At 40.6% G+C, this 144,179-nt stretch overlaps 2 protein-coding genes across 12 annotated transcripts; one reads left to right on the top strand and one right to left on the bottom strand.

The window, feature by feature from the left end:
• The first annotated feature begins 60,881 nt into the window (after window positions 1-60,881).
• Window positions 60,882-117,728, top strand: LOC131219459 (glucose-6-phosphate 1-dehydrogenase, chloroplastic-like). Of its 11 annotated transcripts, none has more exons than XM_058214601.1 (11): window positions 60,889-61,354; window positions 61,466-61,504; window positions 62,505-62,647; window positions 62,744-62,838; window positions 64,319-64,433; window positions 65,495-65,700; window positions 66,000-66,149; window positions 66,243-66,363; window positions 66,703-66,932; window positions 67,306-67,506; window positions 69,912-70,344. In XM_058214601.1, exons 1-11 carry the CDS (start codon window positions 61,141-61,143, stop codon window positions 70,162-70,164), a joined length of 1,767 nt encoding a protein of 588 aa, XP_058070584.1. In that variant the 5' UTR covers window positions 60,889-61,140; the 3' UTR covers window positions 70,165-70,344. The 11 variants fall into 11 exon arrangements, with proteins under 11 accessions (XP_058070583.1, XP_058070584.1, XP_058070581.1 ...); XM_058214598.1 differs by having other exon boundaries at window positions 62,454-62,647; XM_058214602.1 differs by having other exon boundaries at window positions 60,890-61,354; window positions 62,529-62,647.
• Window positions 72,590-76,218, bottom strand: LOC131219461 (omega-hydroxypalmitate O-feruloyl transferase-like). Its single transcript, XM_058214609.1, has 2 exons — window positions 75,617-76,218; window positions 72,590-73,650 (listed from the first exon to the last, which is right to left on the bottom strand). Exons 1-2 carry the CDS (start codon window positions 76,055-76,057, stop codon window positions 72,790-72,792), a joined length of 1,302 nt encoding a protein of 433 aa, XP_058070592.1. The 5' UTR covers window positions 76,058-76,218; the 3' UTR covers window positions 72,590-72,789.
• Window positions 117,729-144,179: the final 26,451 nt, after the last annotated feature.

Raw genomic sequence — 144,179 nt, 5'->3', positions numbered from 1 at the left:
TTGATGTTTGAGGCGGCTCAGGCAGTTGATCGTTGCTCACTACCACTTGTAATGGAGATGCCCTGTATTCAAATTCCACACCATGCTCCTCAGGCAAGCTATCTATGTGTGTTGTCCAATTAATGTGTTGCATTGTCCTGATGACTAAGGGAATGAATTTATCCGAATGTTCCAACTGTGTTGCCAGGAACTCTCGCACGTCATCGTCGTCTGCGATTACGGTTGGAGGGATTGATTCATTTGTGCAAGGATACATTACTTTCATCCTAATATCACAATCTGTTGGTTGACTCTTAATAATCTCGTAAATTCTAGATAAAAGCTCCTCATACGTAGTCTCGACACGTAGTGAAAAAGTTTTTGAATCCCCACTAGTATACGAGTATCGCTTGTCCTCATATTCAATCTTCCCGCCATAACAGCAGATGATTCTCGTAGTAGACATTATCTGAAAACCGATACAATGACATTATATTAGTGAATCATTAAGCAATGGAAGCTTGCCATAAGATAAAAATTGATTAAATAATAGAGGAGCGAGTACTCATGTTCCATAATAGATGACGATGATACATAGCTTAAGGAAATAAAATGTAAACAATGCATTAAATTTTTTAAAATAAACAAGAAGAGCTTATATGGATTACAAATTCAGAGATAAGAATGATTTGATGTGGTGCTTGTTAAATTCAGTGATGCTATTTATCATAGAATATCCATATAGTCTTCTATTTTAACAAGGGACAATTCTATGATGGCCTAGTACACATTCAAAAAAAATATACAAACCTAACATTTCTACATGAGGATTTGGGTTTAAAATATGTTAAACTTACATATATTTTCAAAGATAGTCTCAACAAGCAGAGTCTAGGGTTGAAATTTCACTATTAATTATTTCTAATTGCTAGAGCATACGAGAGATGTTGTTTCTGATCAACGAGATGTATTTGAGAATTCGAAATACAAAATCCTAATCTCAATATGCTCCATTTAGTGCTGGAATTTTTTTCTCAAACCTTTATACATTTGCTTCTAGTTAGTGCTAATTGCTAAAAGTTATGAGAAATATCATCTCTAACTAATGAGATTTCTTAGTGAATTTTCATTGTTAACTCCTAGTGCGGGTTTTAAGTGTAGGGAGTGCCTAAATTTGATCTAATGTACAATGTAATGGGTAAGGAACTACTTACAATGCCTAAACTCATTTCACCTACTGTCTACTGAGTGTCTTTGCAATGTCATTTCAACTAAAGAAAATTATGGTAAAATTCAAATCCTAAGTTGCTAAAAAGTTCATTGGAGGTCAAGTTCAAGGAACGTTCTTGTTTAGTCCAATATACATCATAACAGATTGTTTGTTCTCCCGTAATTCCTAAGTTTAGTTCTAAGTTCAAACAATCATTCTAAAAGTTTTTAATGGGGACCTAGGTTTTGTTCCTAGGTTTCATGGTTATGCAGTCAATCTCCTAGAGAACTTAAAATATTGAGTCTCTATCTTCTCAAATGTCATAATTCCAAAGTGATTCTAACCAAGTTTGAATGGCTATTCTAATAATTTTAAGGGAACCTAAGTTTCATTTCTATGTTCAAACAACTAAATCTGAAATTTCCTAAGGTCCTAAACTTTTATGTCTCTAGGTTCGCAATTTTACTTCTTCTGAGGGAATTCTATATAGGTTCAATTAGCTATTCTAGTAACTAGAGCAGCATGTGGCTTACATTGAGCACCTGGTAAAGCTCATATGTCATGGGTGGATGTTATGCATCATGGCATCATGGTACCCACGTACATCCCTTAAATTTTGGCCAGATTGCTCTTTAAATTGTACATATTATCAAATCATGATATTAAACATCAACACATGAATTTAAGATGGATTCTTAAAATTCCTCTAAGCTCAAATGACGGCCCATAAATGTGTCATATCAATCTCAAGTATGGTTAAGCAATTTGGAATATTTAAAAGTTCATTCAACGTTCAACAAATATTCCACATTGTATGGTGTATAAGACAAAATAAAATGTAATTTAACGGTTTATGTCATATCTATTATAAATATACCTATATTTAAGCAATCACAAATGTACCATAAGGGGATACAAGGCTATATTCTCTACACATGGTTAATTAGAATTAGAGTAATAAGAATTTAAGCATTACATCATATACATTAATATTAAATATCAAGCACTTGATAAAGTTGAGCGAGGTTCGGATAAAATGGAATAAACCTCAACTAGAATTAAGCGCGGCAAACATGGAAATGATTAAGGCAAACATGAAAATTCAACGACGCAACCTATAAATTGAACGAGGCAAACTAGAAATTCAGCGAGGCAGCCTATAAATTGAACAAGGCAAACTAGATATTCAATGAGGGAAAAGCGAAAGTTCAGCGAAACAAGCTAGAAATTGGGCGAGGCAAACTACAAATTGAACAAGGGAAAAATGAAATCGATCGAGGGAAGTTCGAATTTGAGCGACGCAAAAGAAATAATTGAGCAAGGGAAGCCTGAAAATTTAGCGACGCAACCTAGATTTTGAACGAGGCAAACTAGAAATTCAACGAGGGAAGAGGGAAAATTGAGCGAGGTAAAGTATATAATGAGCGAGGCAAACTGACATTTGATCGAGGAAAGCTGAAATTGAGCATGGCAAACTGAAAATTGAGCGTGGCAAACTAGAATTTGAGCAACGCAAACATGAAATTGAGTGAGACAAGAATGAAATTCATTGAGGCAAACATGAAATTTATCAATGCAAACATTAAATTAAGCGAGCCTATCCTAGCATGAGATCGAGCTGGGCAAACATTAACTTGAGCAATTCTACCATAAAATTGAGTTAGGCGAACATTGAATTGAGCGAGCCTAGCATGAAATTGAGTTGGGCAAACATTGAATTGAGCGAGCCTACCATGAAATTGAGCTGGGCAAACATTGAATTGAGCAAGCATAGCATTAAATTGAGCTGGGCAAACATGAAATTGAGTGACTCTAAAATGAAATTGAGTAAGCCTTAAATTTAAATTGAGTGAGGTTCAAATGGAATTAAACAAGTTTCACATGAATTTGAACGATCAACGCATGAAATTGATTAAGCCTAACAAATGAAATTGTAAGAGCCTAACATGAAATTCACCAAATTTCACATAAAATTTGATAAGTAGTCAATCAATTGTCGTTGACTTCCGCTCGTCTCAATTTCCGTGAGTTCTTTCTTCAAATTAAAGTGTGCAATGGCTAAGTTTGACCAAGCACCTTTGCTGAATTACAAGCTGAATTTCCACAGGTATTTAGTTAATCGTTGTTCAATACTACAAAGGAAAGAATCTATAAATCACACTAGGGTTTTTTTTTTTTTAATATCTGTACCTCCAGCAGCCGTTGCCTCGCTCAATGCAAGTTGAGGACGAATGCTTTCAAATGAGGGATTAATTTGTACCTTTCCGAAGATTGGAGGTGCAACCACTTTGAAGGATTAGACGTAACCCTCACCAAGATAGAAAATGCCAAATATGGAATGATAATATGAGGTGATAAAGTTCGAATTTTAGTAAGGAAAATGATAAGCAAAACGGCTGTGCGTCGGTTTTTCGTTGCAATGGAACGTAGGAATGTGTACCGAGAAAAAGCGCATGTGTTTTCTGTTAAAGGGAGAGGAAAAGCAACGGCGGTAAAAAGGAGGGGTAGTTTCGTCCTCAAAGTCGCTGTCCGCACGTGCTAGTCTAACTTGGTAACTTAAGTTTGTCTTCCTCCATAAAAACCGCTGGGTAAAAGGTTTTGTCTACAGTGGTCATTTTCTCAAAAGTTACACATACACCTTTGGTCAGAAAAAGTTTTTGGACAGTGTAAATTCAAGACTCTGTGGCGACGGGACCCATGGTATGTGATCTAGACTATCTGTATGTTGCATCCCACTGTAGATATACCATGGCCCAAAAATCTCCCAGATTGGAATATCCTAGACACCGATTTTGGGCACTTTTTGGTTTATTTCTATTATTCACCATCCATTTGTAGGGCACAAATTGTGGAATATACTAACACCGATTTTGGGCACTTTTTGGTTTATTTCTATTATTCACCGTCCATTTGTAGGGCACAATTTGTGGAATATCCTAGACACCGATTTTGGGCACTTTTTGGTTTATTTCTATTATATATTCACCGTCCATTTGTAGGGCAGAAATTGAAGGTCGTGATTATCCTATAGAGGAGATTTTTGGAGAATGAACCCCCCATAAGCGAGCACAACATATCAGTGGTGTCCGTCCAATAAAAATGGACAATCGTAAAGGGCGGTCTGCATTTTAAGAGAGCCCAATCAAACGGTTACAATCATCTAATGGGGTAATTACTGGTCGTATATTCAGTGGCCATGAGATATGCTGTCTAATGTCTTAAGAGAGTATGTGGATGTTATTGACAACTCACTTGATTCTATGAAGCAGATGTTGATGCGATGGAAAAAATTTGGAAAAAAAATCTTTGTAAATTGAGGTTTTTATAGTATCAAATATAGTGCAAATGCCAGTAATGATCAGGTTTTGATATATTGTTCCTATGGAAGGTTATTTTCAACTATCAGGGCTTACAGAGAGGTGTTCGGGCCTATTTATGTCATGGGATAGGTGTCCCTAGTGGAGATCTAGTATGGATACGATTGATCTGACGTTCAGATGTAACGATCAGTGTATAAGGTTTTGAGTTAATTCGATAGGCAATGATCGTCGATCAGAGCCACGACTATACAAATATGTGTAACGTATTAATCTTAGTTAGTTTTCCTAATTTGATCAAAATTTAACGGTCCAAAAGCCATGACTTTGGCAAAAAGTGGAGGATGACATTTAAGTTAAGTTCATGATATTTCCTAAGGGCATTCATGCGTCCCATGCTATAATGCCCCGAAAATCAACACCTGAGTACATAAACTTCGATCTCGAGTTTCTGGATGTTAACCAAATGAAAAATGCACATGTGACCTCATTCAAATTTACATTCATTTCACACACGAGCAATCAGAGTAGTGCAATGCAATTCAAATTAATAGATTCAAAGCGAGGTAGAGATAACAACAATCAATAAATATAGGGCTAAGAGTAAAAATACAATTTCAATAGTGGTAATTACTCAAAATAAAGATTTTACGAGCCATAATGAACATACAACAAAATCAATATATGAAGTACACCCAGTTGGGAACTCCAACATATACAAGCACAAAATTAAATAAGTGCAAGATCTTCCAGTTTCGCCTGACACTCCCAACATCACGATAAAGGTACAAGCCAATCCAAGCTTACCCACCGGAGGCATCAATAGAACCTGCATTAATAACAATGCATGGTTGGTGTTTTAAAACACCATACCAAGTGGGAGTGAGTAGCTAACTTAATAATTACATTCGGTATAAGTTATACATGTTATCGACATAATTAGCGCAATTAATGCTAAACAAAAAATCAAGCATTTCCTAAATACTTTTGTTAAATGCACAAATGAGATTATATAATGATGCATGTGCCTTACAATCCAACATACTCTCACAAGTGACTTGAATACCTATTTCACAAATGCCAACACTCCCTCATAAGCGACTCTAACGACAAATCGCAACATATCCTAAGGTATGCATGATTAGCCAAGTGATTATTAATTCTAATTCATACGGCAGATTAGCGAAGCCAGGATAAGCCAAGATACCGAGGTTATATCATGACTCTTTATTCAGACCACGCAGCTCGTTGTGACACGTAGTGGCTCCTCACTACTGTCCCTTTATCTAAATTTAGGTAGCCCATATTGTAACGCCCTGAAACTTGGGAGTCGTGCATACACTCGACTCCCAAGTTCCTGGGTATCACTTATAACCAATTTTACTAAATTGCGTTTAATCAGGTTTAAAAGCGCAGCATGGAATTACTTGAAACATGAAGCACAACCACAACTCGTCTACTAAAATGAAAGAGGCCAAATATATATAAGTCCAAAATAATATAAATGGGTCACACAAGGCATTGTTGTAATGCCCTGAAAATCGAGGGTCATGCATACACCCGACTCCCGAGTTCTCCAGTGTCACTTATAACCAATTTTCATTAATATGTGATTAATCAGATTTAAATGCGCAGTCTGAAATTTCCTGAAACATGAAGCACAACCACACATGTCTACTGAAATGAAAGATCAAATATATAAATGTCCAAAAGAATGTAAACGGGCCATACAAGGTGTCGCCCAACAAAATCACAAAAAGAATGTTATGACCAAAAACAATAAAGCTGAGTCTACAACTCAGCGATCTAAATTCCACCCGTCAAGCCGATGGAGAGCCGCCCATCAACTGAAAATAGGACAGCTCGTCTTCCTCGTCTAAGCTCGCATCGATAGGCTCCTCGTCACCTACAGCTACAGGCGGGTCTGGTGGGTGTTTTAAAACACCATCTCAGATTGGGAGTGAGTGATTAACTCAGTGGGTGTTATTAGTCTTAAGTTGTAACAAGCATCAGTTATAATATGAATTTAATAAAAAGCAACCATTCATAAACAGCTAACTATTCTTATTAATGCATATGTAAGATGGATGATATGATGCATACCCTTGCCACAATGCTCCCTCGAGCGACTCCATCTAACGATCACATATGATCAACACTCCCTCAGAGCGACCTCGACTGCCGAGTCGCCACCCTAACTAGTGCAATGCAATGTGATCGTGTTAGCCGATTTCTTAGTTAAGTCCATTCATCTAGCAGGTTGGGGAATCTGATACATCCCACGTATCAAATGCCCTGAACTAGTTGCGAGGCGAAGGCCCCCCAACATGTGAGGCCGAAACCCCGCGATCCTAATCCCATCGGGTTCCCCATCCCCAACTTCAAGCACATGGGGAGTGCCGAGAGAAAGGGATCTCTCGCGGTCACTACGAGGAGGCGCGTCACCAGAGCGTAGGCCGACAGCTCGAACACAGTGTCCCATTCCACCATGCCCGGCTCACGAGGCGGTGGATCGATTTCAATTTGACTATCGATGGGCTACAATGGTTGTAGGCTGTTTCAAGTTCCGTACATATATGAGCAAATAGGGTTAACAAACAAGGTTGGTCAGTAAGTAGGCTAGACCGCATGAGTCAGGCGAACATGTGACGAACGACATCGGGCACAAGGGACCCATGTAGTCAAACTACTGCCATCCATACACACCCGTCCAAACCCACGGGTCAAGCCCTAGCATAGTCCTGCTAATGGGACTGCCATCTCTCCTCATGTTCTTGACCAACCCAAGGGTGTGATGGTGGCCCATAACATGCCAACTATTCAGGTTGTCAACTAGCACAACAATATCATATTTTCATGCATCTCAATCATATAAATCAGATACTCTTAACAAGCAAGCTATCATTATCATGAAACAAAGTACATGTGAGTTGTGTGGGTTTGTGAGGAAGTTAAGCACTTCCTCATCTTAAGGAAGCATTTGCACGAGAGTAAGGAATTATACATACTATGAAGCAACACCATATGGGGAAATCAAATAAGGCATGAGCATGTAATCATCCATACACAAAATCATGTGAGAGGCAAGAACAACATCATATGAGCCAAACATACGATTCTATACAATTTCAACGAACATACAATTCCTAGGGTTTCTCTAGATCCTCCAAATACACATCAAAGCAATCACAATCATTAGACTTATACTATAATTGGTGCTAGGCCACCTAAGGATAATATTGTAACATCCTGAATTTTCACTGTTTTTAATTTTCAAAAATTCTTGAAATTTTTTTAATTAACTTATATTATCACTTACTGACCGTTAGCACTCAACGTTAGCTTATACACGAGTGGTCCAGTCTGGTCACGATCAGACCGTGTGCAGGCCATCAAGTCAGATGATCGGTTTGTACTCAGCGACAGCTTGTATAGCCCGTGCAGCAGTCGAGGAATGTCAGAAAAATCTAAAAATTTACGAAAACATAGATCTCACTGGGCTTGTGGTCCATCGCGGACCATGGACTCAGTGGACACCCAGAAATAAACTATTCAGGCCGTCCCAACGGCACTTGCCAAATGCAACCCACCAATGCCAGAATTGGAATCTGGCACTGGTAAATAAGACTAGAATTTCAGGCATTTTAGCCATTGAATTTCTTTCAAATTTACAGTAAAGGTCTAATGTATTTGTCTATGCCCGCCCACAAAATCTGGGTCTCGATCATGGCACGGTGACCGTTGATCACGAATCAGACCCGTGCGACTAAACCCCATATCCAGTCGTTTTCAAATTTTGCATGGCCCTTCATCGGGCCATGGAGCACCTATCCTATAAGTTTCATGGCTAAAGGGCCACCAGAACTACCTCGATTCTCCAAACAAACTCTAGACCGCTCGTTGGTGGGCCACTAGTTCCAAAACTATAGAATAATGTCCATCTTACTGGGCTTGACGCCCATCGCGGGAGTCGAACCGGGGTACTGTCCAGAACCGCTCAACATAAGCCGAAGGATGAGTATATGAGAAGTGCAAATACCCTAAAGGAATGAGTTAGAACTTAAGTGAATTGAGTCGTCCACTCTTATGTAAAGTTGAGGATTTCAGACCGTCGGGTTGCGACCAAACTTTACATGTGGAGTAAGAATATTTCCTTACTCATATCCGTATAGCCGCGGCCTTGATCGACCATCGGTGACCGTTGAACATACTTCTAATCATATATGTCGATCGACGCATCCAAATGGCGGGCCGATCATGTCCATACGTAGATCATCACTAGGGCCAACTATCCAACGGTGGGTATCGACTCCTACGCCCTATAATGGGCCTTAGTGGCTAGAAAAATCCTCCCATAGGGTTAGTATACTAAAAACCCAACACTTAAGGCCATTTGTACCAAATCTGGCATTATAAAAAGGGGCTTCTTGGGGGCACCCCTCTCTCCATACGAATTTACCCTAGAGAGGAAAGAGAGAAGAGAGAAATGGGAGAGGAAGAAAGGATGAAGAGAGGAAGGGAGAGTGAAGAAGGGAGAGAAAGTGGGTCATAGCTAAAGTGGGGCCCAAGGGAGTTCAATCTTGCAACTCCCTACCTCTTCCTCAAGAAAACCTCCACCAAACCCACCCATGCCGAGAAGTGGAGGTAAGAATGGTATGTTTTTCCTTCAATAGAGCAACATAGTGTAGATTTCTAGGCATTAATGTTATCTTTCTTGATTTTGATTTAGGAAATGGTAGTTTTACCCTAATCTCCAAAAGCCCTCATTCCTAGGTTGTTTTCCAAGCCTCCAACAATCTAAAGGTGCGGACTATTAATCTTAGGTGGCCTAGCACCAATTCTAGTATGAGATTAATGATTTTGATTGTTTGGATGCCATATTAGGATAACTAGAGGAACCCTAGGAATTGTATGTTTGTTGCAATAGTATGGAATTGTAGGTTTGACTCTTATGATGGTTATTCTTGTCTCTCACATGATTTTGTGTATGGATTATTATATGTTCATGCCATGTTTAATTTTCCTATGTGTTGTTGCTTCATAGGATGTATGATTCATTACTCTTGTGCATGTGATTTCTTAAGTTGGAGGAAGTGTTAACTTCCTCACCAAACCACACCATACACATATACTTCATTCATGATATTAATAGTTTACTTGTTAGAGAAATTTGAATAGTATGTTGAGCAACATGAGAACATGGTGTTGAATATGCTTGATGTTACTTTGGTAGTTGGCATGCTATGAGTCCCTATTCCTACCCTTGGGTTGGTCAGGAACTTGAGGAAAGATGGTAGTCCCATCGGTAGGACTACGCTATGGTTGGACTTATGGGTTTGGGCGGGTGTGAACGGGTGGCTGTAGTTTGACTACATGGGACCCTCATGCCCGATGTCACACGCCTCACACTCGCCTGACTCGTGAGGTCTAGTCTACCGTCTGACCAACCTTGATTGTTAACCCTGCTTGTTCACACTTATATGGAACCTGGAACACCCTACAACCGTTGTAGCTCATTAATAACCCACTTGAAATTTGGTCCACAGCCTCGTGAGACGGGCATGGTGGAATGGGACACTGTGTCCGAGCTGTCGGCCTATGCTGGGGTACCGCGCCTCCCCGTAGTGACCGCGAGCGATCCCTTTCTCATGACAATCCTCATGTGCTTGAAGTCGGGGATGAGGAACCCGACGGGATCACGGACCGCGGGGTCTCGGCCTCACGCATTGGGGGGTCTTGGCCTCGCAACCCGTTTAGGGCATTGATACGTAGGGTGTACTAGATTCCTAAATCTTCTGGATGAATAGACCTAACTAATCACACGGCTAACACGATCATTGCATCACACTAGTTAGGGTGGCGACTCGGCAGTCGAGGTCGCACTGAGGGAGTGTTGGCATTGGCGATCGTTAGATGGTGTCGCACGAGGGAGCGTTGTGGTGAGGGCATGCATCATGTCATGCTGCATACATGCGCATTAATAAGATTACTTAGACGTATATGATTGTCTGTTTTTCCTTAAGATCATATTATAATTGATGCCTGTGATAACTTGAGACTAATAGCACCCATTGAGTTGATCACTCACTCCCACTCTGGGACGGTGTTTTAAAACACCAACCAGACCCATTCATAGATGCAGGTGACTCAAGGCTTAAGGAGCCTGGTGAGGCGAGCTTCGAGGAGGAGGACAAGCTATCTTACGTCCAGTTGATGGACGGTTCTCCGCCAGCTTGAGAGGCGGAATTGGATTGCTGAGCAGGGGGCTCAGTTTTATTCCTTTTTGGACTTACTATTCTTTGCGATTTTGTTAGGTAGCATCTTATGTGACCCGTGTATTCTTTTGGACATGTATATATATATATATATATTTGTATTCGGTCTCTTTCATTTCAGTGGACTTGTGTGGATGTACTTCATGTTCCAGGAGATTCCAGGCTGCGCATTTAGACTGGATCGCATATTAATGAAAATTGGCTATAAGTGACCCCAGGAACTCGGGAGTCGAGTATATGCACGACCCCCAATTTCCAGGGCGTTACAAATATTCCGCACCTTCGGATCGTTAAAGGCTTGGAAGACGACCTAGGAATGTAGATTTTTGGGGCCGAATGGCTGGAATCCCTAAAACAATCATTTGTATGTTAGATTTCGAAGCAAATCCCTTCTCAACCCAAAGATTTTAAGAAAAGGGAGGAGGGGTCTTACCTAGATGATTAACGAAACGATCCTTATAGTTGTGGTGTAGGGTTTCCCTTGGTGGGGAGGTAGGGAGATGCAAGATTGGTTTCCTTAGTCTCCACCTTGATCTAGGGTCCACCTTGCTCTTCCTTCACACTCTCTTCCTCTCTTTACTCTCCTTAGTTGTTGAAGAATAGTGGAAGTTATGAGGGAGAGAGCTTGGTTGTTGGAGATGAAAGTTATGGGGGAGAGAGCTTGGTTGTTGGAGATGGAAGTTATGGGGGAGAGAGCTTGGTTGTTTGGAGGATGCTGGAAGTTATGAGGGAGGGAGCTAGGGTGTATTCCCTAGACTTGGGCCCTTTGGCCTTAAGTTTCAACAACTTTCAAAAATGGCCCTCTAGGACTCCCTATTGGTGTTGGGGCAGCCCTAACACCCCTTGGCCATCAAATTTTAGTATATAGATGTCTCATAACCCGATGAGGGGTCATGCAAAGTTTAGGAACAAACGAATGAACGAATATGGGGTTTAACCATACGGTTTTGATCTTTAAATGGCCCTGTGGGGTCCATTCGGGTGATTGAAGTGGTTTTGCTGTCCCTCTGGCACTGAAACTCATAGGGTAGATGCTCCATGGCCCGATGAAGGGTTATGCAAAATTTGGGAACGATTGGATATGGGATTTTATCGCACAGATCTGATTTACGATCAACGGTCACCGTGCCATGATCAGGTCCCAAATTTTGTGGACGGGCGTAGAAAAATACATTAGGCCTTCACCGTAAATGTAGAAGAGATTCGACAGTTGGAAAGCCTAGTATCTCGATTTTATTTATAAGTGCCAGATTCCAATTCTGGGTGTCCTCTGGGTCCGCTGTTTGCGATGGTCCACAAGCCCAGTGAGATCTATGCTTCCCTAAATTTTTATAATTTTCTGACCTTTCTGCGTCACAGTATAGCCCACACGGGCTATTGCTAAGTGTAAACGGCCATCTGGCTTGGCGGCCCGTACTAGGTCCTATCGTGACCCATCTAGTCTACTTAGTTGGGCTTTTCCTTGATTAATACTTCTTGTGGTACCTCACCATGAGTAGTTTAAACGAATGGCCCTACGGCAAATCCTACGTGAACATCGACACTGTTCTGACTGGACGGGACGTTATAGTTGCCCAACAAAATCACAAAAGAATAGCATGTCCAAAAGAATAATGCACTGAGTCCGCCACTCAGTGATCCAAACCCGTCCACTAGGTTGGTGGAGGACCGCCCATCAGCTAGAAGTAGGACAACTCGTCCTCCTCATCAAGACTCGCACCGTCAGGCTCCTCGTACTCTGCGTCACCTTCATCTACGGGAGAGTCTAGTTGGTGTTTTAAAACACCGTCCCAGAGTGAGAGTGAGTGATCAACTCAGTGGGTGCTATTAGTCTTAAGTTATAACAGGCATAAATTATATTATGAACTTAATGAAAAATAATCATTCATAAACACCTAATTAATCTTATTAATGCATATGCATGATAGATGACATGATGCATGACCTTGCCACAACACTCCCTCGAGCGACTGCGTCTAACGATTGCGTATGACCAACACTCCCTCATTACGACCTCGACTGCCGAGTCGCCACCCTAACTAGTGCGATGCGATATGATAGTGTTAGTCACGTTCTTAATTAATTCTATTCATCCAGCAGGTTGGAAAAATTGATACACCCCAGATATCAATGCCCTCAACTAGTTGCGATACCTAGACCCCTCAACGTGTGAGGCCAGGGCTTAGCGATCCTTGATCCCGTCGGGTTCCCCATCCCGACTTCAAACACATGGGGAGTGCTAAGAAAAGAGATCGCTTGCGGTCACTATGGGGAGGCTCATCACCCAGCGTAGGCCGACAGTTCAGGTACAGTGTCCCATTCCACCAGTCCGGCTCACGAGTCGGTGGATCGGCCTCAATTGGTTATCAATGGGCTACAACGGTTGAAGGGTGTTCCAGGTTTCATACATGTGTGAGCAGACAGGGTTAACAAACAAGAAAATCACCCCATTTCCACCCAATCTGAAATTGAAAGCTCTAAGGTAAGATAGAGAAGAGAAAGGAGGAAGATAAGGAAGAAAGAGATCGATGGAGGGCTTGCTACGAAGGGCGGCCCCTCTCCCGCTTAACTCGTTATCCTAACCTTCATCGTCCTTTCTATTGAAACATCTTTGACGACGACCTAGGATAAAACTACGAACCTCCTTGTAGATATAAGTCTCCAAATGGGTCCTCCACAACCCTAATGAACGTGTTTACTTATATAGGTGACTGACGATTCTTTCTTAGAAATATACTCCTAAAATCGAGTCCTAGCCGAGTACCGATAGGTACGAACTGTAAGTGCTTAGGTTGCGATTTATCAATGCTATCATTTCAGTTAATGATTTATGATTGTTAATATAGTATGTGCATGATGCTTTAGGAGTATTTCAATTTTTGCCCAATAAATTATAAGTTGTAGTATAACAATGCTTGTGTTTGATGAAATGCCTGAATGAGTAGATTATTGATTTTCATAATTGAATGTAAATACAATCATCTTTAATGCTCGTTGACTTGATTTAATTAAAAAGTAGGATTATAAGAGCAGTCTGGTTAGTCGGCAAATTCCCAGATATGGGTTGACCAAATTAGGTTGGCCACCCCGGACATGTTCGATTGATCTAGGTCGAACACGGATGACCGACAGTGGCTAGGCCACATGAGGTGCTTATACACTCTATGCTGATTATGCCGGTGTTCGCTCGTATCAACCGAAATTGTCCAAAGAACTAACCCTATATATGTTCATCATGTATGATCGCAACTATTTGAATTTGGGACACTCCCCTTACCATTTGCAAAGGTCTATTATTAATCATTACCATCGCAATCCTCAAGACTTGTGAGCCAGGCATGGCGGTATGGGACACCGTGTTCATGTTGTCGGTATATGCTGGGGTAACAAGCCTCCCCGTAGTGATCACGAGCATTACTTTTACAACTTGTCTTTCGTATGTATTCAGCTGGGAGTGACAAACCCAGACGGATTAGGGATTACGTGCGTAGAACCGTTGTGGCTGTCCCACTTCAAGTGATTCAGTTGAGACCAATGACTAAAAGGGAGGTATTCTAACTTCCCCAAACTGCTAAATGAATAGGTATAATTAATTAGTCGGCTAACATATTCATTCACTGCATTGTATTAGCTTAGAATGTGGCGAAACAGGTGTTGGAGTCACGTGTTGAGGGAATGTTGTTATTTGCGAATCGGGTGGTCAAAGCCACGTGTTGAGGGAGTGTTGTATGGTGAAGGCATGCATCATTTCATAAACTCCATTTTCACATTAAGAAGAGTAAGTAGAAAATATTTGTTTTACGTTTTTTTATCATTCCTGTATTGATAGACTTGAAAACATGTGTAACCCATGTTTTATATAACCACTAAGTTGATCACTCACTCCCACTCTAGGACGATGTTTTAAAACACCAACCAGACGCTATTGTAGGTGCAGGGACCGACGATGCGAACGCATTGGAGTAGGTATTCATGGATGAGGAAGAGTTCTCCCACTTCCAGCTCTTAGATGGGTTGATATAAGCCGCGCGCACTTCTAGACAAGGAGCGTTGGGTGCACAGGCTTAGCTGGATGTTATATTACCACATTTTGTTTATATTTTTAGAATTATATCTATATACATTAAACCCAGCCATGGACTCATACTCTGGAAGAAACTTTACGATATATGTTTTTATTTACACATCTGCTTTGATTACATTAAATCTAGAGTATGATACATTATTTAGTATAATTCTATGCATGCTCAAATGCCCAATGTGAAAATAATTAGTAAATTGGCTTTCACAAAGCATAAGTGATGTCCGGAATCTCAGGAGTCAAACTTTACTCGACCCTCGAAATTCGGGGCGTTACATTGTAACATCCCAGATTTTCGTCATTTTGAATTTTCAAAAACCCTCGAAAATTTTTTATATGACCATCCTACGTTGTCGCTTATTAGCCCTTAACACTCGAAGAGCCTATACGCGGGTGTTACAAGTAAAGAACCGCACAAATATGATTAATCAACTGTAGGAAGCCAACGAATCTTGCCGATCACTTAAACACCGAGTTTAGCCATATGATTTATTTACATGGGGCCCAAATCTAGCTGAATTATCACTGACTAATCAAAGCAATAGCAATTAAATGAAGACCCACCTAAAGTCGAGATAACTAGGGGTCAGATCTTAATTAACAAACCAAACTGAGCCAGTATTCTTTTAGCCTAAGAACCGACAGTTTAGTGTTATTATAATTGAATCGTCATTTTCGCTAGTTGCGAATAGGCCACACTATGAACTTAGCTAATCTAGACCCTAATCATTTCACATAAGAAATCTCGTTACCTAATTCATTCCAGGAATGCCCTAATTATCTGAACGAGCTCTAGACTGCTCGGTAGTGGACCACTAAATCTGATGTTATAGAAATACGTTCGTCTTAATGGGCTTGAGGTCCATCGTGAGACATCGAGTTGAGATCGCGGCTCGAATTGCTCAACTTGGACTCACAAGGCAAGTGCTTGAGTTGTGTGAATACCTTATATGAAAATATGGAACTTAAGTGAAATAAGTCACTTTGTTCTTTCACAAAATTGTGACTTTTAGACTGTCGTTTCATGGCCAAAGTCGGGGTACCGACTAAAGATATTTCTCCAAACATATCTATATAGCCACAGCCTCGATCGACTATCGGTAGCCGTTGAACAGACTTCTAATCATATCTGTCGATCGGTGCATCCAAATGGCAGGCCGATCATATCCATACATAAATCATCATTAGGGCTAACTATCCTACGGTGTATATCAATATGTACACCCCATAGTGGGCCTCAGAGGTTAGAAAAACCCTCCCATAGGGCTAGTATAGTAAAAACTCAGCCCTTTGGGCCATTTACACTAAATCTAGCACTATATAAGGGTTTTATTTGGGCACCTCATCTCTCCATACGAATGTGCATTTTTCTAAAGGAGAGAAAGAGAGAAAGAGAAAGAGAAAGAAGAAGAAGAAGAAGAAGAGTGAGAGTAGGAGTTAGAGGTTTTAGTGCCTCCTTTCATCGGTCTTCTCCAACCGAGACCCTGGCCTCAATCATTTACCTCCACCGAATTCACCCTACTTGTGATTGGGAGGTAAGAAACAAATCCTACTTCCTAACCTAGGTTTTTCTAAAATGAATTGCGTGAATCTCATATAGTTCTTAATGTTTATATAGGAATTTGTGATTTTCTCCAAACTCGTAACACTAGGAAATCAAAATCGAATATTTTTTCTTAAGCAGAGCATTATTTCTAAGTTTCTATTTATCGACCCTTGAGGGTCTCATTTAATGATATCTTGTGTTGAATGAGTTGTAATGGCTAGCATATTCATGTTTCATGTTTGATTGAATTATATGTTATTGGTTGGATATGGATGCTCACATGTTCGATGAAATGTCTAAGTGAAGAATGTGTTGATTTGTCAATGTTCACATGCTTGATTTATTGCCTAAGTGATTGTATTACTTTATGCATGCCCACATATTTGATTTAATGCTTTAGTGAATGTAATACCCTATGGATGCTCATGTGTTCGATGAAATGCCTAAGTAGTTGCGTAGTGAAATTTACGTTATAATTGTTGATATAAAGTTTAGTCCATAGAAACACTTAAGATTGCTAAGATGTTGGGTCAGTCGGTAAATCACCCAAATCAAGGGGTGGCCCAAGTTAAGGCGGCCACCCTAGGCTTGTTCAATTGACCTGGGTTGAACACAGATGACTAACGGTAGTTGGACTACATGAGCTACTTACACCCAATGCCTGTTGTGTCGTGGTTCTCCCAGGTCACTCAAATTAGTCCACTAACCGACTGATCATGTATGTTTACAATGTATGACATAACTAAATAGAATCTAGGATACCATGTTCCCAATTAATGTGTTCATTCATAACTATTAGTGCGATACAATCCCACTAAGACTCATAAGCCGGGCATGGTAGTATCGGACACCGTGTCTAAGTTGTCTGCCTATGCTGGGGTAACGAGCCTCCCCATAGTGATCAGTGGACATTGATGGAGGTGATAGACCATTGTTCAAATGGCCTCGTCAAATTACCTGGCCGATGGTTGCATCTAGAGTACCGTTTGAACAACACGGGCGTGAATGAAATTAGGTGGTGAGCCTTTTCCTTGTGGTGATTTGGTTTTATGTGATAAGCCCGCACCTCGGTAACACTATAGCCACTATTCATCCGGGCTATCGTCCGAGCGTGGGTTGGGGTGAGCCGTCTGATCCGTATCCCCTTCGAAAATAGCACTCCAGTCGGTTGGGGCAGCGTGTTATGGGCTGTTACAACCTTAGAACTAAGTGATCATATTCAGTGTGGGTGACAACTCATACCGGGTTGATCCTCATACATTTAAGTATCATACCATACCTTTGGAATTGTTGATTTATGAGATAAACGAGTGACACCTAAATTTGGATCAAGGGACACTAGTAAGGAGTCGTTACGTGCGTCAACAAGCCACGTGATTCGTATAAGGACTTATGATATAACGTCGGACTTGTGATATAATGTCGGTATCCTAACTTCGCCAATATGCTGGATGAATTGAACTTAATAATTACTCGGCTAACATGATCATTCATCGCATCGCATTAGATTAGAATGTCGTGAAACAGGCGTTGAAATCGCATATTGAGGAAGTGTTGTCATTTGCGAACCAGGTGGTCAGAGTCGCGCGTGAGGGAGTGTTGTTTAGAAAGGGCATGCATCATGTCATCTCTTCATATGCATATTTAACAAGAGTATTTAGGAACTGTTTGACTTCTTGTTTATCATTAACTGCACTGATTGTGTCGATAGCATGTATAACTTAGAACTAATTAAACCACTGAGTTAGCTACTCACTCCCACATGGGACAGTGTTTTTAAACACTAACCAGGCGTATTATTGGTGCAGGTACTAGTGAGACCTCAAAAAGGTAGGTTCATATCGAGTTGTGCCAACGCCGTTATGTTTTGGAGAATTGAGTGTAAACTGAAGGCTTTACACTTTAACCGTCTTGGGTATGTATATTGTGGATTGTGGTTTGTATAACCCCATTTTCGGTGATTATCACAATTGGAACTGTATTTTTAAATCTTAGCCCTATATTTCTGAATCTATTGTTATCTTTACCTCGCTTTGGATCCGCTAATTTGAATTACGCTACTCTGGTTATCTATATGTGAAATAAATTTGAATCTGAATAAGGACACACGTGCATTCTCATTAGGTTAACACCTGAGAACTTGGGATCAGAGTCTTTGTACTTGGTTGCCGATTTTCAGAGCGTTACATACATTATAAAAGCCTACTTGCCCATAGAACTTGGGATGTAACCTGGTTAAAAGCAACCGTTGGATGAGAAGCCAAGTGGGCTCACTTCCATGGTCAAGGAAATGATGTTTTAATTATTATTAGCTTGTTAGTCTATTTGGTCAATTGACACTATTGTTAAGTGACGCCCATGAGGGCACGAGATGATTGTGGTATGTGATGTGCTATGATATGTGGATGATGTGTGATGTGTAGATCACACACGATGATTATTGCATGTGTTATGCAGCCAATATGTGATGGATGTGGTATGAAATGTGTAGCTTAAACACAACGTGGGTCTTATAAGACTGGATTATGAATTGATGATTGAATCTTAGTTGGGCCCAAGTTAAGGCTCATTGCTTATGGGTACTAAGGCCGTGATCCGGCCTGTATCAAGAAGGGATTATGGGTGTAAATGAATATTTCCATGGACAATGAGCTATGACTTTAAGGTCTATTGTCAAGTTTCTATGTGACGTGCCTTGGCAATTTGATTTATCCTACCATTGTTATGTTGGTATCAACCTGATAGTTTGATACACATGGTTGATTTGTGAGCATCCATTTTATATGCATGCATGAACACACCATGAAATTGGAGCCCTTGTGTTATTCCATATGCCTGGACATCATTCAGAGGAGTTGAGAGATTTTGGATATTGTTTTGATTTGGGCTCTCGTGCTGGTCCGTATGAGGATGAGATGCATCGATGTATTATGTTTGGGTCCTTGTGTTGGTCTGCATGATTATTTGGGGCCCTCGTGTTGGTCCGTATGGTAGTATTTGGGCCCTAGTGCTGGTCCTTGTGCCTAGATGAAAGTCCAAAGGAGTTGGGGTATGTACATGCCATTGTGATTATACACTTGATCATGTGGGCTTTCATGGATGACATATTTCATGAGCGATTGTTTTATATGGTGGCCACATGACGGCTAGTTTGGTGAGATGATTGTGTTGAGGCCTTGTGATGACCCAAGTCTTGATATTGTTGATAAGTTTTGAGAAGGGTGTGCTATGGTCAGCCCGAGCTTAGATCCCAATATTGGAGACGCCTATCCTCCAATGAACCCACTAAGATTGGCCAATCAGGTCCTCTTTCGTCGTGTGTCGAGTGGGGGCGAGCATAGTATGATGGGTGCGAGAGTCTTTTCCACTGACGGGACCAGAAAGGGAAGAGGTGTGACGAGCTTACCTACCGTGGTGTGCCGAGTCGAGGTGAGTGGTATTCCGACTGCTGAGGCTGGGTAGGACGAAACAAATCAGGGTACCCCATTGTTAAGCTGACGGCTAGATGAGTAGGGGTTGACACGCCCAATACTTTATTTTTTGGAAATGTTGTCCCACTCTTATGTATGGATGGTGGATTACCCATATGTAGTACGTTTGTGATTTTTGATGGAAATATATTATGTGTTGTGGAGATGTACTAGCAGATGGTGAGAAATGTTGCCCCACTCTTATGTGAGGATGGTGGATTACCCATGCGTGGTATGTTCGTGATTCCTGGTGGAGATGTATCATGTGTTGTGTAGATGTACATACGAAAATGAGGGACGTTCAACATTTGACTCATGCATTCATTCATCAACTATTCACTCGAGCTAGTGGTGTGCAAATAAATCATTATATGCACCTTCGTAATGGCTATAATGTCAATTAGGAATGGGCTAACCTGAAATCAAGAGTTTACCGTATCGAGTCTAACTATCCAAATCTAGTATGAGACTGGTTTGGATAGAAGTCTCTTGTAATGAACCCCATGGCTTGCGATACCGCATATTATCATCCCGGCTCCACACGCTAGCTCTATCATTGTCTTTCCATCGTATGCCATATAATAGAAAATGGAATTTGATTATCTTCTTCATGATGATTGGATATTCTAATGATTCGTGGTCACTTGTTGAGTGGCTGCCTATTTTTGATGTCATGTTCATGATAACCTGTGTAGTTATACGACATGCTTGATTGATAACTTGCTCACCTATGATAACATACTTGGTTGATAACATGCCTATGGTTGTTTTAAATGTCTTTACGGGAGCGCTCTAATAAGCCGTGTTTTACTCCTAGCACACAGTAAACTCACGAGCTATGGTTTGCTCATACAGATGACTTACACTTTTTCAGGATGTACACAAGAGCTGTTGGAGTTTACTATTGTTTCCTTCATTACTGTTGAGTTGGTTACACCCTATTATGTGTGACATGTCGAATAGGTTCGTCTCTTCGATATGCATTGATACCATGTACAAAATGTGTAAATGCCTAAACAGATTAATCGTTTAGAAAAAAAAAATCTCTGCCATGAGCTGGATTTGGTGTCGTGAAGTTTGCTAACCGTTCATCAAGTCCAGTAAGTTGCGAGGGAGTTGCTCCGACCGGAGTTCGGACTTAGGAAGTGGTAGTTCCCGGGTTCTGAATTTGGGGCGTAACATAATCACTCTAAATTGTCGGTTCATAGGCTAAATGGATAATTGGGTTACTTTTGTCTGTCAAGTAAGATCTGACCCCTAGTTGTCTATACTTTGGTAGATCTTTAATTTAGTTGTGGTCATCTTAATTAGTCAGCGATAAGTCGGCTAGATTTGGGCCCTATGTGAATAATGCATGAGGCTAGATTTGAGTTTTAAGTGATCAGATAAATTTGTTGACTTCCTACGGTTAATTAATTAAATTTGTAGGGTTCTTTACTGATACCACCCACGTATAGGCTCACATCGAGCATCAATGGTCAGTAAGTAACATAAGCTAGTTATATCGAAAATTTTTAAGAATTTTTGGAAATTCAAAATAGTGAAAATCCAAGACGTTAGTGATCGATGGAAGCGAATTGTCTGTGTACCACACTCCATTGATTAGGCTGGTGTATTGACGTCACTAAGTGTCCCATCATGAGGTATGTGTTATATCCAGGCAGCCAAAAAATTAGACAAACCCAAAGATCGACCACACTTTAAAAAGCAGTGGGGGATTGAACTTCTACCATTAAAACTCTTTCAAGGGTCATAGAAGTTTTGGATCAATACTATATTTGTTTTTCCTCCATCCATGTCTTTGTTACCTTATGAAGAGATTTGATGGAAAATATACATTGTTGTAGACCCTACGAATGTTTCAATGGTGAGAATCATTGCCCTCATTGATATGATATCGGTGGTGAGGTCTAGGGGTGCACATCGAACCGATAGAACCGTGGAACCGAACCGGAACCGACCAAACGGTGCAGTTTGGTCCGGTTCTAGAGTGCACCGGTTCTGGTTCTGGTTCTGGTTCCAAAAATTAAAGAACCGTTTAGTTCGGTTCGGTTCCGGTTTGGGGGTATGTAGAACAGAACCGAACCGTGAATCTGAAACGTGGAACTGAACCTAGAACCGTGAGTTTACGATATATTTTAGTTGTATATTTGACTCATGATTTATGGTTTACAATGCACCCTTTGCTTGTTTTCATAAATGTATTTTTTACACCATATACAATATCTAAACCATTCATCAAGTGGATCACAAAATGAATGGACATGGGCTAAATTATAAAATAGAACATGCAATTGGGCCAAATTATAAAAAGCCTAGAACCGTGGAACCCGAGCATCTGAGATTTGTAGTGTACTCGGTTTTTAGTTTCTACGAGTGGGGCATACAGTTCAGGCCACTTGTGGAAACGGATTGGCTACTCCCCCTGCCACCAGCCAATGGCTGGTGGTCGGTGCTCTGTGGGCCCCACCATGATGTATGTATTTCATCCATGCCGTTCATCTATTTTTATAGATCATTTTATGTTATGGGAGAAAAAATGAGGTATGTCGAAATCTAAAGTAGACCACATTACAGGAAACAGTGTTGAATGAACGTTGACCATTAAAAATGTTTTGGGGGCCATTAAAGCTTTGGATCAAGCTGATATTTATTTTTTCCCTTCATCTGGGTCTTTATGACCCAATCAACAGATTATATGTCAAATAAAAAGTACAATGGGCCTTAGGAGGATTTTAATGGTGGATATCCAATCATTATTGTTTTCCTGTGGTGTGGCCCATCTGAGGTCTATATCCCTATAATTTTTTGTATCACTACCTAAATTTATCCGTAAAAATGGATGAACGGAATGGATGAAACAAATACATCATGGTGGGGCCCACAGAGCACCGACCACCAGCCACGGGGCTGAGGTCGGGGGAGTAGCCAATCCGTCTCCGCCACTTGTCTGATGAGCCAAACCGTACATGGGTCGTGCCCCAGGAACCTCTCAGATTGAAAGATCATAGCCACCTATCTTGATCCGTTCTCTAGTTCAATGTGGACCACTGCATTATTTCTCTTCTTAGACATCTATTTGCAGCCCACAAATTGAAAATACAATATTATGATATTGAGAAGATTCTCGTGTCATGGTTCTTTCACGGTGGGGTCCAATAGACCAATGGTCAGGATCACTGAACACTCGGTCCACATGCACAAACCGAGATCACAAGTACTGTACGCATATCCTAGGGCCGATGATCACAAGGTTCCTTCAGCTCCAATCTCAGACGCAACTTCAACCTCAATTGAAGATCACAGCCGTTAAAAGCGACTCATAACCGCTTATGGAGAAATTTGCGACTGTGGACCCTACCTTTTATCCAGCAGTTTTTATGAAGCAAGACAAACTTACTTTGCAAACTTAGACCTGCACGTGCGGAGACTGAATTCCATGACGAAAATACCCCTCCTTTTTCCATACTCTTTTCACCACATTGCTTTCAGCGTTGCTTTCACTCCCCTTCACGAAAAAACAGGTGCTTCCAACCCAACACTCTCTTGAAACAAAGAACTAAAGTACGAAGGGTTTTCTTCTCATCTTCCTGACCGAAATCTCTATGAATCATCTAGATATCCATCTAGATATCATCATTTTACATTTGTCATTTTTCATCTTGGCTAGGGTTACATGAAATCCCACGAACTGGTTGCATCTCCTTGAAAAGGTTCAAAATATTCCCTCACTCCAAAGCACCTCTCTTCAACCTGCATTTGACCGGTACTACGGCAATTGAAGGTACAGATCTTGAAAAAAAAATGCTACACTCGTACAATTGCATTGTATGCGAAGTTCGGTCAATTCCATGTGTTAGGCTTAGTCAATTTCATGCGTTAGGCTTAGTTAATTTTATGCGTTGATCGATCAAATCCATGTCAAACTCGCTCAATTCAATTTGAAGCTCACTCAATTCCATGTTAGGGCTCACTTGATCTCATGCTAGGCTCGCTGAATTTCATGTTTACCCTACTTAATTTCATGCTAGGATCGCTTAATTTAATGTTTGCCCAGCTTAATTTCATGGTAGATAAGGTCAATTTAATGTTTTCCTTGATAAATATCATGCTAGGATCGCTCAATTTAATATTTGCCCAGCTCAATTTTATGGTAGATAAGGTCAATTTAATGTTTGCCTCGATAAATTTCATGCTAGGATCGCTCAATTTAATATTTGCCTAGCTCAATATGATCATATGCTCGCTCAATTTACAGTTCGCCCATTCAATATCCATGCAATGCTCGCTCGATTTGATGTTTGCCCCGCTCAATATCATGTTATGTTCACTCGAAGAAATATTTGCCCAACTCAATATCACGCTATGCTCGCTCGAAATATCGTTTGCGCACATCAATATCATGATATGCTCGCTTAATTTATCATTTCCCCAGCTCAATATCATGCTATACTCTCTCGATTTAATGTTTGCTTGTATAACTGAATTTATAGTTTGTCCCGCTCAATTTTCAGTTTGCACCATTCAATTTCATGCTTGACCTACTGATATTTTGGATTTTCCCGCTGAATTTTTCAGTTTGCCCTGCTCAATTTCATGTTTGCCCCACTCAATTTCATGTTTCTCCGCTCAATTTCAGGTTTCCCCCGCTCAATTTCTAGTTTGCCCCGCTCAATTTCATTTTTTCTCCGCTTAATTTCATGTTTGCCCCGCTGAATTTCTAGTTTGCCCCACTCAATTTCATGTTTGCCCCGCTGATTTTCTAGTTTGCCTTGCTGAGTTTGATGTTTCCCCGCTGAATTTCATGTTTGCCCCACTCAATTTCCAGTTTGCCCCGCTAATTTTCTTGTTTACCCCCGCTGAATTTCATGTTTGCCCTGCTCAATCTTCAGTTTACCCCGCTGAATTTCATGTCTGCCCTACTGAAGTTCATGTTATCCCCGCTAAATTTCATGTTTGCCCCGCTTAATTTTCAGTTTGCGCCACTGATTTTCATGTTTGCCCCGCCGAAGTTCTAGTTTGTCCCGCTGAATTTCATGTTACTCACGCTAAATTTCTTGTTTGCCCCGCTGAAATTCTATTTTGCACCGCTCAATTTTCAATTTGCCCTGTTGAATTTCATGTGTGCCTCGCTCAATGGCATGATAGATAGCGTCACAAAATTTAACTAGCACCACTTAAAACCATTCGTTAATGACGAAGGCCTAATCCGTATAAGATCTGGTTGTTTATTTGAAATATAAACGCGTAGCTTACTGTTTATTTCCTTAAGCTCTTTATCATCCTCATCTATAATAGCAACTGAGCTGTCGGTCCTTCGTTATTTAATCAAGTGTTGTCTTATGGCAAGTTTCTATTGATTTACAATTCACTAAAAATGTGTCATTGTATTGGTTTTCAGATAATGGCCGCAAGAATCATGTGCTCTTTTGGTGAGGAGTTAGAATTTGAAAACAAGCGATACTCGTACACGGGTGGAACTTCAAAACAAATTACATTATGTCTCGAGACTATGTACGAGGAGCTTCGATCTAGAATTTACAATATTATTAAGAGCAGACTAGAAGATTGTGATATTAGGATGAAAGTATTGAATTCTTATACTAACGAATCAATGCCTCCAATCGAAATCGAAGACGACAATGATGTTAGAGAATTCTTGTGTCACCAATTTGAGTATTCGGATAAATTCATCCCGTTAGTCATCGAGACAATGCAACACATCAATACCACAACATATGTGGACAGTGTGGCTGAGGAGTATAGCGTGGAATTCAAATACAATCATTCTCCATTACAAGTGGTAGTAAGCAATGATCAATTGCCCGACCCGTCGTAAACATCAAACGTCGTTACTAGCCAAGTCAGTGGTGCACTTAACATTAACAGTAATTATAAATACATGACACCGCCTTTAGCATCAACAGCAGATCTGCCATCATCATCCACCATCCCATCTGTGCGTGTAAGCGACATTCCGCTTCGAGACCTTCCCGAAACATCCAACCTCATCACTCGTCAAGTGCTCATGCCGTTTGATGATGCCGCATTCACCAATGCAAAAATGCTGGAATATACTGATTCATTATGTGAACCGATCGATATAGCCGTTGGGGAAACGTTTAAGGATAAGAGTCGGTGCCAGTATGTTTTGAGCCAATTTGCAATTTACAATAATTTTCAGTATAAAGTAATATACTTAAATTCTAGGAGATTTACCGTGGGGTGCTTTGAAGATGCATGCGAATGGAGGGGTTCATGCATCTCGGGTGAATGATATGGAGATATTCAAAATACGGGCTTATACGTCAAAACACACGTGTGGCATGGCATGGATGCAAAGCGATCGCTAGCAAGCCAGCAGTAAGTTAGCATGTGATCTGATTATTAGCTGCATTGAACAACGCCTAGGATTGAGGCCACGTGATATTATCTTCGCCATGCAAGAGAAATATAATATTCGTATCAGTTATAGCAAGGCATGAAGAGCTAGGAAGCTTACAATTAATCATGTGATGGGGTCTTACGAAGACTCCTACAATCAACTCCCTTTGTATTTGTACGAATTGAGGACAGCCAACCCAGGGACAGTTACTGTCGTGCTTGTTAACCAACAAACTTGCAGGTTCGAGAGATGTTTTGTAGCTCTCGGACAATGCATTCGAAGTTTTCAAAAATTATTGCGGAGGGTATTGGCCATTGACAGGACACACTTAAATGGCAAATACAAGGGTGTTTTATTCATCGACACGACCTTAGATGGGGATAATCATATATTTCCAGTTGCGTTTGGTATCGGGGAATCAGATAACAGCAGTAGTTGGAATTGGTTCCTTACCTACTTTAACGATGTGTTAGGGTCTCTGGAGGGTCTTGTAATTATATCTGACCAACATAAAGGTCTAATGAAAGAGGTTCCCCAAGTCTTCCCGCGTGTAATCCATGTGTATTACGTGTACCACATCTACAGAAATTTGGTGGACACTTTTAAGGACAAGTCATTGGAGATGTATTACCGGAGGGCTGTGAAGACTTGCAAGAGGGTCGAATTTGAAAAATTAATGCATGATATCGAAATGACCAATCCCCAGTACATGTATGGCTGACAGAAATCGGGTACGAGAGATGGTCATCTTCGCACTTTCCAGGAAGAAGATTCAACTTGGTCACGACAAACATATCTGAGTGCGTTAATGCCCTTTTTAAATAAGCATGCGAATACCCCGTTACAGAAATTAATAGAGGCAAACTAGAAAATCAGCGGGGCAAACTTAACAGATAATTTCATGGCTTGAGCCCAAAAATCTAAATGTATCCAATGTTCAAATGAACCACACCACATGAAAATTTTGAATTGAACATCTCATGTTGATAATTTCTTAAGGGCCACAGAAGTTTTGGATCAAGCTTATAATTTTGTTTTCTATTAATCCATGTCTATATGATCTTATGAATAGGTTTGATAACAAACAAACATCACTGTTGAGCCCACTATGGTTTCAACGGTGGAAATCATTATGCCCTTCGTTTCCCGTGGTATGATCCACTTGATCTTTTGATATGCTTCAATTTGGGGCTAAACCGCTAAAATTAGATGGAAGAACGGATGGACGGCGTGGATATACTACATACATTCAATGTGGGCCCATCTGAGTTTACTTAGTATAATGGGAGCGTACTGACTAACTTAGTACGCAATCCGATTACGCTTGCTACGCCCCACAATGATGTTTTATTTGTAATACATCATGTTCATCGGATTATGTAATACCCCTCTGTTTTCATCGGATTATATATACACTAAAACCCCATATGTGGGAGGGAACCTAGACATTGAACGGGGCAAACATGAAATTGAACGGGGCAAACATGAAATTCAGCGGGGGAACATTAAATTCGGTGGGGAAAACATGAAATTGATCGGGGTAAACTTGATTTTCAGCGGGGGAAACATGAAATTCAGCAAGGTAAATCATGAAATTCAGCAGGGGAAACATGAAATTCAGTAGGAAAAACTGTAAATTAAGCGGGGTAAACATGAAATTCAGTGGAGAAAACAGAAAATTCAGCGGGAAAAACTGAAAAATGAGCGGGGCAAACATGAAATTCAGGGGGGGAAAATGAAATTCAACAGGGCAAACTAGGAATTCAGCGGGGCGAACTAGGAAATCAACAGGGCAAACATGAAATTAAGTGGGGCAAATTAGAAAATCAGCGGGGCAAACATAAAATTGAGCTGGGGAAACATGAATCAGTGGGGCAAACTAGAAAATCATTATGCCCACTGTTTCTCGTGGTATGATCCACTTAATATTTTGATATGCTTCAATTTGAGGCTCAACCCCTTAAATTAGATGGAAAAACGGATGGACGGCATGGATATACTACAGGAAACGGATTGGCTACTCACCCTGCCACCAGCCAATGGCTGGTGTTCGGTGCTCTGTGGGACCCATCATGATGTATGTGTTTCATCCATGCCGTCCATCTATTTTTATAGATCATTTTATGATATTATACAAAAAATGAGGTATATCCTGATCTCAATTGAACCACATTACAGGAAGTGTTTAACGAACGTCGACCATTAAAAACTTTTTAGGGGCCATAAAAGTATTGGATCAAGATGATCTTTGCTTTTAGCCTTCATCTGGGTCTTTAATTATGACCTAATAAACAGATTGGATTTCGGATAAACAGTATAATGGGTCTCAGGAGGATTTAAATGATGGATATCCAATCACTATTGTTTTCCTGTAGTGTGGTACATCTAAGATTTATATCCCTCTTATTCTTAGGATAAAGCCTTAAAATGATCTTTAAAAATGAATGAACGGAATGGATGAAACACATACATCATGGTGGGGCCCACAAAGCACCGACTACCAACCATGGGCCTGGTGTCAGGGAGAGTAGCTAATCTGTTTCCTATACTACATACATTCAATATGGGCCCAACTGAGTTTAAAATATAACTGTGGTGTGTGCTTTCTTCACTAGACCGACCATTTTCAGAAGAAGACAATGTTGATAAGGGGGGTGTACAAAATGGGTTTTTTTGGTCTTTCTACTGGAAACAGAGTGAAGAAAGGGGGTGAAAGCAGCAGTGGAAAGGGAGAGGAAAAGCAAACAGTAGAAATGGAGAGGAAAAGCCACCGCAGTGAAAGGAGGGATATTTGGCGTCCGCACGTGCAGGTCTAAGTTCGCAAAGTAAGTTTGTATTGCTTCATAAAAACCGCTGGATAAAAGGTAGGGCCCACAGTCGCAAATTTCTTCCGCTTATATCAGAATCCCGAGCTTTGCTGAGCCCACAGGCGTATACAAGGCAGCTAATGCACACACCATACATATGCCACTGTGGCAGAAAAGTGAAATATCCAATCCATCCATTAGATGGACCTCACCACCTCAAATCTTCTGGAAAAAGATAAAGGTAGTTAATTCGGTAGGTGATCCACGATATTAGAAAACTTCAGTTGATCTTTTCACAACCGTACATTCGATTAGTTAATTTTGGCCCACCTGACTAGTTATCAGATCTTATTATCACAAAAGGAAATCAAAACAGTGATACCATTCTGATGAATAGATTGGATATTGTACCTGTCTGCCACGTTGGCATTTGTGGTGGCGTGTGCATTTGCTGACACGTACACGCGTGAGGACTTAGCAAAGCGCCTGAATCCACTTCCTCAGGGAAAACAGTTCATTCCAGCGAGCAAAACCGAGGAAAATTATGAAGAATGATATGGTACTGGACACATGGCTGTATACGTGAGCCCTGGATTCTGACAACTGGGGGTCATGGTTCGATGATCCTGACCGTTGGTAGAAACATACCATTTTTTTAGGTAACATATACAAGAATCTCCTACATTGGAAGATCTCATGGACCAATTTGGGACTTTATTTCAATTCATTGCGGACCGTTTCTGTGTTTCTCTTATAAAAAACTGTCCTATTAAGGAGATCTTTCTTTCATGGTTTTTCCAAGATAAAAAAAATGGATCAACGGTCTGGATTACTGACTCATGGGCCCCACTTGGTGTAATTAAGAACTCGTGTTTATACTCTTACTTTGATACCCCGTCATGGCATTGAATCAGAAAAGCATAGGTGCATCGAAATTGGTTCACCACCATTTATCATTTCCGTGTATGGACCGTCCAATTAATGAGACCATTTTGGAAGGACCATATCCCAAGAACATCACATTCATCCACTGACGTTTAAAGATTTCATCGTTACCCGTCCAGTTTTTACTTACAGTGTGCCCCCACCACTTGGACGATTTAAGCACCACTATGCCACGTGTACGGCGGACGAGTCACCACCATTTGAAAAAACGACAAAGAACTATCACCGTAGGCTAACGTAAGTCCAGATCTTTCCTAACGCCACACGCGTGTACAAGTCAGCTAATGCCAACACATATAGCACCATGGCATACAGGTGTAATATCCAAGCCGTCCACCATGTTAATTTCACGGTGTAGATGCTACTAACAAAAGAAAAGTCGTCCATTCAATAGGAGTGCCATGATATTAGAAATATGCGGACAGTCGAGAAAATTTTGCGGATCTTTTTACAACCGTACATTTGTTTAGTTAATTATGGGCCACTGGATTAGTGCACGGCCATGATTCTTGGCCTATGGAATCTAAATAATGATATACTTATGATGGACGGCTTGGATATTCACCTATTTTCCACGGTGTCATATGTGGTGGCGTGTGCATTAGGTGACTTGTACATGCCTGTGCGCCTAGCAAAGGTCTTTGCGCGTGGAAATCATACACGTTTAGTCGCACGTGCGTTCAACTCAACGGATGGGAAATTATTCAGTGCTTTCAGAGCATTGTAAGTTATAGTGCTCCAAGTCCCATCGGGACACTTGGACAACTCAATAAATCAATCCAGACCGTCCATTGGGACCATCACAAATTTCATGCCCACTAAGAGGAAAAAAACAGCGATTATACAATTTTAGCCATCATATAAAATGGATAGTTATGATCAACAATCTGCTCCGTCTATTTGTCATGACCCACCATAGATTGAATAATTTTTATCACTCGGAAATATCCCATCCATGTGTTGGAAGATGGATGGTTAGATAAAAGAAGGCCAGCTTATGGATGGATCAGATCGTCTGATCAGCATGGATTTTCTATGAAAGCCAATAAAATGTGTTTTGGACTTAATGTACGGTCTGGATCGGTCGATGTAGAGGTCTCCCAGTGCAACTAGGAGAACTATAACTCGCTTTTCTTGCTATATATATCTGAACCTCGTTCACCTAAGCTAGCTTAAGATCTTCTCATTCCTCCTAATCTCTCAATACAGATGGCAATGCGATGGCTCTTGTATTCCACGCAAGCTCGAATATTCGGGCATCCGACGGCTGGGAAAAGCGTGGGGGCCCACCCAAATGAAGAAAATGGTGTCATCAAATCTTTGGACGGCTCAAAAGAAAGGGTGGCCCAGCTACAGGATTGCAAAGGTAAATGTCCCAAAGCATTCCAAATGCCCCTTCACTACCCTCGCTACAAAAAGGAAGACTACGAGAGGATGGAGGAATGGAAGGTGGATGTGGTCCTTAGAGAATATGGGCTTACCTTCGATGGCCCACTTCATGAGAAAAGGCAATATGCTATTGGAGCCTTCCTGTGGCCTGATCAGATCTAAACAGGTATGTGGGGTGGGGCCCTTGCGTGTTGATCGTTCATCATCAATGGCTGAGATTGTAATGGGCCCATTTGTGGGTGCCCAACAGTAGTGTAGGTTTGTGTATTTAATGGTAATGAGATGAAAACCATAATAGAATATGGATGGTCGAGATTGCAATAGAAGTTTGTTTTACACCATGATTCATATTGTCCACACTAATGGAAACAATTTAGAAGAAAGGTGATGCCATGCACTTTCTTGTTATACATGTATTGCGGAATTGACCTAAAAGCACACTTGATTGGGAAGATACTGTGATACTTCGATCGCGGAGAACCTTATATAAGAAAGAGACATCTATTTATAGGAAAGAGGGTTCTCTAAAGTCTATACACAGTAGGTTTTTATATTTAGCTTAATAAAGGACAGCGGTTCAAGCATCCCACCCCAAACCTATATATAATAATCACAACTGTAGTAGGGTCCACCCCAAACCTATATATAATGATCACAACTGTAGTAGAGCTCGCTAAATCACTCAGTCTAGATAATCTAACAGTCAGATCTGAACCGATGATCATATATAGCCCACCTGATAGGAGTCTTATATTTGTTTCCAATCATGTGGTCCACATGAATCATGCATGAAACTTATTGGGTCCTGCCATACATGGGGTGAAGCACTCGGCGGTCTGGGTGGATTTTTCATCAACATCACTCTAGTGGGGTGATTATTATAAGAATTAATGAGGTAGGTTTTGAAAATCTTTCCTAAAAAAGTATGGGAATGTAAATTTCATATTACGTATGTAGTTTTTGGCAAATTCCCTATTAGACGGGGAGAAACACCAGTGAGGGTGCCCGCAGTACCCTAATTTACATTACTCCTAGTTCCGTTGGTACAGTAAAAAAGTTCCATCGATTGAGCAAAACCGTCCATCACGTCCAAAACACATGTGATCTTGGCATACAAAGTGGTGCGTACATGAAAAGGCAATAAGATCTGCTGGAGTCCAAATTGGTAATGACGCAGAACGTGGGCCCACCCAGAGAATGAAGGCGATTGGCGAACCAATTGTTAGCTCGTGTGAGTCTGCAATCGAACAATGTGATTTCCATCATTCCAGCACCTCCACGACTGGCAAGTTTGCAGGACATCAGAACCGTTGATCAGGTGAGACCCAGCATGTATTTCATTTGGCCAGCATATCAGGATGGTTAACTATTAAGTGGACCATACATGTAGAATGAGCCAATTCTTTAAGGACGTCAATGTTTCATTACATGTTTGGCCTGCGTAATAGTTAAAGCACCCTAGTTGTTGCGACCGTATTAGTTGCGGCCCGGCGTCACCCAATACGGTGCGACCCTTACCATGGGACCGAACTTATTTATTTATTGTACATCCACGCCGGCCATCCGTTTTTCCAGATCATTTTAGGGTATTAACCCAAAACTGAAGTAGATCGAAATCTCAGGTGGGTCATACGGTAAGAAACAGTGGTGATTGACCATTAAAAACTTCTTATGGGCCACGAATATATATATATATATATATATATATAAATATATATATATATATATATATATATATATATATGGTACCATGAGGTTGACCTCATGAGGTTGAGCTATGTGGGCCCCACCGTGATGTATGTCTAACATTTACCCCACCATTTAGGTGCACCATTCGAAGGTGGGCCAAGTGTTTAAAAATCAAGTCAATCCATGACTTGGGTGGGCCACACCACATACAACAGTTGACAGGGGTCACCCTACCATTAAAACATTCATAAGCATTTTTTGGACTCACCTAGATGTGGTTCACAAATCTAGATCATCCATTGTATGTGTCCCACTTGGATGAGGGGTCAGACAAAATTTCAGTCACATCCAAAACTCAGGTGGGCCCCACAAAGTCCTCTTTATATGTTTTAGACATATTTTCACGTGGTCTTAGATGGTATGGCCTGTATACAGCTGATTTTTTAGATATCCCGTAAACTAAAGGGGACCCATCAGATATACGGTGTTGATGTTAGACATACATCACAGTGGGGCCACACAGCTCGACCTCATGGGAAGCTATATGTGTGTGTGTAATACCCCGGGTTTTCAGGGGCCGTGTAGGAACTCGGCCTCCAAATTCCCAGGTGTCACTTATATCTTAATTATGGTCATTTGTACATAAATCAGTTTAAATGAGCAATAAAAGAATCGGCTGGAACATAAACCACAACCACAACTAATCTACTGAAATAAATGCGACTAATAAATACAAGTCTATAAGAATATCAAATGGGTCGCACAAGGCGTTGCCCGATAAAATTTATATAAGAATGCCCAAAAGAAATGGTTTGCTAGATCCTTGCGCAACAACCCATAAACAACCTGCACAGTCTATGGTGATCCACCCATAAGCTGGAAGTAGGAAAGCTCATCTTCCCTATCCGTGCTCTCCTCGCTCGGCTCGTCGAGCTTCGCCTCACCTGCATCTAGTAAAGGGTCTGGTTGGTGTTTTAAAACACCGTCCCAGAGTGGGAGTGAGTAGCTAACTCAGTAGATACTATTAACCTTAAGTTACAACAAGCATCAATTATATGATGAATTTAATAAAAGTCACACATTCACAAATCTCTAATTAGTCTTGTTAATGCATATGCATGTGTTATGATATGATGTATGCCCTCGCAACAACACTCCCTCGAGCGACTTCATCTCACGGTCGCGCATGACCAACACTCCCTCATTGCGACCTCAACTGCCGAGTCGCCAAATACTAGCTAATGCGATGCATGGATAATATTAGCCGAGTATTTAATTAATTTCATTCATCTAGCAGATTAGGAAAAACTGGTATACCCCACATATCATTGCCCTCAACTGGTTGTGAGGCCAAGGCCCTTTAACATGCGAGGCCAGGACCCCGCGATCCTTGATCCCATCGGGTTCCTGTAACACCTTGAAAATTGAGAGTCGTGCATACACTCGATTCCCAAGTTCCCGGGTATCACTTATATTGATTTTTACTAATTGGCGTTTAATCAGGTTTAAATGCGCAGCATGGAATTTCTTGGAACATGAAACACAATCACAACTAGTCTACTGAAATGAAAGAGGTCAAATATATATACAAGTCTAACAAAATCACAAAAAAATACTAAGTCCAAAAAGAATGATGAGCTGAGTCCAACACCCAGCGATCCAAATTCGTCTACTAGGCTGATGGGGAACCGTCCATCAGCTATAAGTAGGACAGCTCGTCCTCCTCCTCAAGGCTTGTGCTATCAGGCTCCTCATACTCTGTATCACTTGCATCTACGGGAGACTCTGGTTAGTGTTTTAAAACATCGTCCCAGAGTGGTGCGAGTAATCAACCCAGTGGGTGCTATTAATCCTAAGTTGTAACAAGCATCAATTATATTATGAATTTAATGAAAAACAATCATTCATAAACACCTGACAAATCTTATTAATGCATATGCATGATAGATGATATGATGCATGCCCTCGCCACAACACTCCCTCAAACGAATCCGTCTAACGATCGCGTATGAACAACACTCCCTCATTGCGACCTCGACTGCCGAGTCGCCAACTTAACTAGTGCGATGCGATGACAATGTTAGCCGAGTTCTTAGTTAATTTCATTCGTCCAGCAGGTTGGGGAAACTGATTCACCCCACGTATCAATGCCCTGAACTGGTTGCGAGGCCAAGGCCCCCCAACGTGTGAGGCCAAGACCCCACGATCCTTGATCCCGCCGGGTTCCTCATCCCTGACTTCAAGCACATGGGGAGTGCTGAGAAAAGGGATCGCTCGCGGTCACTACGGGGAGGCTCTTCGCCCCAGCATAGGCCGACAACTCGAACACAGTGTCCCATTCCACCATGCCCTGCTCACGAGGCGATGGATCGATTTCAATTTGGTTATCGATGGGCTACAACGGTTGAAGGGTGTTCCAGGTTCCATACAGGTGTGGGCAAGCAGGGTTAACAAATAAAGTTGTTCAGTAAGTAGACTAGACCGCACGAGTTCGGGTAAACACGTGGCAGACGACATCGGGTATGAGCATCCCATGTAGTCTAATTACTGTGGCCCACACGCACCCGCCCAAATCCATGGGTTTAGCCTCAGGATAGTCCCACCAACAGGATCACCTTTACTCATCTCATATTCCTAACCAACCCAAGGGTCCTGATGGTAATCTGTAACATGCCAACATTCAGGGTTATCATCTAGCATATGCAATATCACGCATTCATATTTCTCAACATAGAACTCAAATTTACTACCAAGTAAAGCTAACATTGTTGTGACATCAAGTGCATGTGTGTTGTGTGGATTAGTGAGGAAGTTAAGCATTTCACATATATATGTACATATCATAGGAACAAATGCACATGGATTAATAAATCATACATGTTACATGGTAACATCATACCCAAATCAGCAAGACATCCACATGCAACATCAAATTTATACCATTCATGGGAGAGACAACAACATTCCATAACTATTCCATGTCGATTGAAAGAATCAAGGTAAAGTTTTTCCTAAGTTCTCTCTAGATCCTTCAAATACATCATCTAAGCAATCAAAATCATTAAACTCATACTAAAATTGGTGCTAGGCCACTTAAGGATAATACTCCGCACCTATAAATCGTTGAGAGCTTTAGGAAACGATCTAGGGTTGCCAAACTCGCGGTGGATTCGTAGAGATCCTGAGTCAAAGGAACTTTACATGTTAGGATTACATGCAACATCTAGCTCAACACAAAGGATCTCAAGAAGATTGGTGCTTACCTCTCCAATCGGTTGGAATTTGAATTTAGAGTGGTGGGTGTGGGATCTCTTGAGGAAGAAGGAAGGAGTTGTAAAGATCGACTTCCCTTGGGCCCTACCTTCAACTATGGCCCACTTTCTCTAACTTCCTCTCTTCTTCCTTTCTTCTTTCTCATTTTTCTCTCTTCTCTCTTTCCCTTCTCTTGGGCAAATTCGTATGGGGAGTGGGGTGCCCAAAAGAAGCCCCTTATATAATGCCAGATTTGGTGCAAATGGCCCCAAGTGTTGGGTTTTTACTATACTAGCCCTATGGGAGAATTTTTCTAGCCTCTAGGGCCCACTATAGGGTGTACATAATGATATACACCGTAGGATAGTTAGTCCTAATGATGATCTATGTATGGACATGATCGGCCTGCCATTTGGATGCGTCGATCGACAAATATGACTAAAAGTCTGTTCAACGGTCACCAATGGTCGATCGGGGCCACGGCTATACAGATTTGAGTAAAGAAATATCCTTACTCCATGTGTGAAGTTTGGTCGTAAACCGATGGTTCGAAATTCTCAACTTTGCATAAGAGTGAACGACCCAATTACTTAAGTTTCAGCTTCTTCCTTTAGGGTATTTGCACTTCTCATGTACTCGTCCTTCGGTTCAAGTTAAGCGGTTCTGGACACTACCCAGGTCCGACTCCGGTGATGGACGTCGAGCCCAGTAAGACGGACATTACTTTATAATTTTGAAACTAGTGGCCTGCCAACGAGCGGTCTAAAGCTTATTTGGAAATTCGAGGCATATCTGGAATGAATTAGGTATTGAGATTTCTCGTAGGCGCTGATTAGGGTTTGGATTAACTATGTTTAGAGAATGACCTATTTATAACTAGTGAAAGTGGAGATTTGGTCATGATTACTCTAAATCGTCGATTTTAGGCTAAAAGAGTACGGGGTTGATTTGGTCTAATAGTTCAAGATCCGGGCCTTATCTGACTCGGCCCCGGTTAGATCTTTAATTTAGTCATGATTGTCTTGGTTAGTTAGCGATGGGTCAGTTAGATTTGAGTCTTATGTGAGTAAATCATGGAGTTACACCTGATGTTCAAGTGATTGGGCGGATTTGTTAGCTTCCTACGGTTGATTAATCAAACTGGTGCGGTTCTTTACTGGTACCACCCCTGTATAAACTAACATTGAGTGTTAATGGTCATTAAGTGATAATATAAGTTAATTACATTAAAAAAATTTAAGAATTTTTGAAAATGCAAAACAATGAAAATCCAGGATGTTACAGTTCTCCATCCCCAATTTCAAGCACATGGGAAGTGCTGAGAAGAGGGATCTCTCACGGTCACTACAGGAAGGCTCGTCACCCCAACGTAGGCCGACAATTCAGACACAGTGTCCCATTCCACCATGCCCGGCTCTCGAGTCAGTGGATCGGTTTCAGATGGTTATCAATATCTTCAGTGGTTGAAGGGTGTTCCAGGTTCCATACAGGCATGAGCAGACATGGTTAACAAACATGGTTAGTCAGTAAGTGGACTAGACCATGAGAGTTTAGGCGAGTACGTGATGGACGACATCGGGTACAAGCGACCCATGTAGTCCAACTACTGTCGCCCATTTGCATCCGCCCAAATCCGCTGGTCTAGCCTCAGGATAGTCCTACCAACGGGACCACCTTCTCTTACCTCAGTTTCCTGAGCAACCTAGGGATTTGATGGTATTCAATAGCACTTCAACAAATTAGGGTTTATCATCTAGCACAAGTGATGTCAAGTAGTCATATATTAAACATATGAATTTAAATTTCTCTATAAATGCGATTACTAATATTATTACGAATTAAATGTGCAAGTGTGTTGTGTGGGTTAGTAAGGAAGCCAAGAATTTCATGTATCTCATAGTACAAAATACACAAGGGTTAATGCATCATACATGTTATAAGAAAACATTGTACAAAAATCAAGCAAGGAATGAACAAACAATCATCAAATTCATACCCAATCATGTTGAGAAACAACAAACATTCTATAATCATTCCATGTTGATTGAGAGGATCTAAAACATAAGGTCTTGCCTAAATTTTCTCTAGATTATCCAAAGACATCACCCAATCAAACATAATCATTAGATTCATACTAAAATTGGTGCTAAGCCACCTAAGAATAATAGTCCGCACCTTTAAAAAGAAATCTCCGATTTTGAGCTCCTAGGGTTAGGTTTTTAGAGAAAATTGTTGAGAGACATAAACAACATACAAGCTTATGAGATTTGGGATAAACAACTATTGAAACCCTAAATTATATTTGAGATTCAGCACTTACCTCCAACCATTATCGGGAAAACTCTAACGACGACTCCCGCTACGGTGAGGCGGCTAAAGAGGGAATGAGAGGGCGGAGGTGCACCAACACCCACACCCCAAGGTCTCTCTCTTTTCTCCTTTCTCCTCCTTTTGTTCTCCCTTTCTCTCTTTTTTTATCTTGCTCTAAGGCATGAAATTCGTATGGGAGGAGGGAGTGCCCAAATAAGGCCTTTATATAGTGCCAGATTTGGTTTAATGGCTCTAAGGGTTGGGTTTTTACTATACTAGCCCTATGGGAGGATTTTTCAAGCCTCTAGGGCCCACTACGGGGTGTACATATTGATATACACCATAGGATAGTCAGTCCTAATGATGATCTACATATGGACATGTTCGACTCGCCATTTGGGTGTGACGATCGACAGATATGGTTAGAAGTTTGTTCAACGGTCACCGATGGTTGATCGGGGCCATGGCTATATGGATATGAGCAGGGAAATATCCGTACTCCACGTATGAAGTTTGGTTGTAAACCGATGGTCCGAAATTCTCAATTTTGCATAAGAGTGGATGACCCAATTCACTTAAGTTTTAGCCTCTTCCTTTAGGGTATTTGCACTTCTCATGCACTCGTCCTTTGGCTCAAGTTGAGCGGTTCTGGATAGTACCCAGGTCTGACTCCCGCGATGGATGTCAAGCCTAGTAAGACGGACATTATTTTATAGTTTTGGAATTAGTGGCTCACCAATGAGCGGTCTAGAGCTTATTCGGAAAATCGGGGCATTTCTGAAATGAATTAGGTATTGAGATTTCTCATGGGCAATGATTAGCGTTCGGATTAACTATGTTCATAGTGTGACCTATTTATAACTAGTGAAAGTGGAGATTTGGTCATGTTTACTCTAAACCGGCGGTTTTAGGCTAAAAGAATAACGGGATTGATTTGGTCAATTAATTAAGATCCGGGCCTTATCTGACTCGGCCTCGGTTAGATCTTTAATTTAGTTATGTCTATCTTGATTAGTTAGCGATGGGTCGGTTAGATTTGGGCCCTATGTGAGTAAATCATGGGGCTAAACTTGATGTTCAAGTGATTGGGCGGATTCATTGGCTTCCTACGGTTGATTAATCGGACTTGTGTGGTTCTTTACTGATATCACCCGTGTATAAACTAACATTGAGTGCCAATAGTCAGTAAGTGATAATATAAGTTAATTACATTAAAAAAAATTTAAGAATTTTTTTTTAGAAATCCAAAACAGTGAAAATCCAGGATATTATAATCTACCCTCCTTAAAAACAATTTCGTCCCCGAAATTTTCTAAGGATAATAAGTAAAGATATTACCATTTCATTTGCTTAAATTTTGTTGGTTTCGAGTTTATATACGTTTTAGGGTATATAATAAATACACTAGCCTAGCTCATTGTGATCTACCCCCTTAAAAGTTTTCACTTTTGATGTTTGAAAACAAATGTCAAAATCATCATTGTCGTGCTAAGTGTTTGATGATAAAGTTTACTTAAGAGTGGTATATTCTACTCTTTATGATTGGGCTAATACGGAAAGACTGGTGTGGTAGGCTTTGATCCCATACGTCGATCCTCTGCCTGACCAGGGCAGAAATATCGTTGTATCCCTTCCTAGTCCTGGTAGATCCTGGTCTTCTATTCCGTTAAAGCAGTGAGTCCGTTGGTATTCACCCAGGATCGAGAATTGGGTTAAACTACGAATACTTCGCAAATGTATGGTTCCGTAATTCCGTAGTCCGATTATTCTTAACATTTGGAAGATATCAAAATTTATTAAAAAGTTCACGTTTCCCATTTATAATATTTTAGTGGGTGGTAAGTCTCCCACGGTGCCTATGATCAAACGACGATCCTAGAAAGGTTTTCAGGAACTTAAGGTTCCTCTCGACATTATCATTTTGATCCTATAGTTAGTGAGTTATGGGCAAATCACGCTTTAGTTTCATAAATTTTAACTAAGAAGGAAGAATCGAAAGTTTTAAGGTAAGTGCTAATAACGCTAATAAGGACGCAGAAAGGCAAAGATGAAGGATATCATCTTCTCTATGTTGTTTAAACCTTGAGTCCATAAGAGAATAGGAAAACTCAATATATTTTACTGTAGTCTGTCTCTAGCATGAGCTTACAGAGTATTAAATTATGAAACTCAATCCTACTTAAGGGTCCTAACTTAATTACACCAGAACAACTTAAACAAATACATATATGTAATCAAATTTAATCACGGGATGATTCATGGCATGATTATAAATAATTCGCAAATAAACACCCAATGTTAAACTTTAATATGAAAAGACATGACTAGTCTATTGGCAACTCGAAGTTACAGAAATTTTGTTTTTAACCCTTCTATTATTTGCAACATATTCGTCACCTTTGGTTACTATATTATTCTTAATTTTTTTTATAGTAATTCATCATTAAGCTCACTTTTATTTCACAAAATTTTATTTCATTCGAAGTTCCACAAAAATTATAAAAATTCAGAAAGTGCTAGTTGTCCCAAACCAATTATTTTCTGATTGTTTCTAAAATACCTCTACTGCTTGTAACGTTTTTCATACTTAAAGTAACTAAATTATTTTCTAAATTTTTATAATGAGTTTTCAGTAAGTTTATCCTCATATTATAAAATTTCATTTCATTTTGAGTTATATAAAAATTATTAAAATTCTAGAAGTGACAGTTGTCTGAAACTAAAGTTTTTTTTTTTTATGATTACAAAATTTCTCTATTTCTTATAAGGTTTCTTATACTTTTGGTAACTGAATTAGTTTTAAAATTTTTTATAATGTTCCATCATTAAGTTTAAAGTCATACCACAAAATTTTATCTCATTTGGAGTTGTAGATAAATTATTAAAATTCTAAGAGTAGCAGCTGTCTGAAATTAGTAATTTTTTTAAATAGTTGGTAAAACATCCTAAAATTAACTATATTAAAATTTTTAATTTTTTTTTTCTTATTTTTATATAAAACTAGACTCATCAAGCTTCAATCTTACTTTTGTATAACCTAAATCGGAGTTGTAACGAATGAGATATGAATTTTTAAATTCAACCCCAAATTGTAGGAATTTTCGGCGGGGGCAACGCCTAAACGGGGGCGGCCACGCTGTCTGGCAGGGGCTGCGGTGAGGCCACGTGGACTGGAGGGGGCCACGCAGTCCCCTGGACTATTGGTGAGGGCTGCAGTGGGGGCCATGCAGACCGGTGGGGGCTGTGGCGGGGGCCATGCGGTCCCCTGGACTGTCAGCGGGGGCATCTTGCGACGGTCATATCTCACAAACCGGAATGAGTTATTCAACGTGACATATATGAATTTAGGGTAGGAGAAGTCAATCTACGTAATGAGCCTAGTTATTTCATGAGATTCCTCCCAGTTAGTGGTCAAAATATAATTTATCTACATTTTCATTATCTTCGATAAATTTTCGTTCATCCATAGTTCTTTATCCCCGAACGGGTCAGAAGTATCATGTTTAGCCACTACACTCTCTCGCTCCCCAATCCTAAATCTTTTGAAGTCTTACCTTTCGTCTAAGATTGTCAGTTCAAGGCCTGGGGTGGTTCTTAGCATTTCTGTATCTCTATTGCATTTTCTCTCAAGTCAGCGGACACGTTAGTGAGTTCATGGTCCATGGCGCAGTCTAAATCTTTCTATTCGTAATATGATCTCGGGATCTTATAAATTTCTCTAAGTTCGATCGCTCCCTCCTAAGTCAGTAAATGCGTTATGGCGAGTTCATAATCCACAGCCCAATTTAATCAAAACCATTACTCTGATACCATCTGTAACACCCTAGGTTTTCAAGGGTCGTGTAGGAACTCGGCCTCCAAATTCCCAGGTATCACCCGCGTATAAACTAACATTGAGTGTTAATGGTCAGTAAGTAATAATATAAGTTAATTACTAAAAAAAATTAAGGATTTTTTTTTTTTTGAAAATTCAGGATGTTACAATATGAAATGGTTCTATGTGGTCAAGCTCATGCGAACTTCCCATGAGGTCAAGCTGTATGGACCCACCGTGATGCATGCCAAACATCTACCCCATCAGTCAGATACAACATTCCATGGTGGGCATCGTGCTTAAAAATCAAGTCAATCCATGACTTTCGTGGGCCACACCACATACAAAAGTTTAATAGGGTTATCCTCCCATTAAAACATTCATAATCATTTGTTGGGCCCACTGAGGTGTGGTTCACAAATACAGCCCATCCATTATGTGTGTTCCACTTGTACGAGGGATCAGACCAACTTTTAGATGCATCAAAATTTTAGGTGGGCCCCACCAATTGATTTTATATGTTTTATGCATGTCTTCACATTATTTTAGATGGTATGGTCCACCTGACTTCCTTATACAGCTGATTTTTGAGATATCGAATAATTTAAAGGGGAACCATCAAATGCATGGTGTTGATGTTTGACACGCATCATGGTGGGGCCTACACAGCTCGACCTCATGGGAGGTTCCTATGAGCTCCACCATTTCCCCCCACATGCGCGCACGCGCACAAACAGATATATATATATATATATATATATATATATAGGTTGTTTTTGACCTTAACTAAAGGTTGAATGGAAAATAAACATAATGGAAACATTATAGTTGGCCCTAGGAAGTTTTTAATGGTGGAGCGTTCAATAAACACTATTTATTAGAGTATGGTCCACTGAAGTTTGAATCTGATTATTTTTTAAGTTCTTGCCGTAAAATGATATGGGAAAAAGTATGGAATGAGTGGATATATAATACATACATCAAGTTGGCCCCATTGGTAAGGGCCGCACGGTCTTGGGTGTGTCCGGGGTCGTACCTAATTGGCTCCACTAGTTGTTTTGCACAGATATTTATAGACCTTTTTTTGTTTTTTCTTTTTTTAAAAGAGTTGGGCTTACCTAATAGAAAACGTCAGGGATCATCTACGCCGTGGACCCCACATGATACACGATTCAGATGTCCTACACATTGTCAGGTGCATGTGGGGCTAGCAAATCTCAAACCCAAAACTACAAGGTGCTGCCCCGATGTAGGGTTTATCACGCACGCATCCAACATATGTGGACAATCAATCTAGACCTTCCAAATTATGGGCCCCATCCAAATTGTTGATCGAGACCTTCCCTTTTGTAACCTTAGCTTGATGGCTCACAATCGGATGGTTAGATTGTTCTGTGAGTGTTATTTTTATGGTCCCTACCCATCTAAAACATGGTTCACAATTTGGACGGTTGGGATTAGTGAGCATGTAAGTCGGATGTGCACTTGAGTATGATCCGCTATGTTCGACCATCAGTGGTATCAGATAGTCTCTACATAAACATGCATCCATTGAAGCAGATTGCGTATTGGGCAATTCAGTAAGCTAAGTAAACTCCATGGGGTCCACTGTTATTTATGTATTTTATCCACTCCATCCATCTATTTTACCAGATAATTTTAGTCTTAAATCTAAAAAATTAATCATATAAAAAAAACTCAAGTAGACCACACCACTGGAAATAGTGTGAATTGAACTTCACCGTTGAAAAATTCTTGGGGGCCACATAATGTAACACTCCGGGTTTTCAGGGGCCGTGTAGTAACTCGGCCTCCAAATTCCTGGGTGTCGCTTATATCCTAATTATGATGATTTGTACATAAATCAGTTTATAATGAGCAATAAAGGAATCGGCTGGAACATAAACCACAACCACAACTGACCTACTGAAATAAATGCGACTAAGAAATACAAGTCTATAAGAATATCAAACGGGTCGTACAAGGCATCGCCCGACAAAATTTATATAAGAAATGCCCAAAAGAAATGGTATGCTAGATCCCTACTCAATGACCTATAAACAACCTACACAGTCTATGGTGATCCACCCATAAGCTGGAAGTAGGAAAGCTCCCCTTCCCTATCCATGCTCACCCCACTCGGCTCGTCAAGCTCCGCCTCACCTGCATCTGTTAAAAGGTCTGGTTGTTGTTTTAAAACACCATCCCAGAGTGCGAGTGAGTAGCTAACTCAGTGGGTGTCATCAGCCATAAGTTACATCAAATAACAATTCCATGATGAATTTAATGAAAAACACACATTCATAAATCACTAACTAGTCTTTGTTAATGCGTATGCATGATTTGTGTATGATGCATGACCTTACCCACAACACTCCCTCGAGCGACTTCGTCTCACGGCCGCGCATGACCAACACTCTCTTATTGCGACCTCAACTGTCGAGTTACCAAATCCTAACTAATGCGATGCATGAATAATGTTAACCGAGTATTTAGTTAATTTTGTTCATCCAACGGGTTGAAAAAATTGGTACACCCTAACGATATCAATGCCCTCATCTATTTGCGAGGCCCAGATCCCTCAACGCGCGAGGCCAGGACCCCGCGATCCTTGATCCCATCGGGGTCTCCACCCCTGATTGTAAGCACGTGGGGAGTGCTGGAAAGCGGGATCGCTCGCGGTCACTACGGGGAGGCTCGTCACCCCAGCGTAGGCTGACAGCTCAGACACAGTGTCCCATTCCACCATGCCCGACTCACGAGACTGTAAATCAGTTTTCAGCTGTTGTCAGTGGGCAAGGGGTGTTCTATGTTTCAAACAGGCATGAGCAAACATGGTTAACAAGCATGGTTGGTTAGTCAGTAGACTAGACTGCCCAAGTTCAGGCAAGCACGTAACGCGCGATATCGGGTGCAAGCAACCCATGTAGTCCCACTACTGTCACCCATTCGTGTCCACCCAAATCAGTTAACCTGATCACAAGGCGGTCTAACCAATGGGTCTACCCTCACAATTCTCAGTTCCTAACAACTCAGAGAATGGGTTGTATTCAATATCACTTCTAAGCGATTATGGATTCATCTTCAAGTACAAATGGAACTATGCGTACGATACATTAAGCATAAAATTTCAAGATATTAAGATAAATGCAACTACTCTTAACAGCATAAGTTAATCGTTTATGCTTGTGGTGCCGAATTTCCTAAGAGGCAAAGGATAACACATCACTCATAGTACAAAAATCTAACAAGAAATAAGGCAATCATACATGCTACATAGAAGATCAAGCAAAAATCGGATGTGAAACAAACATGCAATACCAATTTCATGCCTAAACGAATTGAAGACCAATCAAACATCAATTTATCATCGCATGCGTGTTGGGTACACTTAACATGTAGGTTCCTAGCTAGATTTTTTTTTTTTAAATTACTCATGCATATCAATTTAACATCCACAATCATTAAATTTATCGTAAAATTGGTACTTGGCCACCTAAGGATAATGGTCTGCACCTATAAGTCGCCGAGGGTTTGCAGAATCGTCCTAGGGGTGTTGGACTCGCAGGAGGGTTTGCCGAGGTCCTGAGTTAAATGCACCCGCATGTTAGGATACATGCTTTACAAAATGCATATATGGAGAAGAATGGTGATTAGCTGGGAATCTTGCTCTTATGGTGGTGGATGCAAGGTTCCTATGGTTAGGGATTTGGGAAAAATCACAAATTCCTATATAAATACCAAGAATTATATAAGATTCATATAATCCATTTTAAAAAGAACCTAGGTTAGGAAGTAGGTTTGTTTCTTACCTCCAAATCACAAATGGGGTGGATTCGGCGGAGGAAAGTGATCGATGTTAGGGCTTTGATTGGAGGAAACCGATGAAGGGAAGCACTAAAGCTTCCCCACTCCTACTCTCACTCTTCTTCTCTTCTTCTTTCTCCTTCTCTTTCTCTCTTTCTCTCCCTTGGAGGATGTAAATTCGTATGGAGAGATGGGGTGCCCAAATGAAGCCCTTATATAGTGCCAGATTTGGTGTAAATGGCCTCAATGGTTGGGTTTTTACTATACTAGCCCTATGGGAGGGTTTTTCTAACCTCTAGGGCCCATTATGGGGTGTACATGTCGATATACACTGTAGGATAGTTGGCCCTAATGATGATCTACGTATGGACATGATCGGCCTGCCATTTGGATGCGTCGATCGATATATATGATTAGAAGTCTTTCAACGGTCACCAATGATCGATCGGGGCCGCGGCTATGCAGATATGAGTAGGAAAATATTCTTACTCTACGTGTGAAATTTGGATGTAAACCGACGGTCCGAAATTCTCAACTTTGCATAAGAGTGGATGGCCCAATTCACTTAATCTTCAGCTTCTTCCTTTAGGGTATTTGCACTTCTCATGCACTCGTCCTTCGACTCAAGTTAAGCGGTTCTAAATACTGCCCGGGTCTGACTCCCGCGATGGATGTCGAGTCCAGTAAGACAAACATTATTATATAGTTTTAGAACTAGTGGCCTACTAACGAGCAGTTTAGAGTTTGTTCGGAAAATTGGGGCATTTCTACAATGAAGTAGGTATTGAGATTTCTCGTAGACAATGATTAGGATTTGATTAAACTATGTTCATAGTGTGGCCTATTTATAACTAGTGAAGTGGAGATTTGGTCTGATGACTCTAAACCGTTGGTTTTAGGCTAAAAAAGTAATGAGGTTGATTTGGTCTATTAGTCAAGATCCGGGCCTTTTAAACTCGGCTTCAAGTAGATCTTTTAATTTAGTTACGATTGTCTTGATTAATCAGTGGTAGGTCGGTTAGATTTAGGCTTTATGGGAGCAAATCATGTGGCTGAATTCGGTGTTTAAGTGATTGGGCGGATTCGTTGGCTTCCTACGATTGATTAATCAGACTTATGCGGTTCTTTACCGATACCACCCATATATAAACTAACATTGAGTGCTAATGGTCAATAAGTGATAATATAAGTTAATTACATTTTTTTAAAAAAATCAAGGATTTTAGAAAATCCAAAACAGTGAAGATCCAGGACGTTACAATCTACCCCCCTTAAAAATAATTTCATCCCCGAAATTGCCTAAGGGTAACAAGTAAAGATTTTTTTTTTTTTTTTACACACGCACATACACCCCCCACACACTCACATTGCAGTGGAGTTTCACCACCTACGGATACTCGAACCCTTGACCGGGTGTTGAAATTCCTGAGAGTCTACCGCCGGAGCAAGTGTAAGGATTCGAGAATTTATTATTTCATTTGCCTAAGTTTTATTGATTTCAAGTTTATATGCGTGGTAGGGTGTATACTATCTATGCTAGTCTGGCTCATTTTAGTCTACCCCCCTTAAAACTTTTTCACCCTGATGGTTTACTACAATTTATTTATTTATCTATTTATTTTTAAAGATTTGGATTCATGACGATGATTTCCCTTTATCTAGAGTAAAAATATTTATTTTCAATGTTCGACCAACACGGAGAGACAGTTGTAGTGGGCTTGAACCCGATACATCGATCATCTACCTGACCAAGTTAGAAGGCTCATTGTATCCCTTCTTCGTCCTGGTAGATCCTGGTCTTCTGCTCAGTCAAAGCAATGAGTCCATTGGTAGTCGCCTAGTATTAAGAATTGGGTCAAGCCGCGAATGTTTCGCAGGTGTATACTTCCGTAATTCTGTAGTCCGATCGATCTAAATGTCTAGGGAATGTCCATTATTGAAAAGTTTAAATCTCATATTTATAAGGTCGTCCATTGGGTCTTAGTCCAAGAGAGTTCTCATTTTAATTCTTGTCTAACTTAATGATTTAAATCTCCCACAGTGCCTATAGTCAAACGATTATCCTAGGAAGGCTTCCTATGGCCTAAACATGTTACTGTATATTGTCATCTTGATTTTATGGGCGTGGGTTATGAGCAAATCACGCTTCGATTTTGTTGATTTTGGGAAAAAGGAAGAATCAAAAGTTTTAAGATATCTCAGAAATTTAGAGGGCTGACGACGCTAAGAATGATGCAAAAAAGGAAGGAAGAAAAGTTTTAGGAACTCATAATATTTTGGCGAAGTTCGCATCGAATACGAACCTACAAGGTCTTATGCAATGAAATTTAATCCTTCTAAGGAGTTGTAATCCAACCATACTAGAAACTACTTGGAATATAAAAATATACTAAAAATAATCTAATTTAATCATATAGGACAATTCCTGGCATGATTAGAAGCGATTTCTAAAAAGATACAAAGTTCTACAACTCTAATATATGAAGGATACGTCTGGTTCACTGGCAATTCGAAGCTGCAGAAATGTTGTAATGCCCTGAAATTTGAGGCTCGTTTCTCTTTTTGGACCGAACTTCAAGATTTGATCTCTCCCTTGGATCGGCGTCGTGCTTGCTTCGCCGTTCCTGGCTCGACCCCACTTCCTTGGGGCCAGTCGTTTCTTTCCCATTAGGGGGAGGACCACGAGGATGGAGAAAATAGAGGTAATGGTTGCAAGGAAAGTCATCTTCCTCAGCTTAAGGTGGGTTCCTTTGGAAGTTAGAGACAAGAGATGGATTAGTGGTATGGGGAATAGTTGGGTTGGAGTAATGTGAATAGAAGGAAGAAGAGAATTGATTGTTGAAAGGTGGGTTTGGGGATTGAATGTTGGAGAATGGGTTTGAGGTTGAGTGTTGTATGATTGGTTAAAGGTGAGGAAGAAGAGAGGTGGGTTGTTGAGGGTGGAGGCTTGAAGAGAGAGAGTTGATGCAAAGAAGAAGAGATGGGTTTAAGGGTTTGGAGAGGAAGTGGTGTTTGAGAATGGGTATGAGAATGGGGTTTGAGGATGGGTTTTGGAAATGGAGTGAAATGGAGGAGAAGGAAAGGGCCAATCTGAAGTAGGAGAAGATGGTTTTGAAAATGAGTGACGAGCTTAAGTGGTTTCCTAGGAATGGTTTAGAGATTTTGGGGGGTAGGGAGGCTTCCAAGGGTTTGGGAAGGATGGATGTAGTGAAGAGGAGGGAAGATGGGGTTTTAAGGTCCTATGTTGCAAAGAAAATGGGCCCCACATGGATTTGGACTCCAAAAGGGGGTCACCATGCGGCGGCCCAGCGGGGGCCACGCGGAAGTCCCCGAGCGGGGGCCCCTCCGTAGTCTGGCTCCCCCTGCCGGGGCCCCTCCGAAAACTGGCTCCCCGGGTAGGAGCACCTTACGACGTATCTCGCAAGCCAGCATTTGGGCTAGAAGAAGCTACTTTATTCAAATAACATGATTATTTCGCAAGATTCCATCAAGTTAATGGTCAAAAGTCTATTTTACTTATATTTTTACTATTTATAGTAAATTTTTGTTTAATTATAGTTCTTCATCCTTGAGCTTTAGGATTTGTGTCTAAAATGAAAGTACGTAGAAAAATTAGAAGAATAAAGTGGTAAAGGTGAGATTTTTAAAGAAGATGGGTTGGAAAGGAAGATTCTAAAGGTTAATGGGCCTGAGAGGAAATGAGATTTGAAAAATTAGCCTAGAGAGGGGCTTCTCGTGGAAAAGAATGGATTTGGAAGAGAGAGTTGACGGTGGCCCCTTTTGGATTCAAGCGGCCGTTCACTTGGTGGTCTAGGTAGGTTAGAAGTCTCTTAAGCTCAAGGCGGAGACGACTCAGCCCGTTAAAACCGAAATGGGAGTATTCTTACCTCGAAACAGATTATCGGACGTGCAATGCACGTGTCCAGGGCAGCGCGTGCTACTTCAGCCGCTTGACTCCTTGACATTGGGTCATATTACCTCCAATCTTCGAATTTTCAACTATAAGTAATTTAGATCATTGCTTATGACCTAGGTCCTTTCTATACCTGAACCTTAGGCTAAGACTTCAGTGTTCATATTAGCCGGATAGCTTGGTCCTAGGGTCCTATAAGTGTCGCTAAGTTCGATCGCTCCCTCCTACGTTAGCGAATGCGTTATGGCAAGTTCATAATCCACAACCCAATTTAATCCAAACCATTGCTTTGATACCATCTGTAACACCTCGGGTTTTCAGGGGCCGTGTAGGAACTCGACCTCCAAATTTCTAGGTGTCACTTATATCCTAATTATGGTGATTTGTATGTAAATCAATTTAAATGAGCAATAAAGGAATCGGCTGGAACATAAACAACAACCACAACTAACCTACTGAAATAAATACGACTAAGAAATATAAGTCTCTAGGAATATCAAACGGGTCGCACAAGGTGTGGCCCGACAAAATTTATATAAGAAATGCCTAAAAGAAATGGTACGCTAGATCCCTACTCAACAACCTATAAACAACCCGCACAGTTTATGGTGATCCACTCATAAGCTGGAAGTAGGAAAGCTCCTCTTCCCTATCCATGCTCACCTCGCTCAACTCGTCGATCTCCGCCTCACCTGCATCTAGTAAATGGTCTAGTTGGTTGTAACGTCCTGAATTTTCACCATTTTGGATTTCTAAAAAAAATCCTTTAATTGTTTATGTAATTAACTTATATTATCACTTATTGACCATCAACACTCAATGTTAGTTTATACACGGGTGGTACCAGTAAAAAATCGCACAAGTCCGATTAATCAACCGTAGGAAGCTAATGAATCCACCCGATCACTTGAATATCAAGTTTAGCATCATGATTTACTCACATAGGGCCCAAATCTAACTGACCCGTCGCTAACTAATCAAGACAATCATAACTAAATTAAAGATCTAACCGAAACCGAGTCAGATAAGGCCCGGATCTTGACTAATAGATTAAATCAAACCCGTTACTCTTTTAGCCTAAAACCAATGGTTTAGAGTAACCATGTCCAAATCTCTACTTTCACTAGTTATAAATAGGTCACACTATGAACATATTTAATCCAAACCCTAATCATTACTCACGAGAAATCTCGATACCTAATTCATTGCAGAAATGCCTAGATTTTCTAAACAAGCTCTATACCACTCGTTAGTGGGCTACTAGTTTCAAAACTATAGAATAATGCCCGTCTTACTGGGCTCGACATCCATCACAGGAGTCGGACATGCGTAGTGTCCAGAACAGCTCAACTTGGGCTGAAAGCTAAGTGCTTGCAACGCGTGAATTTCGTAGACCGAAATCTAAAACTTAAGTGAAATAGACATTCCGCTCTTTCGTGAAGTTGTGGCTTTCAGACCGTCAATCCACAACCAAAATTGGAGTACCGATTAATGATATTTCCCTGCTCATATCCATATAGCCGCGGCCCCGATCGACCATCAGTGACCGTTAAACAGACTTCTAATCATATCCATTAATTGGCACATCCAAATGGCGGGTTGATCATATCCATACGTAGATCATCATTAGGGCTAACTATCTTATGATGTATATCGACTTGTATACTCCTATAATGGGCCCTAAAGGTTAGAAAACCCCTCCCATAGGGCTAATATAATAAAAACTCAACCATTGGGGCCATTTACATCAAATCTAGCACTATATAAAGGCTTCATTTGGGCACCCCCTCTTCCCATACGAATTTGTATTTTTAAAGGAGAGAAAGAGAAAAAGGGGAAGAGAAAGAAGAAGAGAAGAAGAGAGAGTAGGGTGGGGAAGTTTTAGTGCTTTCCTTCATCGGTTTCCTCCAATCAAAGCCCTAACATCGATCGCTTTCCTCCGCCGAATCCACCCCATTTGCGATTTAGAGGTAAGAAACAAATCTACTTCCTAACCTAGGTTCTTTTTAAAATGGATTACATGAATCTCATAGTTCTTGGTGTTTATATAGGAATTTGTGATTTTCTCCAAATCTCTAACCATAAAAACCTTGCATCCACCACCACAAGAACAAGATTCCCAGGTAATCACCATTCTTCTTCATATATGCGTTTTATAAGCTAGGCCCTTGCATGTATCCTAACATGCGGGTGCATTTGACTCAAGACCTCGGCAAACCCTCCAGCGAGTCCAACACCCCTAGGACGATTCCATAAGCCATCGACGACCTATAGGTGCTGACCATTATCCTTAGGTGGCCAAGTACCAATTTTACGATAAATTTAATGATTGTGAATGTTATATTGATGTGCATGAGTAATTTAAAGAAAATCTAGCTAGGAACCTCTATGTTAAGTCTACCCAACACGCATGCGATGATAAATTGATGTCTAATTGGTCTTCAATTCGTTTGGGCATGAAATTGGTGTTATATGTTCGTTTCACATCCGATTTTTGCTTGATCTTCTCTGTAGCATGCATGATTTTCTTATTTCTTGTTGGATTTTTGTACTATGAGTGATGTATTATCCTTTGCCTCTTATGAAATCCGGCACCACACGCATACACGATTAACTTATGCTGTTAAGAGTAGTTGCATTCATCTTAATATCCAGAAATTTTATGCTTAATGTATCGTATGCATAATTTCATTTGTACTTGAAGGTGAATCCTTAACTACTTAAAAGTGATATTGAATACAACCCATTCTCTACGTTGGTTAGGAACTGAGAATTATAAGGATGAACCCGTTGGTTGGACCGCCCTGCGACCAGACTGACTAATTTGGGCTGACACAAATGGGCGACAGTAGTGGGACTACATGGGTTGCTTGCACCCGATATCGTACGTTATGTGCTCACCTGAACTTGGGCAGTCTAGTCCACCGACTGACCAATCATGCTTGTTAACCATGTTTGGCCACGCCTGTTTAGAACCTGGAACACCCCTCGCCCATTGACACCCACTAACAATAGCTGAAAACTGATCCACAGTCTCGTGAGTCGGGCATGGTGGAATATGACACTGTGTCCGAGCTGTCGACCTATGCTGGGGTGACGAGCCTTCCCGTAGTGATTGCGAGCGATCTCACTTTTCAGCACTCCCCATGTGCTTACAATCAAGGGTGGGGACCCCGATGGGATCAAGGATCGCGGGGTCCTGGCCTCGCGCGTTGAGGCGTCTTGGCCTCGCAAATGGATGAGGGCATTGATATCGTCGGGGTGTACCAGTTTCCCTAACCTGTTGGATGAACGAAATTAACTAAATACTCGACTAACATTGTTCATACATCGCATTAGATAGGATTTGGCGACTCAGCAGTTGTGGTCACAATAAGGGAGTGTTGGTCATGCGCGACCTTGAGACGAAGTCGCTCGAGAGAGTGTTGTCGGTGAGGTCATGCATCATACACAACTTATGCATACGCATTAACAAAGACTAGTTAGTGATTTATGAATATGTGCTTTTCATTAAATTCATCATGGAATTTTTATTTGATATAACTTATGGCTGATGACAGCCACTGATTTAATCAGTGGGTATCATCAGCAATAAGTTACATCAAATAACAATTTCATGATGAATTTAATAAAAAATACACATTCATAAATCACTAACTAGTTTTTGTTAATGCGTATGCTTAAGTTATGTATGATGCATGACCTCACCCACAACACTCCCTCGAGAACACTCCCTCATTGCGACCTCAACTGCCGAGTTGCTAATTCCTAGCTAATGCGATGCATGAATAATGTTAGCCGAGTATTTAGTTAATTCCGTTCATCCAACAGGTTGGGGAAACTGGTATACCCCGACGATATCAATGCCTTCATCCATTTGCGAGGCCCGGACCCCTCAACACTCGAGGCTAGGGCCCCACGATCCTTGATCCCATCGGGGTCCCCACCCTAATTGCAGGCGTGTGGGGAGTGCTGAAAAGCGGGATCGCTCGCGGTCACTATGGGGAGGCTCATCACCCCAGCGTAAGCCGACAGCTTGGACACAGTGTCCCATTCCACCATGCCCAGCTCATGAGATTGTGGATCAGTTTCTAGATATTGTTGGTGGCGTCAGTGGACGAGGGGTGTTCCAGGTTCCAAACAAGCGTGAGCAAACATGGTTAACAAGCATTGTTGGTCAGTCAGTGGACTAGACTGCCTAAGTTCAAGCGAGCACATAACGCAAGACATCGGGTGTAAGCAACCCATGTAGTCCCACTACTGTCGCCCATTCGTGTTTGCCCAAATCAGTCAGTCTAATCACAGGGCGGTCCAACCAACGGGTCTACCCTCACAATTCTTAGTTCCTGACCAACCTAGAGAATGAGTTGTATTCAATATCACTTTTAAGCGGCTAAGGATTCACCTTCAAGTACAGATGGAATTATACATATGATACATTAAGCATAAAATTTTAGGATATTAAGATGAATACAACTACTCTTAACAGCATAAGTTAATCGTTTGTGCGTGTGGTGCCGGATTTCATAAGAGGCAAAGGATAATACATCACTCATAGTACAAAAATCCAACAAGAAATAAGAAAATCATGCATGCTACAGAGAAGATCAAGCAAAAATCGGTTGTGAAACGAACATACAACACCAATTTCATGCCCAAACGAATTGAAGACCAATCAGACATCAATTTATCATTGCATGCGTGTTGGGTAGACTTAACATGTAGGTTCCTAGCTAGATTTTCTCTAAATTACTCATGCACATCAATATAACATTCACAATCATTAAATTTATCATAAAATTGGTACTTGGCCACCTAAGGATAATGGTCCGCACCTATAGGTCGCCGAGGGCTTATGGAATCGTCCTAGGGGTGTTGGACTCGCGGTAAGGTTTGCCGAGGTCTTGAGTCAAATGCACCCGCATGTTAGGATACATGCAAGGGCCTAGCTTACAAAACACATATATGGAGAAGAATGGTGATTACCTGGGAATCTTGCTCTTGTGGTGGTGGATGCAAGGTTCCTATGGTTAGGGATTTGGGAAAAATCACGAATTCTTATATAAACACTAAGAACTATATGAGATTCATGTAATCCATTTTAGAAAGAACCTAGGTTAGGAAGTAAGTTTGTTTCTTACCTCCAAATCACAAATGAGGTGGATTCAGCGAAGGAAAGTAATCCATGTTAGGGTTTTGATTGGAGAAAACCAATGAAGGGAAGCACTAAAGATTCCTCGCTCCTACCCACTCTTCTTCCTTCTCCTTCTCTTTCTCTCTTTCTCTCCCTTGGAGGATGTAAATTCGTATGGAGAGATGGGGTGCCCAAATGAAGCCCTTATATAGTGCCAGATTTGGTGTAAATGGCCCAAATAGTTAGGTTTTTACTATTCTAGCCCTATGGGAGAGTTTTTCTAACCTTTAGGGCCTATTATAGGGTGTATATGTCGATATACACTGTAAGATAGTTAGCCATAATGATGATCTATGTATGGACATGATTGGCTCGCCATTTGGATGTGCAGATCGACAGATATGATTACAAGTCTGTTCAACGATCACCGATGGTTGATCGAGGTCGCGGCTATACGAATATGAGCAAGGAAATATCATTACTCTACGTGTGAAGTTTGGTTGTAAACTGACGGTCCGAAATTCTCAACTTTGCATAAAAGTGGACGACCCAATTCACTTAAGTTTCAGCTTCTTCCTTTAGGGTATTTGCACTTCTCATGCACTCGTCGTTCAGCTCAAGTTGAGCGGTTCTGGACACTACCAAGGTCCGACTCCCGCGTTGGACGTCAAGCCCAGTAAGATGGACATTATTCTATAGTTTTAGAACTAGTGGCCCACTAAAGAGCGGTCTAGATCTTGTTCGAAAAATCGGGACATTTCTACAATGAATTGGGTATTAATATTTCTTGTGGGCAATGATTAGGGTTTGGTTAAACTATGTTCATAGTGTGGCTTATTTATAACTAGTGAAAGTGGAGATTTAGTCATAATTACTCTAAACTGTCAGTTTTAAGCTAAAAGAGTAACGGGGTTGATTTGGTTTATTAATTAAGATCCGGGCCTTATCTAACTCGGCTTCGAGTATATCTTTTAATTTAGTTATGATTGTCTTGATTAATCAGTGGTAGGTCGGTTAGATTTAGGCTCTGTGTGAGCAAATCATGTGGCTAAATTCAGTGTTTCAGTGATCGGGCGAATTCGTTGGCTTCCTACAGTTGATAATCGAACTTATGCGGTTCTTTACTAGTACCACCCGTGTATAAACTAACATTGAGTGTTAATGGTCAGTAAGTGATAATATAACTTAATTCCATTTTTAAAAAATTCAAGGATTTTTAGAATCCCAAAATAGTGAAGATCCAGGACGTTACACATAAGTTTTGGATCAAGCTGATATATATATATATATATATATATATATATATATATATATATATATATATATTCCCTTCATCCATGTTTGTGTGATCTTATGAACAGGTTGGATGACAAATAAACATCATTATGGGCCTTAGAAGGTTTCAACGCGGTGTGGTCCACTTAACCTCTGAATATGCTTCAATTTTGGGCTCATCCCCTAAAATGAGGTGGAAAAACAGATGAATGGGGTGGATAAACCACATATATTCAAGGTGCGCCCAATAGAGTTTACTCAGTACAATAAAGACTAAAGAGTACCGAGTGACTCAGTAGGCAATCCAATTTCGTTCAAATTGTGGGCCCACTATGGATCGAGCACAAAAGAAATCACATGTTTCATGCAATCCTGGTTGTCCAGTTGGTCTCATTATTTGCACGGTCGAAAAGAAAATTTCCAGTAGCCCATATTCTATGGAAAAATCAGATGGTAAGGATCATCCGACTAAGGTGATCTTCGGCATATCTTCCACCAAAAATGGGGACCACGATTTGTACAGACTAGATTGGAGTGTCTATTTTCCATACGTGTGGGATGGATGAGTCACCACAGTTTAGTTGAATTTGCTGAGTCTCATGATCTTATCTTAGCTAGTTTTAGCTAGGGGTGTACATTGAGTCAAACTAAGTTGAGCTGGCCTCAGCTCAACTCGGCACGGCCACTAGCTGACCTCAGCTTGGTCCTCGAGCTTGACTAGCCAGCTCGGCTCGGTTCGATGTTCAAGCCGAGTTCAAGCTAAGATTGAGCCGAGGTCACCTGTGCAACATTTTCAAAAACTCCTAGACTGCACCTTCAAAATCTCACTATATGTAAAACAATAGCAATGGTTTTATGGGCATTTTATCAAACACCTTTTAAGCAACATAAAAATTAAGAAAAAAAGAATATTTGTTTCATATACAAACCTTCCTTACCACCAACTACGAATCATTTCATCAAACACTTGGTGAACAACATCAATATTAAAGTAACCGAGTCACCAAATTGGTTTGATCTGAATTCAATTTGAGTTGGGTTTGATCCAAGCTGAGTTGAACTGGCCAGCTCGAACTCGGCTCAAACTCATTTTCAATGTAAAAAAATTAGCTTGACTCAGTTTGAACTTAGCTTCGAACCAAGTCGAATCAAGCTAGCTCGGTTCGTATACACCAACTAGCTGATTTTTTTTCTTTATTAATATAAAAACTCTAAGGAATGACCGCGGACAGCCTACTTCATGCTAAATTAGAGCCATTGCTAGAATTTATAGTAGATCCAAGCCATTAAAATGGTGGGACACATCACAAAGATCACTTATCTTGAAAATCGGACTGATTTGCTTTCAGGTACGCCATGCCTATATAATGGGTTGTATCAATGGTCCCCTTTTATTTTGATATTTTTGTCGTATTAAAATGTGAATGAGAATCATCTTAGTTACAGTAGACCTTCATGACGTGGGCCACAATTTTCACAGCTTGTATTTACTGTACACATGATTTTTTGGCGGGAATAAATTGCAATCTATTGAAATAACATGCGGTCAGATGTATGTGATCATTTCTACACACGTGCCATATATGGGCAAGATCCAAACCGTTGATTTGGGTTTTAAAGGCCAAATCGAAAATCATAATAACCGTTGATGATCAGTGGTCAATCGACGGTGGAGACGGTAGGATTTACGGTTTGGATTCTTATACAAATGTTACACTAGTACGGGACAAAGTCTAGAATCATGAAAATTCCGTACATCCTGGTGCAGTGGATCAGCTGCCATCATTTTCTTTTACGGGATTTTGCGTCACCCAACGCCCTGCCTATGTTTTTTCATTGGACGCGGACAAAACCTTAATTAAAGTAGACTATAGCCGTATGGACGAAGAAGCCAGGAAGACAAAAATATTTCTTTTTTCAGCCGCTTTACTTTAATAAACAGAGATATTTTTATCCAAAAAAACTAACATCTGTACCTTAACAGTCGCCTTTGGACAGATAAGTTACCGGGCAGCAATCAAAATAAGGGCGTTGTACAGACTCATCTACGGTGCTAATTTTTTCTTTTTTTGAGTGTGACTTGGCTGCGACCGTGGAACTGGAATCATAGATGTGGGTGGGACCTGACCCTAGGTCCCACCTCCATGCATGCATTATATATCCAGGGCGTCCATATGTACTTTTATGGCATGGTACAAAAAATAAAGTAGATAAAACTATCAGGTGGACCACACCATAGGAAACAGTTGCTATTGATATTAACCATTTAAAAACTTTTGTGGGCCACAAAAGTTATGAATGAAGCTAATATTTGTGTTTTTTTTCCTTTCACATAGGTTTGTGTGACTTTATCAATGGGTTGGATTTTTGATAAATATAATGGTGGGATGTCAGAAGTTTTTAATGGATGGTGTTCAACTATCATTGTTTCCTGTGGTGCAGTCCACGTAAATTTCTTATCTGCTTTATCCGTAGTACTACCACGTAAAATAAGCCAGAAAAACAGATAGACGAACTGGATTTAAAATCAGGTGAGCCTTAGGTTTGGGTCCCACCCGAGGTGACTCAATATTTTTGGGAGCCTTAGGCAAGTTACAAAGATGAGACTTTTTAGTTTAAAAAATTAAAAAAAAATAATAATAAATTTAAAATTAAATCATAAATTTGCTTCTTGCCTTTTTAGATACAAAATTACTAATTAAACTTTTGCATTCAAGTTTACCCAATAAATTAGTTTCGATAAATAAAATTGCTAAACTGTTTAATTTTTTATAATCTTTAGTTTTGAAAAACTTCTTTCTACATTTGCAACTATAACAAATATGGTAAGTAGTATTCTATATGCAATAAATTAATTTAGAAAACAATCTAATTCTTTTATTAGATTAAGTATTTTGAGATTGCACTAAACTTTGTATTTTCTTTTTTTTCTTGAGTTTTTTATATTCAGATGCATATTTTCTACCAGTCATTTTAAAGATTAACAAGTTGACACAAATAAGGAATAATAATAATAAATAAATAAAAGCTAATTGATATAAATAATAAATTGAAATATAAATTCTTAAACAATAGAACCTGGCAATTCCTATATTTGTTGAAGCAATAACAACCGATGAATTAAGACTCTGAGAAGTTGATTTGTCGATTACTTGAGAAGTTGTTTTGCATATATTATTTAGCAAAAAAAATAGAAAATGCTTTAAGATTAAGAAGATGCTTTGCTTAGCAAAAAAGTATTGTGTTATATGATTATTTTGCTGTTTAGCAAAAAGAACAATCCACTACTAATAATTTAATTAGACATTTGTGTGCCACTGTACCATTAGAAAAATGAAGTTAGAATTTAATTTAAAAAATGACGTTAAATTTTTTAAGAACTTAATTAGCAATAAAGTAGGTAGTTGTGGCCCTAGGTTTTAGGAGAATAATTTATTGGGAATGATGCTATTATTTTTGAAAAGAGACGATAGAGCCCGACTGTTATTATTGATAGTGTTAGTTTCTAAGATTTATATTTTATTTTTAATTTTAAATTTGTAAACTAAATTTTAAATGTTCCTATTTTGTAAGCCTTTCAATAAGTTTTATTTCAAAAAATTTAAGCTTTTTTTTCTTTTTCTTAATTTTAATTTTACTATGATATAGGATATTTATAATTAAGAAATTTTACTTTTGCTATAATACAGGGCCTTCACAATTAGGGCCTTAGGCGATTGCCTCACCAGCCTACCCGTTGGAGCCGCCCCTGGTCCCACCAACATCAATGATTCTTGTATCGCAGTCGCGCTCGATTTTTAATTTTTTATTTTTCGGTCCAATCCAATTTAAAAATTAGAGGGCCTCACGTTTAAGGATTACGCGCGGAGATGCTACCGGTGATAGTACACTAACATTTCCAAAATGGTGGTGACTCATCCTACTTACACGAGTCAGATAATTTATTATATCCATGCCATCCAAACCATTGGTAATATCGTGGATGGAGTACGGATTGAAAATCACACGGAACAAGAAATCCTAACCATCCAAATAATAGCTATTAAATGAATGGTTAAAATATAATAGAGAGTTATCAAATTCATGAGCCAAAATTAGATGGTTAATATGAGATCTTTAGATTATGATAAATCCAGAATTGTGTCAGAGATCTGGACCGCCTCGATTTCTGGAAGATCATGACATTTGTACGGTGAAAGAGTAAGCACTCATCACCAATCTTCAAATGGTGGTGAACTATCACAGGAGTAGACGAAATTCTTTTCAAAAGGCAACCACCTCTTCTCGAGGTTGTTGATCTCTCTCCTATATCTGGTCTTGTGGCCATTGGTCTTTTGGGCCACTTCAAAGGCCATTTCAATCGTCAATTCCAAGTATTTGAATAATGTGGTCCACTCTACCATCATCATCATCCATTATAACTTGCTTTGATTCTTTTAAATTCTTCCCAAGAATTCATTCCCACTGCTTCTTTTGCATTCCATTCCATTTCAATTGAAATCTTTTGAGTTTCTAACCATCTCTTCCCAAAAACCCAATTCAATGGCTACATGTTCTTCTTCTTCTTTTATCTCACCCTCTTCTTTCAACAATGACCCAACCCAACTGCCAAAAACGCTACAAAAGGGACTCCTGCTCCCAATAAGGAGGTCTAACATTCCACTACTCCACATTCATTCAAATTCTCATCTAAGAAAGCAATTCCAATCCAAATGCTCAAATGGGTATCCTTTAAATGCCGTCCATTTTCAAGATGGTGAGTCTTTTTATTTTTATTTTCTTGATTTAATTGTTATTTTATTTTCTTGATTTTTCTTGATTACTTCGCTATTTTCTTGGGGTTGAATATGGTGAGCATTCCCTGCAGTTTATCAAAATGGGGAGATGTCAGTTGACTGGACAGACGGTATGTGTGTGTCAATCCATACAGTCCAAATCACTGGCCCAATGTGGATTGGAGCAAGGGATGAAAATGACACTGATTGTATGATCCGAACTGTTTGATTTGTGTTCATCAATCCATACAGTCCAAATCAATGGCGCATATTCCCCACCGTTTATCAAAATGGGACGTGGTCCACCGGGCACATGGTACGAGTGCGTGGCAGAAATCTGTACGGTCCAAATCATGGGCCCCACAGTGAATTGGAGCATGGTCTGAAATTGACACTGATTGGATGATATTAACTGTTTGATTGTATGCATTGAAGGCAGCAGAATAGTTCTTGGTGGGGTTTTCGGGCTGTACTTCTTGGATGGGTTGTATTATACCTTTCTTGTTGGGGTTGTCTGTGAGGAGCTGATATTACACCCTTTTTCCTCACCCTTTACAATGGAAAGGGGTGTATGCATAAAGAAGTAGGGGTTAAAATGTCAATTCTTCTGTTTTTCCTTCCCCTTTTCTTTGGTCTGTGTATGGTTTGCTTTGGCCACCATTTGGCAAATATTGGCACAGCAAACCCACTGTACACTTGCATACATGTGTGTCGTTCCTAACTATTCACAATGTGGGCACGCAGTGGATGAAGCATGGCCTTAAAATGGCGCTGATTGGAAGATCCTATTTGATTAATGAGCATCGATTCGATGGTTGAAAATTCAGTATGTGAGAGATCATATGGCTAGGATTGTCCAATGGTCTGATTGGAGTGAGTTTGGGCCATGCTTTATACGGGGCCACGATGGACGGTTTGCCACCGTGCAATAAATGGTGGTGAATGTGCACCAGTCTCCTCCATTGCTGCCTACATTTTTCTTTTTTGATCATATCAATGTTCCTCTTATTCTTTCCAAATGGGTCCTTCCTGTTTTGATTGTTTTCACTATGTTGTATGCAAAATGGGTGTTTGGAGTAGATTTATCACCTACAAATGAACCTGTTAAGAATATATTGAAAGATGGAACAGTTCCCTCCACAGAAGCAGAAGCAGAAGCAGAAGCAAAGGAGACTACTATCAGTATCACTGTTGTTGGAGCTTCTGGGGACCTTGCTAAGAAGAAGATTTTTCCTGCTCTTTTTGCTCTTTTTTATGAAGATTGTCTTCCAAAGGTTCAATCCCTCATCATCTTCTTTTGAATCGCTTGTAAATATGTGTTGGCCTAATGAAATCTGAAATAGGTGGATTTTCCTCGTTTGGTTTTGTAGCATTTTACAGTTTTTGGTTACGCTCGTAGTAAACTGACTGACGAGGAGCTGAGGAATATGATTAGTAGGACTCTCACATGCAGAATTGATAAGCGGTATTCTTTTGAAGCTAATTTGATAACTGATCTTTGCACGTTTGGCCTATTCTTTTTTCCTGTGTTTGCACATAAATTACTACCAATTTGTAGGTCACCTACAGTCAGCCTGTTTAATGGTTGGATCTGAAAGGCTCAGACTCGAGCTTGGCACGTTAAGTAATTGGGTCTGAAACAGTGTTATGGGCCATTCTGATCAGGATCGTTGTTTTAACTGACCCAAAATGTTGTTCTAAACTCTTAGTGCTGATCAAGTTATAACTATGAGCTTTGTTAAGCCCACACGCCACACATGTGCCATCATGGCATGATTGGTCCAAGATCCAATCCATTCATTATGATGACGCCACTATATTGATGACCTAGCCCAAGAATCAGGTTGATCCACTGGGTAGGTGGGCCATAGTTAGCAAAACAAATTTGTGGCTTTGAAGAAACTCAGTTGAAATTTTCTAGCTGTAGACACCCCACCACAACAATGATGCACCTTATCTTAGATCATGCGAGATGACTTGTGAGCTTGGAAACCCCTTAGGAATACAGCCCAATCAATCCAAACCACATTAAGGCCCATGGGCCCAACTGAGCTAGTAGGATTTATAAGCGACTTGGAGCGCAAAAACCTTTGCCAGGGTGGCCAACATCGCCCCTAAGCCAGCCATAATGGATGATCGCTCATTGTGGATTTACAACAGGTGCTAGTGGCAATAGGGCCACTAGCTAGGCCTATTCTAGCAAGCCCATATGAAGAACGGGGCTGCAGAGTCTCTGTGACAAAAAATGCAAAAACTGTGAACAGGTGGTAATCCCATTGCCACCCAAATCTTTGCAAATCTAGACAGGTACCAGGATTTCTCCGGATCTCTCTGGATAGCAATAAAGAAAAACTAGCGGCTAGGTGGCAATTGGATTGCCACCCCTAGGATAAAACGGCCATTTCACCCTCCCAAAGAGTGAAATTACCTGTTCTACCACTTATCAAAGTAGATCCATAATGCCATGTCCTCCAACTGTTTAGATCATGCCATGTGGCAATGGTTGCCCTCCAAGTTGCTAGAATTACCAAATTACCAAGGCCTCTATAAATAGAGGTTCACTCTCAGAGAGGCTGTGAAAGTGAGAGGCATCTAGTGTTGCCTGACCTTCCACTCTTCTTGACTTAGAGGTGCTGAACCCAGGTTGGTGTATGGCCACACTAACCCATCCACCTGTTTCCATTTTGGGCCTACATGCTGAGTGGAGTGGATTTATGTTTTGGGAAAACATGTAAAAGGTCAGACCAACCTGATGGATGGATTGAATCTTGCACTGCTGGCATATGTGTGGCATATACAATGAGCTTTTTCTGCACACGCATGCGCACTTGGCAAAGCTCTATAGTTATATTAGAATGTGGAGATTTATATTTCATTCATGCAATAGCATGCAAATGATATAATTCTATCAATTTTTTCTGATTTCTTTCCAATATGGTTTACAGGGAAAATTGCAGCGACAAGATGGTGCAGTTCTTACAGAGGTGTTTCTACCATTCAGGTCAGTACGGTTCTGAGGAGAATTTCTTGGAGCTAGACAGAAAGCTGAAAGAAAAGGAGGTAATGGCCTAACCATGTTATGGTAGTGTTATTTTAGAAATTTTGATCTCCATCATGCTACCTCCCCTTTATGTTTGACTTTGTAGTGTTGACAGTTGTATTCTACTTCTCTACTATGCGTGACAGTTGATAACTATCCTTAGCTTGACGTTTCCCGATCACATTCACATGTATAACGCACCCCACCACACATTCCAATGTGGCACACCATTGTGAGATCCAGGCCACCCATCAAGTGGCCCCCTTCCCCCCTGTAGATGCCCTGTCTGAAAAGATCACATCGGTCCACTCATCACAGGGTCACAATGTTAGAAACAAATGGGTAGCTTAGAAACCATGCTTTTTATCCATCCATTTGTTTCAGAGACAAATCCATCCATTCCAAGTTGGACATCTAGTGATTGGAGGATACATGTGGAAGGGTGATAAGTCCTCGAATAAGCTTCTTATGAAGAAATGACAATCAACTTCAACATGCTTCATTTGTTCGTGAAAACTAGATTAGTGCCCATCCTAGTAGTGGGATTTTGTAACTCGGTTGGGTTTTTTGAGTTTTGAATATCAAGACTCTGGTGATATTTAATATTTTGAAAACTATTATTGCAGGGTCCTGACCCAGTTGAGTTTCGGCTAGTCATGACCAAATTGACTTTCAAGCGAGTCTTGATGAAATCTGATGAAGTTGAATTGACTCGGCCGAGTCGAGTTTTTTGAGTTTTCAAATAGTAGTTGGCAGATTAGGGGATTGAGAAAAATAGACACCTGAATGCAAGGTTAGACCCCTTGCAGCTCACAGTCTCTGTGCGGCATTGGTTTCATTTACATAGTTTTCAAACACTTGCACCTTGCGAAGATAGGAAGCATGAAGTCTCGAATGTCTCTATGCGGCATTTTCAGTTATCAATTACTGTTAAAAGATATCATGTTTATTCCCATTGAGATACATTTTTTTTCCTACATCCAACCTCAACTCCGCAAAAAAAAAAAAAAAAAACTCAGTTTTAGTGCAATCAGATTATAAAGTAGATTCTGTTATGTTTTGAAATATGAAATTCTTTTAGGCTGGGAGATTGCCGAATAGGCTATTTTACTTGTCAATTCCTCCGAATATATTCGTGGATGCCGTAAGATGTGCTAGCTGTTGCGCTTCTTCTGCAACTGGGTGGACTAGAGTCATTGTTGAAAAGCCGTTTGGTCGAGACTCCGAGTCGTCTGGAGAGCTGACAAGATGTTTGAAGCAGTACTTAACTGAGGACCAAATCTTTAGGTATACCTGCAATGCACTGATGATACGATGCCTACCATTTTAGATCCAAAATGTGGGTTAGGTGGCCCGACCATCTAGATGTCCTGTCCACTTATTAGGCAGCCCACATGTGTACATGGAATTTGGACCATACTCAATCTTTTTTCCCAACTGTCCATGCATCGCCATACAATGAGTTGACCCATCAACATTTTTGAGTCAGGTCATCTACATGGTGGGGCCCACCTGATGCATGTGTAGACTAGCATGTGTTCTTAGCGAAGCTTTGAAAGAAGAAATAATGCTGACATTGTTTATAGGATCGATCATTATTTGGGCAAGGAGCTTGTTGAGAATCTCTCCGTGCTTCGCTTCTCCAACCTTGTTTTCGAACCATTATGGTCCAGACAATACATCAGAAATGTGCAGCTGATATTCTCCGAAGATTTCGGAGTAGAAGGCCGAGGCGGGTTAGTCCAGACATTTCAAATTCTCTCCCCTGGAGCATTGTTCTGTTTAAGGTTGGAAACTCTTTCACCAAGTTTTCTTCCTCATCTTTTCAGGTATTTCGACAGCTACGGAATCATCCGAGATATAATGCAGAACCATCTCCTTCAAATTCTCGCTTTATTTGCCATGGAGACACCTGTCAGTTTGGATGCAGAGGACATCAGGAATGAAAAGGTCCTAGAAGTGAACTACATGCTTGTGGGGCCCATCTTTCAGGGATCCAGACTCTTCTTGCCCCACGGTAGATCTGGCAGTCACGCAAACATGTCATCTGATAACTAGCATACTCAGGGACGGTTAAAGCGAAATATAAGCCATATGGTCCATATAAAAAGGCCAAAAATCCAATGACTGGATGGATAAGATTGTCAATGGAGATGTTTGCTCCATCCTCCATCGATGTCGAGGCCCACCATGTGAATGAGCTGAGTCCCTGAATGATGGGAATCACCTGTATGGAATGCTTTACCCCAATGAAAGTGCTTGCTTACATTCGGTGTGGTCTGTGTTCAGGTCAAAGTTCTACGATCAATGCGGACATTACAGCTTGATGATGTGGTTGTGGGACAATATAAGGGTCATACAAAGGGAAGTAAAACTTATCCCTCATATACAGATGACCCCACCATTCCTAACCATAGCTTGACAGCTACATTCGCCGCAGCTGCTTTGTTCATCGACAATGCAAGATGGGATGGGGTGCCTTTCCTGATGAAAGCTGGGAAAGCGCTACATAACCGGAGGTATGATTGCCTTTCTGCATTCTCTTGGGTGACTTCGGTGAAGCCTGCACATGCATTATCCAAGATGTCCATCAGGTGGGACCACTGTATAGATATCCTGGCCATAAATCAGGCTGACCTATCATAAGGAGGGCAAAACTGTAAGGAAGATTGGATGCAAGGGCTGACCCAATGGTCCCTGATGAGTGGACTGGCCTGATTTTGGGGCCAGCAAACCTAACACAGTGAGGCCCACCTGATGGGTGAGTTGGGTCTCTCACACAGTTGGCATATCTGAATCAGACCCTGGCCACACGCATGCGGGCTTGGCGGAACTCTTCTTTGGTTTTGTTTCATTGTATTGCCTGAAAATCTTGTTGCTTCGAGAATCCAGAGCGGAGATCCGGGTTCAGTTCAGGCATGTCCCAGGTAACTTGTACAAGGGGAAGTTTGGAATGGATATGGATGAAGCGACTAACGAGCTTGTGATTCGAGTGCAACCCGATGAAGCAATCTATCTGACGATCAACAACAAGATTCCAGGGCTGGGCATGAGACTTGACCGCAGTAACCTGAACCTACTTTACAAAGCGAGGTAAGGAATTTTCTAAAATCCATGTCTCACTAGGATGATGCTGTCTTTTCTGTTTCATTATAAGTTTCTTAAAATCTTATTGAAGAAGATCATTTATAAGTTTTAAAACAGGCAGAACTTTCCAAGAAGAGTTGCTCGCTAAGTTGACTGTGGTCATGCCCTTTGTTTAATAGGAAAAAAGTGTCCTAATTCCTCCTAGGAACTGGTTCTCATGAGAACCTCTGAGAACCCTATGAGGACTCCCACATGATGTGTATATGCAATCCAGGACACACAGACCCCTCGTCTGGCATGGATGAAGGGTCAGGCAAAAATCACATTTGCAACACAGGTGGGCCCTGGTGAAAATCATAGGTGGGCGTCCCCTCCCACTTTGCTGTGGCCCGCCTGATTTTTGGATTGGGCTGATTGCAGGAGGTGATGTGTCTGACAGATTGGATGCTGTGTCCACATTATGTGGGATGAGTTCTCATAGGGTTCTCATGAGAACCGGTTCGAGGAGAAAATTTCTCCAACATATGCCATATTGTGTGAGTTATGCTCTGAATGCTCATGCAAGCAAGAAATAATGAGAAAGGATTCAATTCTATTAGTATCGTGTTAGTTATCAAGCATTCAATATCTTTACACTTGCTACACGTGTATGAGTTTGGGAACCGATTAGATCCCATTTGGGATTGGGCGTACACCAAGAATCATGCTGTTCGGTTGATCCTACCCACTGATTGGAGGATTGGAAATTATAAATATTTGTCATAAAAGATTTGAACCAATGGTCAATGTTCAATGGGCATGAATCCTCCAATTGATTGATGATAGGGTTATCTGACTAGTGAGATTTTTCTTGTATGGCCGATCCATGGTAGGGAATTATCGATGAACAATCCAGATTTCATACATGTATAAGTGTCACATGAATACAGATTGAGTGCTTCATAACTCTCGAAAAATAAGGCATTTGCATCCACTTATAGTGCATTCCTATTGGCCCAAAATCAATACGTCTAGATATGGTATATGTCAACTAATAAACAAACAAAAAGATGGAAAAATATTCTCAAAGATAACCCTTGAGAGGCCTACAAGGTGGTTTAGAAGACTGACATTCCGAGACGAGAAAACATCAGCTAAACCTCTCCCAAGGCATACTTAAAACCAAACCCTAGCTAGATTGTGAAGAGAGAATCTGATTTTGTGTAGACCTCTGAATGGGGAAAGTGCCTTTTAACTCTTGTCCAAAGTTTTCTTTCTTTCTTTCTTTTATAATAATAATAATAATAATATTATTATTATTATTATTGAAAGGTCTTGTCCAAAGCTTTCCAAGATTCTATTTTACATATCACCTAGAAATATGACATCTCTTATGTCAATGACCATCTTCTTCATTTGAATTGCATCTCTTATGTCAATGACACCAAAGGTATATAAATGAATGGAGTTGGGATGTACATGGAATATAATGAAATAGCCACTTTGAGGTTCCACATGAAATGAAGCATAGAACAGAGCCACTATGATGAAGTTCCAAGAGTTACGAAAGAAGCTTCGGGCTCATATTGGTCATGGGTTGAGAGCGGGAGTTGAACCATATGAGATCTAATCTCCCTTTGTTCCTCCTGTAGCTCAATGGTGGAGTGGTTGGCGGATATCTGATTGGCTGTAGATGAATGTGTAATCTTTGAAATGTTGGGTGGAAAAATTTGTTTAGATGTTGAATTTAGAAGAAACATTCAGGTTTATGAAATTCTAATGGTGGAAGAATCCTTGTGTCTGTATGGTGAAATGCTAATGATGGAAGAATCCTTGTGTCTCAACATCTAAATTGAAACTATAAAAAAACAAGAAGATAAAAAAGAAAAGAAAAAATTATACACTACATAAAGCATACTGTACATGCATGCACCCAAAATACAATATATTGCGAACTTGTAACTTTCTTCAAGTATTTAGCTGTATATTTGCAAAACAATCTTGCCCATTATATATTTATGTATATGTACACACACACACATGTGTGTCTGTGCTTGCGAGCTTTTGTATGTATTCTTTGAAGAATGCTTGTCCATTATATTTGAAAAAATCTTTAAACTTATTCATATGCTTTATTCCAGGAATGCCAAAAACCCAGTAGATCACAAATTTGCAAACGCATTCAAGTATTTATACCGTTTATTCACATGCTCTAAAATATCCTTTATTTCAGAACTGTTGCTGGTGAGATTGTATGTACAATTGCTTGCGTTCTACCAGTTCAAAACCAACCAGAGCCTAAAGTACATTACTGACCTTGTGAACTAAGAAAATTACATAATTATCATCAGAATAGCAATGCAACAGGCACAAATATACTCAATCTAACACATCTTTCAAATCTGTAACTTCATATGGGGTCTATTGTGAAGGTACCCAAGGGAAATCCCAGATGCATACGAGAGGCTACTCCTAGATGCGATGGCAGGGGAGCGCCGTCTGTTCATCAGAAGTGATGAACTTGATGCTGCTTGGGCACTTTTCACGCCGTTGTTGAAGGAACTGGAAGAAAAGAAGATTGCGCCAGAGCTTTATCCGTATGGCAGCAGAGGGCCAGTGGGGGAGCATTATCTTGCTGCTAAATACAATATTCGATGGGGAGATCTCACCAGCGACGACTCTTAGTGAATTTCTCCCATTTGGGTCAGTTTCTGTCAACCTCTATGTTCATAAGAATGACAGTAGAATGTGGGAACCCATGCATGTGGAACTTCACTAAATGTTTTTACCATGATTCTTTTCACTATATGATGTACATACACCTAACAATGAAGAGGGGATTTTCTTGGGTTGGTTTTTGTTTCATTTTTTTCATGGCCGTTCAACTGGCTGTTACAAATGTGTATCTAGCATGATTCGTTTTGTTGTATGTGTTCTTGCTTGATTTTGTATTGCGGTCAATGATTAGTAGTTCGGTCCAACTCAAGGGGAAAGCCCAACCAATGAATCAGGCCCAAACTAGGAAATCTAGCCCATTTTTTCAGCCCAAGTGCATTCATGATGATGCGTGGTTTTGGGACCATGTTGCATGCATAGAAAAGGGAAGAATTTGAAACAAGGTATTCTGTAACAGTAATGCTGGCCGTACTGGCCACTATCATTACCTTTACAATAAGGGTTGTAACAGCTGTTACAGTCTCTTTTTTATTGAAAAAAAAAAACCTCAAAAAAGTTGTATCTACCCTATAATGGACCGTTACAGCGATGTTACGACCTTTACAATGGGCGTAACGGTGCTTACACGTCATTTTTTCCATAATGGCCATTATTGCCGTTACAATCCCATAATGTGTAACGTTTTGCCACCTTTCCGTTTACAACAACCTTTACAGCTCCATAACGGCCGTTATGGCATACCATGATTTGAAATCGAAGTTGTTTCTTTATAGACTTTGAAACTTGTATTTTGTTTTAGAAAGATGTCACCTACGTTGGGAACCATACTTGTTATTAATGTATTTATACGAGGTCGTTGTAATTGGTCTATGTAAGGACCTATTTTCAATGAGAAAGGAATTCATTTTTTTGAGCAAGTCTAACCGGTTGGACTATACCTTAGGTCCAACCAATATAGATTTTATTAATTTGAATTAATGTTAATAATTACTAGGTAGAAAGGAGTTATTTCGTGACTTGAAAAATAATATCATGCATTCTTGCCTTTATTATTACCTTTATAACACTATTTTTCTTTCCTTTATTTATTATTGGCAATAACATTTATTAATCACCAATAACCGAAGTGGTTGTACGGTCCAACAGGTTGGACTCGAGAGTTTCTCTATATAAAAAAAAAAACCTATTATTTCATGCAAATTTCTAGCAAAAGAGAGAGTTGAGCGATGCCTGTTTGGTTGTGAGTGAGTCTAATCCATACCAGCTGAGTGATTCCTGGTTCATCTGCAACTTATGGTTGTAGAAATTTCCAATTCTGACAGGTCTGTTGCTTGTGACTTTTTGGTACTTCTAGTTCATGAATGATTCTTATAATTTTTCTAGTAATTTTCATCTTACAAAATTTTATTCCATTCTAAATTCCATAAAAATTATTAAAATTCTTGAAGTAGCAGTTGCTTGAAAATGACGATTTTCTAAACAGTTTGAAATGTCCTAAAATTAGTGTCATTTGAATTTGGGTCTTATTTTCTCTTCTTCTTTTTTTTTTTTCTTGAAACAAGGCTTATCAAGGTTTGTTTTGGCTTTTGAATCACATCTATCAAAGTTGTACTCAAGAAGATTTACTATTTTGAATTTAATGTATTTAAGCTGTCCATTATAGTCCATCAGAGCAAGTCCATTGTAGTCCATCGTGACCACATTGGGCTGCATCAAAGTGGCATCAGAGCAAGTTCGATTTTGATGGAAGAATTTACAAATAATTCAATGTTCATTTCATCAAATTTGTGCAAACATTTAATATCTTTGAATGCCATCATGAAAAAGGTAGAATTTCCATTTTCTTCCTCCACTATCGTGATGGAAAGTTTCATTGATTAGAGTAAGACTTATTTTTTATGAAGAGGTTAATTCTGAAATTGAGTATCGAAAAAAAGTTGAAGAAATATTTGGATATAGTGTTATTGATGAAGAATGTAAGGTTGAGAAGACATGTGATGGTAATGCCATGATTTTGAAGATGGAAAGGTTTGGTGTGACAAAGAATTTTCAATACATAAATGATTTTTATAATTTTTATGGTAATTCATCATCAATTCTATTTTCATCTTACAAAATTTCAATCCATTTTGGATTCTAGAAATATTATTAAAATTCTTGAAGTACTAGTTGCCTGAAATTGGCGATTTTCTGGACAATTTCAAAACATCCTAAAATGGGCTCTGTGCATAATTGCATCCATTAGATGATCCTTACCATTTGATCAATGTCCCATAATAGACAGTCGGACAGAAAGTCCAAGGGCTTATGATTACAAATATTCCCTTGTCATCTTAACATCATTTCCTTTAGCATTTCATCCCCTTTAAGGCATGTGAACTCTTACATCAGTGGGCCACCAATCTTTATATGTTAGTCTAATCGATCATATGTACAAAATGAACTTAGAACTAGACTCACCTCGACTTTAAAAGATGGTCAGTGGGCCACCAATCTCCTTATGTTGCTGATTGATCATACACACACACCCTGAACTTAGAAATAGACTTGCATAGCTCTTGAAAGATGGTCAGTGGGCAACTAATCGACTTATATTAGTTTTATCGATCATGCATACATACTCTGAACTTATAACTAGATCTTCATTAGCTCTGGAAAGATGTCCATGGCGGAAACAGGAAGACCCAACAATAGATTTATGCTCTTCTGGTCTTTCCCAAGCGGTAGGAACGCGGCCACCTCCTTTTCTGGTAGAGTCACAGGTCCTGACTGCCTGGCCTTTCCCCAACCGAAATCAGCACTGATGAAAGACAGTCTGGTCCATGTAGTGATCAAAAGAGTACCCGTCAATGACGGCCTAGCTCTCGTCACCTCAAAGTAGTCAATTGCCGATCTGATATAGTCTTCTCTCACCAATTCGATTGCCTCTTGCACCATTTTAACTGCGGAGGCCAATGGCTTCTCTGCTAATTCACCTGCACTACACAGACAGCAAGTGAGGACAACGGCATTGCCAAAATACCCTTTTGACAGTGGCGGGTCGAATCTAGACCGCCTGTTGATTGCAAAGAGGAGTTTTGTCTGTTGGTGGGGTTCCATTTTCAGCGCCTTGCTTCGGGCTCGCCACACCAATGCCATGAGCAGCGTGAAGTTTGTGCAATTTGTTATGATCCCATCCTTCATCGCTAGTTTCTTGAGCAATGAGAGTGTCTTTTCGTCAAAACAGAAGGATCGGCACACTATTTCTTGCTCTTGGTAGAGGGTGGTGATGTTCGATACATCTTCGATCTCTGTGAATTTGTGGTGGGGGAATTCGATTTTGGGCAGTTGTCTAGATCTGAATATAGCTCTGTCTAGGAAGGGTGGAACCGTTAGCGGTAAGCCTCTGGCAGTTTCAGCCCATGAGTTTAGAAACTCCACTGCAGATATCCCATCAGCCATGCAATGGTTCATGGCTATTCCGAGAACAAACCCACCGCATTTAAACCGAGTCACCTGAATATTAAGAGACCAATGTAAAAGAGAACTGTGAAGAATTAAGGGAAACTAACTGAGGGCTGGATATACATTATGCATGCATGCATGTACATACATTAGTATGTTTATGCGTGCATGCATATCAAGATTGGCGCATCCATTCATTATAGCTACATGGTATGCATATTTGCATTCATAAATGGTTATAAAACCTCTGTCCTCAACAGATAGGCTGTCAATGGGTACCCGGACCTGCGAGTACCCAATTGACACTACCTGATTTTAATGGGTCTGGGTCCAACTTGTTGGATCTGTTAATAATTCGGGTCAGGTTTGGGTCTCACCCTTTTGGACCTGGTTAAACTGGGTCGAGTTAGGTCAAGTCGGTTTCAGGTCAGGTTGAGTCAATTCTAATATTAATAATATATATATATATATATATATATAGAGAGAGAGAGAGAGAGAGAGAGAGAGAGAGAGAGAGATATTATGGAGACTTATGCTGATTTACTCCCCCTGACAAGCTGATTTTAAATAAAATATAAAAAATTGATGGGACAAATAGAACTTGCGACCTCTATAATCTTGCTATCGAGTCAAGTCAGGTCATCTTCGAGTTGACTCGACATGAAGGAATATCGGGTCGAGTTTTTGGGTTTTTAAACTATGCTATAGACCTTATTGTTCTAAAAGTCACCTACTCAAATTGAAAATTGGCCTAGTCAACTTGATTTGGCGAGATTTTGAGCTAAGTCTTTAGGAAACTCAGTTTTAGTATCGACTCAGCCCCGAACAAGGTATTCAATAACGGTAATGGTGGCCATAATGGCTAGCCTTATGGTGATTACGTTACGGGCCAACTGAATTAACACACTTCCATGTGCACGTATGCATGCATGTCTAGAAAATGCATCTGGATTGTTGGTTGTGCATACATGTCTAGAAAAAAGAAGAATTACATTGTGTTGTGCATTGACTCTGTGTTATTGTTGTTTTTGTTAAATATAACCTTGAAAATATATATGTTTTTATTAAGTTTAGCTTAAAAATATGAGAAGAGGAGTTAATCGGAGAGAAGTCTAGAGAAACCCAGGGGTGGTCTATATAAATATTTGTACTTGGCAAAGCATTTGGTAATTAAGGAAAATTCCAAGTTCTATATACTTCCTAGGAGAGAAGTGCTCCTCAAATATTTTCATCTCTTCATTATTTCATCTTCATTTAGCTATATAAGTTAACAGGGCCATAACGGCCATAATGGCTGTACCGTAACTGTTCTTGAATACCATGCTCAGGAGGACCCATCGAGTCGACTCAATAACTCGGTCGACTAGACACAACTGGTAGAGACTTGGCCTGAGTTTTTAATTTTAAAAAATAGTATTATTATGAGCATGGGCAGCAAACCAGGACTTCCCCACCAAAAAGCTAGGTGCAACTTGGCTTTTGCATTTTGAGTTCTTTGATACTTATATAACATGCAATTATTTTTAATATTTATTACTATTCCTGGAAGTCTTAGTTTATATTTATTAGATATTGAGTCAAGAGTGGGGTTGATTCAACCCGACCGGACCTGACCCGGATGAATATTGAGTCGAGTCGCTTTGAGTTTTTGGGTTTTTAAGCTATGACGTAGACCTTACCTTGGATAGGCTCCGATCTCAAAAATCACATTGATCGAACAATCCTAACCATTTTCTTAGAGGACTTTTCAGCAAATAAAATCAATGGTTATAAAGGAAAATCAACTAAAATTCCATAGATCATCCTCTCTCTCTCTCTCTCTCTCTCTCTCTCTCTCTCTCTCTCTCTCTCTCTCTCTCTTCAATGAACAGGATCCTCTAATTGTGAAGGGTTTGAATCCTCCAATGGGTGCTTTTTCCTTTTCTTTTTTGGGCTATGGCCCATTGAAGGTAGGGCCTACTTGATGATCAGTTAATATATATGTATATATGCATGCATGTATTTACAATGTATATACCTGCACTGTCAACAGAGGTATTTCTAAGACATTCTTCGCTTCTGGAAACGTATGTACTAGCTTCCCCAGTGTCACAGGTTTCGGGATGGTGATGTCGCCTAACACTTCAATCTCATGGTTTGCAACTGCTTCCATGAACTGCACTCCTTCTCCGGTGCATTTCACGATCAGTTTCCCATCTGAACCGATTGTAAGGCTACTGGCGAACGGATAGAAATGGGCCAATACCTTGGATAAGGATTGCTTGAGCACTTCACTGGCATTGTCACTCTTTCTCTCATCTGCCTTAAAGCAGTGTACCATTGGCATGATGATAGCGATGTTCTGATCGAGGTTTGAGAGGAAATAGAACCCATTATCGGTTTTCTCAGAGGGCCGGACTAAGGTAGGCATGAACTTTGTTACTGTTAGTGCATCTCCATTCTCATGCAATCCCTCCATTTAAGCTGTTCTGTTTACATGAACCCATGTAAGTCAATCCACTCATGTTATGGACTAGAATACTCGTGCCGTTGTTTGTTCTTCAATTGTTGCTTGCAGAAGTCACAACATGGTGATCGAAACCATTAATCTGGCAGTCTTGTAGGCTCCACCATGGATGGTGACATGCATGGTTTGAAATATCCATATTGCATCAGCTGATACAGCCTCTCAAATTTCTCAACATTCTCGTTGTTTCTGATATTTTTCTGCAAATTATTTACTTGGCCAGTACAAATATAATATATACCATGTGGCCAGTCCACTGTGGGTCCTATCAGATGAACGGTCTGGATCACCTTGTGACAAGGCACAAGAAACAAGCAACAGTGGGAGAGCAGTGCTGGCAAACCTTGTACAATACATGAAAAACAAAAAGATATTTGATTTTGAATGTGTTTTTACCTCATAGCATTGAAGAAAAATATTGAAATCTAAGTCCAAACAGGCCCAAAATAAAATAAAATAAAATAAAAATAAATTTAGATACCTATGAAGAGAAATATTGAGTTCTTGAGTCCAAACAAGCTGAAGAGACTGGTGCTTTTTATCTTCTCAAACACATGCTATTATATAGACGATTTCTATGGTTTAACCATTACTACTCAGGTGTTTCATTGGCCGAAAATGCTGGGTCCCACTTTTAAATTGATGGGGCCCATCCAAATAGAAAGAGGAAAGGCAAATTGGGTGGCTCCCATTACTTGGGACCGGATTAGATACTGAACGCTTCAGTAGCCAGTAGCCTGGCTACTGAAGCGACGTGGTGAAACACAATTCGTTGAATACAAAGAGCATATTCCCTTACAATTAATGCTCTTTTTCTTGGAATTCCGTTAGCCGTCTCTCTCCGTTTGCGCGCACTCGACCACGTAAGGGTAAGGGTAAACGTTATTTTCAAATTATTTCTTTTCCTACTGAAGTGACGTCGCTACTTTCCATGGGCGCCACCATGATGTATGTATTGTATCCACACCATCCATTCATTTCGTGATGTCATTTTAGTGCATAATTCAAAGAATGAGAAAGATCCAAATTTCAAGTCCACCCCACTATAGAAAACAATGGAGATTGAACGCCTTTCATTAAAACCTCTTTGGGCCACAGAAGCTTTCAATCAAGCTAATATTTATGCTTTACCTTATTCCATGTCTTTTTTAACTTATAAAAAGGTTGGATCTCAAATAAACATCATGGTCGGCCCAGGAAGGTTTCAATTGGTGGCCGTCACCTCCCACTGTTTTCTATGGTGGGGCCACTTGAACTTTGGATCTGCCTAATTCTTTTGCTCACACCCTAAAATGATCTCTCCAAATGGATGGATGGTGTGGATACAACACATACATTATGGTGGGGCCCAAAGAACGTGGTGACGTGACATCGGTGGCAAGACTCGTGACCGTATGGTTCAGTAGCCAAACCGCCTCCCAACTCTATTTAATTTCTCATCCTCTACAAATTACTAAAATGTGGTCAGATGAGTATTAGAAGTAGTAACATGTCTAAGTGGCACCCACCGTCATGTTTTTGATAAATCTATCCCGGCCATCAATATTTCTAGATTACGTGACAACATGGACCTAATAATGATAAATCTCCATTGTTTTCTATGGTGGGGTGTACTTGAAAATTGGATCTTTCTCACTATTTGAATTATGTCCTAAAATGACATCACGAAATAGATGGACAGTGTGGATACAATACATACATCATGGTGGCGCCCATGTAAAGTGGTGGCTTCACCTTAGTAGGGGGAGCTAAGAAAAGAAATAACTTGAAAATAACGTTTACCCTTATATGGTCGATTGCGTGCACCGCCAAAGGGAGAGAGACGTTTAACGGAACTCGAAGGAAAAGAGCATTAATAGCAAGAGTCTGTAGACTCTGGATCCTCTGTTATCAGGTCAACAGAGAATTCCTGATACCCAAATTCTCATTGGTCCACGTCGCCACTTACTAAAAAAATAAAAAATATATAAAACAGCTTCGGACGCCAAACCATTAGGGTAACAGGAATTCTCTGTTGCCATGATAACAGAGGATCCCGACTCTAATAGCAACGGAACAGGCTCTTGATATTCAACCAATTGTATTTCACCACGTCACTTCAGTAGCCTCTTGGCTACTGAAGCATTGAGTATCTAATCCGCTCCCCCATTACTTCGGGGGTGGGAGTCTGGGCACTGCCAAATCATTTTCTAACCTTAACCGACAGTGGTAAGTCATTGTCCCAGAAATGTAGGCATCAAGGACATGATCGGTACCATTCATCAGTTAGGCCCAATGATGACGGTTTCCTAGATCAAGTCTCAAACGGATTGGACATCTTAACCATCCGATTAGTTAAATATAACTAGTCCAGTGTAGGCCACTCATCCGGGAATGAAGATTACGTGTATATCATCAGAGCCGCTCATCGGGCAATTCCAACTTCACAGATGCCATTTATGGAAAATCAAGCCAATTCGATTATTGGATGGGCCATACATGTACATTGAGTGCAGACAGATTGTCAAATTCTCTCAACGGTTGGTCTGTTATGTACGTGTATTGCCCATCTGATGACCATTGGGCTTGATTATTTAGATATGGCATTTTGATGGTTAGGATTACCTGATGAACATCTCAGATATCACAAACACTTGGCTGTGATGAAGTTTGTCATGCTCCGTTTTGCAGCATTATCATCAATGCAATCAGACGGCACAAGAGAAAGATTAATTGCAGGGTCCCGTGAAGCTAATCCTACTTGCACCCTGCATCTACACGTGCAAAACCTATGAGCCACCACACATGCCCCTATGCAACACGCGTGTGAGATCCAGTCCGTTCATCAGGCAGGCTTGCAATGAATGTTCCTTGACCCCAAAACATGACCGGAAGACTCATCAGGTGGAGACACACCTGTGCGATGAAATCGATAATGGTACATTCAAATTTCATTCAGGCCCACCTAATGAGTGTGCCAGCCAATTTTAGGATAGGACATACATCCCATCGCATGTCTAATGCACGTCTGGATCTCACACATGTGCCAAGATATCACATTTTGCCATTCCCAGGAAATGTCATGGTAATTGGGTAAAAGAATCAGTATCAATTTTCAATGTTCTTTGTTAACCCAAGCTTGAAACTAAAGATTTCAATACCTTCAAATGGAAATACCATACTTTGGGAAAAAAATGACAGATTTAATAAATGATGGTTCACCATTTCGTGTGGTACCAATCAATGGTATCAATGCTTCGCAATAAATGATTAGTTTTGTAACATGTCCATCTGGATCGGGGGAGGTCACATCGTAGATGGGCCGGTGATCGAACAGAGCGATCCATAGTTTCTAACCATACTCTCAATGACATGTAGCCCATTAAAATTAGTATGCCTTATAGCTGTTCGTATATTTGTAATCGAGAAAAGAGAGACATTTCATGTTTGTGATCAAGAAAAGAGAGACTTTAAAATAATAATAATAATTTTTTTATAAAAAAAAAAAAAACACGCATGATCATTGCACGATTGTCATGTGTGAGTAAGTATGTGTGACACTAAGCAATGTACTCAAAAAGTTACATAAAAACCCGTTGATACTGAAAATTTTATAATCTAAGATATGCATGACAAGGCCGTTTTATACCATTATACTTTTTAGGAGACGATCAATACTTTGAGGGTTAAGAAATGGGTTATTTCATAATTAGAAGGAGATCATAACATGTGATATAAAGAATCCAAATTTGACTAGAATATGACCGAGTAACCTTTGAGGATGGTCAAGGAAATCTTTGTGAAACTGCAAGGAAACCCACCGCTTCTAAGTCTATATAAGCATCCTTTGATAAAGAACTCCAAGTCCATGTTGAAAGGAAATGTCCTTAGCGCAAGACAAAATGTTCTCCTTAACTGACTATCATCTCCTTCGAAAATCACCTGATCAATGCAACATTAGTGGCTAAATAGTTAGATCAACATTAGTTTTGATCCTAATTCAACTAGTTCAGTGCCTGTAGCCACAAGTGTTCAATTAAAATCGATTGGAGTACAATTTTAGAATATCTGACACTATTCCTAATCGCACATGTTTGATTGAATATGAGTCGTTTGTTAACATACATAACCTCATGCCTCATTGAATAATAATGAGTTATTAAAATTTATTTAAGATTTATACCTCTTAGCCTGATTTCTTAGTACCAGTTGAGTCCAACGACTTGAATGATTTTAGTCTTTTCAATCGATGCCTAATCTGTCAATCACCACTAAGGTTGAATGATCGTAATCTTCCGATCAATACACATGGAAAGTGGTGTATGTTGATCATGCTACAAATGTTTCAGTCTTTAATCTATTATAACCATCATGTGAGTCCCACCCTCATTTGGCCATCCCTCTTAAAAAATCACTTTAGTTGAATCATCCTAACCTCTATTAGATGCCTAGGAAAATGAAATGATCATATTAATTATATATTAGAAATGGAAAAATCAATGGTATAAACATCCATTATTCCTCATCCCTCTAAAATAGTCACTTTGGACTATATTTCTAATCCTCCAATCAAGGTAAGAAAAATGGACGCTCCATATTAACTATATTATAAATTGTCATTATTAATGTAGCCCATCCATCATGTGAGTCCCCCACCTTTCATTATCTATCTCTTTCACCTATAAAAAAAAAAAAAACTCCAGTCTAAAAATGCCATCACAAGATTTAGGAATCATTGACGTGTATTTGAGTGAAATCCATTTTCTGCACTGATTTTGGGTCCCCATCATACTCTAACCTGCCGGATTGACCCGATATTTGGGCCAAGAATTGTAATAGACGGGCCCACCTGATGGATGGCTCGGATTTCATACTGTGCCAGTTTACCATGGAGATGGACTGCGTTATTGACAACACATGCACATGTGAACGGGAGATAACAAAAATCTTAAAAGCTCAAGATAATCAACGGCCGTCCTTATCTCCTTTCTCTAAAAAAAAACTCATCATTTAAATTTCTGTGTATGGTATGGTGGGCCACCATCATTTAATCGAGGCATTTCCAAGTTCTTGTAAACCACCACCGTTGATGCTTTCTTTCCATTTGCAATAGATCTTTTCACTTCGAGGGTCCCCATCTTTGTGGTGCATGATCACCCTCTTTACATCCAAAGTGAAAGTGATAAATTATGGGGTCCTGATGGCCATAGTTTGGTGATCCATGCCGTTGATCTGATGGGCCCTGCTGATGGACTGATGACCCAAAAACTCTCCTTATTGGAAGATCCCAACGCTTGGGTCAGTGGCTTAAAATTAGATGGCTAACAAAGAAAGTCAGCAACGGGTTAGTAAAATGGCCAAATCTTGGATGCATAAGATTTAAAAAATCTTGATGGTTTTTAGAGATACCTCATCAACGGTGGGACTCATCAAATCAACGGCCTAGATCATCAAAACTAGCCCCCCAATTGTATGGATGGGACGCACAGATACTATTGGTGTCCTGAGGAATCAGGATCATTGAATAACTCCATCTACTAGTTAGATGATTGATATTTTCAATCTCCTTTTAATGTGTCTCAACAATTTAAGCACTGAAGGCATCTTTTATTTATTGTTCCCTTCATCGAGACTCTACATCAATGCATCACTAGTCTGACAGTATATCCTACTTAGGGCGTGTTTGGATGCGCTATCGAATTGAAATGTGTTTATTAGTCTACTAATATGGGCCTGATTTTGAAGCCCATTTGAGAAGCAGGTAAGTCCAGGGCCTATGTTTTCTAGTGGGGCCCACATGAGCCCAAGGAAATGCACCTCCGTGCAGTTTCATGCACAGGTTTGGGCCTCCATCAAAGGCTTGATTAATCAACGGTGGATGGCCTGGGCCTGGGCCTGACTTTCAGGGCTCTTGATAATCAGGTGGGGCACACCGTACGCTGACCTTCAAGTTTCATGCGTGTGGCCAACTTTGTCCATTATGTGGACCACCTTGATGTGGACCATTCATTATATGGGACCCTCTTCAATATGGATCGTTCATCATGTAGACGCACCTTTGATGTAACGCTCCATCACGTGGGCCCACCTTTAATGTCCACCACCCATTACATGGGTCCCACCTTTGATGTGGACCGTCCATCAAGTGGGGCCCACTTAAAGTGGATGGTCCACACTTTGATGTGGGTCATCAATCATGTGGGGCCCACCTTTGATGTGAACCACGCATTATGTACATTTTAGGGCTCACACTTCTATCTGCAATGGAGACTCATTAAGTATGGCCTGATTTAGAAGTCCATTCACCAAAAGGGTGGGCCCATCTTCCCTATCTGAGCCTAAGTACATGCCCCTTCATGCTATTATATGGACCGGTTTCGGCCTACAATCGAAGACCCGATGGAAAAATGGTGGATGCCCTTAGGCTTGACTTTGAGGCCCGTTGATAGTCGGCTGGCGCATGCCTCGATACAGAAATGTTTCTATCTTTGATAGAGGTCTGTCGAATATCTGCCTGATTTTGAAGCCCATTAAATAAACCGGTGGGCCATCCTGAGCCTGAGAACATGCCCAATCATGCTTTTGCATGAACCATCAGGGCCTAAAATCAAAGGTCCGATTAATAAACAGTGGTAGGGCCCATGTCTGATTTTAGGCCCATTGATATTAGAGGGGATTAGGATCATAGACGACCTGTCGCCACTCGTAATTTGAGGACTTCACCTTATTATGAATGCTATGAGATGCCATTCTAGTTCACAATTAAATTCACTTGTGCATCCAAACACAGACTTACATAAGTCATATATTACATAAAATTGAATGTTTCAATTTGAACTTCTTTACCAATCTTTTTCTGGTCCACTGATACAATTAAGTAGGATGCTTTGCTGTGTTAGATGGCCCGCTATGCGCTGACCAGATGATCTGATCGCAACGGCCCAGTAAAAATAACGAAAGAAAAACAAGCGAAACGGCATAGATCTGTGTCCATCACAACATCAACCGCGATCGAAAGGAGTCTTCAGAGAGATCTCGCCGAAAAAGGACTTTAGGTGGTTCAATCCCAGGCACCGTTTAGCCCAATGGGCCAGACTCAAGCCTCGTGACCGGTTTTATAATTAAGATGAGCCCGGGCCTCATGTAATGGCCCAGTGGGCCCAAGCTAGTTGATACTCTTTTAAGGATGGCAAAGAAAAATCTAATAGTGATAGGGCTGTACATTGAGCTGAGTCAAGTCGAGGTGGGCCAAGCTCAGCTTGACTCATCTGTGCTCCACTCAAGTTCGAGCTCGAGCTCACCCGCGAGCTCAACATTGGAGCTTGACTTGTTTACCAAAGCTTTCGAGTTGAGTTCAAGTCGAGTCGAGCTTACCCAACGCAGCGCCCAACCCGTACCCGACTCAACCCAGCGCCCAACCCAACCTAAACCGACTCAAGCCAACACCCAACCCAGTGCCCAACCCATACCCAACTCAAGCCAACATCTAACCTGACCCAACCCAATGCTCAACCCACACCCGACTCAAGCCAGCATCCAACTCGACCCAATCCAGCACACAAACCGACCCAACCCAAATCAAACAGAAAATCAAATATTCATTGATATAAAAAAAATTTAAATAAATCATTTATGATAAAGGAAGGTAACCTACCTTTGTGGTGGGTGTTGACTACTGAGAGAGAGAGAGAGAGAGAGAGAGAGAGAGAGAGAGAGAGAGACAGAACTGAAGTGAGTGGTTAAGTGTTGAGTTGGGTCAAGACGAGTCAGCCAGATGTCGAACGAGTGGCCGAGTGAGGATTAGGGGGGAGAGAGAGAGAGAGAGAGAGAGAGAGAGAGAGAGAGAGAGTGTGTGTGTGACAGAACTGGAGCAAGTGGTTAAGTGTTGAGTCGGGTCGAGACGAGTCAGCCAGATGTCGAACGAGTGGCCGAGTGAGGATCAGGAGAGAGAGAGAGAGAGAGATAGAGAGAGAGAGAGTCAAGTTCAAGTTCAAGTTTGAGTTCGAGTCGAGTTGCACTATGCTCAAACTCGGCTTGTTTTCCAATCGAGCTAGGTAGTATGAAGCTTGACTCGTCCCAAGTCATCCTTTAAGCTGAGACAATCCGAGCTAACTCGAGCCAAGCTGAACGAGCTTTTCGAGCTAGCTTGACTCATGTACAACCCTAAATAGAGATGTGTACATGGGAAAAAATGGGTCAGGTGGGCCCATAGGTGAACTAGCTCGACCCATTTCTAAGGGAGGTTTGGCCCAGGCTAAATGAGTAGTGGGTTGGCCTTCGGTGCGAAAATGCGGCCCCACACCACATAGAAGAATGGGGATGAGATGTCAATAATATGTTTTTGAATGGGGCCACCATGGTGAAAATATACAAAAATCAGCTTGATACAAAACTCAGGTGGGCCATAATGTGTGAACTTAGTAGTTTTGGGAGTGATTTGTTTTTTGAAAAATATTCAAAATTTTCAAATTTTTGGGATTTTGCCGCCAAAACGATTTTCGAGAAATTCAAATCTCAAAAGTGCAGTGTGTGCTTTTAATCCCACATCGGAAATGGTAGAAAACTTTTTGGGATTTATATGTGGATGTGTGGGTAGTATTCTTACTTGGATGTTTTGGAGATGGAGATGCTCGGGTTACGCACTGGAACACACATGCACACGCGCATGCGTGCTCAGGCATGGGCACGGCGAGGGCGAGGGCGAGGGTGTGGGTAGTGTGGTTGTACTTGCGCTAGTTGGCGCACTTTGCACTTCGCATGTGCACATCATGTCATAGAGTAGTCGCTCCGTCGCGAGATGGTGCGATAGGTCTGGTCAGAGCCTTAGTGCAGTGGGTCTGAAATGAGTCAGGACTTTATAGGTGATTAAGAACGGTCAGATCATAAATCTGAAACGTTCAGCAATTTCTGAAAATGGCTAGCTGCCTTGAAAGCCACAACGGTCCAAAAATGGATGGGCCATGATGTTCCAACTGTCAGATCTTGTGATTCGACAACCAGAAACGATTGGAATTAATGGTCAACGGTCAGTATTGACATATAAGCTATCTCAAAAATCATTGGCACGCCCCTAGGGAAGGTACATATTGATGTGAAGAACATGAAGAAGAAGCGGAGTCGGGATGAGTACATCATGCACTTGTATGGAAAGCTCATTGAGTGGAGATGCGACAGCAGTATGTCTGCTTCAGACTTGATCACCGTGTACCGGTTGCTCCATCACATTTATATGTACAATGTATACCCAAGGACGGGCAACCGTACGGAGTGCAACCGCTATATGATTGAGTTCCTTTACCAAGTGAGCCAAGGAGAACAAATATGCCTCCCCAACATCATACTTACCCAAATTGTGAAAGCAGCAACATCAACTTGGGGCGAATGCAAGACTTCCGTTTGGTCGTTTGATTTGTAGGATTGCTCGCAAATACGGGATCAGAGGATCCAATGGGGACTCTGAACCGGTGAAAGTCATCGATGAGAACACACTCAACCACATGAAGGTGGGCCCAAAGCAAAAGCTAGCTAGGCTCAAAGAATTTAGGGATGAAGTTGATGAGGAAGAGGAGAGCGAGGGAGAAGACAGAAGCGAAGAGGAAACCGAGGCCGAGAAGGGAGGAACGAGCGAAGAACCCCTTGCCCCACAAGAAATGTGAGAGCACCTGGATGAGCTTGAGGCCATGCTCAACCACATGAAGGTGGGCCCAAGGTAAAAGCTAGCTAGGCTCGAAGAATTTAGGGATGAAGTTGATGAGGAAGAGGAGAGCGAGGGAGAAGACAGAAGCGAAGAGGAAACCGAGGCCGAGAAGGGAGGAATGAGCGAAGAACCCCTTACCCCACATGAAATGCGAGAGCACCTGGATGCACTTGAGGCCATGCTTGACAGGTAGGAGAATTGAGCAAGAAACTATACTGCATGATGAAAGCTATCTTATGCTGCATATAGAAGGAGGGAGAACCCTCTCCTTCGCTTGACTCGAAGGGCCAGTAGGTCCCAACCCTAGTTATCGTAACCTTATTAGGATTAAAGAAGTTATTGCTCTTTCCTTTCTTGTTGCTTACATATGTTACTTCGTCATAGTTGCAATTTCATTTCCTTCCTATGTTATGTATGCGGGATGTCTTTGTTACGTCAATTTTGTCGGTCGATGTAATGTAAAGCCTCATATTATGAATGAAATATTATAGTTAACAAATTTGTACGAATGGATGATTAAGCATGGTAAAACTTGCGGTGATTACTTGCCTTATGAAAGTAAATCACATATGTGTTGCCGTGTGATATCATGTAACTCTTTAACCATACCTAATGTGCCCTATGTTGAATATAGGGAATGTCTCTTAAGAGTAATTGGACCATGATACGTCTTGCACATGGCGGATTGGTCGACGGACAGGGCCCTAACTTGGGTCCAAATAGCGAGACAATGCCGGACTCACAACTGGCCATCGGCACTATGGATGGGCCAATGCCGAATGTGCTGCCGGTTCTAGGCCAGAACCACTCCTCTTCTTCGGCGCCACCTGTGCCTCAGGCAACCCCACCCCTAGATATGATGGGGCAGATGTTGCTTTTGATGCAACATCAAGAACAGGTCCTAGCGGCGATAGCAGGGGCCATTGTGCAAAACATGAACGTGGCCCCACCAGCGCAACATGTGCAGGCTCCCAAGATAATGGCCGCACGTGGGCCATTTAAGCATTTTCAATGCCTCCGTCCTCCCACATTTGTGGGTACCCATCGGCCCGAGGAGGCTGAGTATTGGTTCAACCAAATATCCAATATGATAAGGCCATTACACTGCTTCGAGGCAGAGTAAGTAGAACTCGTCACCTACGGGTTCGAAAAAGAGGCTGACATATTGTGGGACAGTGTTCTAAGGACCGTTCTCGCGGTATTCGTGTGGACGTGGGATGAGTTCGAGACACACTTTCATGAGAAATACTTCCCTCTCACTTATCGTAATGAGAAAGAGGGCGAATTCTTCCACCTCGAACAGGGAAGAATGACAGTGGCGAAGTATGAGAACCACTTCACGGAGCTATCCAGATATGCTCCCCTAATCATGGCTAATGAGTCAATAAGAATGCGGCGATTTTCTGAGGGTTTGCGGGTTGACACCCACACCAAGATGTGTTATGCTAGCATCCACACGTATTGTGAGCTGTAAACATATCCCTGCGATATGAGTAAGACGGTGAGTGGGTGTCCTGAGCACGCTTACCAATGGGCCTGAGGCCTAGGGCCGATTTGCAGACTTGGCCGCTTCTCGACAAGAGGCCGCGTGTGAGCTCACCTTCAAGGCTAATGGCTCCGCCGGCATGTGCACCTACTGTAATAGAGTGGGCCACACTGACCCCTTCTACTTCACCAAGATGAAGGATAATGGCTATGTGTTGCCCCAAAGGATCAACCGCCAACCCCCGCATGTTATTTCAGCCCCTTCTTTGCGAGTCGTGGCACCAGCACAACAATTCAATCAGTCTCCTATATTCCAAAATAGGCCGCTCCAACGGCCTATAACAGCGACGCTTAACTGTCTGCAACAGGCTCGTGAACATGCACTTGCTGCTGAGGCAGCCAAATCAGCAGCTGTGGTACCACTAGCATTCAAAGTCACGACCCACAACTAAGGTATACCTGTGTTTCTTTTAGTGGACACTGGATCCACTGTTTCTTTTGTAACGCCCTGGAAATCAGGGGTCGCGCATACGCTCAACTCCCGAGTTCCCAAGAGTTACTTTTAACAGATTTTCATTAATATGCATTTTATCCGTTTTAGTTACGCAGCCTGGAATTTCCTAGAACATGAAACATGATCACGCAAGTCTACTGAAATGAAAGAGGTCTATCATACATACAAGTCCAAAAATATAAATGAGTCGCGCAAGGCATTACCCATCCAAAACAACAAAGAATGCTATATCCTAAAAAAATAATACGGCTGAGCCCACAGCCCAGCAATCTCAATCCTGCCCCTCAAGCCGATGGAGAGCCGTCCATCGACTGGAAGTAAGATAGCTCGTCCTCCTCGTCGAGGCTCGCCTCGCCAGGCTCCTCTAGTCCTGAGTCACCTGCATCTATGAACGGGTCTGGTTAGTGTTTTAAAACACCGTCCCGGAGTGGGAGTGAGTGATCAACTCAGTGGGTGCTATTAACCTTAAGTTATCGCAGACATCAATTATAATATGACCTCAATAAAAAGTAGTCAAGCAAAAACATCTAACTAATCTTATTAATATACATGTATGCAGGATGATATGATGCATGCCCTCACCATAACGTTCCCTCGAGCGACTCCATCTAACGATCGTGTATGACAACACTTCCTCAGCACGACCTCGACTGCCGAGTCACCACCCTAACTAGTGCGACGCAATGCAATCGTGTTAGCCGAGTTATTAGTTAGGTTCATTCATCCAGTAGATTGGGAAATCTGGTACACCCCACGTATTAATGCCCTAAACTGGGTGCGAGGCCAAGACCCCCAATGCGTGAGGCTGGGACCCCACGGTCCGTGATCCCGTTGGGTTCCTCATCCTCGACTTTAGGCACATAAGGAGTGCTGAGAGAAAGGGATCGCTCGCGGTCACTACGGGGAGCCGCGGTACCCCAGCGTAGGCCGACAGCTCGGACACAGTATCCCATTCCACCATACCCAGTTCATGAGGCTGTGGACCAATTTCAAGTGGGTTATTGATGAGCTACAATGGTTGTAGGGTGTTCCAAGTTCCATACATGTGTAAGCAAACAAGGTTAACAAACAAAGTTGGTCAGACAGTAGGCTAGACCGCACGAGTCGGGCGAGCGTGAGACAAGTGACATCGAGCACAAGAGACCCATGTAGTGAAACTATAGCCACCCGAACACACCCGCCCAAACCCACGGGTCTAGCCATAGCATAGTCCTACCGATGGGACTACCGTCTCTCCTCAAGTTCCTGACCAACCTAAGAGGGTGAGGGGATCCATAACCTATCAACTATCCAAGTTATCAACAAGCATAATCATATCATATTCTCAGGCATCTCAACCATACAAAAATGGTTATTCCTGCAAGTAAGCAAACATTAGCAAGAAATAAAGTGCATGTGAGAGTGTGGGTTTGTGAGGAAGTTAAACACTTCCTCCATCTTGAGAAATCATATGCAGAAAGGTAATGAATCATACATCCTATGAAGCAACAACACATGGAAAAATCAAACAAGACATGAACATGTAATCATCCATACACCAAATCATGTGAGAGGCAAGAACAATCATCATAAGAGTCAAACCTACAATTCCATATTATTTCAACAAACCTACAATCCCTAGGGTTTCTCAAGATTCTCCAAATATGGCATCCAAGCAATCAAAATCATTAATCTCATACTAAAATTGGTACTAGGCCACCTAAGAATAATAGTCCGCACCTATGGGTTATTAGAGATTCGAAAAACACCCAAAAAAAGAGGGCTTTCGGGTCGATTGGCCGAAATCCTTAAAACAAGTTATTGCATATTAGAATTTCAAGCCAACCCCATCTTAATACATGAATTTCAAGAGGAATGGGTGAAAGATCTTACCTACACAACCCCCGGGCGATTGTTGAGGTTAAGGAGGAGAGTTTCTCCTTGTAAGAGAGGTAAGGAGTTGGAAGGGTTGACCCTCTTGGGCCCCACTTCGATCTAGGGTCCACCTTGTATCTCCTTCTCTCACACTATCTTCTCCTCTTAGCTCCTTTACTCTCTTTCTCTCTTGGTGGTTGTCGTAAATGAGAGAGAGTTATGAGAATTAGGGTTTATTCCCTAGACTTGGGCCCTTTGGCCTTAAGTTCCCATACTTGCCCAAAATAGCTTTCTAGGTCTCCATATGGGATTTGGGGTAGACCCAACACATCTTTTAGCCACCAAATTTGGTAGGTAGGTGCCCTATGGCCCAATGAGGGGTCATATAAAGTTTGGGAACAAACGGATGAATGGTTATGGGGTTTGAGTCAACGGTTCTGATCTTTAAATAGCCCTGTGGGGTCCGTTCTGGTGATTGGAGTGGTTTTGGTAGCCCCCTGACCATGAAACTTGTAGGATAGATACTTCATGGCCCGATGAAGGGTCATACAAAATTTGGAGACGATCGGATATGGGGTTTGGTCGTACGGGTCCGATTTGTAATCAACGGTCACCGTTCCTCGATCGGGTCCCAGAGTTCGTGGATGGATGTAGAAAAATTTATTAGATCTCCCCTGAAAATATAGAAGAGATCCGACGGCTGGATAGCCTAGTATCTCGGTTTCATTTGCGAGCGCTAGATTTCGATCCTAGCATTAGTGGGATGCATTTAGTTAGTATTAGATCCCACTTCTAGGTGTCCACTGGGTTCGTGGTCCGCGATGGTCCTCAAGCCGAGTGAGATCTATGGTTCCCTAAATTTTTAAAATTTGTTAACCTTCCTGCGTCGCGGTGTAACTCCTACAGGCTGTTGCTAAGTGCAAACGAGTCATCTGGCTTGACGGCCCACACCGAGTCCTGTCATGACCCATCTGGTTTATTCTAATGGGCTAATCCTAGATTGATTAGCTTATGGTACCCCACCGCGAATGGTTTAAATGAACGGTCCTGCGGAAAGTCCTACGTGGACGCCCTAAGACACTATTCTAGCTGGACGGGATGTTACATCTTTGATATCATGCTCCACGGTCAAGCGCATACGGTCGGGTGGTACCCCTATGATTAGGGTGACGGTCATCGTCGTGGTAGGGACCTTCTCGGACACCACTGAACTATGTAAGAGTTGCCTTATAGACTTAGGGAGCAGAGTGGTGTACATTGACCTAATTGTAACCAAGATCTACCATTACAACGTCATCCTCGGCATGGATTGGCTCACCAGGATGAAGGCGGAGATTAACTGTGAGACTAGATTGGTGACCGCTCATAGGCCCAATGGCACATCCTTCACCTTTCTAGTTTAGGTCGGTCATCCCTTCCGGATCCGTTGTTATGCTTCCTTGTTAGAGGATTATGATGGTCTGTCACTTGGGGCCAGGCAAGTGGTCCAAGATTTCATGGATATGTTCAGAACGATTCCTGGACTACCTCCTCAATGTGAGATCAACTTTACTATCGACCTTGTGCCGGGCGTAACACCCATCTCCTTATCGACGTATCGCATGCCTCCATGTGAGATGGAGGAATTGAGAAAGCAAATCGATGATTTATTGGACTCAGGTTTCATATAGTCGAGTATATCTCATTGAGGATATCCGGTATTGTTCGTAAAGAAGAAAGATAGATCACTACGATTGTGCATCGATTATCACAGGCTAAACCACATTACAGTGAAGAAGAAGTATCCTCTGCCCAAGATAGATGACCTGTTTGACCAATTGAAGGGGGCCCAATACTTCTCCAAGATAGACTTACAGTCCGGGTATCATCAATTGCGTGTCAAGAAAGAAGACGTGCAGAAAACGGCTTTCAGGACTAATTTCGGGCATTATGAATTTCTCGTGATGTTGTTTGGACTCACAAACGCATCGGCTGTATTCATAGATCTCATGAACCGAGTGTTTCGGCCGTATCTCTATCGATTTGTCATCGTGTTCGTAGACAACATTATGATATATTCGAAAAGTCGAGAAGATCACGAAGAACACCTACGAGCGGTCTTTGATACTCTACGGTAGAATCAGGTGTTTGTGTAATTCCGAAAATGCGACTTTTGGAAAGAAGAAGTCAAGTTTCTGAGTCATGTAGTTTCGAAAGAAGGAGTTGTCGTGGACCTCGCTAAGGTAACCATGGTACAGGACTGGGGACAGCCCGATTCAATTACAGAAGTGAGGAGTTTTCTTGGACTTACCGGCTATTATCGTCGATTTATTAAAGATTTCTCCAAGATAGCCCGACCGTTATCCCAACTTACTCGGAAGGATATTAAATTCGCTTGGAATGAGAAAGAGAAGGTGGCCTTCCAAGAATTGAGGGACAAGTTGATGTCCGCGCCCATACTAGTGTTGTCAAAACAAGGGGTCAAATACACCATTTACACTGACGCCTCTCAAGTCGGTTTGGGGTGTGTGCTTATGCAGAAGGATATGGCGATCGTCTATGCCTCTTGACAGTTGAGAAAACATGAAGAAAATTACCCCACTCACGATCTAGAGTTGGTGGCAGTCATCTTTGCATTGAAGCTTTGGAGGCACTACCTCTGTGGAAAAGAGTTCGAGCTCTTTTGCGACCATAAGAGCCTCAAGTACATCTTCATACAGAGGGACCTGAATATGAGGCAAAGTCGTTGGATGGAAACATTGAAAGATTTCAAGTTTGAAGTCTCGTACCATCCTAGTAAAGTCAATCTTGTAGCTGATGCATTGAGCTATAAGAAAACCATAGAATTTGTAGCCCTACTGATGACAAGAGAATGAAATATGGTAGATTTCGTGTGAGATTTCGAACAGAGACTGACGGTGGAGGAGCCATTCGAGAGCATTACACATCTCCATGTACAACCATTAATCGATGATCGAATCATTGAGGCTCGAAAAGAAGACGAGTTATTGTCAAGGTTGAAAGAGCGGGCAGGTGACAACTAAGAATCAGAATGGAGAATTAGCTTGGATGGAGGCTTACGATATCGTGGCTGTTTATGCGTCCCGAATCTTCCCGATCTGAGGAGAGACGTTCTAGACGCCACCCACAGTTTCAAGTTAGCGATGCACCCAGGTAGTACGAAGATGTATCGGGACATAAAGCGTTTATACTGGTGGGACAACATGAAGGCTCAAATAGCAGATTATGTGTCTCGATGCCTTACGTGTCAGCAAGTCAAGGCTGAGCACCACTGACCTCGAGTCTACTTCAACCCATGCCCATAACCGAGTAGAAGTGGGATTTCATATATATGGACTTCATTTCCAGATTACCAAGAACAAGAAAAGGGCATGACTCTATTTGGGTGATTATGGACTAGTTGACGAAATCTGTCCATTTCCTTTCGATTTGGGTTTCTAATTATGTAAATGAGCTAGCCAAGCTGTACATCAAAGAACTAATACGACTGCACAGAGTCCCTCTAGAGATTGTGTCAGACTGAGGCATACGGTTCATGTCTATTTTCTAGACCCAAATCTAAGAAGTGATGGGGGTGAAGTTGAAATTTAGTACTGCGTTCCACCCTCATACCGATGGGCAAATAGAGCGGGTGAATCAGATAGTCGAGGACATGTTACAAGTGTGCGTGTTTGACTTCAAGGACAGCTGGGATGACTGCCTCACTTATGTCAAATTTGCCTATAACAACAGTTTCCGAATAAGCATTGACATCACTCCTTATGAGGCTTTGTATGGACGCCCATGTCGAGCTCCACATTGTTGGGCGGAAGTCGGCGAGAGGAGCCTAGTTGGCCCAGACTTGGTTCAAGCGACCTCGAAAAAGATAGATATTATCAGGCGTCGACTCCTAGAGGCCTAAAGTAGGCAAAAGAGTTACGCCGATACGAGACGGAGACATTTGAAATTCGAAGTTGGACACCATGTATTCCTCAAAGTTTCTCTAACGGAGTACTCCATTTTGGCAAGAATGGAAAGCTTACACCAAGATTCATTGGGCCTTTCCATATTTTGGACTGAGTGGGTGTTTTGGCATACCGTCTCGCCTTGCCCACGCCACTCCTAAGCGCGCATAACATATTTCATGTGTCAATGTTAAAGAAATATGTTTCCGACTCTACTCATATCATCAAGTGGGAGCAAGTAGAACTAAGGGAGCAAGTAGACGCTACCTATATATTGCGGCCCACACATATTCTGGACATGAGGGAACAGGTATTGCGCAGCAAGGTCATCCCACTTGTGAAAGTGTTATGGACGCACCACGCCGAGGAGGAAGCCACTTGGGAGACGGAGGCTGAAGTTCGTAAGAACTATTCACAAATTCTCGAGAAATATGAGAATGTACAAATTTTGAGGATGAAATTTTTTTTTAAGGGGGGTAGATTGTAATGCCATAGAAAAGTTCGTACTGAGACCCGAGTTCAATCACGGATAGGACCGCCTGAGGGCTATACTCGACTAACTAGTTACAACTAGGTGTACACTAATACATAGCATTAAAGAAATTAAGTTCGGGCCACCATTCCTACAAAGAAATATAATACAGGATCACAAGCGCACCACCGCACCACCATCCGAAAACTCGAGGGAAATCCTGAGGGCCGCCCCTCTTGGGAGTACCTTAAAACTCCGTAAAGGACCTAGACTACACATCGAGGATCCACTAGCCTTGAAATTATAGAGCAATGTCCGTCTTATTGGGCTCGAGGAACATCGCGGGAGTCAAGCCTGAATAGTGTCCAAAATCGCTCAACTTGAGCCGAGAGACGAGTGCCTGAGAAGTACAAATATCCTAAAGGAAGAAGCTGAAACTTAAGTAAGTTGAGTCGTCCACTCCTACGCAAAATTGAGAATTTCGGACAGTTAGTTTATGACCAAAATCCACACGTAGAGTAAGAAAAATTCTTCACACACATCCATATAACCGTGGCCTCAATTGAACATTTCTAATCGTTGATCTGATATAGGCGTCCCACGACCGATCTGTTTATTCGATCACACCAAAATTGTGTCCTAGTGTTGATCCATTGATAAGGAACCTACCACATGGTATAAATAAGCTCACGGACCCTCCTAAGGGCCCCGTTAGTCAGAAATAGCCGCCCATAGGGTATAAGTATCAAATAAAGTGGCCCTAGGGCCATTTACACACCATCTGGAGCTATAAATAGCTTTCACCCCATTTCCCCCAAATACGAATTTGGGAACTCTAAGGTGAGAAAGAGGAGAAAAGAGAAAGATAAGGAGAAGGAAGATTGAAGGGGTGCTTGCTTCGAACGGTGATTCTCTTCCGTTGACTCACAAGCCTAACTACCACCACTCCTGCTACCGGAACTTCTCTGACTACGACCTAGGGTAAAGAATACACACTCCCTTATAAATGTAGGTCTCCAAATGAGTTTTCTCCAACCCTAACTAACCTGTGTGATCATTTAGGCGGCCAATAATCCTTCCTTGGAAACATATTCCTAGGAGTAAGTCTAAGTCGGGCGTGCTATCGAAAGGTGCGGACCATAAATGCTTGGGTTGCGATTTATCAATGCTTTCATTATAGTTAATGATTTATGATTGTTAATGTAGGGTTTCTTGTTGTCTTAAGTATACTTATATCTCTACCTAATGAATTGATGAATTGCAAGTTGTAGTTGACATTGTCTATGTGTTCAATGAGATGCTTAAATGAGTAGTTTATCAAAATTTGATTATCAAACGTTAACCCATGTGTTGTGAATGTTTGCTAACATGATTTGAATAGGAATAGGACTTCAAGAGTAGTCTAGGAAATCGGTAAATTTTTACATTTGGGTGGTCGAATTAGGTTGGCCACCCTAGGCAAATTCGAACGACATGTGTCGGACATTGATTATCGACAATGGCTAAGCCACGTGAGGCGCGCAAGTGCTGCATGCTGGTTATATTAGTGTGCGCCTGTGCCAACCGAAAATGCCCAAAGAACCGGTTGACACATTGTATGTTCACCTTGTATGAATGCAATTGCTTGAATCTAAGGTACCCCCTCACTATTGTAAAGATCCATCACTAACCATTGTACTATGATCCTCAAGACTTGTAAGCCAGGCATGGTGGTATGGGACACCATGTCCGTGCTGTCGACCTACGCTGGGGTGATGTACCTCCCCATAGTGACCGTGAGCATTACTTCTTACAACTTGCCTATCGTATGTATTTATCTAGGAGTAACGAACCTAGACGGATCAAGAACACATGCAGTCGTCCCATGCTTAGTGATTCGGTTGGGATCGATGTTTAAAAGAGAGGTATCCTAGCTTCCCCAAATTACTGGATGAATAAGCATAATTAACCATTCGGCTAACATGTTCATGCACCGCATTACATTAGCTTATAATGTGGCGAAACAGGCGTTGAAGTCGCGTGTTGAGTAAGTGTTGGCATGTGCGAAATAGGTGGTTAGAGTCACGTGTTGAGGGAGTGTTAATTGGTGATGGCATGCATCATGTCATAAACCCCATTTTCGCTTTAAGAATAGTAGTTAGGAAGTGATTGTTTTACATTGCCTTATCATTACTGTATTGATTGACTTGATAACATGTGTAACCTTTGCTTTATGGAACCACTGAGTTGATCACTCACTCTCACTCTGGGACGGTGTTTTAAAACACCAACCAGACGCTAGTGTAGATGCAGGTACTGTGGATGCCGATACACTGGAGCAGGCGTTCATGAATGAAGAGGAGGAATTCTCATATTTTCAGCTCTTAGATGCGCCGATGTAGGCCATGTACCTCTGAAGAGGGAGCGTTGGGCTTATGGGCTTAGCTGGATGTTACGTTACCACATTTTATTTATTTTTTTGGAATTGTGTATATACATTAAACCCACCCGTGGACCTATACTCTAAAAGGAATTTCATGACATATGTATGTTTTGGTTTACACATTTGCTTTAATCACATTAAACCTGGAATATGGTATATTGTTTAGTATAATTCTATGTGTGCTCAAATGCCCAACGTGAAAGAAATTAAGACATTAACTTTTGCAAAGCATAAGTGATGTCTAGAATCTCAGGAGTTGAGCTTTGCTTGACCCTTGAACTTCTGGGCATTACAACGGACCAAATTGGAATGTTTATTTTCCACACGTGTGGGATGGATGAGTTACTATAGTGTAACATCTCAGGTTTTCAGGGGCCGTATAAGAACTCGGCACCCGAATTCCCGAGTGTCACTGATAACCGATTTTCATTAATACGTTAAATCAGGTTTAAATGCGCAGCTTGGAATTTCCTGGAACATGAAGCACAACCACACAAGTCTACTGAAATGAAAGAAATCTATCATATATATAAGTCTAAGAATATAAATGGGTCGCATAAGGCGTTGCCCTAACAAAATTACAAAAGGAATATCATGTTCAAAAGAATAGGGCTGAGTCCACCACTCAGCAATCCAAAATAGGCAGCAAAAGTCAATGATGAGGCGCCCATCAGCTGGAAGTAAAACAGCTCATCCTCCTCATCAATGCCAGCACTGCTCGGCTCCTCGAACACATCGTTACCTGCAGCTACTGAAGAGTCTGGTTGGTGTTTTAAAATACCGTCCCAGAGTGGGAGTGAGTGATCAGTTCAGTGGGTACTATTAATCTTAAGTTTTCACAGGCATCAATTATAATATGACATCAATGAAAAGCAGTCAATCGTAAACATCTAACTAATCTTATTAATGTGCATGCATGCAGGATGATATGATGCATGCCCTTGCCACAACGCTCCCTCGAGCGACTCCATCTAACGATCGCGTATGACAACACTCCCTCAAAGCGACCTCGATTACCGAGTCGTCACCCTAACTAGTGCAGTGCAATGCAATGCGATCGTGTTAGCTGAGTTATTAGTTAAGTCCATTCATCCAGCAGATTGGAGACTCTGGTACACCTCACGTATTAATGCCCTAAACTGCTTGCGAGGCCAAGACCCCCCAATGCGTGAGGCCGAGACCCTGCGGTCCGTGATCCCGTGGGGTTCCTCATCCCTGACTTCAAGCACATGAAGAGTGCCGAGAGAAAGGGATTGCTTCCGGTCACTACGGGGAGGTGCGGTACCCCAGCATAGGCCGACAGCTCGGACACAGTGTCCCATTCCACCATGCCCGACTCACGAGACTATGGACCAGTGTCAAGTGGGTTATTGATGGGTTACAATGGTTGTAGGGTGGATCAGGTTCCATACATATGTGAGCAAACATGGTTAACAATCACGATTGGCCAGTGAGTAGGCTAGACCGCACGAGTCAGCCGAGTGCGTGATGGACAACATCGAGCGCAAGAGGCTCATGTAATCGAACTACTGCCGCCCATGCGCACCTGCCCAAATCCATGGGTTTAGCCTTATGGTATCCCTACCAATGGGGATACCGTCTATCCTCATATTTCCTAACCAACCCAAGGGTTTGAGAACGGTTCATAATATGCCAGCATCAAAGTTATCAACAAGCATAACAGTATCATGTTCACATATATCTCAACATATGATTCAAACACTCCTAACGAGCAAGCTACAACATCATGATTAAGGTGCAAGTGAGTAATGTGGATTAGGGAGGAAGTTAAGCACTTCCTACACCTCAAGGGATCAAATATATATGAACAATGATTCCTACACACTAGGAAGCAAACACAAATGAGAAAAATCAACCAAATATGAGCATGAAATCATCCATACACTAAATTATGTGAGAGACAATATCAATCATCAAAGAGCACCAAACATGCAAATCCATGCAATTCCAACAACATGTTATTCCTAGGTTTCCTCTAGATTCTTCAATAGAACACTTCAAAACAAACAAAATCATTAAACTCATACTATAATTGGTGTTAGGCCACCTAAGGATAATAGTCCACACCTTGTGACGTTTCACCCAACTTATGGCGCTCCTTGGGTTAGAAAATTGGAAAAAATGATTCCTATATCAATTTAGAAGTAATTAGGTACGATTCATGCAATTTATTTTAGAAAAACCTAGGTTGGGGAGTAGGTTTTATTTCTTACTTTCCAATCGCGAATGAGGTGGATTCGGCAGAGGGAAATGATCGACGCTAGGGCTTGATTGGATGAGACCAATGAAGGGAAGCACTAAAGCCTCCCCCACCCTACTCTCTCTTCTTCTCTTCCTCTCTCTCTTCCTCTTTCTCTCTTTCTTTTCTCTAGGGCAAAAATCGTATGGGGAGAGGGGGTGCCCAAATGAGGCCCTTTTATAATGCCAGATTTGATGGAAATGGCCCAAAGTGTTGGATTTTTACTATATTAGACCTATGGGAGGGTCTTTCTAAGCTTTGAGGCCCACTATGGGGTGTACATATTGATATACATCGTAGGATAGTTAGCCCTAATGATAATCTACATATGAACATGATCGACCCACCATTTGGATGCGCCGATCGACAGATATGATTAGAAGTCTATTCAACGGTCACCGATGGTCGATCGGAGCCACGACTATATGGATATGAGTAGGGAAATATCCTTGCTCCACGTGTGAAGTTTGGTCGCAAACCGACAGTCCAAAATCCTTAACTTTGCATAAGAGTAGATGACTCAATTCACTTAAGTTCCAGCTCCTTTCATTAAGGTATTTGCGCTTCTCATGCACTCATCCTTCGGCTCAAGTTGAGCGGTTCTGGACACTACTCAGGTCCGACTCCCGCGATGGACGTCGAGCCCAGTAAGACGAACATTACTCTATAATTTTGAAACTAATGGCTCACTAATGAGCGGTCTAGAGCTTGTTCGGAAAATCGGAGCGTTTCTAAAATGAATTAGGTATTGAGATTTCTCGTGGGGCAATGATCAGGGTTTAGATTAACTATATTTATAAGGTGGCCTATTTATAACTAGTGGAAGTGGAGATTTGGTCATGATTACTTTAAACCGTCGGTTTTAGGAGAAAAGAGTAATGTGGTTTATTTGGTCTATTAGTCAAGATCCGGGCCTTGTCTGACTCGGCTTCGGTTGGATCTTTAATTTAGTTATGATTGTCTTGATTTATTAGTGATGGGTCGGTTAGATTTGGGCCCCCCATGAGTGAATCATGGGGTTAAACTTAATATTCAGGTGATTGGACGGATTCGTTAGCTTCATACGGTTGATTAAACGGACTTGTGCGGTTCTTTATTGGTTCCACCAGTGTTTAAACTATCATTGAGTGCTAATGGTCATTAAATGATATTATAAGTTAATCGTTAATAAAAAAATCTAAGACAGTGAAAATTCAAAATGTTACATATACTATATTATATGTTGAATTTGTAAGTCTCATGCTCTTATCTGAACTAGTTTTAACTTTTTTTTTTTAATTATTAATATAAAAACTCTTTGAGGAATAACCGCAGGCAACCTACTTCATGCTAAATTAGATCCGGTGGGTAGAATTTATAGTAGATCCAAGCCATTAAAATGGCGGGACCCATCACAAAGATCACTTATCTTGAAAATCGGACCGATTTACTCTCAGGTACGCTATGCCTGTATAATGGGTTGTATCAACGGTCCCCTTTTATTTTGATATTTTTGTCATACTAAAATGTGAATGAGAATCATCTTAGTTACAGTAGATCTTCATGACGTGGCCCACAATTTTCACAGCTTGTATTTACTGTACACATGAATTTTTGGCGGGAATAAATTGCAGTCTATTGAGATAACATGCGTTCAGATGTATATGATTATTTCTACCCACGTGCCATATATGTGCAAGATCCAAACCGTTGATTTAGGTTTTAAAGTATTTTTTAAGGCCAAATCAAAAGTCATAATAACCGTTGATGATCAGTGGTCAATCCACGGTGGAGACGGTAGGATTTACGGTTTGGATTCTTATATAAATGTGAACTTGTACGGCACAAAATCTAGAGGCACGAAATTTCCGTACATCCTGGTGCAGTGGATCAGCTGCCATCATTTTCTTGAGCGCGACTTGGCTGCGACCCTGTAACTGGAGGAGACGGATTGGCTACTCCCCCTGACACCAGCCCGGTGGCTGATGGTCGGTGCTCTGTGGGACCCACCATAATGTATTTGTTTCATCCATTCCGTTCATCCATTTTTTCGGATCATTTTAGATAGTTACAAGAAATGGTGGAGATATAAAGTTCAGGTGGACCACACCACAGAAAACAATAATGAATGAATATCCACCATTAAAATCTTTCTAAGGCCCACTGTACTGTTTATTTGACATTCAATCTGTTGATTGGGTCATAAATACCCAGATGAGGGGAAAAAATAAATATCAGCTTGATCCAAAACTTTTATAGACCCCAAAACGTTTTTAATGGCTAATGTTCATTCAACAGTATTTCCCGTAATGTGGTCTACTTTAGATTTAGATATACCTCATTTTTCTCTCATTTGATAAAATGATCTATAAAAACTTATATGGACGGCATGGATGAAACACATACATCATGGTGGGGCCCACAGAGCACCTACCATCTGGCATTGGCCGGTGGCAGGGGAAGTAGCCAATCCGTTTCCGTAACTGGAACCAGTGGGTGGGACCCTGACCGTAAGTCCCACCTCGACGCATTGTATTGTCTATCCAGGCCGTTCATATGTATTTTTATGGTATGGTACAAAAAATGAAGTAGATATAAATTTCAGGTGGACCACACCACAGGAAACAGTTGATATTGATCGTTAAAAACATTTTGTGGTCCACAAAAGTTATGGATGAAGTTGATATTTGTTTTTTCCTTTCTCCCAGGTCTGTGTGACTTTATCAATGGGTTGGATGTTCCGATAAATATTACAGTGGGACGTAGGAAGTTTTTAATGGTGGGTGTTCAACGATTACTGTTTCCTGTGGTGCAGTCCACCTAAATTTAGTCTCTACTATATTTTTGGTACTGACATCTAAAATAAGTTGGAAAAATAGATGGACGGACTGGATATAAAATCAGGTGGGCCCTGGGTTAGGGTCCCACCAACATCGATGATTCTTGTTAGCAGTCGCGCTCCTTTTGTCTTCCATTCCAATCCATCTAAAAAACATACGGGGCCTCACGTTTAAGGAGTACGCGCAGAAATGCTACCCGTGGTAATCCACTAACATTTACAAAATGGTGGTGACTCATCCTACTTACACGATTCAGACATTTTATTATATCCATGCCATCCAAACCATCAGTCATACCGTGGATTGAGTAAGGCTTGAAAATCACACAGAATAAGAAATCCTAACCATCCAAATAATAGCTATTAAATGAATGGTTAAAATATAATAGAGACTTATCAAATTCATGAAACAAAATTAGATGGTTAATATGAGATCTCTAGATTATTATAAATCCAGAATTGTGTCAGATATCTGGACGGCCTCGATTTCTGGAAGATCATGCCATTTATACGGTGAAAGAGTAACCACTCATCACCATCTTCAAATGGTGGTGAACTATACCAGGAGTCCACGAAATTCATTTCAAAAAGCAACCACCTCTTCTTGAGGTTGTTGATCTTTCTCTCCATCTGGTCTTGTGGCCATTGGTCTTTTGGGCCACTTCAAAGGCCATTTCAATCGTCAATTCCAAGTATTTGAATTATGTGGTCCACTCTACCATCATCATCATCTATAATGCCTTGCTTTGATTCTTTTAAATTCTTCCCAAGAATTCATTCCCATTGTTTCTTTTGCATTCCATTCCATTTCAATTGAAATCTTTCGAGTGTCCATCCATCTCTTCCCAAAAACCCAATTCAATGGCTTCATGTTCTTCTTCTTCTTTTATATCACCCTCTTCTTTCAACAATGACCAAACCCAACTCCCAAGATCGCTACAAAAGGGACTCTTGGTCCCAATAAGGTCCGAATTCGAGCTTGACCCAGCTAGGCTCGATTCGGATCGAACTCGACTCGGCTCGGCTCGGTGCAGGGCATATATACTCCTTTGAAAAAATAAAACCCTTCAAAAAAATAACTTCATTTCAAAAAAAAAGAAAAATACCCCTTCTCTCTCAGGCGTTCGTTTCCCCTTCAAAAAAGCCCTAACCCGCACGGCCATTACCCTTCTTCTTTCCTCTCTCTCTCAACTCTCAAGTCTCAGCCGCTCACCTCGCCATTTCTCTTACTGTTCTTTTTCCCTCACTCTGTCAGGCGCTCGATTGCCCTGACGGCTACCTTTCTGGTGGCCACAGCGACTGTCCGGCGGTCCTTGCCCTGCCTGGTCGTCATTTCCCTTACCCTTCTTCTTCCCTCTCTCTCTCAGGCACTCACATTGCCCTGTCCGGTAGCCACAGCGACTGTCCGGCGTCCCTGCCCTGCCCGCTCACCTCGCCCTGCCCGGCGCCCTGTCTGGTTGCAACGTCGACCGGCCGGTCGTCCCTGCCCTGCCCGGTGCCCCTGCCCCTGCCGCAGCTTGCCAGTCTGAGTCCGACTGCTGGTAAGTAGCTGGTTTTGCTCTGCCCTTGCATTTTGTTTTGTTTATTTTTTAATATTCCTGACTGTAGTTCTTTTATCTAATGGTATTTTGTTTCTTATTAATTCCTTTAATTCCTAAATGTTGGTAAATTTATAATATGTACAGTGTGGCCCGGTTGGGAATTTGAGAGAGTCCATATTGTTGCTTTATTTTCAAATCCTTGAAATTTTACTTTATTTATAAATCATTGCAACTCCCGTAGATTTGGCTTTCCTTGTTTATTTATAACATCATGAAGAAATGCATGCAAAGAAAGAAGCTATGGTAGTCCTCTGTGGATTGAATTAGTGAGGTTGAGACGGATCTGTAGTCAGTTTTCTCTAGTTATAGAGAGATTCTAGCTGTTTGTAACTATGCTTGGATCTACTAATTTTATTTGACGCGTAGTTTTGTTTTCTATTTGCATTTACCCCATCTCTGTTGGCATGAGTGATTTTGAGAAATGGTGTAAAGAGAGGAGGATATTCTAGGGTTACCGAACCTTAAATCTCTAAGGGCCTGTTTGGATGCCTGTAAGTTGGGTAAGTGGGAAGTGACTTACAGGGAAGTCACTTACAGGTGGTGTTTGGGGGAGAAAAATCACTTGTAAGTAACTTACAACCTGTAAGTCACTTACAGGCAAATCTACCAAAAAACTGCAGGGGGATGGGGGTGGGAAGTTACCTCCCTGTAAGTCACTTACAGGCTCAACGGTCAGATTTTTAAAAAGAGGGGAAGAGGGAGAAATGCGCAAACCCACCAAATCTCTCTCCGTCTCTGCAATCTCTCGCTGCAGTTACTGCCTTCCGTCTCCTCCTCCTAAAACGGTAGGGTTTCATCTATCCATTTTTTTCTCCTTTGAAAACGGGAGTGGTTTGGCCTTACTCTATAAGGCACGCTGGCATCCAAACAGTCACTTATACGCACCTGCGTATTTTTTCACACGTGTCATGGGCCTCTAATCCGAACGGACCATGTGATGCAGCATCCCATGAAACCGTCAGGGACTGTGGCCTGTGGTTGGTGATCCTGTAGGTTTATCTGGTTGGTCTCACTGTGGCCTGTGGTTGGTGATCCTGTGATGTACTCGCAGTGTTGGTGAATCTCTTAGATTGCACAGTTAGAATGCAAGTAATTTAACGATCTACATCAATGTTGGTGAATCTCTTAGATCCTGAGCATCAAAATCCTCTTTAGAGAATGAGAAACACTTTGATGATAGAGTGGGATTGATGATGCGCTGGCCCTTGGAAATTACATCAGATTGCACAGTTGGAATGCAAGTAATTTAATTATTAGATTTTCTATTAATGTTTTTAAGTTTATTCTCAATGCTTAAATTGAGTTACTCCATATTATAGATTTTTTGAATTCGTGGGCCCACTTTTATTGCCCACTTGATGATTGTTTTAGCTTAATAATTATCTCATATTCATCTTGATGGGCTTAACAAAATAACATATTTGATCCCATGTTTTTTTATATGATTATAACATTTTAGAACGATTCCCCAATCTAAGCTATGCTCGATGTGAATATACAACTTTCTACCTGTAAGTAACTTACAGGTTATCCAAACAAAAAAAGTAACTTACCTGTAAGTGACTTACAACTTACATCCAAACAGGTTACCTGTAAGTAACTTTCACCTGTAAGTCACTTACAGGTAAGTCACTAACAACTTAAAATAACTTACAGGCATCCAAACAGGCCCTAATGTGTTCCATACATGTGGGGTCCATGGTTTTAGTGATATAGACCAACGAAATGATGTGCTGAACTGTAGATGGGAGAAGCCTGAAGATCTTCAATATCTGGAAGTTCTGTCCTTTTGATGGGGTGGCCTACAAAATCTTGCATGGTTTAGGGATCCAGAGCGTTGATATGATAGGCCAAACTGTAGATAGTGATACTCCAAAATCTCTCAGATTTGAAAATCCAAACCTTTTGATAAGTGGCCTACAAAAAGGCTAAGAAAAAAAGGTAAAGCATGTATTATCTTTATAGAACCCTTAAGCTTTGCCAGAATTCCCATATCCATAAGATGCAAAAAAAATAAATGTTCCTTAACATGAAGGTATGCAAATGAGCTGGCTCACTGGTTCGAGTTCACGTAGCATGTGTGAAAGAAGAAAAAACCACATTCTCCAGAAATCCAAAACGCTGAAAAGCTTCATAAACACTCCTTGTGTTTCCTAATCAAATACAACTAGTCCTATGAACTTGTGAATTTTAATACTGAGGTAATGACGATGAATGATAGATTCTGAATTGTTACTAAATTTAGGGTTTAAGGGTGAGAATATGAGGAAGTTGTAAAGTTGGATGGGTGCTTTGATTGAGATTTAGTGTGTTCTTGCAGTTGTTATTATGTGACATATGGTTCTTAAATCCTAGAGCGATAGGGATTTTGGCATGGTTTAATTTTTAAACATATAGTTACATATGGTTTTGCGATGAGTATTATGTAGTGTGGCCCACATGTAAGGGTCCACTTGATCTTCCTCATGTAAGGGTGGAATCTCTTGCCACAACATGTCCACTTGATGAATGTACAATTTCAAGTACATGTGCCGCCATATGTATAGGGTCCATTATATTCTTATTCAATTCTAAGCTCTCAACAGCTCGTTTGGTAAAAGAGGTAACACCTCTAGCCGTGCTCTCTAAGCAGTAGATCCTTTGAAGCCTGCTTTCACGTCGGCCCAAGGGTCTTAGCGTGAAACTACCAGATCTGCCTGTTGAGTTTAAAAGAGAGACGCAATGTTTTTTGTTTTTGTTAGCTAGTCTTAATTTAGCGTGGATATGTTTTATATTTATAAATGTCTTTAATAGTTATTCTTTCAGCTTGCTCTTTTGTTTGCATAGATATTAATTATTTTTAGTGTTCTAGTTGTAGTGTAGGATAATTAGTTGTCCATTTGAGGATTTTTATGTTGCCAGACATAGATTGAGTGTGTTCTTGGATGTATAGAAATTCTCAAATTGTCCATTTTTGGACAGTTCAATGTTAGATAGATAATAACGTTTTCATTTATTCTAATTTAAATACACATGCTTGTTTCGGTTCGTCTCTCATAATTCTCTCTGGATATATTTCTTGCATTTATTTACTCATCAAATATTCACACTTTGTGTGGATAGTGGACGTGTGAATGAAATACAAGATTAATATATTTTGGAGAGATAAGGGGAGATGCTGCCGAAATTTTCGCATGGCATTTAAATTGAATAATGAAAGCATTACTATCAATTCAACATTGAATGGGTAATTGATTTAAACGCTTAGGAAATTGTTAAAAGTTTAGAGGACATTTATAAACACATGATATACTACTTAGGAAATTCTTTACTAAGATTAGATGGAATTGTTTCATATATTTAGAGATGGCTAGTGAGGATGAAGTCCCAACTACCCCTGGTGCCGGTGCGTCAGCCACATCACCTCTTGTTGTTGAGGGAGTGAGGTCTTCAACTGCATATAAAGGAAAGAAACGGTCAGCTGTCTGGGATGATTTCGAAGAAGTAGTAGTTAAGAATGTCACTAAGATCAGATGTCTGCACTGCAAAAGTTTATACAGCAAAAATGCCGGGGGTTCAACTTCTCATTTAAACAGACATAGGGAAAGTTGTGCAAGGAGACGTAGAATTTCACCTTCAAGCCAACAATTGCTATCGTTTACAAAGTTCGAAGGATCTGCTTCTGAAGGTACACTTACTACTCATAAGTTTGAAAAAGGGAAGCTGAAGGAGTGGTTTGCAAAGCTTATTATCATTGATGAATAAGACGAATCTCCTCTACAGTAGTGTCTTCAGTTTGTATTTGATGTTTTATTTTATGCTTTGTTATGTTATTAAATGTATGTAGATGTACTAAAATTATAATTTTAACTCGATACTTTCGACTTCCTAGTTCTGAGTTTCGACATTATATAATTGCGAAAACTAAACTCTAATTCAAATTCGTAAGCTCGAAACTTAACTCGAAACTCGGCTCGAAAAACGAACTTAAACACGGCTCGAAAGCTCGAGCTCGAATTCGGCTCGAAAAACGAACTCGAACACTGCTCGAATGCTCGAGCTCGAAAGCTCGAAACAGGCTCGAACTGGTCCGATTGCTAACCGAGCCGAGTTGGAGATGCTGGCTCGGTCACCGAGCTGAGTCGAGTTCAAGCTGAGTGTGCCTGGTGACCGAGCCGAGCTGAGCCCAACTCGACTCGGTTCGGCTCGATGTACACCCCTAGTTCTAACATTTCACCACTTCACATTCATTCAAATTCTCATCTCAGAAAGTAATTTCAATCCAAATGCTCAAATGGGTATCCTTTAAATGCTGTCCATTTTCAAGATGGTGAGCAGTGTTTTAAATAGCTGTAGCGTGTTGCGTAGCGTTCAATCCTCCGTAGGGTGTAGCGAAATTGCATAGCGTGTAGCGTAAGCTACACAATACTTTTAAAAAAAAAAAAATTATTTTTTTAAAATATGATAAATATTATCAGCCACATATTTCTATGCAAAATCTTTTTCTCTCTTTTTCTTCAAACACTCTTCTCTCTTTAGGTCACCACTTAACAAAAAAAAACACGTCACAAACAAATCAGTGAATCACAAAAATCAACATTAACTTGCGAAAATTAATATATTAGTTCCCACATGGACCACACAATAAAAAACAATGCACACATGCACGCCACAATGGGCCCACTGTAGAAAACAATGTAAATCCACCCCTTCACGCACCTCAGTGGCCCTCATGTGGATCACACCATAAAAAATAATGTAAATCCAACCCTTCATGCACCTTAGTGGGCCCCACGTGGGTCACACCATAAAAAATAATGCACATCCACACATACGCACACCACAATGGGCCTCACGTGGGCCATACCACAGAAAAAATCTATATCTACAGAGATATTGAAAAAGAAAAAGAAAAAAAATTATAAAGAACAAAAAAAGTACAGTACCTGGCATCTTAAAAGGAAAAAAATGAGAAAAAACTCAAAATACCAAGTTATTTTCATTGTACATCGAAAAAAATTCAAAAAAAAGGAGTGTGCGTACCTATTTTTGTCTCAAGATGAGATTGAATTAATGAAATATGCAAAAGTTGAAGCTCCATAGCCGACCGCAACCGGAATAGGGGAAATCTGATTTCTCCATTATTTCTTCTCCATTGTTGATGAAACTGCACCAAATGGAGCTCCTTGTAGTCTCCAACAATCGGCCAAAGAAGCCCCTTCGAAGGGCCTTTCTATTGCAAGATTGAAGAGGAGGGAGAGGAAGCAGCATCGGTTTAGGGCCAGTTGTCGAATACATTGTTCGAAATGACTTTTTAAAAAAAAAAAAAAAAATTTAAAAACTTACTGTTGTGGTGTGAGTTCACCACCATTTACGGCAGTGAAAAAACAAAAAAAAAAAATCACCACAGGTAGCGCGTGCTACCTGCGATACGCGCTACGCGTTCATAGTGTACGCTACCACCCCTGTAGCATGCGCTACAGTGGATTTACGCTACTGTACACGCTACGTAGCGTTTTTCGAGCGCTAAGCTACGTACGCTACTCAAAACACTGATGGTGAGTCCTTTTTTTTTTTCTTCTTGATTTAATTGTTATTTTATTTTCTTGATTACTTCGCTATTTTCTTGGGGTTGAATATGGTGAGCATTCCCTGCAATTTATCAAAATGGGGAGATGTCAGTCGACTGGATAGACGGTACGTGTGCATCAATCCATACAGTCCAAATCATTGGCCCAATGTGGATTGGAGGAAGGGATGAAAATGACACTGATTGTATGATCCGAACTGTTTGATTTGTGTTCATCAATCCATACAGTCAAAATCAATGGCGTGCATTCCCCACCGTTTATCAAAATGGGGCGTGGTCCACCGGGCACATGGTACGAGTCTGTGGCGGAAATCTGTACAGTCCAAAATCATGGGCCCCACAGTGGATTGGAGCATGGTCTGAAATTGACACTGATTGGATGATATTAGCTGTTTGATTGTATGCATTGAAGGCGGCAGAATAGTTCTTGGTGGGGTTTTCGGGCTATACTTCTTGGATGGGTTGTATTATACCTTTCTTGTTGGGGTTGTCTGTGAGGAGCTGATATTTCAACCTTTTTCCTTACCCTTTACAATGGAAAGGGGTGTATGCATAAAGAAGTAGGGGTTAAAATGTCAATTCTTCTGTTTTTCCTTCCCCCTTTGTTTGGTCTGTCTATGGTGTGATTTGCCCACCATTTGGCAAATATTGGCACAGCAAACCCAATGTACACTTGCATACATGTATGTCGCTCCTAACTATCCACAATGTGGGCACGCAGTGGATTAAGCATGGCCTTAAAATGGCGCTGATTGGATGCTCCTATTTGATTGATGAGCATCGATTCGATGGTTGAAAATTCAGTATGTGAGAGATCATATGGCTGGGATTGTCCAATGGTCTGATTGGAGTGAGTTTGGGCCATGCTCCATACGGACCACGATGGACAGTTTGCCACTGTGCGATAAATGGTGGTGAATGTGCACCAGTCTCCTCCATTGCTGCCTACATTTTTCTTTTTTGACCATATCAATGTTCCTCTTATTCTTTCCAAATGGGTCCTTCCTGTTTTGATTGTTTTCACTGTGTCGTATGCAAAATGGGTGTTTGGAGTAGATTTATCACCTACAAATGAACCTGTTAAGAATATATCGAAAGATGGAACAGTTCCCTCCACAGAAGCAGAAGCAGAAGCAAAGGAGACTACTATCAGTATCACTGTTGTTGGAGCTTCTGGGGACCTTGCTAAGAAGAAGATTTTTCCAGCTCTTTTTGCTCTTTTTTATGAAGATTGTCTTCCCCAGGTTCAATCCCTTGTCATTTTCTTTTGAATTGCTTGTAAATACGTGTTGGTCCAATGAAATCTGAAATGGGTGGATTTTCCTCATTTGGTTTTGCAGCATTTTACAGTTTTTGGTTACGCTCGTAGTAAACTGACTGATGAGGAGCTGAGGAATATGATTAGTAGTACTCTCACATGCAGAATTGATAAGCGGTATTCTTTTGAAGCTAATTTGATAACTGATCTTTGATTCGATTGCACTTTTGTCCTATTATTATTATTTTTCTGTGTTTGCACATAAATCACTACCAATTTGTTGGTCACCTACAGTCAGCCTGTTTAATGGTTGGGTTGGAAAGGCTCAGACTCGAGCTTGGCATGTTTAGTAATTGGGTCTGAAACAGTGTTGACCTGAATCGCCAACCTGACATGTTTTCCGTTCTGAAGCATGCAATCCGTGTTACGGGCCATTCTGATCAGGATCGTTGTTTTTACTGACCCGAAATGTTGTTTTAAACTCTAAGTGTTGATCAAGTTATAACTATGAGCTTTGCTAAGCCCACACGCCACACATGTTGCATCATGGCATGATAGGTCTGAGATCCAATCCATTCATCATGATGACACCACTATATTGATGACCTAGCCCAAGTATCAGGTTGATCCACTGGGTAGGTGGGCCATAGTTAGCAAAACAAATTTGTGGCTTTGAAAAAACTTGGTTGATGTTTTCTAGCTGTAGACACCGCACCACAACAATGATGCACCTTATCTTGGATCATTCAAGATGACTCGTGAGCTTGGAAACCCCTTGGGAATACAGTCCAATCAATCCAAACCACATTAAGGCCCAATCGGCCCAACTGAGCTAATAGGATTTATAAGGGACTTGGAGTGCAAAAACCTTTGCCAAGGTGGCCAACATCGCCCCTAAGCCATCCATAATGGATAATCGCCCATTGTGGATTTACAACTGGTGCTAGAGGCAATAGGGCCACTAGCTAGGCCTGTTCTAGCAAGCCCATACGAAGAACGGGGCTGCAGAGTCGCTGTGACAAAAAATGCAAAAACTGTGAACAGGTGGCAATCCCATTGCCACCCAAATCTTTGTAAATCTAGATAGGTACCAGGATATCTCCCGAGATCTCTCTGGATAGCAATAAAGAAAAACTAGCGGCTAGGGGGCAATCGAATTGCCACCCCCGGGATAAAACGGCCATTTCACCCTCCCAAAGAGTGACCTGTTCTACCACTTATCAAAGTAAATCCATAATGCCACATGTCCTCCAACTGTTTAGATCATGCCATGTGGCAATGTTTGCTCTCCAAGTTGCTAGAATTTACCAAATTACCAGGGCCAGCCTCTATAAATAGAGGTTCACTCTCATTTCTAAGGGAGAGAGGCTGTGAAAGTGAGAGGCATTTAGTGTTGCCTTGACCTCCCACTCCCCTTGACTTAGAGGTGCTGAACCCAGGTTGGTGTATGGCCACACTAACCCATCCACCTGTTTCCATTTTGGGCCTACATGCTGAGTGGAGTGGATTTATGTTTTGGGAAAACATGTAAAAGGTCAGACCAACCTGATGGATGGATTGAATCTCGCACTGCTGGCACATGTGTGGCATATACAATGAGCTTTTTTGCACACGCATGCAGATAGTGATAGCATGCAATGGCCATGCTAAGCCATCCACCTCTATAGTTATATTAGAATGTGGAGATTTATATTTGATTCATGCAATAGCATGCAAATGATATAATTCTGTCGATTTTTTCTGATTTCTTTCCGATATGGTTTACAGGGAAAATTGCAGCCACAAGATGGTGCAATTCTTACAGAGGTGTTTCTACCATTCAGGTCAGTACAGTTCTGAGGATAATTTCTTGGAGCTAGACAGAAAGCTGAAAGAAAAGGAGGTAATGGCCTAACCATGTTATGGTAGTGTTATTTTAGAAATTTTGATCTCCATCATGCTACCTCCCCTTTATGTTTGATTTTGTAGTGTTGACAGTTGTATTCTACTTCTCTACTATGCGTGACAGTTGATAACTATCCTTAGCTTGACGTTTCCCAATCACATTCACATGTATAATGCACCCCACCACACGTTCCAATGTGGCACACCATTGTGAGATCCAGGCCACCCATCAAGTGGCCCCCTTCCCCCCTGTAGATGTCCTGTCTGAAAAGATCACATCGGTCCACTCATCACAGGGTCACAATGTTAGAAACAAATGAGCAGCTTAGAAACCATGCTTTTTATCCATCCATTTGTTTCAGAAACAAATCCATCCATTCCAAGTTGGTCATCTAGTGATTGGAGGATACATGTGGAGGGGTGATAAGTCCTCGAATAAGCTTCTTATGAAGAAATGACAATCAACTTCAACATGCTTCATTTGTTCGTGAAAACTAGATTAGTACCCATCCTAGTAGTGGGATTGAGTAACTCGGTTGAGTTTTTTGAGTTTTGAATATCAAGACTCTGGGAATATTTAATATTTTGAAAACTATTATTGCAGGGTCCTGACCCAGTTGAGTTTCGGCTAGTCATGACCAAATCGACTTTCAAGCAAGTCTCGAGTTTTTTGAGTTTTCAAATAGTAGTTGGCAGATTAGGGGATCGAGAAAAATAGACACCTGAATGCAAAGTTAGACCCCTTGCAGCTCACAGTCTCTGTGCGGCATTGGTTTCATTTACATAGTTTTCAAACACTTGCACCTTGTGAAGATAGGAAGCACGAAGTCTTGAATGTCTCTGTGCGGCATTTTCAGTTATCAATTACTGTTAAAAGATATCATGTTTATTCCCATCGAGATACATTTTTTTTTTACCCTACATCCAACCTCAACTTCGCAAAAAAAAGAGAAGAAAAAACTCAGTCTTAGTGCAATCAGATTATAAAGTAGATTCTGTTATGTTTTGAAATATGAAATTCTTTTAGGCTGGGAGATTGCCGAATAGGCTATTTTATTTGTCAATTCCTCCGAATATATTTGTGGATGCCGTAAGATGTGCTAGCTATTGCGCTTCTTCTGCAACTGGGTGGACTAGAGTCATTGTCGAAAAGCCGTTTGGTCGAGACTCCGAGTCATCTGGAGAGCTGACAAGATGTTTGAAGCAGTACTTAACTGAGGACCAAATCTTTAGGTATACCTGCAATACACTGATGATACGATGCCTTCCATTTTAGATCCGAAATGTGGGTTAGGTGGCCCCACCATCTAGATGTCCTGTCCACTCATTAGGCAGCCCCCACGTGTACATGGAATTTGGACCATCCGCAATCTTTTTTTCCAACTGTCCATGCATCGCCATACGATGAGTTGACCCATCATCATTTTTGAGTCTGGTCATCTACATGGTGGGGCCTACCTGATGCATGTGTAGAGTAGCATGTGTTCTTAGCGAAGCTTTGAAAGTAGAAATAATGCTGACATTGTTTATAGGATTGATCATTATTTGGGCAAGGAGCTTGTCGAGAATCTCTCCGTGCTTCGCTTCTCCAACCTTGTTTTCGAACCATTATGGTCCAGACAATACATCAGAAACGTGCAGCTGATATTCTCTGAAGATTTCGGAGTAGAAGGCCGAGGCGGGTTAGTCCGGACATTTCAAATTCTCTCCCCGGGAGCATTGTTCTGTTTAAGGTTGGAAACTCTTTCACCAGGTTTTCTTCCTCATCTTTTCAGGTATTTCGACAGCTACGGAATCATCCGAGATATAATGCAGAACCATCTCCTTCAAATTCTCGCTTTATTTGCCATGGAGACACCTGTCAGTTTGGATGCAGAGGACGTCAGGAATGAAAAGGTCCTAGAAGTGAACTAATGCTTGTGGGGCCCATCTTTCAGGGATCCAGACTCTTCTTGCCCCACGGTAGATCTGGCAGTCATTTAAACATGCCATCTGATAACTAGCATACTCAGGGACGGTTAAATTGAAATATAAGCGATATGGTCCATATAAAAAGGCCAAAAATCCAATGACTGGATGGCTAAGATTGTCAATGGAGATGTTTGCTCCATCCTCCATCGATGTCAAGGCCCACCATGTGAATGAGCCGAGTCCCTGAATGATGGGGTGTCACCTGTATGGAATGCTTTACCCAAATGAAAGTGCTTGCTTACATTCGGTGTGGTCTGTGTTCAGGTCAAAGTTCTACGATCAATGCGGACGTTACAGCTCGATGATGTGGTTGTGGGACAATATAAGGGTCATACAAAGGGAAGTAAAACTTATCCCTCATATACAGATGACCCCACCGTTCCTAACCATAGCTTGACAGCTACATTCGCCGCGGCTGCTTTGTTCATTGACAATGCAAGATGGGATGGGGTGCCTTTCCTGATGAAAGCTGGTAAAGCGCTACATAACCGGAGGTATGATTGCCTTTCTGCATTCTCTTGGGTGACTTCGGTGAAGCCTGCACACGCATTATCCAAGATGTCCATCAGGTGGGCCCACTGTATAGATATCCTGGCCATAAATCAGGCTGACCTATCATAAGGAGGGCAAAACTGTACTGAAGATTGGATGCAAGGGCTGACCCAATGGTCCCTGATGAGTGGACTGGCCTGATTTTGGGGCCAGCAAACCTAACACAGTGGGGCCCACCTGATGGGTGAGTTGGGTCTCTCGCACAGTTGGCATATCTGAATCACACCCTGGCCACACGCATGCGGGCTTGGCGGAACTCTTCTTTGGTTTTGTTTCATTGTAGTGCCTGAAAATCTTGTTGCTTCGAGAATCCAGAGCGGAGATCCGGGTTCAGTTCAGGCATGTCCCAGGTAACTTGTACAAGGGGAAGTTTGGAATGGATATGGATGAAGCGACTAACGAGCTTGTGATTCGAGTGCAACCCGATGAAGCAATCTATCTGACAATCAACAACAAGATTCCAGGGTTGGGCATGAGACTTGACCGCAGTAACCTGAACCTACTTCACAAAGCGAGGTAAGGAATTTTCTGAAATCCATGTCTCACTAGGATGATGCTGTCTTTTCTGTTTCATTATAAGTTTCTTAAAATCTTATTGAAGAAGATCATTTATAAGTTTTAAAACAGGCAGAACTTTCCAAGAAGAGTTGCTCGCTAAGTTGACTGTGGTCATGCACTTTGTTTAAAAGGAAAAAAGTGTCCTAATTCCTCCTAGGAACTGGTTCTCATGAGAACCTCTGAGAACCCTATGAGGACTCTCCCACATGGTGTGTATATGCAATCCAGGACACACTGACCCCTCATTTGGCTTGGATGAAGGGGCAGGCAAAAATCACGTTTGCAACACAGGTGGGCCCTGGTGAAAATCATAAGTAGGCATCCCCTCCCACTTTGCTGTGGCCTGCCTGATATTTGGATTGGGCTGATTTCAGGAGGTGATGTGTCTGGTAGACAGATTGGATGCTGTGTCCACATCATGTGGGATGAGTTCTCACAGGGTTCTCATGAGAACCGGTTCGAGGAGAAAATTTCTCCAACATATGCCATATTGTGTGAGTTATGCTGTGAATGCTCATGCAAGCAAGAAATAATGAGAAAGGATTCAATTCTATTAGTATCGTGTTAGTCATCAAGCATTCAACATCTTTACACTTGCTACACGTGTATGAGTTTGGGAACCGATTAGATCCCATTTGGGATTGGGCGTACACCAAGAATCATGCTGTCGGTTGATCCTACCCACTGATTGGAGGATTCTTGGAAATTATAAATAATTGTCATAAAAGATTTGAACCAATGGTCAATGTTCAATGGGCCTGAATCCTCCAATTGATTGATGATAGGGTTATCTGACTAGTGAGATTTTTCTTGTATGGCCGATCCATGGTAGGGAAGAATAGATGAACAATCCAGATTTCATGCATGTATAAGTGTCACATGAATACAGATTGAGTGCTTCATAACTCTCAAAAAATAAGGCGTTTGCATCCACTTTTAGTGCATTCATTTTGGCCCAAAGTCAATACTTCTAGATATGGTATATGTCAACTAATAAACAAACAAAAAGATGGAAAAATATTCTCAAAGATAACCCTTGAAAGGCCTACAAGGTGGTTTAGAAGACTGATATTCCAAGACGAGAAAACATCAGCTAAACCTGTCCCAAGGCATACTTAAAACCAAACCCTAGATTGTGAAGAGAGAATCTGATTTTGTGTAGACCTCTGAGTGGGGAAAGTGCCTTTTAACTCTTGTCCAAAGTTATCTTTCTTTCTTTAATAATAATAATAATAATATTATTATTATTATTGAAAGGTCTTGTCCAAAGCTTTCCAAGATTCTATTTTACATATCACCTAGAAATATGACATCTCTTATGTCAATGACTATCTTCTTCATTTGAATTGCATCTCTTATGTCAATGACACCAACGGTATATAAATGAATGGAGTTGGGATGTACATGGAATATAATGAAATAGCCGCTTTGAGGTTCCACATGAAATGAACCATAGAACAGAGCCACTGTGATGAAGTTCCAAGAGTTAGGAAAGAAGCTTCGGGCTCATATTGGTCATGGGTTGAGAATGGGAGTTGAACCCTATGAGATCTAATCTCCCACTGTTCCTCTGTAGCTCAATGGTAGAGCGGTTGGCTGATATCTGACTGGTTGTAGATGAATGTGTAATCTTTGAAATATTGGGTGGAAAAATTTGTTTAGATGTTGAGTTTAGAAGAAACATTCAGGTTTATGAAATTCTAATGGTGGAAGAATCCTTGTGTCTGTATGGTGAAATGTTAATGATGGAAGAATCCTTGTGTCTCAACATCTAAATTGAAACTATAAAAAAACAAGAAGATAAAAAAGAAAAAAAAATAAATTATACACTACATAAAGCATACTGTACACGCATGCACCCAAAATACAATATATCGCGAACTTGTAACTTTCTGTAAGTATTTAGCTGTATATTTGCAAAACAATCTTGCCCATTATATATTTATGTATATGTGCACATGCACGTGTGTGTGCTTGTGTGCTTTTTTATGTCTTCTTTGAAGAATGCTTGTCCATTATATTTGAAAAAATCTTTAAACTTATTCGGATGCTTTATTCCAGGAATGCCAAAAACCCAATAGATCACAAATTTGCAAACACACTCAAGAATTTATACCGTTTATTCACATGCTCTAAAATATCCTTTATTTCAGAACTGTTGCTGGTGAGATTGTATGTACAATTGCTTGCGTTCTACTAGTTTGAAACCAACCAGAGCCTAAAGTACATTACTGACCTTGTGAACTAAGAAAATTACATAATTATCATCAGAAGAGCAATGCAACAGGCACAAATATACTCAATCTAACACATCTTTCAAATCTGTAACTTCATATGGGGTCTATTGTGAAGGTACCCAAGGGAAATCCCAGATGCATATGAGAGGCTGCTCCTAGATGCGATGGCAGGGGAGCGCCGTCTGTTCATCAGAAGTGATGAACTTGATGCTGCTTGGGCACTTTTCACGCCGTTGTTGAAGGAACTGGAAGAAAAGAAGATTGCGCCAGAGCTTTATCCGTATGGCAGCAGAGGGCCAGTGGGGGAGCATTATCTTGCTGCTAAATACAATGTTCGATGGGGAGATCTCACCAGCGACGACTCTTAGTGAATTTCTCCCATTTGGGTCAGTTTCTGTCAACCTCTATGTTCATAAGAATGACAGTAGAATGTGGAAACCAATGCATGTGGAACTTCACTAAATGTTTTTACCATGATTCTTTTCACTATATGATGTACATACACCTAAAAATGAAGAAGGAATTTTCTTGGGTTGGTTTTTGTTTCATTTTTTTTCATGGCTGTTCAACTGCCTGTTACAAATGTGTATCTAGCATGATTTGTTTTGTTGTATGTGTTCTTGCTTGATTTTGTATTGCGGTCAATGATTAGTAGTTCGGTCCAACTCAAGGGGAAAGCCCAACCCATGAATCAGGCCCAAGCTAGGAAATCTAGCCCATTATTTCAGCCCAAGTGCATTCATGATGATGCGTGGTTTTGGGACCATGTTGCATGCATAGAAAAGGGAAGAATTTGAAACAAGGTATTCTGTAATGGTAACGGTGGCCGTAATGGCCACCATCGTTACCTTTACGATAAGGGTCGCAATGGCTGTTGCGGTTTCTTTTTTATTAAAAAAAAAAAACCCTCAAAAATGTTGTATCTACCTTGTAATGGACCGTTACAATGATGTTACGACCTTTACAGGGGGCATAACGGTGGTTACGTGTCATTTTTTCCATAATGGCCATTATTGCCATTGCAATCCCGTAATGTGTAATGTTTTGCCACCTTTTTGTTTACAACAACCTTTACAGCTCCATAACGGCCGTTATGGCATACCATGATTTGAAATCAATGTCATTTTTTCCATAACGGCCATTATTGCCGTTACAATCCCGTAATGTGTAACGTTTTGCCACCTTTTCGTTTACAACAACCTTTACAGCTCCATAACGGCCGTTATGGCATACCATGATTTGAAATCAAAGTATGTCTTGGAAATGTTTCTTTATAGACTTTGAAACTTGTATTTTTTTTTAGAAAGATGTCACATACGTTGGGAACCATAGTTGTTATTAATGTATTTATAAGAGGTAGTTGTTATTGGTCTATGTAAGGACCCATTTTCAATGAGAAAGGAATTCATTTTTTTGAGCAATTCTAACCGGTTGGACTATACCTTAGGTCCAACCAGTATAGATTTTATTAGTTTGAATTAATGTTAATAATTACTAGGTAGAAAGGAGTTATTTCGTGACTTGAAAAATAATATCATGCATTCTTGCATTTATTATTACCTTTATAACACTTTTTTTCTTTCCTTTATTTATTACTAGCAATAACATTCATTAATCACCAATAACCGAAGTGGTTGTACGGTCCAACCAGTTGGACTCGAGAGTTTCTCTATTACAAGAAACCTATTATTTCATGCAAATTTCTAGCAAAAGAGAGAGTTGAGTGATGCCTGTTTGGTTGTGAGTGAGTCCAATCCATACCAGCTGAGTGATTCCTGATTCATCTGCAACTTATGGTTGTAGAAAATTTCAATTCTGACATGTCTGTTGCTTGTGACTTTTTGGTACTTCTAGTTCATGAATGATTCTTATAATTTTTCTGGTGATTGTCATCGTACAAAATTTTATTCCATTCTAAATTCCATAAAAATTATTAAAATTCTTGAAGTAGCAGTTGCTTGAAAATGTCGATTTTCTAAACGGTTTGAAATGTCCTAAAATTAGTGTCATTTGAATTTGGGTCTTATTTTCTCTTCATTTATTTATTTTTTCTTGAAACAAGGCTTATCAAGGTTTGTTTTGCCTTTTGAATCACATCTATCAAAGTTGTATTCAAGAAGATTTACTATTTTGAATTTAATGTATTTAAGCTGTCCATTATAGTCCATCAGAGCAAGTCCATTGTGACCACATTGGGCTGCATCAAAGTGGCATCAGAGGAAGTTCGATTTTGATGGAAGAATTTACAAATAATTCAATGTTAATTTCATCAAATTTGGGCAAACATTTAATATCTTCGAATGCCATCAAGAAAATGGTAGAATTTCCATTTTCTTCCTCCACTATCGTGATGGAAAGTTTCATTGATTAGGGTAAGACTTATTTTTTATGAAGAGGTTAAATGTGAAATTGGGTATGGAAAAGAAGTTGAAGAAATATTTGTATACGGTATTATTGATGAAGAATGTAAGGTTGAGAAGACATGTGATGGTAATGCCATGATTTTGAAGATGGAAAGGTTTGGTGTGACAAAGAATTTTCAATACATAAATGATTTTTATGATTTTTATTATAATTCATCATCAAGTCTATTTTCATCTTACAAAATTTCATTCCATTTTGGATTCCAGAAATATTATCAAAATTCTTGAAGTACTATTTGCCTGAAATTGGCCATTTTCTGGACAATTTCAAAACGTCCTAAAATGGGTTCTGTGCATAATTGCATCCATTAGATGATCCTTACCATTTGATCATTGTCCCATGATAGACAGTCGGACAGAAAGTCCAAGGGTTTATGATTACAAATATTCCCTTGTCATCTTAACATCATTTCCTTTACCATTTCATCTCCTTTAAGGCATGTGAACTCTTACATCACTAGGATTCTTACATCAGTAGACCAAACACGTGCCATCAACATGGTCAGTGGGCCACCAATCTTTTTATGTTAGTCTAATCGATCATATGTACAAAATTGAACTTAAGAACTAGACTCACCTCGACTTTAAAAGATGGTCAGTGGGCCACCAACCTACTTATGTTGCTGATTGATCATACATACACTCTGAACTTAGAAATAGACTTGCATAGCTCTTGAAAGATGGCATTGCCGAAATACCCTTTTGACAGTGGTGGGTCGAATCTAGACCGCCCGTTGATTGCAAAGAGGAGCTTTGTCTGTTGGTGGGGTTCCATTTTCAGTGCCTTGCTTCAGGCTTGCCACGCCAATGCCGTGAGCAGCGTGAAGTTTGTGCAATTTGTTATGATCCCATCCTTCATCGCTAGTTTCTTGAGCAATTATAGTGTCTTTTCGTCAAAACAGAAGGATCGGCACACTATTTCTTGTTCTTGGTAGAGGGTGGCGATGTTCGATACGTCTTCGATCTCTGTGAATTCATGGTGGGGGAATTTGATCTTGGGCGATTGTCTAGATCTGAATATAGCTCTGTCTAGGAAGGGTGGAAGCGTTAGCGGTAAGCCTCCGGCAGTTTCAGCCCATGAGTTTAGAAACTCCACTGTAGATATCCCATCGGCCATGCAATGGTTCATGGCTATTCTAAAAACGAACCCACTGCATTTAAACTAATGCAGGGGCATGTTCACACTGGGTTCGAGTGGGGTCGCCTATGGGATGCAGCGGCACACTCGGGGTGGGTGACCCATGCAATTTGGGGCCCACGGGGGAGGTCTTGTGTTCGATACTCCTTACCAGGGGTGAGTAATGCGCATTTCACACCGGGCTCAAGTGGGGTAGCCCGTGGGATGTTGGGACACACTTGGGGTGGGCAACCCATGTGATTTTGAGCCCACGAAGGGGGTTCGGCCGATGTCCTAATCCATGAGATGTGGTGCCTAGGCTATGAGATAAAGGGATTAATTCGCCATAATCTAACAGTTCGAGCTTTTAGAGCAACTGGTTAATTGTCCTGCATCAAATTGAAAGGTTTAAAGATGGTTTTTGGTTAATTATTAGCCTTGGTTTGAAACCTGCACTGCACCTTATTTTGTTTTTTGCCCTCCTGGGGGTTCGGTCGAGGTTCTAATTCATGAGATGTGGGGCCTGGGCTATGAGATAAATGGATTAATTCCCCATATTCTAACAGTTCGAGCTTTTAGAGCAACTGGTTAATTGTCCTGCATCATAAACCGAGTCACCTAAATATTAAGAGACCAATGTTAATTGTCCTGCATCATAAACCGAGTCACCTAAATATTAAGAGACCAATGTAAATGAGATAGGTGAAGAATTAAGGGAAACTAACCGAGGGCTAGATATACATTATGCATGCATGCATGTACATACATTAGTATGTTGTCCAACTTTTTGGATCTGTTAATAAGTCGGGTCAGGTTTGGGTCTCACCCTTTCGGACCTGGTTAAACTGGGTCGAGTTTTGTAAAAATCCCACTTCTAATTTTATATATATATATATATATATATATATATATATATATATATATATATATATATATATATATATATATATATCGGAAGCGCTCACCTGCGAACCAGTTCGTACGTACTATGTACAAACTTTTTTGAGAACCCATCCTATGTGATGTGGATCCAAAATCTGAACCGTTCATGTGAAGCAGCACCTCGTGAAACCCCTCGGGCCCAAGTTTTACTTTGATCTAAAGCTTTGATGGCCCATGAAAAATGAAAAAATTTTCCTCCCTTGATTTGCATTTCTCTTTGCTATGGCCCAACAGAATTTTAGATCAAGGTGAAAATTTGTCACATGGGGTTTCATGGAATTCCGCATCACATGGACCGTTCAAATTAGACACCCATGACACGTGTACAAAGGTGCGCATGTGCGTAGGTGCACAGGGGAGCATGACTCTCTCTCTCTCTCTCTCTCTCTCTCTCTCTCTCTCTCTCTCTATATATATATATATATATATATATATATATATATATTATGGAGACTTATGCTGATTCACTTCCCTGACAAGCTGGTTTTAAATAAAATATAAAAAATTGGTGGGACAAATCGAACTAGCAACCTCTATAATCTTGCTATCGAGTAGAGTCAGGTCATCTTCGAGTTGACTCGACATGAAGGAATAGCGAGTCGAGTTTTTGGGTTTTTAAACTATGCTATAGACCTTATTGTTCTAAAACTCACCTACTCAAATTGAAAATTGGCCTAGTCAACTTGATTTGGCGAGATTTCGAGCTAAGTCTTTAGGAAACTCAGTTTTAGTATTGACTCAGCCCTAAACAAGGTATTCAATAATGGTAATGGTGGCCATAACGGCTAGCCTTATGGTGATTACATTACGGGCCTACTGAATTAACGCACTTCCATGTGTATGCATGCATGCATGTCTAGAAAATGCATCTAGATTGTTGGTTGTGCACGCATGTCTAGAAAAAAGAAGAATTACATTGTGTTGTGCATTGACTCTTTGTTATTGTTGTTTTTGTTAAATAAAACCTTGGTGAAAATATATATGTTTTTATTAAGTTTAGCTTAAAAATATGAGAAGAGGAGTTAATCATAGAGAAGTCTAGAGAAACCTAGGGGTGGTCTATATAAATATTTGTACTTGGCAAAGCATTTGGTAATTAAGGAAAATTCTAAGTTCTATATACTTCCTAGGAGAGAAGTGCTCCTACTCAAATATTTTCATTTTTACATTAATTTCATCTTCATTTAGCTATACAAGTTAACAGGGCCATAACAGCCATTATGGCTATAACGTAACTGTTCTTGAATACCATGCTTGGGAGGACTCATCGAGTCGACTCGATAACTCGGTCGACTAGACACAACTGGTGGAGACTTGGCCTGAGTTTTTAAATTTTTTTTAAAATAGTATTATTATGAGGAGCATCGGCAGCAAACCAGGACCTCCCCACCAAAAAGCTAGGTGTAACTTGGCTTTTGCATTTTGAGTTCTTTGATACTTATATAATATGCAATTATTTTTAATATTTATTACTATTCCGGGAAGTCTTAATTTATATTTATTAGGTATTGAATCAAGAGTGGGGACCCGACCTGACCCAGATGAATATTGAGTTGAGTCGCTTTGAGTTTTTGGGTTTTTAAACTATGACGTAGATCTTACCTTGGATGGGCTCCTATCTCAAAAATCACATTGATCGAACAATCCTAACCATTTTCTTAGAGGACTTTTCTGCAAATAAAATCAATGGTTATAAAGGAAAATCAACTAAAATTCATAGATCTCTCTCTCTCTCTCTCTCTCTCTCTCTCTCTCTCTCTCTTCAAGGAACAGGATCCTCTAATTGTGAAGGGTTTGAATCCTCCAATGGGTGCTTTTTCTTTTTCTTTTTTGGGCTATGGCCCATTGAAGGTAGGGCCTACTTGATGATCAGTTAATATGTATGTATATATGCATGCATGTATTTACAATGTATATACCTGCACTGTCAACAGAGGTATTTCTAAGACATTCTTCGCTTCTGGAAATGTATGCACTACCTTCCCCAGTGTCACAGGTTTCGGGATGGTGATGTTGTTATATTTTAAATTATTTTAAAATAATTTAGTGTTTCAAAATATCCGTTGGGACGAACCATGGCTGTGGTCATAGGTGCGCATGTGCCCTATGGATGTGTCTTTTCACTAAAAGGTTATATCCTTTCAATTTTTGTTTTGAAAAGTTGTGTCTTTTGAAGCCTAAAGGTTGCACCATTTGGATTTAAACCCAATAGTCACAACCCTTTGTGAAAGGGTGTCTTCACAAAGTCTATAAATAGACTTTCTCTCATCTGTTTTAAAAAAGTAAGGAAAAAGTTTGTTTTATATTAAAAGTACGATTTAAGTGTTTTCTAGTTCGAGTTAAGATTACAAAGTGGTTCGAGCCCGTGTACAGTGATTGCACCGCTAGGACCGGGTCATAGTCGTTGTATCCTAGAGGTCGATTGCTCTGGAAACTTGTTGCACTTGGGACGCTGTCCAAGGGGAGCAAATTCGATTTCAAGCCGAGTGACTCATGTCACACCTCGACTTCTATAAACCGATAAGTTTTCTCTTTTTCTTAATTTAAATTTATTGTATTTAAATAGTTTTTCAAACTCCATATCCCAACAATCTTGAAATCGAAATTTGTTTGAAAAACTATTTAAGAATTACGGTTGCATCTATTTAGTTGGAATAACCCAAAATAAAACCACACCAACCCAATTTGTGGGCTATGACTCGTATAATCTAGAGTTGTCATATCTCACCCAATGGTCAAAATCTTGTAGATACTTATTATGTAAGTTCTTTGGACCATATGTACAAAAGTGACGTATGCACCGACTAAGAATGATTAGAGTACTTTAGATCTTGATATCTATAAATGAGAATGGTTAGGATATGATCAAACATATAAGAGGCCTAGATTCCTGAACAATTGACCGGGTTCGTTGTAACCCTCGTTAGCACAAAGTATGATTCTCAAGTTGTCAGATGGGTCAGACTAAGGTTATCTTGGGTACTAGAGTTATGACATACATATGGTCTTTATATCCCAAAGACATGTCATTCTATCACACATGCATGTAAAATCTGTCAGGCCCTATTCACTGATAAGAAAGCCTGTATTTAGTAAATTTTCTCAAAATCATGATATGACATTAAGGAGCATTTCTTTTTAGATTTCAAAATTTATGATTTATTTTCTCATAGCTAGCTTGAACCAACATAACCTTCACATGAAAATAAATCAAACTGTTGAACCATACTGAGTAGGATATACACTAGTCTCAACATCCATGTACAATAAAGATCAACCCAAAATGCATTTTAAAATGAGATTTTGTGTTGGGATACCCATCATATTAGAAATTCTTCTTTGTAGACCACCATACATGGTTAAAAAGAAAACTTTGGAAAGAAAAATGTGAAAGAAACTTAAAAATGCAATCTTCCAAAGTATCTTCTAAAATGGGCCTGATAGGTCGATGATGTGGTCACTATCTCATAAGTTTGCTAGTTGCTCACATGCGGATGAGTAATATTCATTGTACAGTCAACCGGTTGATGGATCTAAATCCATCATATACGTGTCAGAAATAGAATTCTTGAAATTGAGAAATATAGTTGCTAATTATGTACATTCCCATCATTTTCAAGTTGGTGCAACCCTTAAGAAGGGTTCTAACAAGGAGCATCTGGTGGTTATAACAGTTTTATAAACTTGACATGTTGCATGAGAGCAAACAACATTCCTATGACCCTTTATCTAGTCCACTGATCTGATGGACCTCACATAAGAACAAAATCATCAAATATGAAAGGAGTTGAATGTCCCAATAATGAGATTTCTTAGACAATCTCATTAAATAAATAAATAGGTGGAAATGGCTCAAATCCAAAGGGGTGTAAAAAAAAAGAAGTAATAATGAACCGATAATCTAACCATTTGTTCAGTGGGATTGAAGTGGACGGTTAGAATCATCTATCCTAGTTGCTCATGGGTTTATACTCTTATGAGTTTTCTCTCCTAGGCAACTTTTTAATACTTTAATATATCACTGTGGTTCATATACATGCAATTTATAATTCTATATGTTATATGTCTTTAGATAAATTTTAATCTGGGCCCAATTTTGATGATGAAGAATATTCAACTAATGTATTGGACCATGTATAGTGTGTGTCACCAAAATATTCTTCTATTGGACAATCTTACATGCTCAACTTATGAATTGCAAGTGAATGATTTAAGATTTTGGGAAGATATCTGATGGCGACTAATGATGGGTGGCATAAGAGCACATGGTCTGTATTGTGAAAAAATGGGGCCTACTATATTACTAGTGCTAGAACAAATATAATATATCATTTTGATAAAGTGCATATTAAGGAGTTGATTTTTGTGTTATTGATGCACATAGAATGAATAACTATATTAATGTTGATATTTAGAAATGTAATAGAATGCACGGTTACATATTAAGGCGTTACTGCACGCATGTTTGTAACATAAATAGTTCATTAGTGGGTTATTTTTTATATTTATAATGACCAAAAAAATAATTAAGTCATAATGTAAACCAACTATTACTATAAATGACCTTTATGATAATGACTGCACACAAAGAATAAATGAGTATGTTATATTGAACTTAATCAGATCAATGACTAAGTCTATCAAGCCATGGGCTCACTTATCACTGTATATTTATAGGACGCACATTATTCCTTTTGTATCATTGTATGTATCTTGTGGCCTTTAATCTATCCTATGTGGATTTATGATTGATTTGTTTGAATCTTGTATCTATGTGTCATATGTACAAAATATAGTCTTCCTATTATAACATGAAACATTAGACAATGTATGACACTTGATACATAGACACTTAGAAATTATATATATGTGGAAAACATCTCATTTATAAAGATTTGAAATTATGGGGGTTATGTACTTATATGCACTACAATGTTTCAAAGTTATAGATCCATACAAATATTATATTGGCCCATGTGGGATGATTAGGCTGGTGTATTTTAAAATATTATCTTTTGCAGGCCCAATAAATGAAAGGTCTAAATCTTGCATATGTATTACTTTTATAAATATTAAGTACTTGATAACTCATATTCTATGAATGCTTGTCTCTCTGGAGTTTTACTTACCATGAAGCAAATGGTGACTTGAGTTTTTCAAGTGGACTACTTGAGATATGAATAATCAAAGAGGCTGTAATTGACTGCCAAAGACTTGATTGAGGAGCAAAAAGAAGAATCAGCTTAGATAGAGACTCATTTATGAGTAGCTAGTTAGTGGGGCAATAGCTTGCCAATACGATGATCCCTAGCTGATCTGAAAGGATGATTAGCCATAATGGGACTAAAACATGGCCAAACTCATATGAGAAGAAGGCCTGACGAAGCAAAGATGGGTGGAGGTAAAAGGCTTACGTGTCATAAATCCTCTGACCAAGTGACTATCTAAAAGATTAGTTAATGATACATCGAAGGGAATAGGGCTGAGCCTAATATATGAGTTATCAGTGTTGGCAACCCAACTTATACGAGTAGAGATCCTATTAGATAGGTTGAATGGGTAAACTATAAGACACGCGGCAGACGATTGCACTGATGCAAATGAGCTCCTTCTATGGTGTACAGTGCGAGCAGCAATGAAAAAGGATGAGTTTTTGAACCCTTAATGAATCCATAACCATATATTTGGTGGTGTACCCAATTGCTGTGTACACTTGATGGAATTCACCCATATGGGTGTGGAGGTGGAGGCCGCTTCTTATGAAAATTTAGGTGAATTCTCTAGAGCACTCATGAAATCCAGATAATGGTGTATGACCGAAACGTACCGAACCGCAGAATCACTTGTAGCGGAAAAGTTGTGTGAATGGCATATACTTGCGATCTACATCAAAAGGAATCAGGTTCAAGACTACTCTAATGTCGGTTCAAGTCTTTGGTGACACCGACACCATTGCACAACTTTTCCATCTTAACCCGAAATATAAAAAATTTTGAAACATGTGGGGGATTGTTGTATTTTAAATTATTTTAAAATAATTTAGTGTTTCAAAATATCCGTTGGGACGAACCATGGCTGTGGCCATAGGTGCGCATGTGCTCTACGGATGTGCCTTTTCACTGAAAGGTCCTTTCAATTTTTGTTTTGAAAAGTTGTGTCTTTTAAAGCCTAAAGATCGCACCATTTGGATTTAAACCCAATAGTCACAATCCTTCATGAAAGGGTGTCTTTACAAAGTCTATAAATATACTTTCTCTCATCTGTTTTAAAAAAGTAAGGAAAAAGTTTGTTTTATATTAAAAATATGGTTTAAGTATTTTCTAATTCAGGTTAAGACTTGCAAAGTGGTTTGAGCCCGTGTACAGTGAGTACACCGTTGGGACTGGGTCATAGTCGTTGTATCCTAGAGGTCGATTGCTCTGGAAACTTGTTGCACTTGGGATGCTGTCCAAGGGGAGCAAATTCAATGTCAAGCCGAGTGACTCATGTCACGCCTCGACTTATATAAACTGATAAGTTTTCTCTTTTTCTTAATTTAAATTTATTGTATTTAAATAGTTTTTCTAACTCCATATCCCAACAGATGTCACCTAACACTTCAATCTCATGGTTTGCAACTGCTTCCATGAACTGCACTCCTTCTCCGGTGCATTTCATGATCAGTTTCCCATTTGAACTGAGTGTAAGGCGAAAAATGGGCCAATACCTTGGATAAGGATTGCTTGACCACTTCACTGGCATTGTCACTCTCTCTCATCTGCCTTAAAGCAGTGTACAATTGGCATGATGATAGCGATGTTCTGATCGAGGTTTGAGAGAAAATAGAACCCATTATCGATTTTCTCAGAGGGCCGGACTAAGGTAGGCATGAACTTTGCTACTGTGAGTGCATCTCTCATGCAATTCCTCCATTTAAGCTGTTCTGTTTACATGAACCCATGTAAGTCAATCCACTCATGTTATGGACTAGAATACTCGCGCGGTGTTTGTTCTTCAGTTGTTGTTTGCAGAAGTCACGACATGGTGATCGATACCATTAATCCGGCAGCCTTGTAGGCTCCACCATGGATGGCGACATGCACGGTTTGAAATATCCGTATCATATCAGCCGATACAGCCATATTGTCAACGTAGAGAACAATATATTCTCGAATTTCTCAGCATTCCCATTTTTTTTTTTTTTATTTTTCTGATATTTTTCTGCAATTTTTTTTACTTGAAAGAATATAGGCTAGTATAAATATAATATATACCATGTGGCCAGTCCACTGTGGGGCCTATCAGATGAACGGAGGCACGAGAAACAAGCAACAGTGGGAGAGCAGTACTGGCAAATCTCGTACAATACATGAAAAAACAAAAAGATTTTTGGTTTTGAATATGTATTTTTACCTCATAGCATTGAAGAAAATATTGAAATCAAAGCCCAAACAGGCCCAAAATAAAATAAAATAAAAATAAATTTAGATACCTATGAAGAGAAATATTGAGTTTTGAGTCCAAACAAGCTGAAGAGACTGGTGCTTTTTATCTCCTCGAACACATGCTATTATATAGACGATTTCTATGGTTTAACCATTACTAGTCAGGTGTTTCATTGGCCGAAATGGTGGGACCCACTTTTAAAATGATGGGGCCCATACAAGTAGAAAGAGGAAAGGAAAATTGGGTGGCTACCATTACTTCAGGAGTGGGAGTCTGGGCACTGCCAAATCATGTTCTAACCTTAACCGACAGTGGTAAGTCATTGTCCCGGAAATGTTGGCATCAAGGACATGATCGGGACCATTCATCAGTTAGGCCCAATGGTGAAGGTTTCCTAGATCAAATCTCAAACGGATTGGACATCTTAACCATCCGATTAGTTAAATATAACTAGTCCAGTGTAGGCCACTCATCTGGGAATGAGGGTTGTGTGTGTATCATCAGAGCCGCTCATTGGGCAATCCCAACTTCACAGATGCCATTTCTGGGAAATCAAGCCGATCCGATTATTGGATGGCCCATACATGTGCATTAGGGCAGACAGATTGTCAAATTCCCTCAACTGTTGGTCTGTTATGTACCTGTATTGCCTATCTGATGACCATTCTTCGGCATGATTATTTAGATATGGCATTTTGATGGTTAGGATTACCTGATGAGCCTCTCAGAAATTACAAACGCGACACGCTTGTCATGCTCCGTTTTGCAGCATTATCATCAATGAAATCAGACGACACTAGGGAAGGATTAATTGCAGGGTCCCATCAGGCTAATCCAACTTGCACTCTGCATCTACACGTGCAAAACCTATGAGGCCCACACATGCTGCTATGAAACACGCGTGTGAGATCCAGTCCGTTCATCAGTCAGGCCTGCAATGACTGTTCCTTGACGCCAAAACACGACTGGTACACTCATCAGGTGGGGACACACTTGTGCGATGAAATCAATAATGGTACATTCAAAATCTATTCAGGCCCACCTAAGGAGTGTGACTACCAATTTTAGCATGTCTAATGCACGGCCTGGATCTCACACGTGTGCTAAGATGTCATGGCAATTGGGTTAAAGAATCAGTATCCAAGCTTGAAACGAAAGATTTCAATACCTTCAAATGGAAATACCATACTTTGGTAAAAAGGACGGATTTTATAAATGATGGTCCACCATTTCGTGTGGTACCAATCAATGGTATCAATGCCTCCCTATAAATGCTTATTTTTATAACATGTCCATCTGGATTGAGGGAGTCACATCATAGATGGGTGGGTGATCAAACAGAGCGGTCGATAGTTTCTAACCATTCGTTCGACCGAGTTTTTGCTGGTCGTTTATCTTAAACCCTTTTTTTTTTTAATGATTAAATAGGGTTGGTGGATTTAGCTGCACTTGACCTAGCGCAGTTCACACAAGTCAATGAGACACCGCTACACGTCAACACTATTGTACGAACAACAGGAGACAAGATCGTACTTGTGTATCGAGAAATGGTTGATATATACTCTTAATCATGGCACTTAGCGTTTTAAGAGTAGTATGGCTCAGAGCTCTTTGCATGTATATGATAAATAAAAGAGAGACACTTCACGATTTGTGATCCAGAAAAGAGAGATTTTAAAAAGAACATATGACTATTTGTGTGACGAAGCAACATACTCAAAAAGTTACATAAAAACCTCTGTTGATACCAAAATTTTTATAATCTAAGAAATGCATAACAAGGCCGTTTTATACCATTATGCGTTTTAAAAGATGATCGATACTTTGACGATTAAGCTCGGGTTATTTCATAATTAGAAGGAGATCATGACATGTGGCATAAAGAATCCAAATTTGACTGGAAAATGACTGAGTAACCTTTGAGGATTGTCAAGGAAATCTTTGTGAAACAGCAAGGAAACCCACCACTTCTAAGTCTATATAAGCATCATTCGATAAAAAACTTCGAGTCCACGATTGAAAAAATGTGTCCTTAGCACAAGTTAAAATGATCTCATTGAATGACTGTCATGCCTTGAAATCTGGGTACAGAGTGTGCACCCTTAGACCAGAGTTTCAGTTCGTAACTCGTACACAAAGTGTACTAATTTAATTCCTTAATCAATTTAATCAGAGATGATAATTATATTCAGTATAAGTTCCACCATAATTTCAATCACACATGCATAATAGTTAGCACCAATCAACCAGACATATATAAATCGTGACAACCTTTAAAATAAAATAAACCTTAAAAATCAGTCATTTATTATTTCATCCTACTATACTTATGTTTATTCTTTACTAACATTGTTTCAATGAAATAAATCTAAATAATTTCTTAAAATCTCAAAATCAATACCGATAAACATTTTACGTTAATCAAACTATACTAGCAAGCAATTAGAAATGGTCTAATGTCGCCACTTCATCTTCAAATAAGTATGACCATGTTTCACATGGATCAGGTTCAGGTACGATGCATCCTTCCGGTTCTTACGCCACATCATCTGCTAATGGATCCTCTGTATGGTTTTTCTATCAATAAAAAGATAAACTGACCAGACTTAGTGAAATAACTCAGCATGGTTCATAATCATAACAATTAAAATAACATAAAAATGGATATACAATGATATGGATGCAAATGACGTATGAGTGCATAAGATGGGATGATCGTCCATCTGCTTAGGTTGGAGGTTGTCAACCCGCATCCACCCGTTGGGTAGGCTTCCATCATTCGGTAGGCTTGGGCATAGCCCGCATATGGTAACGTTATACCAGGATCGACATTTCTTCCATGGAGGGCCCCTAGGATCGACCATGTATTATGTAAATATAATGAATGATGTACGATATGTAATTACATATTTTTCATATTTAGTATAGTTGTCTTGATCAAAATATTCACATATGAATTTAACATACAATTATCATAACAAAATACTCAAATCAGTATATCAATTAATCAATAATCATAAACGATTTATTTTAATTTTAATGAATTATGAGACAAGTTGGGTTACTCACCTGAGTAGTGTAGAATCCACAAGATAATTAGGTTATTTTGAATTCAGAGATCCTATCAGTTATATCAACAACATTATTATTCATTTAGTTATTTTATATGGCGGGGCCAATCTTGATATACACTCTAAGTGGCCAAATCCTAAATGATCAAATAATTAAAATTATATGTTTATTTAAATTTAATTATCAAAATTCAGATTTTCTTTTTAAGATCCTGAAATTGAATGTTAAATAATTAGTCGGGGTGGCCCACCGGATGATTAGATCATCCAGATTCTTGAGGTGTTACCATATTTTACCTCTACACATTAGATGGATGGTGTGGATCTAACCACACATACACCGATGGCTTATCTCGACCTTATACGCCAAGTGATACCAACACTTGCGCAAAAATCTAGGATTCCTTTATTAAACACTTCTATATCTGACTAATGTGGCCCATCCGATGGTCAGATTGATATGAAAATTAGGACCCTTATATATTTTGGCCTTAGAGATCATATGATCCGTACAGATCTATCTTAATACAATTAGATTCTATCCATTTAATTTATTCCTAAAATATTACTAACCAGATCTGAAATCATAAAAACATCACTTTATTAAAATTGAGTCTACATATGTATACAATGATCGTGTGGATAATTCACACCATCCATTGTATAGATCAAGAAGAAATTAACAATATAATAAAAAATTAAAAAAATCTAACGATTAGAACTTATCTAATCGAGCATTCTTAGAATCTCCTCTCCCTTATTCTCCACAGCTTTCCTTTTTTGTTAAAAAAATAAATAAAATTATTAAGCATAAACCTCTCGTATCCCTTTTTTAAAAGAAACTTCTTGATAAGATAGGATGAGTACATCCTCACTTATCCTGAATTTGAATTTTTTTTATAACATTTGATAATTTTTTTTTTATTATTACTACTACAAGAATCAATCTATAAACCTCTCTCTCAACTAAGAATATCTTTACCAATTTAACTATTGAGTTGTTTTTATTTTTATTTAAAAATAAAATCTTTAAATATTTATTTTAATTTTTTTAATACGCCAAAATTTAGGGTTGTTACAATGACTATTATCTCTTTCGAAAATCGCCTGATCGCTGCAACATCGGTGGCTAAACAATTAGATCAATCTTCTTAGTTTTGATCCTAATCCATCTAATTCGGTGCCTGGAGCCATAGGTGTTCAATTAAAATCGACTAAAGTATGACTTTTTGCACACATTTGAACGAATATGAGTCGTTTGTTAATATACATAACCTCATGCCTAATTGAATAACAATAGGTTATTAAAATTTATTTAAGATTTATACCTCTTGGCCTGATTTCTTAGCACTAGTTGATTCCAACGACTTGAATGATTCTAGTCTATTCAATCGATGCCTAATCTTTGAATTACTAAGGTTGAATGATCTTAATCTTCCAATCAATACACATGGAAAGTGGTGTATGTTGATCATGCTACAAATGTTTCGATCTTTAATCGATTATAACCATCATGTGGGTCCCACCCTCATTTGGCCATCCCTCTTAAAAAATCACTTTAGTTGAATCATCCTAACCTCTATTAGATGCCTAGGAAAATGAAAGGTTCATATTAATTATATATTAGAAATGGTCAAATCAATGGTATAAACATCCATTATGCGATTCCAACCTTTGATTCCCCATCCCTCTAAAAAAAAGTCACTTTAGACTATATTTCTAATCCTCCAATCATGGTAAGAAAAATAGATGCTCCATATTAACTATATTATAAATTGTCATTATTAATGTAGCCCATCCATCATGTGAGTCCCACATCTTTCATTATCTATCTCTTTCACCTGAAAAAAAATAAATAAATAAATAAAATAAAAATAAAAATGACTCCAGTCTAAGAATACCATCACAAGATTTAGGAATCATAGTTGAGTGAAATCCATTTTCTGCACTGATTTTGGGTCCCCATTATACTCCAACCTGCCGGACTGACCTGATATTTGGGCCAAAAATTGTAATAGACGGGCCCACCCGATGGAGGGCTCGGATTTCATACTGTGCCAGTTTACCATGGAGATGGACTGCCTTATTGACAACACATGCACATGTGAAAGGGAATAACAAAAATCTTAAAGCTCAAGAAAATCAACGGCCGTCCTTATCTCCTTTCTCTAAAAAAGCTCATAATTTAAATTTCTGTGTACGGTATGGTGGGCCACTATCATTTAATTGAGGCATTTCCAAGTTCTTGTAAACCACCACTGTTGATGCTTTCTTTACATTTTCAATAGATCTTTTCACTTCGAGGGTCCCCATCTTTGTGGTGGATGATCACCCTCTTTACATCCAAAGTGGAAGTGATAAATTATGGGGTCCTGATGGCCATAGTTTGGTGATCCATGTCGTTGATCTGATGGGCCCTGCCGATGGACTGATCACCCAAAAATTCTCCTTATTAGAAGATCCCAACGCTTGGGCCAGTGGCTTAAAATTAGACGGCTAACAAAGAAAGTCAGCAACGGGCTAGTAAAATGGCCAAATCTTGGATGTATAGGATTTAAAAAATCTTGATGGTTTTTAGAGATACCTCATCAACAGTGGGACACATCAGATCAACGGCCTAGATCATCAAAACTAGCCCCCCAATTGTATGGATGGGGCGCACAGATACTATTGGTGTCCTGAGGAATGAGGACCATTGAATAACTCCATCTACTAGTTAGATAATTGATATTTTCAATCTCCTTTAAGCACTGTAGGCATCTTTTATTTATTGTTCCCCTCATCGAGACCGTACATCAATGCATCACTTGTCTGACCGTACATCCTACACGGCGTGTTGTTTGGATGCACTATCGAGTTGAATTGCATTTATTAGTCTACTAATATGGGCCTGATTTTGAAGCCCATTTGATAAGCAGGTAAGTCCAGGGACTATGTTTTCTAATGGGGCCCACATGAGCCCTAGGACATGCTCCTTCGTGCAGTTGCATGAACAGGTTTGGGTCTACATCCAAGGCTTGATTGATCAACGGTGGATGGGCCTTGTCCTGGGCCTGGGCCCCACTTTTAGGCCTGTTGATAATCAGGTGGGGCACGCCACATGCGGATCCTTCGAGTTTCATGCGTGTGGCCAACTTTCTCCATTATGTGGACCACCTTGATGTGGACCATTCATTATGTGGGCCCCTTTTCAATATGGATTGTTCATCATGTGGACGCACCTTTGATGTAAGGGCCCATCACGCGGGCCCACCTTTAATGACCACCACCCATTATGTGGGTCCCACCTTTGATGTGGACCGTCTATCAACTGGGGCCCACTTAACATGGATGGTCCATGCCAGGCCACACTTTGATGTGGGTCATCAATCATGTGGGGCCCACCTTTGATGTGAACCATGCATTATGTACATTTTAGGGGTCACACTTCTATCTGCAATGGAGACTCATTAAGTATGGCCTGATTTAGAAGCCCATTCACTAAAAGGGTGGGGCCATCTTCCCTATTTGAGCCCAAGTACATGCCCCTTCATGCTATTATATGGACTGAGTTCGGCCCACGATCAAAGACCCGATGGAAAAATGGTGGATGCCCTCAGGCCGACTTTGACGCCCGTTGATAGTCAGGTGGGGCATGCCTCGATATGGAATACGTTTCTATCTCTGATAGAGGCCTGTCGAGTATCTGCCTGATTTTGAAGCCCATTAAATAAACTGGCGGGCCGTCCTGAGCCTGAGAACATGCCCAATCATGCTTTTGCAAGAACCGTCAGGGCCTAAAATCAAAGGTCCAATTAATAAACAGCGGTAGGGCCCATGTATGAATTTTAGGCCCATTGATATCAGAGGGAATTAGGATCATAGACGACCTGTCGCCACTCCAATTTGAGGACTTCACCTTATTATGAATGCTGTGAGATGCCATCCTAGTTCACAATTCAATTCACTTGTGCATCCAAACGCGGACTTACCATAAGTCCCATATTGCATTATCCAGTGCATAAAATTCAATGTTTCAATTTGAACTTCTTTACCAATCTTTTTCTGGTCCACTGATACAATTAAGTAGGATGCTTTGCTGTGTTAGATGGTCCACTATGCGCTGATCGGATGATCTGATCGCAACGGCCCAGTAAAAATAACGAAAGAAAAACAAGTGAAATGACAGAGATCCGTGATGACATCAACCGCGATCGAGAGACTTTGGAGAGATCTCACCAAAAAAAGGACTTTAGGTGATCCAATCCCAGCCAGGGTTTAGCCCAATGGGCCAGGCTCAAGAATTATAACCCGTTTAATAATTAAGATGGGCTGGGCCTCTTGTAATCGCCCAGTGGGCCCAAAAAGTAGTTGATACTCTTTTAAGGATGGCAAAGAACAATCTAAATGGGAAAAATGGGTCAGGTGGGCCCATGGGTGAACTAGGTCGACCCATTTCTAAGGGAAGTTTGGGGCAAGCTAAATGGGTAGTGGGTAGGCCGTCGGTTCGAAAATGTGGCCCCACACCGCATGGAAGAATGGGGATGAGATCTCAATAATAGGTTTGTGTGTGGGCCCACCATTGTGTTTATCTTTCGTCAAACGCGGTGAAGAAAATATACAAAAATCAGCTCGATACAAAACTCATGTGGGCCATAATGTATGAACTTATGGTTTTGGGAGTGATTTTACATTGTTCCATTAGTTTGGCCTGTGTTAGTCTTTAGTAGGGCTTATCTTCTTTATGTAATGTATAAAAGGGTGAGACGATGGATCGGATGGCATACTTGATTCGGCCATTAATGTTGTCTATGAAGGCTACCTGAATGACTCAGTAAGGTTTTGCAGTTGGAGTTCGAGGTGAATGGAGAGGAGTTTGACATAACAACAATATACTCTTGGAATGGTGGTAGAAGAGTCCTACCCATCACCGTGTTGGTGGCCGTTGCACAAAACCTCTCAAAAACATCAGAATTAGAATTATGAGATAATAAAGCAATGAAATAAATCAAAACACAAACCACACGACACAAAAGTTTTTACGTGGAAAACCCTCGAAGAGGTAAAAAACACGGGACCTAGTCCAGAGCAACAATTCACTATGAAGTATAACGTTATAACCGATCACAAGCACACACCGCTTGGATCAAACCTTGTTCACTCACGCAGGAGTGGATAAACAATAAGAGAATAATGAAAAACGGAGAGATCTCACCGATTACGAGGACGTATAAGTGCTGAGATGTCGAGTGCACAGTAGATCACCTATACGAGCAGAACCTCCCTTCTACAAGTTTCCTCTCTCTCTCTTTTTCTCTTTCTCTCACCCTTTGATAGCCCTAAACCCTTTAGTAAACCCTTGTAAAGTGTAACGTCCCGTCCAACCAGCATAGTGTCCTGTGGCATCCACGTAGGATTTGTCACAGGACCATTCGTTTAAACTACTCATGGTGAGCTACCGCAAGTAAATTAATCTAGGATTAGCCCAATTGAGTAGATCAGATGGGTCATGATAGGACCTATTGCGGACCGCCAAGCCAGATAGCCATTTACACTTAGCAACAGCCCGTGCGGGCCATACCGCGATACGGGAAGGTCAGAAAATTATAAAAATGTAGGGAAGCATAGATCTCACTGGGCTTGTGGTTCATCGCGGACCACGGACCCAGTAAACATCCAGAAGTCAATTATCCACGCTGTCCTAGCGGCACATGCAAAGTGCGACTCACCCCAGCTCACTAGTCTCAGAATCGGGCACTCTTAATTGAAACTAAGATATAAGACATTTTAGCCCTCGGATTTCTTCTAAATTTACAATGGAGGTCTAATGTATTTTTCTACACCCGTCCATGAAATCTAGGACCCGATCGTGAAACGGTGACCGTTGATTGCAGATCGGACCCATGCGGTCAGATCTCGCTTCCGTTTGCCTCTAAATTTTGCATGGCCCTTCATTGGGCCATGGAGCACCTATCATATAAGTTTCACGGCCAGAAGGCCACCAGAACTACCCCAACAACCGGAATGACCCCTATAAGGCTACTTAAAGGTCGGAACCGTATGATCAAACCCCATATCCGTTCATCCGGTTGTTTCCAAATTTTGCATGGTCCCTCATCGGGCCATGAGACACCTACACACCAAAATTGGGGCCTAGGGGGCATTAGGGCTGCCCCAAAGCCAATATGGAGTCCTAGAGGGCCATTGTAAGCATTTGAGGAAACTTAAGGCCAAAGGGCCCAAGTTTAGGAAATAAACCCTAGCTCTCTCATAACTCCCTCCTTTATCACAACCACTAGGGAGTAAAGTCAGAGCAAGAGAGTAAAGAGAGAAGAAAGAGAGAGTGAAGAAGAGTAAAGTGGACCTTAGATTGAGGTGGGGCCAAGGAAACCTAATCTTGCAACTCCCTATCCCTTCTCCAAAGAAGAAACCCTCCACCACGACCGCCCATTCGTTCCGTTGATCATCTAGGTAAAAGCCCTCATCCCTTTTCTTGAAACCCTTGTGTTAAGAAGGGATTTGCATGAGATTTTAACATACAAATATTTACTTTAGGGATTCCGGCCGTTCGACCCCAAAAATCCACATTCCTAAGTCGTCTTCCAAGCCTTCAACGATCCGAAGGTGCGGACTATTAATCTTAGGTGGCCTAACACCAATTGTAGTATGAGTCTAATGATTTTAATTGCTTGGATGATGCGTTTAGTGAATTTAGAGAAAACCTAGGAATTGTTTAGTTGGTTTGGAATTGTATGTCTTGTTGGGTTTTTCTCATATGATGATTGTTCTTGCTTGATTTCTCATATGATGTTGCTTTATAGCATGTATGATTTATTGATTCTTGTGTATGTTAGTTCTATGAGATGTAAGAAGTGCTTAACTTCCTCACTAACCCATACAACACACATGCACCTTATTCACAATATTTTTAGCTTCGCTTGCTAGGAGAATCTGAATTGTATGTTGAGAAGTATGAGAACGTGATGATATTTATACTAAAAGATAACATCGATTGTTGGCATATTATGGATTACCATTAAGGCCCTTGGGTTGGTCAGGAATATGAGGAGGGTGAAGGTGGTCCCATTGGTAGGATAATCCTAAGGCTAAACCCATGGATTTGGGTGAGTGCACGTGGGCGACAGTAGTTAGACTACATGGGTCGCTTATACCCGATGTCGTCTGTCACGTGCTTGCCTGAGCTTGTGCGGTCTAGCCCATTTATTGTCCAACCTTGCTTGTTAACCCTATTTGCTTACCTATGTATGGAACCTGGAACACCTTACAACCATGGTAGCTCATTGATAAGCAATTGAAGCTGATCCACCGACTCATGAGCCGGACATAGTGGAATGGGACACTGTGGCCGAGTTGTCGGCGTACGCTGGGGTGACGAACCTCCCCGTAGTGACTGCGAGCGATCCTAGTTCTCAGCACTCCCCATGTGCTTGAAGTTGGGATGGGGAACCCGACGGGATCAAGGATCGCGATGCCCTAGCCTCACGTTGAGGGACCTTGGCATCGTAACTAGTTGATGCATTGATATGTGGGGTGTATTAGATTCCCCAACTTGCTAGATGAATGGACTTAACTAAGAGCTCGGCTAACACGATCACATTGCATCGCACTAGTTAGGGTGGCGACTCGGCAGTCGAGGTCGCTTTGAGGGAGTGTTGGTCATACGCGATCATTAGATGGAGTCGCTTGAGGGAGTGTTATGGCGAGGGCATGCATCATATCATCCATCATGCATACGCATTAATAAGATTAGTTAGTTGTTTATAAATAATTATTTTTCATTAAATTCATAATATAACTAATGCTTGTTACAACTTAAGACTAATTGCACCCACTGAGTTGATCGCTCTCTCCCACTTTAGGACGGTGTTTTAAAATACCAACCAGACTCTCCCATAGATGCAGGTGATGCAGAGTATGAGGAGCCTGACGGCGCGAGTCTTGATGAGGAGTAAGAGCTGTCTTACTTCCAGCTGATGGGCGACACTCCATCGGCTTGATAGGTTGGATTTGGATCACTAAGTAGTGGGCTCAGCTCTATTCTTTTTAGACATATGATTCTTTTTTGTGATTTTATTGGGCAATGCCTCGTACAACCCATTTATATTCTTTTGGACCTGTATATTTATATTTGACCTCTTTCATTTCAGTAGACTAGTTGTGATTATGTTTCATGTTCCAAGAAATTTCATGCTGCGCAATTAAACTTGGTTAAATGCAAATTAGTAAACATTAGCATAAGTAATACCCGGGAACTTGGGAGTCGAGTGTATGTGCGAACCCCAATTTCCAGGGCGTTACATAAAGCTTTAGAAAACTCTCTTACATGCCTTAGAACAACCCTAGGGACCCACCCATATTTATAGTTTTAGAAACTCCCTTCTGCACCTCTGTGAAAACCACCTCAAATTTACGCAGTTCGCACAAAATCCAGACATGAATCTGTGTAACCTCGACTGGTTGAGCAGGGTCCTCGACCGGTCGAGCACCTTCCTCATCTGGTCGAACACCTTGAAATTTTCAAACCAAAACTCGCTGTACTTTGAGTCGAGCGCCACTCGACCGGTCGAGCAGCTCTGTCTGCTCTTCTAACCTGGGAAGGAAAAACCCCATCAACTCTCCCCCTTTCCGACTCAAGAGGAATTCACCTTCTTCAAGCCAGCCTGGTTTCTACAAACCTCAAACTTGCCCTTGAGCAATGCCTTGATCATTATGTCTAACTCGTTATCATCCGTGTGGACCATCTCAAGCTGTAACACCTTCTGTTCCAAAGTATCCCTGATCCAATAATACCGAATCTCTACGTGCTTCGACTTGGAGTGCTGGCTTGGATTCTTGCTTAAGTGTATAACACTTTAACTATCGCAATAGACCACATGCTGTTCCTTCTTCAGGCTAAGTTCCTGTAGGAACCTCGTCATCCCAAGCATCTTTTTACATGCCTCTATGACTGTAATGTACTTAGCCTCTGTTGTTGACAATACTACGACCTTCTGTAGTTTGCTCTGCCAAGAGACCACTCCCCCTGTAAATGTGAACATGAACCTCAATGTAGACTTCCTATAGTCTATGTCACCTGTTATATCTGCATTTGTGTAGCCCTCTAACACAGGTTTTCCGTCACCATAGCATAGGCTCAACCTGGATGAGCCTCTTAGATATCGCAATATCCATTTCATCATATTATAGGTGTAGTTCTTATGCAATTATCTCATCTCCTCTTGCATAGCTTTCAACCACTCCCCCTTATGCTTGTCGGGTAGGGCCTCAGAATAATCTTCTGGGTCTCCCCCATTTGTGAGCATAATGTACTCATGTGGCGAGTACCTCTTGAATGGCTGTCTGTTGCTAGATGACTTCCTCATTATGGCTCAACAGGTGGATCAAGTGGGGGCTGATCCCTCGGTCCATCTTCTATAGAAACTCCTTTGTCCTCTGCACCTTGCTGTACTCCCCCGTCATCAGGCACCACGGGAGGAATAACCAGATCCATATCCTCTAACTCTCCTCAATTAGATTGTATCTTTTTTGGCTTACAAATGTCTTCAATACATTGGTTTTCAAAGAAAACTACATCTTTGCTCCTGACGAGCTTCTTCTCAGTCGGATCCCACAATTTGTAGCCGAACTTTTCATCACCGTACCCCAAGAACACACATTGCCTGATCTTTATATCGAGCTTGGACCTCTCATCCTTTGGTACGTGAACGGAAGCCCTGCATCCAAACACCCTGAGATGACTGTACAATGGATCTTGTCCAGTCCACACCTTCTCGGGTACTTCTCCATTCAACGGGGCTGATGGAGATCTATTTATCAAATACACTGCCGTATACGTTGCTTTTCCCTAGAACGTCTTGGGTAACTTTGCATGGGATAACATGCATCTGATTCTCTCTATAATAGTGCGATTCATTCGCTCAGCCACACCATTATGCTGGGGGGTCTTGGAAACCATCTGTTCATGCCGTATACCCAGGGACTTGCAATACTCTTGAAAGTCATCGATGTATTCACCACCATTGTCAGTGTGAATACACTTTAATGATTTACATGTCTCTCTCTCGACCATAGTATGAAACAATTTAAATACACCAAAGACCTCATCCTTGAATTTCAAAGCATAAACCCAAACCCTCCTAGATGCATCATCTATAAAAGTGACAAAATACAATACCCCACCTAAGGTTTTTATCCTCATAGGACCACAAACATCAGAATAAACCAAATCTAATGCATGCACTTTATTAATATGAGAAGAAAATTTAACAAATGAAACTCTATGCTGTTTCCCTGATAAACAATCAATATAAGTTTTGAGAGGTATACCTGTCACGTCTGGAATGAATCGCTTCGTCGCTACCAGTTGAAGCCCTTTTTCACTCATGTGGCCTAGACGCCTGTGCCACATGTCAATAGCTGAATCTTTCACTGCGTTCAATCCACCCTTGCACACACTGACACTTGCCTTGTAAAGGGTGTAACACTTATTTCCTCTAGCCGCGATCAATAACCCTTGATGAGCTTCCAGTGCCCACCAACAAATCGGCTTTCATAGCCATCATCATTCAACCTTCACGTCGACATTAAGTTGAGGTGAAGGTCTGGAATGTGCCTCACATCCTTGAGAACCAATGTGCAGCCCGCATCAGTCTTCACACAAATATCACCGACCCTACGATCTTCAATATGCCAGAATTTCTCATCTTCACGGTCGCATAGTCACCTGACTTGTAAATTGTGAAGAAATCTCTGCGTGGAGTCGCATGAAACAAGGCTCTTGAGTCTATCACCCAGTCGGTGTCTTGACTCGTAGCCATGAGATAAACATCATGATCTACTGAAAGAATAACTACAATATCGCCATCTGAAGCGACCGCAGAGGAATCTGATTCATCTTCCTTTTCCTTTCCTTTTCCTTTCTTGTCGTTCTTCTTACGACATTCATGTTTATAGTGGCTCTTCTTGCCACAATTCCAGCATTCAACATCCTTCCTGGTACTCGACTTGTCTCTTGATTTATCTCGGGCCTTCCCACCCTTTCTGTTCTTTTCTCTCTCCCGATCTTGTGTTACAAGGGCCTCTTGTTGAGTAGACCCCTGAGACTTTCTCCTTGTCTTCTCATTGAAGAGACAACTAGTTATCTGTTCCTTGGACACCTTTCCTTTTGGTGCGGAGTTACTCAGAAACACCACCAATGTCTCTCAACTATCAGGCAATGAGCTAAGAAATCACAAAGCTTGTAATTTATCGTCCAAGACCATCTTCATAGTGGAGAGCTAGTTCATTATATTGCTGACTTCATTCATGTGCTTAATCACAAAACTACCATATTTGAACTTGAGATTCACAAGTCGTCTTATTAGAAAATTTTTATTGCCGGCTGTCTTCCTCTCATACAGCCCTTGCAGTTTCAGCCATATGCTAGCGGCTGAGGTCTCCGTAGACACATGGTAGAATACGGAATCGTCTAGCCATTGTCTAATAAACCCCATCGCCTTCCGGTCTAACTTCTTCCAATCATCATCTGACATGTCCTTAGACTTACTGATATGCCTTGAATCGAAGAATACAAGTCCTTACAATAAAGCAAGTCCTCCATCTTAGCCTTCCAGATGGTCCAGTTAGAACCATTGAGACTAATCATCCTTGATGAGCCACCTTCCATAATTCAGAACCGATCCTACTCCGTTCAACCAACCTGAACTCTCTGTTCTAGGGCATGCAAGAGAGTTTCCTAAAGCTTTACAAGGGTTTACTAAAGGGTTTAGGGCTATCAAAGGGTGAGAGAAAGAGAAAAAGACAGAGAGGGAGGAAGCTTGTGGAAGGGAGGTTCTGCTTGTAGAGGTGATCGACTGTGCACTCGATATATCAGCGCTTTTACGTCCTCGTAATCGTTGAGATCTTTATATTTTTCATTATTCTCTTATTGTTTATCTACTCCTGCGTGAGTGAAGAAGGTTTGATCCAAGAGGTGTATGCTTGTGATCAGTTGTAACGTTCTACTTCATAGTGAATTGTTAC

The sequence above is a fragment of the Magnolia sinica genome, chromosome 11, assembly GCF_029962835.1.
Source record: "Magnolia sinica isolate HGM2019 chromosome 11, MsV1, whole genome shotgun sequence".
Taxonomy (NCBI): domain Eukaryota; kingdom Viridiplantae; phylum Streptophyta; class Magnoliopsida; order Magnoliales; family Magnoliaceae; genus Magnolia; species Magnolia sinica.
This window is presented reverse-complemented; position numbering and strand designations above follow the sequence as displayed.

Bases quoted from the DNA above. Each gene is read 5' to 3' on its own strand.
- LOC131219461 (XM_058214609.1), bottom strand. From the start codon at position 76,057: ATGGAGGGATTGCATGAGAATGGAGATGCACTAACAGTAACAAAGTTC. The intron at 73,651-75,616 runs GTATATACATTG...CTTAATATTCAG, and splicing joins TACCTCTGTTGACAGTGCAG to GTGACTCGGTTTAAATGCGG.
- LOC131219459 (XM_058214606.1), top strand. From the start codon at position 106,497: ATGGCTAGTGAGGATGAAGTCCCAACTACCCCTGGTGCCGGTGCGTCA. The intron at 106,819-109,776 runs GTACACTTACTA...TGTTTGGAGTAG, and splicing joins CGAAGGATCTGCTTCTGAAG to ATTTATCACCTACAAATGAA. The intron at 113,545-113,637 runs GTTAGTCCGGAC...TCATCTTTTCAG, and splicing joins GGAGTAGAAGGCCGAGGCGG to GTATTTCGACAGCTACGGAA.